The sequence below is a fragment of the Chlorocebus sabaeus genome, chromosome 10 (genome assembly GCF_047675955.1).
Source record: "Chlorocebus sabaeus isolate Y175 chromosome 10, mChlSab1.0.hap1, whole genome shotgun sequence".
NCBI classification, from domain to species: Eukaryota; Metazoa; Chordata; class Mammalia; order Primates; family Cercopithecidae; genus Chlorocebus; species Chlorocebus sabaeus.
The window spans coordinates 43,182,481-43,326,659 of record NC_132913.1 but is presented as its reverse complement, the minus strand read 5'-3'; the positions used below and the strand labels follow the sequence as shown (position 1 = coordinate 43,326,659).

The 144,179-nt window shown below is 36.2% G+C and overlaps 1 long non-coding RNA gene and 2 pseudogenes across 1 annotated transcript; 2 read left to right on the top strand and 1 right to left on the bottom strand.

The window, feature by feature from the left end:
• Positions 1 to 41,353: 41,353 nt before the first annotated feature.
• On the bottom strand, positions 41,354 to 42,543 carry LOC103217121 (CD2 antigen cytoplasmic tail-binding protein 2 pseudogene; annotated as a pseudogene).
• Positions 42,544 to 50,367: 7,824 nt separating this feature from the next.
• Positions 50,368 to 71,328, top strand: LOC119623511 (heme-binding protein 2 pseudogene; annotated as a pseudogene).
• An 8,533-nt stretch (positions 71,329 to 79,861) lies between these two features.
• On the top strand, positions 79,862 to 83,914 carry LOC140712672 (uncharacterized). The gene is made up of 3 exons (XR_012094385.1): positions 79,862 to 79,962; positions 81,636 to 81,781; positions 82,557 to 83,914. It is a non-coding gene; the product is annotated as an uncharacterized lncRNA (long non-coding RNA).
• The last annotated feature ends 60,265 nt before the right edge of the window (positions 83,915 to 144,179 follow it).

Sequence of the window (144,179 nt, the reverse complement as noted above, 5' to 3'; positions counted from 1 at the left end):
AACTGGGTAGAAATTTCTGTCACCTTTTTTGCTGCTGTTCATTTATTGCCCAGAATACTGCCTATCACATTGTGGTCACTTAACACATTTGGTTAAATAAATGAATGATGGACAGAAATAAAGAATTCAAGTGAAGAGATGTTTAGCTTCTGTCAAATTGAAGTGACAACAGAGCCTCTAGCGAGAGCTAGCTTTTGAAAATATGAAAATGTAGAGAGGTCTGATTAGAGATGGAGCTTTGGCAGATATTTGCACAGAACAGAAAATTTTGGGGATTTTTTCATTGTTTTGAATGACTTAAAGGCAACAGTAGGGACACCTGTATTCTCAGTGTCCATCTCTAGGAAACCAGTCACTGGTTTCCGCGCTGTATGAGGAGTCTTAGAAGCAGGATTTTCCTCTTTAAGATATTTGGTATATAAGATGATGCGTGTTTCTGATCTCTGCTACTTGTTTGGGTTTGAAGCCTACTCTACTATCTTGACATTTGGCAGAGGCATGATCCTTTCCTTTTTATTTTTCTCAGCCCGGTCTTCCAATTGATCTTTGACTGCTGACACCTGTACTTGTCTTAGTTCCACACTGTCTCCTTGGTCTGATTCTGTGTTTATTGACCTTTTTGTGACTCTTAGGAACCAAGGTCTGAACTCTAGATTGACTGCTGTAAGTCAGTTCAGTCAGAAGATGGAACCCTTTATAGTTCAATGAATTCTTGAAGGGAGAGGGATATATATTAATATAAGTACAGGTCCCTGGGTGGAATCTTGTGGAATGCTCGAAGTATGGGAAAGAACAAAGAGAATATAAAGAGAGTAAAATACACATATAAGGTGAAAGTGTATACAGGAGAGTTAATATTTTCTTGAAGAAGAGATTAGAGATTAACCAACTGAATGAAATTTTACTGAAATATCATCGAAAATGAAGAATTAGTTAAGTTCATTGGATTGCACAAACAGGAAGCCATTGGTGACCTTTAATTACATCCTGGAATTTACTTGCTAGATAATTTTGGTACTGGTTTCAATGCACTTCTTCACCATTTGAAAATGAACATATGTTTCCGTATGTGTAAATGTACACTTTTCAAAGAGATGGTTTGGCTTATTTTTTACTGGAGGTAAGAAATAGTGGTGTGTGTGTGTGTGTGTGCGTGCGTGTGTGTGTAGGTGACTGTAGGGAGGAGAAGCACTTCAGATTTCTAGTCTTTTTCTTTGTCTTCTTTTTTCCCCTTCTTCCCTCTTATAACACATCTAAATGGCACAGAAGTAGGAGGACGTGGTCTGGTTTGAGGGGATAAACTCTGGGTCAAGCAAGTATTTTTATGTTTGCTGTAAAGAAAAAAAATAGCTCTTTGTTCACCCATCTCAAACTCTGATTTATTCTCTTAAAGGCTAGCAGCATTTGGGGGATCTGCTGTGTTCTACTGCATTCGACGATCTCAGCCTGCTCAGATGGTTTACATGACAGAACGGTCTCACACAGTTCTTTCAAAAGTTCAAATCTGGGCTTAAGAAGCTGAAACTGGCAGTGAGATGTGATTAAGCATATTGGAAGGACAAAGATAGTCTTGTGTTTCCACAACAGCCCGGGCTTAAAAGAGCTTATTTCAGCAAGAAATACATGTATTTAAGATATATGTACATATGCAATATACATAGACTATGCATATAATTTATTGCTCTCATTTTAATAAAAATATTACTTCTTGATAATGTAAAAAGGTAACTTATTTAAAACCAAAAGTATTTGGGCAAGCATATCTCAGTTTTTGGAATTAAAAATGTTTTTGGTCAAAATGTTAATGGTTCAGCTTATAGATTGCTTTGTGGTGTACACACGCATACACATTTAAGATGTAGGTGGAAGAAAAAGTACTATTTTTTTGGGATCCTGCTTGATTGCATGCCACAATTCAAGGTAAGCAGGTGGCCTAGTGAGATATAAAAGGCTTCCTAAACAAAGAATTTTATTTCCTGGTTGGTGCCTGCAGGGGAGAAATTATGAAAGGAAAGCAGAAACCTGACAGTTAAAGAGAGTCCAGAATTTTGAAATGAAGTGTTTTTATTGATTTTAAAAGGTATGCAAATTAATTATAATTTACAAACAAACATAAGCTTTTGAAAATGATAGATTATTTTAAGCAATAATAACAGGTGAAAAACAATTCATTATAGTCTTTATGAAATCATAACGATAGCTCAAAAGAATGGTATGACTCTTTTATCATAGATGACAGATTTTGTAAGAGACCAAACAAGTATAAAATTTGAAAGAAAGAGTGGTACATTGCTGGTATATTGCTTAGTTATCTATTCTTTTGCATAAACTATTAATAAATAGATCAAATGAAAAAAAAATCTTTAGGAGATTATACCATGTCAAATTTTAAGGTGTTTCGTTGCACCGATTCTAGCTTCAAATTATTTTTAAATAGTAAAGGACATCCACCTCGAACTAAATAAAATCTTCACTTTAGTAGACATAGTAAATAAACACTGGGCACTTCTTGCATTTCTGAAATTAATAGTTATTTGGAGCCACAAATGTGCATATTTGTTTTCTTATTTTCATAGGTGATTTCACTAAGCAAAAATCCTTGCTAATCCTACATTCACATAGATAGAAGGTCAAAGTTGGTCAGTGAGCCAAGAAATACCATATCAGGGTTTCTTTCCCCTCCAATTGAAAAAGGTATAAATTGTGGAATTAGTGTATTGATTGAAGGCTACAACTTCAAGCAATCAGTTTTTCTGGCTTGACAAGATTATTTTATCCTACTTTTCTTTTATTATTATGTGTAGTATTTGAGTCATCCTTCAGGCAGATGAAGTGACAGCTTGATTTAACTCAATAAAATCCACCAGTTAGGTAACCTACTGAGCCGAACAAAAGATGAAAACGACGGCAAGGGGCAGGTGCCCTGTTAGTTTAAGCAAGCAGAGGAGTCTGGAAAAGAAGAAAATATTAACAGAAATTATTCTCTAATCAATGCATTTCTATGGGAACTTAAAAGAAATTTGTAAAACCTTCTTGCTTGGCAATTGAGCAGATAATGCCTTTTCTTTAAATACAAAACAAAATAAACAAATCTTTAAAACTAGACTACATGCATGAAAAACAAAACCTCCATAATGGCTGTGCTTTTGTGTAATTGCAGCAAGTAAAATAATCTTTAATTTCTTGGTATATTTGAGATGAAAATGCCGCACGATGGATTTGTAATAGCTTGGAAGTTAAAACTGTAATTTGTGTATTTTTCATTGAACCTAACCTTTGCTTTCTTACATCGTATCCAATTGATGCCTTACATGATTTCTTCAAATTAGAATATTTTAACATTTACAAATAATATCAATTTGAATTTTCCTGAGAAACCTGAATACATAAGCCATAGTAGACGTTTTGTTTGCAGAACTAGAAAAAGAGTCTTGTAATTTAAAATGCTCACTTAAAGTGATTGAAGTTTCTTAGGATGTGCATTCCTCTTTGATTACATATAAAGCTTTCATTACTGACAATGGGAGTAGCTCCACAGGCAATTGGGAATAATTTGTATGAGCAGAAGTTTGATGTTAAATTAACAGTTTCATTAATACTCACTTTTGGAGCTTTAGAAACCACACTATATTTCACATTACCTCAGTGTGCTGACATAAATACAGAAATCTTGGAAAAGTGTGGGTGAGGTTTGTGGTGGGTGGGGTTTGAGGTTTGTGGTGTGGTTAGGGGGTGGAAGATAGGGAGTAGTTTAATTATTTTATGGAAATTTGGGAATTCCTTTTAAGGCAGCGCTCTCAGGTTTCAAATGGATCTGATCTGGTCTTTGCAGGAGTTATATGTTATATAATCCAAATATGTGAGAACCAATTCCTTAAATGCCTCCCAAAGTTTATTTCAATAAACAGTACTGGTATCAAATAACTTTCAGAAATTTTTTGTGTAAAGTTAGCATAAATTTCTCATAGGATGGTAAATAAATTTTTCCTTGCATACTAATTTTGACCGGTTGGTAGTGTTTCCCTGACATTGTGAGAGAAGGATGATTTGGAGTTTCTATCCAGGCATAGCAGGAACAAATGAGATTTTAGCGATAACTGCCTCAAGTCCAGGTGGGGGAAATCATGGCCCATGGGCTGCTATTTTTTAACTACTTGTTTTTTTTCAAAAGGATATGAGTCATCTTTATTTGTTTACATTTGTATTGTATAATTCTTATTTTTGCTCTTCTCTGACTTTTCCCTTTGACACACATTCATCTTAGCAGAACTTCCCACAGTTGAGGGGAATTTCTGCTGGGAAAGGGAGGTAGTATTGAAGGGGTGTGACATCCTGGGTTGTCTGCAGCCATATTGTCTCCACTGGCATAACAATGGTGTTGGCAACTTAACATCACTGAGAAAGAAACCTAGGCTGGTGGTGCTCTGGGGCAGCTGCCCCATTCACTGGAGGCCCCAACATTAGAAGGATGAATTATTTCCAAATACTTCTCATTTCCTTTTTGTCACAACAAACTGGAAGTACCTTGAAAAGCTGTAGTTAACATAAAGGAAATTAAAATCTCATGCCTACAGGTATAATATTTTTATACCCTTAAATCAAGGAGAGAGAGAGAGGAAAAAAAGGAAATATTTTTCAAGTAATCCGTACAGGATTGCCCTTTCATAGCCAAAACAAATAGCACGTGTTTTATAAGCAGTCATCTGCATATGCATGTAGCGACTTTATCTCACATATAATTTAGAAGGCACCATTAGATGTCAAAAACAGGATTCAGCTCTTATTAGCCCAAGATGTTGAAATTAATTAAGGTGAGTAATTTTAATAAACTTCATTTAAAGAATGAATAAGTTGTTACGGCATTCACGACTAATGCCGACTTTTTGATCCCCACCCCTCCACATGTGCTCAATTTTATGTTTGTGGTCAATACAGGGATGAAGCTATTAGAGTGCCCCCAGCTTAATTTCAAAATTTATGTAGTTTTTTTCCTCTAGCTTTATTATATTTTATATCTAAGTATACATGTTTAGTGTAATGAATTTTGATGATACATACCCACATTATCATCACGCAAAGCAATATATAGAACATACCTATCACCTTGAAATTTCCTTCATGTCCGTTTGGAAATTAATTCCAGAATCCTCCCACTTTTTCATATACACAAAGCCAATCAATGTTCTGATTTGTAGTTTTATGTACATATAAAGTTTTGTTTGATTTTGGACTTCTTATAAATGGAATGATTTATAAGATGAATTATAAATGCATATGTTCTGTGCCTGGCTTCTTTCACTTAATAATATTTTTAAGTGAATTTTAAGATTCATTCATGTTGTTCTTTTTTATTTCTTTTTTCTTTTTTATTTTTTTAATTTATTTATTATTATTATACTTTAAGTTGTAGGGTACATGTGCATAACGTGCAGGTTTGTTACATATGTATACTTGTGCCTTGTTGGTGTGCTGCACCCATCAACTCGTCATTTACATCAGGTATAACTCCCAGTGCAATCCCTCCCCCCTCCCCTCTCCCCATGATAGGCCCCGGTGTGTGATGTTCCCCTTCCCGAGTCCAAGTGATCTCATTGTTCAGTTCCCACCTATGAGTGAGAACATGCGGTGTTTGGTTTTCTGTTCTTGTGATAGTTTGCTAAGAATGATGGTTTCCAGCTGCATCCATGTCCCTACAAAGGACACAAACTCATCCTTTTTTATGGCTGCATAGTATTCCATGGTGTATATGTGCCACATTTTCTTAATCCAATCTGTCACTGATGGACATTTGGGTTGATTCCAAGTCTTTGCTATTGTGAATAGTGCTGCAATAAACATACGTGTGCATGTGTCTTTATAGCAGCATAATTTATAATCCTTTGGGTATATACCTAGTAATGGGATGGCTGGGTCATATGGTACATCTAGTTCCAGATCCTTGAGGAATTGCCATACTGTTTTCCATAATGGTTGAACTAGTTTACAATCCCACCAACAGTGTAAAAGTGTTCCTATTTCTCCACATCCTCTCCAGCACCTGTTGTTTCCTGACTTTTTAATGATCGCCATTCTAACTGGTGTGAGATGGTATCTCATTGTGGTTTTGATTTGCATTTCTCTGATGGCCAGTGATGATGAGCATTTTTTCATGTGTCTGTTGGCTGTATGAATGTCTTCTTTTGAGAAATGTCTGTTCATATCCTTTGCCCACTTTTTGATGGGGTTGTTTGTTTTTTTTCTTGTAAATTTGTTTGAGTTCTTTGTAGGTTCTAGATATTAGCCCTTTGTCAGATGAGTGGATTGCAAAAATTTTCTCCCATTCTGTAGGTTGCCTGTTCACTCTGATGGTAGTTTCTTTTGCTGTGCAGAAGCTCTTTAGTTTAATGAGATCCCATTTGTCAATTTTGGCTTTTGCTGCTGTTGCTTTTGGTGTTTTAGACATGAAGTCTTTGCCCATGCCTATGTCCTGAATGGTACTACCTAGGTTTTCCTCTAGGATTTTTATGGTATTAGGTCTAACATTTAAGTCTCTAATCCATCTTGAATTAATTTTCGTATAAGGAGTAAGGAAAGGATCCAGTTTCAGCTTTCTACTTATGGCTAGCCAATTTTCCCAGCACCATTTATTAAATAGGGAATCCTTTCCCCATTTCTTGTTTCTCTCAGGTTTGTCAAAGATCAGATGGCTGTAGATATGTGGTATTATTTCTGAGGACTCTGTTCTGTTCCATTGGTCTATATCTCTGTTTTGGTACCAGTACCATGCTGTTTTGGTTACTGTAGCCTTGTAGTATAGTTTGAAGTCAGGTAGCGTGATGCCTCCAGCTTTGTTCTTTTGACTTAGGATTGTCTTGGAGATGCGGGCTCTTTTTTGGTTCCATATGAGATTTAAAGCAGTTTTTTCCAATTCTGTGAAGAAGCTCATTGGTAGCTTGATGGGGATGGCATTGAATCTATAAATTACCTTGGGCAGTATGGCCATTTTCACGATATTGATTCTTCCTATCCATGAGCATGGTATGTTCTTCCATTTGTTTGTGTCCTCTTTTATTTCACTGAGCAGTGGTTTGTAGTTCTCCTTGAAGAGGTCCTTTACATCCCTTGTAAGTTGGATTCCTAGGTATTTTATTCTCTTTGAAGCAATTGTGAATGGAAGTTCATTCCTGATTTGGCTCTCTGTTTGTCTGTTACTGGTGTATAAGAATGCTTGTGATTTTTGCACATTAATTTTGTATCCTGAGACTTTGCTGAAGTTTCTTATCAGCTTAAGGAGATTTTGGGCTGAGACAAAGGGGTTTTCTAAATATACAATCATGTCATCTGCAAACAGGGACAATTTGACTTCTTCTTTTCCTAACTGAATCCCCTTGATTTCTTTCTCTTGTCTGATTGCCCTAGCCAGAACTTCCAACACTATGTTGAATAGGAGTGGTGAGAGAGGGCATCCCTGTCTTGTGCCAGTTTTCAAAGGGAATTTTTCCAGTTTTTGCCCATTCAGTATGATATTGGCTGTGGGTTTGTCATAAATAGCTCTTATTATTTTGAGGTACGTTCCATCAATACCGAATTTATTGAGCGTTTTTAGCATGAAGGGCTGTTGAATTTTGTCAAAAGCCTTTTCTGCATCTATTGAGATAATGATGTGGTTCTTGTCTTTGGTTCTGTTTATATGCTGGATTATGTTTACTGATTTGCGAATGTTGAACCAGCCTTGCATCCCAGGGATGAAGCCCACTTGATCGTGGTGGATAAGCTTTTTGATGTGTTGCTGAATCCGGTTTGCCAGTATTTTATTGAGGATTTTTGCATCGATGTTCATCAGGGATATTGGTCTAAAATTCTCTTTTTTTGTTGTGTCTCTGCCAGGCTTTGGTATCAGGATGATGTTGGCCTCATAAAATGAGTTAGGGAGGATTCCCTCTTTTTCTATTGATTGGATTAGTTTCAGAAGGAATGGTACCAACTCCTCCTTGTACCTCTGGTAGAATTCAGCTGTGAATCCATCTGGTCCTGGACTTTTTTTGGTTGGTAGGTTATTAATTATTGCCTCAATTTCAGAGCCTGCTATTGGTCTATTCAGGGATTCAACTTCTTCCTGGTTTAGTCTTGGAAGAGTGTAAGTGTCCAGGAAATTATCCATTTCTTCTAGATTTTCCAGTTTATTTGCGTAGAGGTGTTAATAGTATTCTCTGATGGTAGTTTGTATTTCTGTGGGGTCAGTGGTGATATCCCCTTTATCATTTTTAATTGCGTCGATTTGATTCTTCTCTCTTTTCTTCTTTATTAGTCTTGCTAGTGGTCTGTCAATTTTGTTGATCTTTTCAAAAAACCAACTCCTGGATTCATTGATTTTTTGGAGGGTTTTTTGTGTCTCTATCTCCTTCACTTCTGCTCTGATCTTAGTTATTTCTTGCCTTCTGCTAGCTTTCGAATGTGTTTGCTCTTGCTTCTCTAGTTCTTTTAATTGTGATGTTAGAGTGTCAATTTTAGATCTTTCCTGCTTTCTCTTGTAGGCATTTAGTGCTATAAGTTTCCCTCTACACACTGCTTTAAATGTGTCCCAGAGATTCTGGTTTGTTGTATCTTTGTTCTCATTGGTTTCAAAGAACATCTTTATTTCTGCCTTCATTTCGTTATGTACCCAGTAGTCATTCAGGAGCAGGTTGTTCAGTTTCCATGTAGTTGAGCGGTTTTGATTGAGTTTCTTAGTCCTGAGTTCTAGTTTGATTGCACTGTGGTCTGAGAGACAGTTTGTTATAATTTCTGTTCTTGTACATTTGCTGAGGAGTGCTTTACTTCCAATTACGTGGTCAATTTTGGAGTAAGTACGATGTGGTGCTGAGAAGAATGTATATTCTGTTGATTTGGGGTGGAGAGTTCTATAGATGTCTATTAGGTCTGCTTGCTGCAGAGATGAGTTCAATTCCTGGATATCCTTGTTAACTTTCTGTCTCGTTGATCTGTCTAATGTTGACAGTGGAGTGTTGAAGTCTCCCATTATTATTGTATGGGAGTCTAAGTCTCTTTGTAAGTCTCTAAGGACTTGCTTTATGAATCTGGGTGCTCCTGTATTGGGTGCATATATATTTAGGATAGTTAGCTCTTCCTGTTGAATTGATCCCTTTACCATTATGTAATGGCCTTCTTTGTCTCTTTTGATCTTTGATGGTTTAAAGTCTGTTTTATCAGAGACTAGTATTGCAACCCCCGCTTTTTCATGTTCTCCATTTGCTTGGTAAATCTTCCTCCATCCCTTTATTTTGAGCCTATGTATGTCTCTGCATGTGAGATGGGTCTCCTGAATACAGCAGACTGATGAGTCTTGACTCTTTATCCAGCTTGCCAGTCTGTGTCTTTTAATTGGAGCATTTAGTCCATTTACATTTAAGGTTAAGATTGTTATGTGTGAACTTGATCCTGCCATTATGATATTAACTGGTTATTTTGCTCGTTAGTTGATGTAGTTTCTTCCTAGCCTTGATGGTCTTTACATTTTGGCATGTTTTTGCAATGGCTGGTACCGGTTGTTCCTTTCCATGTTTAGTGCTTCCTTCAGGATCTCTTGTAAGGCAGGCCTAGTGGTGACAAAATCTCTAAGCATTTGCTTATCTGTAAAGGATTTTATTTCTCCTTCACTTATGAAACTTAGTTTGGCTGGATATAAAATTCTGGGTTTAAAATTCTTTTCTTTAAGAATGTTGAATATTGGCCCCCACTCTCTTCTGGCTTGAAGAGTTTCTGCCGAGAGATCTGCTGTTAGTCTGATGGGCTTCCCTTTGTGGGTAACCCGACCTTTCTCTCTGGCTGCCCTTAAGATTTTTTCCTTCATTTCAACTTTGGTGAATCTGGCAATTATGTGTCTTGGAGTTGCTCTTCTCGAGGAGTATCTTTGTGGCGTTCTCTGTATTTCCTGGATTTGAATGTTGGCCTGCCCTACTAGGTTGGGGAAGTTCTCCTGGATGATATCCTGAAGAGTGTTTTCCAACTTGGTTCCATTTTCCCCCTCACTTTCAGGCACCCCAATCAGACGTAGATTTGGTCTTTTTACATAATCCCATACTTCTTGCAGGCTTTGTTCATTTCTTTTTCTTCTTTTTTCTTTTGGTTTCTCTTCTCGCTTCATTTCATTCATTTGATCCTCAATCGCTGACATTCTTTCTTCCAGTTGATCGAGTCGGTTACTGAAGCTTGTGCATTTGTCACGTATTTCTCGTGTCATGGTTTTCATCTCTTTCATTTCGTTTATGACCTTCTCTGCATTAATTACTCTAGCCATCAATTCTTCCACTTTTTTTTCAAGATTGTTAGTTTCTTTGCGCTGGGTACGTAATTCCTCCTTTAGCTCTGAGAAATTTGATGGACTGAAGCCTTCTTCTCTCATCTCATCGAAGTCATTCTCCGTCCAGCTTTGATCCGTTGCTGGCGATGAGCTGCGCTCCTTTGCCGGGGGAGATGTGCTCTTATTTTTTGAATTTCCAGCTTTTCTGCCCTGCTTTTTCCCCATCTTTGTGGTTTTATCTGCCTCTGGTCTTTGATGGTGGTGATGTACTGATGGGGTTTTGGTGTAGGTGTCCTTCCTGTTTGATAGTTTTCCTTCTAACAGTCAGGACCCTCAGCTGTAGGTCTGTTGGAGATTGCTTGAGGTCCACTCCAGACCCTGTTTGCCTGGGTATCAGCAGCAGAGGCTGCAGAAGATAGAATATTTCTGAACAGCTAGTGTACCTGTCTGATTCTTGCTTTGGAAGCTTCCTCTCAGGGGTGTACTCAACCCTGTGAGGTGTGGGGTGTCAGACTGCCCCTAGTGGGGGATGTCTCCCAGTTAGGCTACTCAGGGGTCAGGGACCCACTTGAGCAGGGAGTCTGTCCCTTCTCAGATCTCAACCTCCGTGTTGGGAGATCCACTGCTCTCTTCAAAGCTGTCAGACAGAGTCGTTTGCGTCTGCAGAGCTTTCTGCTGCGTTTGTTATTGTTTACTGTGCCCTGTCCCCAGAGGTGGAGTCTACAGAGACAGGCAGGTTTCCTTGAGCTGCTGTGAGCTCCACCCAGTTCGAGCTTCCCAGCAGCTTTGTTTACCTACTTAAGCCTCAGCAATGGCGGGCGCCTCTCCCCCAGCCTCGCTGCTGCCTTGCCGGTAGATCACAGACTGCTGTGCTAGCAATGAGGGAGGCTCCGTGGGTGCGGGACCCTCCCGGCCAGGTGTGGGATATGATCTCCTGGTGTGCCTGTTTGCTTAAAGCGCAGTATTGGGGTGGGAGTTACCCGATTTTCCAGGTGTTGTGTGTCTCAGTTCCCCTGGCTAGGAAAAGGGATTCCCTTCCACCTTGCGCTTCCCAGGTGAGGCGATGCCTCGCCCTGCTTCAGCTCTCGCTGGTCGGGCTGCAGCAGCTGACCAGCACCGATCGTCTGGCACTCCCCAGTGAGATGAACCCAGTACCTCAGTTGAAAATGCAGAAATCACCGGTCTTCTGTGTCGCTCGCGCTGGGAGTTGGAGACTGGAGCTGTTCCTATTCGGCCATCTTGCTCCACCCCCCCTTTTTTATTTCTTAGTAGTATTTCATTATACAAAAAAATCACAATTTGTTTTTCCATTCTGTTTTCAGTTCCAGTTACTATGAATAAGGCAATTAAGTACAAGCCTTTTGTGCACATAATGTTTTCATTTATCATGGTAAATAGCTAAGAGTGCAACTGATGGGTCATCGGTGAGATGTATGCTTAGTCTTTAATAACTCATTTGGAAATTTATGTGTGTAAGTTAACTTTTATTTTTTGGTGTACAGTTTTATGAATTTTAACACATATGTAGATTTGTGTAATCATCACAATATTCAGGATGCACAATGGTTTTATTACTCCCAAATACTCCTTTTTGATTCACATTTGTAGTCAAACACTTCCTTCTTTTCTAACCTTTGGGAGCCACTGACGTGTTCTTCATCCTCAGGGTTAAGAGGAGATGAAAAACCATTGAAGATTTTTGAAGAGAGGAATTACTTGAGCTAACTAGTGCTTTAAAAAGATCACTCTATCTGCTATATTGAAAATAGACTGTGGATTTATATGTGCATACACATCAAGATGTCATACAAGTAGAATCAGATTGTTTATAACTTTTTGAGATTGGCTTCTTTCATTCAGAAAACTGCCTTTGAGATTCATCCATGTTGTTGTGTAAAACCATTCCTTGTTTCTTTCTATTGCTGAATACTATTTTATTGTATGGATGTACCACAGTATGTCATTTACTTGTTAAAGCACATTCACCTTGTTTTTAAGTTTGGGGTTGATGTTAATAAAATTGTTACAAACAGTCAAGTACAGGTTTGTATAGGAATAGCTTTATCTCTTCATTTTTAAACTGTATGCGTTTTATTTAATTTTTTCTTATTCACTGGCTAGGCTTTCCAATAAAACATTGAATAGGGGTAGTGAGAATGGATATCCTTGCCTTGTGATTGATTTTATGTTAGCTGTGTATGCGTGTTTTAAAAATGTTTGTTTTTACGTTTCCTTTATCTGGTTAGGGAAGTTTCATTCTTTTCCTCATTTGCTAAGAGTTTTTATCCTGAATGGATGTTAAATTTTGTCAACCTCCATCACATTAACAGACTAAAGAAGAAAACCTAGGCAATTATAACAATTGGTACAATTGATAACTGTACCAGTTAATATGATGAATTACCAAAATTGACTTTCAATATTGAACTAATCTTGCATTCCTGAGTTAATCCTATTTTGTCATAATGTGTTATTTTTAAAATTTATTTCTAGTTTTCATTAGTTAACATTTTGTTGGTAACTTTTGTTGGTGAATTTCATAATGGGTATTGGGCAATAGTTTTATGTCCTGTTCTCTACTCGTCAGTTTTGTGTATTATTCTGGCTACTTATAATGTGGTGGGTTTTAATCCATCCTTTTCTATTTTTTTGGAGAAATTATGTAGAATTTGTATAATTTCTTTTTTAAATGTTTGGTAGAATACAACAATGAAAACATCTGCTTGGAAGACAATTCCCTTACATTTCTGCACATTTCTTTTGATAATTTTTGTTCCAGGATATCTTGTCAAAGATGTTTGCATAATGAACAAACTTGGAAAATAGAGAGTGGTTTTGACCATAGCAGAGGGCAGATTGATTTTCTATCCAGAATAAAAAGAAAATGTCTCCCTCTGGGGAAAGCTTTGGGCAGGTTTGCTAACAGTTCCCTTGTAAGATGGGGTTTCCTAAGCTCAGGATTCCTTAGCTATGACACAAACACACTGTGTGTACAGCATCTACGTGGGCTCCCTTCTATAACATTGTCATGTGACTTAGAGGCCAAGGGGAACCAATACAAACACGAATATTATGCTGCCTGCTGTGCTGAGAGTCATAAAGTCCTTTGTCTCGGAATTCGGAGTCTTGTGCTTTCTCCCAGCATTGAGGAAAATGACAAGAAAACTTTTTATCTTTCTAGCAGGGTAAAATCTTAGACCCCTCTCAGTTCTTCACCCTGGGAATAAGTTTCCTGTTATAGGCAGGACTCCTCTTATCTGAATTTGTTTATAATTATATAATATGAGCATGTTCAATTGTATAATGCTAATGGTTAATTTTAATTATTCTTCATTCATTCCTTCACACATTCATCAAGTGTTATTTGAGTGCCAACCTTGTGACATGCACTATTTTCGAGTCTGAAGATACAGCGGTGAATAACAAAGAAAAATGTTTGTGTTTACGGAGCTTATGTTCAGGTGAAGAGAGACAGGTAAACAAATAAAATATACACCATAATATGCGAGATAATAATTAAAGCAGGGAAAGAGGAGAGGGACTACTGGTGAGGGTAGGGTTTTGTTTGTTTGTTTGTTTTTGTTTTTGTTTTTGTTTTTTAAATAGGATGGTTACTGTTACAGAAACATTTGTGCAGAAGTCTGAAGGAGGTGAAGCATGAACCATGGCAATACTGGGGGGAAAGAGACCAGTAGAGAGACCAGCAAATTTATAGGTCTTGACTTATGAGTATAACTAGTATTTGAGTAATAGTGAGGGACACAATTGCCAGAGCAAAGTAAGGGAGAAGGATGTGATAGCCAATGAGATCATTAAGGCAGTAGAAGCTGGATTGTATAAACACAAACTTTTACTCTCAAGGAGATAAAGAAACCATTGAGGAGTTTTGAAGAGAGAAATTGCTTGATCTAATGCTTTAAAAAGATCACTGTATCTGCTATATTGAAAATAGACTGTGTATTTGTATGTGCATACGTGTGTGTGTGTGTGTGTGTCAGGAGGGAGAAGTAAAGATGAAAAGAGAAAAATACATTAAAAGGTTATTATAATTATTTAGTTGACAGAATATGGGACAGGGTTATTAATGTTGGGGATGCTGAGAAGTGGTTAGATTCTTAGTTATATTTGGAATGTTTAATAGAATTTATGGATGCATTGGATGTATGAGGGAAAGAAATGAGTTAATCTAGCTTCCAAGGTTTTTGACTTGAGGAATTTGAAAAATGGGAATGCCATTGAGATAAGGAATATGATAGGGAGACCAAGTCCCAGACATGGTGTCTTTGAGATAACTCTTGGACAACCAAGTGAAGATGTCAGGTAGACAGTTTGACAAATAAGGAAAAGATCTAGGTTAAAGTACGTTTTGAAGACATCAACATATAGAAACTGGATATGATTACCTTGGGAGTGTGTGTAGATAACAGAGAGAACATTCAGTGATTGGCTAGATGAGGAGAAAGAAACAAAGGAGACCAAAAAAACCAATAGACCAGAAAGGTAAAAGGGAAACCAGAAGTCTGTGTTCTTTCTATCCACCTGAAGAAAATATTTCAAGAGGGAGAATGAGCATGTTTTAACAGATGCCATAGGTACTTCACTCACATCCTTTGGACCTTGCTATTCAGAGCATTCCTGCCAAGTTTCAGCTTCCAATTTCCACATCTTCATACCTAAGGACTGTTTCCAAAAACCAAGGAAATTCACTCTGCTCAAGCATTAACCAGACCAGAAATGCTGGTTAATTAATATAATTGCCATTCAGAAGGCCTTAACCAATGACTTGAGGGAGCCACTGTATAAGAACCCCGGCTCTCTAGATCCTTAGGTGGAAATAATGCTGAGGTGAGTGTTCATACTGTTTCTATGCGTTCCCTCATGGAACTTAATTCCAGTGATAGCTGTTTTAATAATAAACTCTTGATTGTCTGCTTTTCTTTCCTGTACCACTTCCCACTCACCTATTAGTGTTTCCTGTGATTCGTAAGTAAACTATCTGCCTTTGAACTCTTGTCTTAGGGTCTGCATATGGAAAAACCCAAGCTAATTATCCTGAAAGTTAAGTAACAGGAGGGCTGTATTTGACTATTGGAATTAGCCTTAGTGGCCTTGAGAAGACTGGTTTTAGTAGAGTGTTTGGGATAAAGTTTATTAGATTGCCTTCAGGAAAGCAGAGACAGCAATGAAGTAGAGATATTGATTATAGACTACTCTTTGGGAGTGATATAGAAGGAAGCAGAAAAATGGAAAAGTAATTGGAGGGTAATATATAGCCAACAGAATGTTTTTATTTTAAAATGAGAGGAATTACAGCATTACAGCATGTTTGTTTGTTGGTGGGGATGATCTAGTAGAGAGGGAGTAATAATAGTGTGGGGGAAAGAGAAGGGACAATTTCTGTAATGACATACTTGAGTTGTCTAGAAGGAAAATGGATTGAGTGGATAAGTTTTCAGATATGAGCATACACAGTTTAATTTATGTTGAGCAAAAAAAAAAAAAAAACAGTATAAAAGCTCAGATTTGGGTAGTGGGTAGATATGGTAGGAGGATGTGGAATGTCTTTTCTGATTACTTCTATTTTCACTCATTTGTTGAGACGTGGGGGGAGGTATGATACTTTGAAGAGGATGCAGAAAGTATGAAGTAGGCATTGAGGAGAATGAATTTGTTAGGGAAATAAAATAGTTTTTTTTTTTAACTTAAAGTTTATTTAAGTTCTGTTATCATGAAGTGAAAGAGAAACCAGTGAACATGGTTCTGTGTTTTTCTCCAGTTATAGTCAACTGCAGAGTTTTAGGCACAAAGCAGATGGAGAATTACATTTATCCATGCTTGAAATTTTTTCCAAGTAAATATTATGAAAAGAAAGAGAATGTATGAAAAGGAATGATTACAAAGATGAATCATGGAGTAGAAGCTGGGTAAGAAATGGAAGAAAGAAGTCACTAAAAATGAAGGTGGGTGTTGGATTGATGTATTGAAAGCCCTAAGAGGTCATAAAATTGCTGGAATTAGGAGTCTAGAGGGACTAAGCTGGAAAGATAGAAGGTAGGGTCAGGAGAGTGAGATGCATGCAATTAAGATTATGGAAAAAGAATAAAATTATTATCAGTAATATAAATATTTCCGGCTTGGAGGCCATAGAAGCTCTATTGCATTTACTTACTTCTGCTATTGTAGCTAGAAAGCAGCCACAGACAATGCTAGTGCACATGGTTGTGTTCCAGTATAACTTGATTTATAAAAACAAGCAGCTAAGCAATTAAAGCAAGATTTCAAGATACAAGGTTAATATACAAAATACACTCACTTTCTCATATGCCAGCAATGAATGACTGGAATTTGAAATTAAAAACACAATGCCATTTACATTAGCACCACCCCCAAATGAAATACCCAGATAGAAATTTTAAAAAGTGTATAAGCTCTATATGAGAAAAACTACAAAACTCTGATGAACGAAATCAAAGAAAAACTAAACAAATGGAGAGAGATGCCATGTTCATGGATAGGAAGACTCAAAATTGCCAAGAGGTCCATTCCTCCCAACTTGATCTATAGTTTATCTACAGCTTCAGTGCAATCCCAATCAAAACCCAAGCAACATATTGTGGTGGTATCAATAAACTGACTCAAAAGTTTATATGGAGAGGCAAAAGATCCAGAAAAGTCAACACAATATTGAAAGAAAACAGGAAAGTCAGAGGACGAACACCACCAAACCTTAAACCTTACTATAAAGCGACATTAATCATGACAGTGTGGTCTTGGTCAGAGAACAGATTGATTAATGGAACAGAATAGAGAGCCCAGAAATAGACCCACATAAATATAGTTAATTGATATTTGATAAAACAGCAAAGGCGATACAATGGAGAGAAGACAGTCTTTTCAGCAAATGGTGCTTGAACAACTGGACAGTCATGTGCAAAAAAAAAAAAAAAAAAAAAATGTAGACATCGACCTTACTTTTTCCCCAGATAAATCTAAATATCTCATACACCTACATGTAAAATGCAAAACTCTTAAAAAGTAATATAGAAAACCATCTAAATGACCTTGGGCATGGTAATGACTTTTTAGATACAATATCAAATGCATGATTCATTAAAAAAATTGATAAGTGAGACTTCATTATAAAATAAAAATGTCTACTCTGGAAAAGTCACTGTCAAGAGAATGAAAAGATAAACCACAGACTGGGAGAAAATATCCTCAAAGGGCATTTCTGATAAAAGACAGTTGTGCAAAATATACATAAAAATCCTTACAAGTCAACAATAAGTAAATGAACATCTCAGTTAAAAAATAGACCAAAGACATTATTAACAGATATGTCATGAAAGAAGATATACAGATGGGTAATAAAGATATGAGAACATATTCAATATCATATGTCATTATGGGAATGCAAATTAAAATGACAATGAAATACAAGTACACAACTATTAGGATGGTTGAAGTCCAGAACACCAACACCACCAAATGCTGGCAAGAATATAGAGCAACAGTAACTCCCTTTATTGCTGGTGTGAATGTAAAATGGTACAGCCACACTGGAAGACAGGCTGGCAGTTTCCTACAAAACTAAACATACTCTTAACACACAATCTAGCAATTGTACTCTGTCTTAGTTCATTCAGGCTACTACAACAATAGTGCCATAGACAATGTGGCTTAATTAATTTCTTATAGTTTGACAGGCTGGGAAGCTCAAGATGAAGGCACCAGCAGATTCTGTGTCCAGTGAGGTTCTACTTATTGGTTCATAGGTGGCTATCTTTTTCATATGTCCTCACATGGCAGAAGGTCCAAAGGAGTTCTCTGAAGAGTTTTTTATAAGGGCATCAATCCCATTCATGAGGGCTCCATCCTCATGACCTAATCACCTCCCAAAGGCCTAACCTTCCAAACCATCACTTTGTAGGTTTTGGTTTCATCATATAAGCTTTGGAGGAACACCAATATGCAGTTCATAGAACGTTTCTTTGTATTTACCTAAAGGAGTAAAAAATTTATGTCCTACACACAGATGTTTATCGTAGTTGTATTCATAATTGCCAAAAGTTAGAAGTAATCAAGATGTCATTCAGTACGTGAGTGGATAAATAAAATGTGATACATCCTATGTTTTTATTTAGTAATAAAAAGAAATGACCTATCAAGCCATAAAAAGACACGGAGGAAACTTAAGTGCATATTACTAAGTAAAATCAATCTGGAAAGACTGCCTACAGTATAATTCCAAGTCTATGACATTCTGAGAAAGGCAAAACTGTGGAGACAGTAAAAAGATCAGTGGTTGCCAGGGGTTAGTGGGGAGGGAGGGAAGAATGGGCAGAGCACAAAGCAATTTTAGGGGCATGAAACTGCTCTGTATGATACTATAATGGTGAATACATGTCATTATACATTTTTCCAATCCCATAAAATCTACAAAGGAAGAATAAACTTTAATGTAAACTATAATTTGGGTGATAATGATGTTTCAGTGTAGGCTCATCATTGAAACAAATGTACAGATGGGGGTGGGGGAGCATGTAGGAAACTTCTATACCTTCCGGTCAGTTATGCTGTGAATCTAAAACTACTCTAAGAATAATGTCTATTAAAAAACAAAACCAAACAAAGCAAACAAGTAGCTGGCCCATGGGGATAGCTTGCTAACCCCTAGGGTATGCCCATTAATCTGAGTCAGCAGAGGAGGATGGAAGACAGGCCTAGGAGTGGAAGTAAAGGAATGAGGGACCTGAGTGTTGACAGAGCCATCGATGTGGACACTTACATTACTCAGACCAAGCAGAGCAATGCTGGGGAGAGTGGCAATGAGCCTGTTGTCTAAATAATTAAGGAATGAAAGGAGGTGACTCTGGTGTTAGTAAATGACTACACAAAGGAGAGATAGAACAATCCATCTTTTACCGTACACAGAAGTTTCCAAGTATCCTGAATGTCTGAACTTGACTATTGTTAAGATGAGATACAAAAGCAAAGCATGTTTTGCTAAGGATTAAATAAATATGGAAATATAACTAAGCAATCAAACTTATCTTAAAACAAATGCTGAATAGTTATCAGTATTTGACATACACTAGGCCAGACCTCTGCTGTTTGTGGCATTGATAACCATGTAAACGTGATGTCAGACATGTTTGGGGACAAACAGGTTTGGATGCATTCAGTGTTAATTCTTAATAACTTACTTATATTGTTATTTTAACTTATTACATTTCATTTTACTTTTACTTTATTTGGTTAAATGTCAGTATGCACTAAATGAAAGAATTCTTTAACACTATGACTAAACTAACCTCATGTACGTGTTGAGTGATAAAACTTGTACCCCAATACTACATCAAAAGCTGGTTTAATGGCTGACAATGTAGGTCTCTCCTAACTGCCTCTGATTTGCAGAAATGTGGCTACTTCCTGCATTGATGTCAGCTACAGCTGGTTAGGTACTGTGAGGGCAGGAAAAGGACAAGAGCCACTTAGATGAGTTTTGTTTCCAAATGATTACTCATAACCATATATTGTAACATTAAGATGCCTGAGACTGTAGATTAATCTTTTTATCAACCTGTGTTCTTTTGTCCACCCATCACTTCCTTACCATTTAAAATTCTTGATATTCTTTGTCAGAATCACATCACAATCTTTTGAAATTATAGCTTAGTAAATTGCTTGTTTAGAATTTAACTGAAAGCATTTATAAATAAATATAGTTTCCTTGTATTCTTTGCTAGATGTCATTTACTTTGACTAAATTTACTTAAACCATTTTAACCTTTCAGAGAAAGTCCAGGATTTTATTTTTTTTTTTACTTTTAAAAATACTCAGCTGACATTCTGATTTACCAAAAGGACACCACCACCATTTTTCTGAAGTGCATCTGTTCAAAATCAGAAAAAAAGAAAATAAAGCCTTTCATTTTCTTTTTTTCCATTAATTCTTTTTACCTTAAGGAGTCTGGGGAATTATGATTATAGGTGACTTATAAAGTTATTAAATTCCATATCTAAACCCACAATATGCCAAATACTATCAACTATATTAATAAGTATCATGAATATAAAAATAGTCATTGCTTTTACTTTGTGCACATTCAAACCTATCTAATTGAGTGCCTCTCCTATTGCTGCAGTCTGAATGTTTGTGTCCTCCCCAAATGCAGATGTCAAAATCCTACCTCCCCACAAAGTGATGGTATTAGGAGACAAGATTGCCCAAGGGAGACCCCTGACCTCTTATACCATATGAGGACACAGCAAGATAGTGCTGTCTATGAACCAGAAAGCAGGTGCTCAGCAGACACAGAATTTGCTGGCACCTTGATTTTGTACCCCCTAGACTCTAGAACTGTGAAATAAATATCTGTTGTTTATAAGACACCCAATTTATTAGATTTTAAAAAAATAGCAGACCGAATAGACTAAGACACCAATTGATGCAATATAGCAACTGCCTCTGTGTATTAGAGGAAGATACCCCTGCCCCACTGAGAGACGGACAGGCTCTCAGAGGAGAGGTTTCCGGGAGCCTTTCTGGGGATAGCTATATACACTTTATTGAGTCCACCACAATGCAATTGTGACCATTATACTGGCCAGATGGGCTAGGTAGAGCTTCTAAAACTTTTAAATGTTCTTTTTCTTTTTAGAAGGCAAGTTTTTTGGTAGATGTTTTTAATTAAAAGTTCTTTTTGAAAATAACCTGTTTCTAATTACATAATAAAAAGTGTTTTACTATTCATTATGGAATGAACCTGACAGAGTAGATGAAAGAATGTTTGCTGTTATTTTATGCATAGGAAATTTTTTACAATTTTAAAAATAAAATTTCACTATCAATTCATTTCAATTCATAGTGGAGACAGGATATTCAGGAAAAAAACCCCTACATTTATAGTGTATGAGTGTGTGTGTACAAAGACAACAATCACAGATGAAAACTGATTAGTTACCATTGCAAACCCCAATATACGGTTTTGAAGAATAGAATTCCTGGCACACAAAAACTTCTAAATGACTGGTTCAAAGATTTTTGATGATATCTATAGTTATTTAGTTATTTGAAATAAAGCTACTTAATGGACTGAGAATGTAGACAAATAAGAGTTTCAGGTTACTTATTGCAAGTGTGTTATAAAATAGATTAATATCTAGTTAATTCACATTCTGTCTTTAAACTTGTCAGGAGTAGATAAATAAAACATTGATTTTGACTTAGGATCAACACTGGGTTAGATTCTTACTCAATTTACCTTGCATAGTAAATGACAAAAGACAAGTATACTGATTGTTTCAAGTACTTATTATTTAGAAGAATGATATATTAAAGCAACCACGCCTTGAAGTTAAGCTTACATTTCTATAAGCTGTGTTACAATTTTAAGACTGTGTATATGTATGTAGAGATATACATATATAGATATCTATTATTTAGTATTTATAGACTACTGAAAATGATTTTGTAAATTACACAATTCAAGATCTTTACAGAAAAGAAAGAGAAAGCATTATAATTAGAGCCACATCTATTTCTCTCTTTTTTTAAAAAAATTGAAAACGCTGCTTTTCTGTGATATTTTTGATATTAGGGTTGAGTCATGTACTTTTGGATGCGTCATTAGAAAATAAGTTAATTGTAGAATTAGGAAGATGGATCTATTTACTCTCTTATTTTCTACTTAAAGCACTATGCTAGGTGCTAGGATGGTGAAAGATACAAAGAAGAATGAAAAGAATTTACTGTAGAGTAACACTGTCAAATAGCATTGAGAAATCGAGCATATTATATTAATATTAAACTCTTGAATTTTTGTGATGAAAATTAACATATTAAAGGCTCTGAGAAGCTTTGATGGAAACAAACTTATTTAAATTTGTTGAAGGCATCATTTCCCAGGACTCTTTTGTTGGAAATGACTGTTTATTTCTCTAACAATTTCTATTTTATGAAACAGACTGAGAAATGCAGTACCCTCTTTATCTTGATTCAGACCTCTCTCCCACCCTAACTTCCTGTGTTTAGTACCAGTTACAGATGCTCCCCATGGCAGAAACTCTGTGTTGTACCTGGACAGTCATAGCAAATGAGCCAGGTAGAGATTTCCTTTTATTATAATTGCCTCCTCATAACCAAAATAGTTAGGTTTGCAATAACTTTTTCTCCAGTTTCTGATTTAGAAGGCCCTGACTACACAATTTAAAACGTTATCCAGTGTACTCATATCATCTAAATTGTTAGTAAGTCCTATCTTCCCTCCCAGTTACTGAGCGTATTTATAATGACTGTGTAAGGTCACCATGTCACCATGACAAACTATTAGAGGGACATTTGGAGGAAGATAAAACATTTCAGAACCCCAATACCAGGATGCATGTGCAGTTGACAACTTGGCCCACATCTCCAACTTGCCCTTTTCTGAGGACTTCCATGGTAGGAATTCTAACTGACAATCTTTTTTTATAATTATAGTCTTTTCATAATGCTGACTTAAAAATTTGACCAAAAATTTTTCATTCAGCAAAAAACATTTTAAGTTACCTTTATCCTGGTGGCAGGGTACCCATTATCTCATCCAAATTACTGCAAAAGCCTCATAACTGGTCTCCATGTTTCTGCTGATACTCCAATGTCACAAGGAATTTTACAGCTAAAGGACCCTTACAAAACAACCTTCACATTGCTCCCATTTCAGAAAAAACCGGCCATGTCCTCAACGTGTTCAACAAAGGCTCACATAACCTGACCATCATTCCTTATCTCCTACCTCTCTTCCTCTTACTCATCTTTATCTACACTGGCCTCCCTGCCTCCTGTTATCTCTGAATAAAATGTCTTCTAAAATAGCACATGGAGGTACTCTCAGGATCATGGTGGAGAGGAGGCAGGTCTAGATTGCAGCTCCAGACAAAGCAGCATGCAGAGGCTTGCATTGTGAATTTTAGCTCCAGATCGACTGCAAGAACAAACCAGCAATTCTGAGAGGACCACAGACCCTCTGAAAGAAGCAGACTGCTCTTGCAGGACCTGGTAGACACTCCAAATACTGTGAGTGCTCCAATTGTGAAAGTAGAAAAGGGAGGCCCTCCTCTTCTGAACACACCCCCCAACTGGAGAAGCTGAAGGTCTGTTTGCCAGAGAAGTTCCCAACTTTACTTGGAGCTGAGTCAAGTTAGAGAGCTGAGCCAAGCGAAATACAGGGGTGGAGGAGGCAGCAGGGAGGCCCTGGGAGCCCGCTGAATCCCCAAGCAGTCCATTCCTGCCTGACGCCATAGGGATCCATCAGGAAGGAGGCCAGTGGAGCCGGGGTAAAACTCCAGGGAGAGAAAATCTTCCCTAGCTGAACTTTATAACAATTTGAGCGGGCGAGAAGCCTCCTGGCCAGTACTCGGGGGAGGGTGTGAATCCGGCTTGCAGACTTCACAGGCGGGGGAAGAACTAAAGCCCTTTTCTTTCACAGCTGTGAGGTGGAAAGCCTTGGGCAAGTTTTCAAGCCTGACTCGCCCTCTGTCTGGAAACAGACTTGGGGCTGTTGCAGGGGACACAGTGGGAGTGAGACCAGTCCTTCGGTTTGCGTGGGAGCTGGGTGAAGCCTGTGACTGCCGGCTTTCCCCCATTTCCCTTACAACCTGCATTACTCAGCAGAGGCAGCCATAATCCTTCTAGGTACACAACTCCAGTGACCTGGGAATCTCACCCTTATCCCCCTCAGCAGTACCAGTAAGACCTGCCCAAGGAGAGTCTGAGCTCAGACATGCCTAGCCCTGCCCCCACCTGATGGTCCTTCCCTACCTACACTGCTAGCAGAAGACAAAGGACATATAATCTTGGGATTTCTAGGGTGCTGCCCACCGCCAGTCCCTCTCCACACTACTACAGCTGATGCTTTCTGGAAAGTACCACCTCCTGGCAGAAGGCCAACCAGCACAAAAATAGAGCATTAAACCACCAGAACTAAGAATCCTCATGGAGTCCATCGCACCCTCCACCACCTTCACAGGAACAGGTGCTGGTATCCACAGCTGAGAGACCCATAGATGGTTCATATCACAGGACTCTGTAGACAACACCCAGTAACAGCCCAGAGCCAGGTAGATTTGCTGGGTGGCTAGATCCAGAAGCGAAACAATCACTGCAGTTTGGCTCACAGGAAGCCACATCCATAGAAAAAGGGGGAGAGTAGCACATCAAGGGAACAATCTGTGGGACAAAAAAATCTGAACAACAGCCTTCAGCCCTAGACCTTCCCTCTGACATAGACTACCCAAATGAGAAGGAACCAGAAAACCAACGCTGGTAATATGACAAAACAAGGCTAATCAACACTCCCCCCAAAATCACACTAGTTCACCACCCATGGATCCAAACCAAGAAGCAATCCCTGATTTACCTGAAAAAGAATTCAGGAGGTTAGTTATTAAGCTAATCAGAGAAAGGAGAAGCCCAATGCAAGGAAATCCAATAAATGAAACAAGAAGTGAAGGGAGAAATATTCAAAGAAATAAATAGCTTAAAGAAAAAACAATCCAAAATTCAGGAAACTCTGGACACACTTTTAGAAACGTGAAATGCTCTGGAAAGTCTCAGCAGTAGAACAAGTAGAAGAAAGAAATTCAGAGCCCAAAGATAAGGTCTTCAAATTAACTGAATCCAACAAAGACATAGAAAAAAGAATAAGAACATATGAACAAGGCCTCCAAGAACTTTGGGATTATGTTAAACGACCAACCCTAAGAATAATTGGTGTTCCTGAGGAAGAAGAGGATTCTAAAAGCTTGGAAAACGTATTCCAGGGAATAATTGAGGAAAACTTCCCCAGCCTTGCTGGAGACCTAGACATCCAAATACAAGAAGCACAAAGGACACCTGGAAAATTCATCACAAAAAAGATCTTCACTTAGGCATTTGTCATCAGGCTATCCAAAGTTAAGAGAAAAGAAAAAGAATCTTAAGAGCTGTGAGAGAGAAGCACCAGGTAACCTATAGAGGAAAATCTCTCAGATTAATAGCAGATTTCTCAGCAGAAACTCTATAAGCTAGAAGAGATTGGAGCCCTATCTTCATCCTCCTCAAACAAAACAATTATCAGCCAAGAATTTTGTATCCAGAGAAACTAAGCATCATATATGAAGGAAAGATACAGTCGTTGCCAGACAAACAAATGCTGTGAGAATTCACCATTACAAAGCCACCACTACAAGAACTGCTAAAAGGAGCTCTATATCTTGAAACAAATCCTGGAAACACATCAAAACAGAACCTCTTTAAAGCACAAATCACAGGACCTATAAAACAAAAATACATATTAAAAAACAAAACAACAACAACAAAAAAGTAAATAGGCAACAAAGAGCACAATGAATCCAATGGTACCTCACATTTCCATACTAACATTGAATGTAAATGGCCTAAATGTGCCACTTAAAAGATACAGAACCACAGAATGGATAAGAAAGATACAGAACCACAGAATGGATAAGAACTCACCAACCTACTATCTGTTGCCTTTGGGAGACTCCCCTAACACATAAGGAGTCACATAAACTTAAAGTGGTGGAAAAAGGCATTTCATGCAAGTGGACACCAAAAGCGAGCAGGGGTAGTTATTTTTATGTCGGACAAAACACACTTTAAAGCAACAGCAGTTAAAACAGATAAAGAGGGACATTACATAATGGTAAAAGGCCTTGTCCAAAACAACAAATCACAATCTTAAACATATATGCACTTAACACTGGAGCTCCCAAATTTATAAATCAATTACTAATAGACCTAAGAAATGAGATAGACAGCAACACAATAATAGTGGGGGACTCCATTGACAGCACTAGCCAGGTCATCAAGACAGAAAGTCAGCAAAGAAACAATGGATTTAAAGTATACCCTGGAACAAATGTGCTTAATAGATATATACAGAACATTTCATTCAACAAAGGCAGAATACACATTTTATTCAACAGCACATGAAACTTTCTCCAAGATAGACCATATAATAGGCCATAAAATATGCCTTAATAAATTTAAGAAAATTGAAATTATATCAAGTACTTTCTCAGACCACAGTGGAATAAAACTGGAAATCAACTCCAAAAGGAACCTTCAAAACCATGGCAATACATGGAAATTAAATAACCTGTTCCTGAATGAGCATTGGGTCAAAAACGAAATCAAGATGGAAATTAAAAATTCTTCAAACTGAATGACAATAATGACACAATCTATCAAAACCTCTGGGATACAGCTAAGGCAGTGCTAAGAGGAAAGTTCACAGCCTTAAACATCTACATTAAACAGTCTGAAAGAGCACAAACAGACAATCTAAAGTCACACCTCAAAGAACTAGAGAAACAAGAACAAACCAGACCCAAACCCAGCAGCAGAAAGGAAATAACCAAGATCAGAGCAGAACTAAACGAAATTGAAACAAACAAACAAAAAAATACAAAAGACAAATGAAACAACAAGCTGGTTCTTTGAAAACATAAATAAAATTGATAGACATTTAGCAAGAGTAGCTAAGAAAAGAAGAGAGAAAATCCAAATAACCTCACTGAGAAATGAAACAGGAGATATTACAACTGACACCACTGAAATATAAAAGATCATTCAAGGTTACTTACTATGAAGGTCTTTACACACATAAACTAGAAAAGTTAGAAAGATGGATAAATTTCTGGAAAAATACAACCCTCCTAGCTTAAATCAGGAATAATTAGATACCTTGAACAGACTAATAACAAAAAGCAAGATTGAAATGGTAAGTAAAAAATTACCAGCAAAAAAAAGTCCAGGACTAGATGGATTCACAGCAGAATATTACTAGACATTCAAAGAATTGGTATCACTCTTTTTGACACTATTCCACAAGACAGAGAAGGAAGGAACCCTCCCTAATTCGTTCTATGAAGCCAGCATCACCCTAGTAAGAAAACCAGGAAAGGACACAACCAAGAAAGAAAACTACAGACCAATATCCCTGATGAACATAGATGCTAAAATTCTTAGCAAAATACTAGCTAACCAAATCAAACAACATATCGAAAAGATAATCCACCATGACCAAATGAGTTCCATACCAGGGATGCAGGGATGGTTTAACATATGCAAGTCAATAAATGTGATACACCACATAAACATAATTAAAAACAAAAATCACATGATCAACTCAATAGATACAGAAAAAACATTTGACAAAATCCAACATCCCTTTATGATTAAACATTCAGCAAAATTGGCATACAAGGGACATACCTTAATGTAATAAAAGCCATCTATGACAAACCCATAGCCAACATTATACTGAATAGGGAAAAGTTAAAAACATTCTCTCTGAGAACAGGAACAAGAGAAGCATGCCCACTCTCACCACTTCTCTTCAACATAGTACTGAACATCCTAGCCAGAGCAACCAGACAAGAGAGAAATAAAGGGCATCCAAATCAGTAAAGAGGAAGTCAAACTGTCCCTGTTTGCTGATGATATCATTGTTTACCTTGAAAACTTTAAAGACTCCTACAGAAAGTTCCTAGAACTGATAAAAGAATTCAGCAGTTTCCAGATACAAGATTAATGTACACAAATTAGTAGCTCTTCTATACACCAATGGTGACCAAGCAGAGAATCAAATCAAGAACTCAACCCCTTTTACAATAGCTGAAAAAAAATAAAATACTTAGGAATATACCTAACAAAGGAGTCAAAAGACCTCTAGAAGGAAAACTACAAAACACTGCTGAAAGAAATCATAGATGACACAAGCAAATGGGAACACATCCCATGCTCATGGATGGGTAAAATCAATATGGTGAAAATGACCATACTGCCAAAAGCAATCTATATGTTCAACATGATCCCCATCAAAATACACAGAGTTAGAAAAAACAATTCTAAAATTAATATGGTACCAAAAAAGAGCCCGCATAGCCAAAGCAAGACTAAGCAAAAAATGCAAAACTGGAAGCATCACACTGATTTCAAACTATACTGCAAGGCCATAGTCGCCCAAACAGCATGGTACTGGTATAAAAAATAGGCACATAGACCAGTGGAATAGAATAGAGAACCCAGAAATAAACCCAAATACTTATAGCCAACTAATCTTCAACAAAGCCAACAGAAGCATAAAGTGGCAAAAGGACACCCTTTTCAACAAATGGTGCTGTTGGCTAGCCACATGTAGGAGAATGAAACTGAATCCTCATCTCTCACCTTATACAAAAATCAACTCAAGATAGATTAAGGGCTTAAACCTAAACTATAAAAACTCTAGAACCTGAAACTATACAATTATAGAAGATAATATTGGAAAAACCCTTCTAAACATTGGCTTAGGCAAGGGCTTCATGACCAAAAACCCAAAAGCAATTGCAATAAAAACACAGAGAAATAGGTCATGAATAGACAATTCTCAAAAGAAGATATACAAATGGCCAACAAACATATGAAAAAATGCTCAACATCACTAACGATCAGGGAAATGAAAATAAAAACTACAATGTGATACCACCTTACTCTTGCAAGAATGGCAATAATCAAAGAATCAGAAAAACAGTAGATGTTGGCATGGATGCAGAGATCAGGGAACACTTCTACACTGCTGATGGGAATGTAAACTAGTAAAGCCACTATGGAAAACAGTGTGGAGATTCCTTATAGAACTAAAAGTAGAACTACCATTTGATCCAGCAATCCCACTACTGGGTATCTTCTCAGAGGAAAATAAGTCATTATTCAAAAAAAGATACTTGCACAGGTATGTTTATAGCAGCACAATTCACAATTGCAAAATCATGGAACCAACTCAAATGCCCATCAATCCATGAGTGGATAAAGAAACTGTGGTGTATGTATACACACACACACACATATATATACACACACACATAAATATATACACATATATACACACACATATATATACACACACACATATATACACACACAAATACATATATACGATGGAATACTATTCAGCCTTAAAAAAGAATGAATTAACAGCATTTGCAATGACCTGGATGAGATTGGACACTATCATTCTAAGTGAAGTAACTCAGGAATGGAAAACCAAACATCATATGTTCTCACTGATATGTGGGAGCTAAGCTATGAGGAAGCAAAGGCATAAGAATGGTACAATGGGACTCTGGGGACTTGTAGGGAAGAGTGGGTGGGGAGTGAGGGATAAAAGACAACAAATACGGTGCACTGTATACTGCTTGGGTGATGGGTGTACCAGGATCTCACAAATCACCACTAAAGAATTTACTCATGTAATCGAATACCACTTGTACCCAAATAATTTATGGAAAAAAATAGCACATGGCTAACTCCCTCACCTCTTTAAAGTCATTGATGAAATTATCAGTTCCTCAGTAAGTCCTGCCTTCACCAACTATTCAAATTGCTAATCCCCCAAGAACTTCTAATCTATATCTCACTTTATTTTTGTTCATAGTATGTATCATTTTGTAAAATCCTGATAGTTTATTTATTTATTATGTCCATTGTTTATGATATTTCTCCCATGCTGGAATTTAAATTCAGTGAGGTCAAGGGTTTTTGTATGTTTGTTTGTTTGTTTAGGTTTTGGTACCTTCTGCTTATTACTGTGTCTTGAGTACCTAGAACCTTGCTGACACATAGCAGGTAGTCAACAAATATTTGCGAACTAAATGAATGAGTGGATAAAATAATCAAAGAAAAATATTTCCCACTCATTTGATGAAAAATATTCACCAACCTAGATATTTTATTATTATCATTGATGAACAAATTGAATGGTTTACAAGATAGAAAAATCTAGCTTTAACTTAGGTGTTTTATTGTTTTCTATTTAGTCAAATCCAAGAGATAGGAAATTTTTCACAAATTAAGTCTTTGTGTAGTTAAAAATTATTTTGGTATTCATTGTTTGTTTTAAGTTGTGCTTTTTAATCTCATGTCAACACCTGACATCTAGATAAATGCTGTAGGGCTCTGAAACCAACATTCTTCCTTCTTGAGGTGTGGTGAACATATTTCCTCCAACATTGCGTTAGCTTGTATGAATCACAATGAAAGCCAAGATTTCAAAAGGCAGCAGTAGACATGGGTTTCATATAAGTGGAGATCAAAGTTTTCTTACTATGTACGCTTTCTTAAATTTTTTCCAAACATTGTTTCAAAACAGCAAAGAGAAAATAACCTTACTATCTGTGATGGCAGGTTACCCTTGGGGGTAAGGGTGGTAGAGGCAGGCTCCAGGCTTAGTTTTTGTGTTCTCTGAGGAGGGTTAGAGGACTCTGAGCAACAGCTGTGGGGTGAGGGAGGTTAGAGAGCTGGCAAACTGAGAAAACCAAACCAAACCAAACCACTCTGTGCCAGACCTGCACAGCTGTGTCTACTACTGACAATCCTTCCGCACATGCAAGCCAGTTGCTTCCATTCAGCACCCTGGAAGGGAACTTACCACACAGCAAAAGACAGAAAGCTCAGAGTCTTGTTTAGAAGCTCTCTGCTCCTTGCTTTCTGTTCCCTGACTGATACTTCCTACCTCTTTCACTGATTGAGCAATGGCAGCTTTGGCTCTCCTTAGGTAAAGCAGTAAACCTAAACTCTAAGAAAAAGACAGATTTTTACATATTGACTCAATTCTTTTGATTTTACTTTTTCATTTTTAATCTGATAATTTGTCAATAACTAAGAGGAATGTTCAAGAGATATCCAAGTCACCTCTTCCTCTGGTTTTCTGGAGATGTAATTCTCTATATTTCTAATCTTTTCTTCTAATTCTAGTTTATCAATTATGCAGGTAGAATTTTTTTCCAACATGTTCTTTTTAATATTATCAGAAAGAACATTTGTTCCACTGTAAATGCCTAAATTCTGTAATTATGCCTTTTAATCTGGTAGATTCATTTACAAATATTAATCAAAAGTATACTCCTAAACACAAAACACAATCCTAATAGTAATTTAATTTTAATTTTACTTAACTTTTTTTTGTATTTTACAAAATCTCCACACTGAAAGAATTCCTAAATATTAAAAAAGCAATACACATTGAAAAGAAGTGGTGAGAGTGGGCATGCTTGCTTGCTCTAGATTTTAGAGGAAAAACTTTCAGTTTTCCACCACTGAATATGTTACTAACTGTGGATTTGTCATGCATGGTCTCTATTATGTTGAGGCACATTCTTTCTATATCTCATTTGTTAAGAATTTTTATCATAAAATAACCTAATAATATAAAATTATTTATGCTATTTGTTGTTATTTTAAATTTTTTACTATTCTAGACTACTCTCTCAACTTGTGAACCACCATATATATCCTTGCTTGTCTACTTTTAGCTCCTTATAATATCTGCCTCTTTCTTTCATTTTTTTTTTTTTTTTGAAATACCACTATTACATTTCATCAGTCATACAGGTATTCTACAGGCTATGTCTGTTTATTGCCAAAATTTAGAAAACTTATAAATTCAGAAATTTACCTACTTTTTCCAGAAATTTGCAAAATCAGAAAATATGTAACTATAATATAGAAAATGAATGCCATCTATACTACTCATCCTAAGATGACCATTATTTACCTTTTGCTAAATACACTAGAATTTTTTCCAAATATTTATTGTATAATTGTGTATGTAACCACTTCTCTATACACATACACATTTGAAAAACTGAACTCATACAGTACATGCTGTTTTGCAATATACTCTTTCATTTAAATATATAGTGTGCAATCCATTAAATGGAAGCATCATAATTTATTATTGACTAACATTTAGATTATCTTCCATTGCAATGGAAATCTTTTTAAATACATGTTTACACTTGCAAAATAATAAGCCCAAGTATTTCATATTGAAACTTGAGTAAAAAGAAATTTGAATAAAAATAAAGTATAAAGCACATCCAGTGAGCTTATCCACCTTTACATACACCTTTTTTCTCATAAAAGTGAACTGTTTCAAGATTTCTTTTTCAAGAGCATAACTTATTGCATTCATATATGTGAACAGTGGTCCTGATGGAAAGACTTCAAGATTATTGTACTAATAATTAATATTTCTAATTCAATATCAAGTACCCTCCTGCATTTTCCTGATGCCTAGTTTGTGGTAATCAGGGACCAAATACTAATTTAGGTATGGTTAAATCCTATGGCTAAGTGCCTTGCCATTCTTTGCTGAGTTCACTATTGGTCAAGTTAAGTTTGTCCCAAGAACATATGTTATTTTGTGCATTTCCCAGAAAGCTTAGAGTATGTTTTCTGCTCCCTCTGGGGACTGAAGCTAGTCTCTATCATTTTGAAAGTAAAATGCAATTATAAATGCAATATTAAGAGGAAACATACCCACAAAAACTCATAGATTATATTACAACACTGTCTATAGCATGTTATCTTAAAAAAAATATGAAATAGGAGCCACCTAAATTCACTCTAAGATTTGAAGCAAATTAGTCTCCCAGAGGCACCAGTCTCACTCTATCTGAAACTCTGTTTCCTCATTTACTAAGTTATATCTGTCCTATCAACTTTGAAGGTGGTTGTGTGGATCATAAGAAATAACATATGTTCACACTTTTTGGACAATGTCAGGAACAACTTTATTTCAAGGTGTTGGGTTCCTAGCATGAAGGAGAATTTCCACCTACATGGTTTCAACTGAAGAGAATCTAATACAAATCATTCTGTAGAGAGGCGTGGGCAGCGTTAAAGAAGCAAAAGCAGGCAATGGAGGCTACATGAGACTAATAGCATGAAATCATCCCACTGTATCAGTCACTAGCAACTAGGACAGTGATTCTCAGAGTCTGGCCCCTGGACCAGCAGCATCAGTATCATCTGTCAGGAATGCAGATTCTCAGTTCTTACATTGGACCCACTGAATCAGAAACTCTGCATGTGGGACTAGTGAGCATTCTAGTTCATTCTGGTAGATGCTAAAAATTAAAAACCACTGAGATAAGTTATGCAATGGTAATGAAAACTCCAAATAAATGAATTAAAAACACTTATTTCCAGCTCATATTCCATTTTGAACATGTTATTGCGGGTCAGCTGTGGTTCTGCTCCTGCTATCTTCCCTCTAGGACCCAGGCTGATGATGCAGCTTCTATAAGAACATTGCTAGTTACGACAGCAGAAAATAAGAACATAGTAAAGGTTGGCTTTAAAATTTCTCTTGAGAAGTAACACAGATTGTTTTGCTCTTCATTGGCCAATTGGTCACATAGCCATGTCTAAGTTTAATGTGTCAGGATATGGGTTTCATCTACAGTGAGGTTCCCTGAGAATGGGTCAGAAATAATACTATTGACTCCATCACTCTTAGGCCAGAAGAAGCCATGGAAGGAAATAAAGTTCCTGGAGGCCAGGACAACCCAGAGCCTGAGGACAGTACAGCTGGTACTCAGTAGGAGAGAAAACATAGAGGATGAAAGTGCTGCTGAAGGAGAGGCACGGAAACAGAGACCTCCACACCCATCCTGTGTCTGCATGGGTCAGTCCACTGGCACAAACAGGGCAGAAAAGGCTGGAACCTGGATCTGGAGTGGTGGCAAACAGAATTACCAGCTAATAAATTATTATCATCAATTACTTTTGAATTATCAATGACTTTATCATCAATGACTTTTTCCATGAAAATGATCAGGAGACCATGTAGCATTTCTAAAGCAAAGATAGTTTCTACAACTGATGACAAAGAATGGTGAAGTGGAAATGCGTTCAACTGGGCTTCAGAGACCTTAGCATTAATCCGTGGTTTAGTTCAGGCAGGCTACATGATGGTGGGAAAAATTCAGTTTATGCACCAATACAAAGAGGTTTGGTTGACATAATCTCCAGGATCCTTTTTAGTAATATAATAGGATGTTTTTATGTCACATCCGTCTTGTTTGATAGACATTAATAGAAGTGGAAGTGACATAGAGCTAAGTTCCACTAGTCACCTATTTTTCACCAACAGTTTATATGATATACTATGACCAGCATTAATTTATTCTTTTTTTTTTTTTTTTTGGAGACGGAGTCTCGCTCTGTCGCTCAGGCTGGAGTGCAGTGGCGCCATCTCCACTCACTGCAAGCTCCGCCTCCCGGGTTCATGCCGTTCTCTTGCCTCAGCCTCAGGAGTAGCTGGGACTACAGGCACCCGCCACCGCGCCCGGCTAATTTTTGTATTTTTAGTAGAGACGGGGTTTCACCGTGTTAGCCAGGATGGTCTCGATCTCCTGATCTCGTGATCTGCCCGTCTCGGCCTCCCAAAGTGCTGGGATTACAGGCTTGAGCTACAGCTCCCGGCCTATGGTTCAATCCCCCAAAAAGGTAGTTGGCACATTGTTGGCTTCAAGCAAATATTTGTTGTTTTATAGATTGGCAATAGATTTCTTTTGGAAAAATCAAGATTGATTGAGCCACAGTAACCCTAGGAGGTTTGCTTTCCTATCTGTATATTAAGTGAAAACAAAAAAAAGGGTCAGAGAAGTTAGGTATCTGGAAAAAATTTGCACAGATAGCACAGAGCAACACCCGGAATTGTGTAGGGTCTTAGTCAAGTTATTGAATCTTTTTGAGCTTTAGTTTACTCATTTTCAATACCAGAATTTTAATTCAAATATTGGTGTGATTTTTGAAACAATTAGGTGAGATGTATGCATGGTACTCAGTGAAGTGTCTGGCATGTATCAGATTTCTTATAAATGTTAGTTCTTGCTTCCTTCCGTTTATCCAAAGCACATACTCTGATGCTTTACATATAATAGATGCTTAATATATAATTTCTGCTTGATTGATACTAGAATATATTAATTGGCTACAGCCATGTACTAGCTGTTGTAATAGGATGTGCTGACTCAATTTTGGTGACATTCCTGGTCATTTTAATTTTTGTTGGCCATGATGGTTAAGAACTTGATTGTTTGGAGCCCAGATTTGAATCTTGACTTTGGCAGTTATTCACTTTGTGATCTTGGCCAAGGTCACTGTGCCTCAAATTTCCCGTCTGTAAAATGAGTATAATGGATGACAGTGGTAACTTCCTTATAGATTTTTTAAAAAATGAAGTTTGAAGAAATTAATACCTGTAAACACATAAAATAATGCTTGGCACAGAGCAAACACTTGAAAATTGTTAGTTTTTATTATTATTCTTATACCAGATGCTCACATTGTTTGATAAGTACCCCTCTCCCTTCAAACACACACACACACACACACACACACACACAGACACACCCCAACTCTAATGATATCCCTCTCAAGAGTCATCCCCAAAAGTATAGTATTAATATGTGTAGGTTTCCAAATGGCATTTCTAAATGGGCACCAAAAATTCTCTTAAGCAAAAGAGAAGGAATCAAATGCCAAAAACCAATTAAATATTATGGAGGGTAAAACACTATCTGACACAATCAGGCGACAGAGAATGAAGGCCAACACAGCGTTCCCAGCTGTACACTCTGCTGCCCTTTTCCCCCTCTTAACAGGGTGAGTTAAGGTGGAGTGTCATCCTTAACTTTGAATTTTGCTGCTTTTGTCAGTTTGTGTCACAACCTTAACATTATTTAAATGTACTTTTTTGTATTTAATATTCATATTCAGGTGTTCAAGCCATAATTTCTGTTAGTAAAAGTGACATTTCTTAAAGTTCATTATTTTTTCCACATAGAAATCTCAGACATTAAAAAAAAACAGACTTTAAATAATAGAACAGAAGTGTCTTCAGGCTAACAGCCACCCCTATGATTTGTCATTTTGGTACTTGAGTACCTGGAAGAAATAAGTTTGATAACACCCGAGTCATTTAGCTTTGTGATTAGAAACCCAGCAGTCAGAGCTGTGTGTCTTAGGCAGCCCTTCACATTCAGTGGAGAGCTTATAAAGACTGTGTTGCTCTGACTTTTTTTGCTTGACATTTTCAAGCCAAGATGCACTATATAAAACATCCATTAAATTTGCCAAGGATTTCAAGTTATCACGGCAATGTATCTTGATGATAATCAAGAATGTGGCAACAATTATACGACATCTATCTGTGGGGTTTAGGTAAAGTACTCAACTGAAATCCTCAAAGTAATTCACTTACAAAAAGTAAAATAGGTAATGCTTATTGCTCAGGGAGAGAGAATAGACGTTAGACTTCCTTAAATGTACCATGAAAAGAAATACAAGTTAAAGCCAATCCATTATAAATGCAATGAGAGGGTCTTTCTGGTCAGATTTTATCAGATACATATCACATCAATTTTGTCTGTTTCTTTTAATGTGGCATATATATATTTTTAAAGTCTGCCAAAGAGTACAACGTACCTCACATATACCCAAATGGCATTGGATATAGGAGACTGTTTCAGAAAGGCATGGGATTTTTTAGTTATTAGAGTTTGACATATACCATTTATCATTAATGCTGTTGGTTTAAAAGATTATAAGGAAAAAGGGAAAGAAAAAAAGAAATAAATTATTCAAGCTTTGATGTTACATTATACTAAAAATGTAACAAAATTATAACCTTTAGACCCCCACTGTCTGTTTTAACAGCCTATAATGCTTATTTGTATCTCATTCTCACTGAATGGTTTTTGGTCATTTCTTGATGTGAGGGGATGCTGCATCTTATTCACATTGGGAATTTGAGAGAAGGGATTCATTGATTTTTATATTAATTTGTGCTAATTCTAGTAGAGATGTGTCAATCTTAATAAAACTTGGCATCATCTAAGAGTCCACATTAAAAATTAAACTATGCAGTAAGCATTTAAGTAATAAAAATTAAAGGTCTTTTGTTTTATTTAAGGATTTACTCCAAACACTAAAAGAGAGAACTGATACTGATTCACTATATATGACTTGTCAGAAAAATGTAAAAACATCTATATTCTAATTTTAAGTGATGGCTTTCATAAGTCTTATCCAAGCCATATAGACCTTAATGAAAAATGAATTGTTTGTAGAGGAAAGTAGAAGACCTATTGGAAAATAACTTTTAAAGATCTTTAATCTTTGCTGGCATTTAAAAATATTAGTTATTTTGTATTGCTGTTTTCTCTGCTGTCTTCCACACATAATGATACCTGTTGACTAGAATTTTTAACCTTTCTATACAAGTAAATTTTTCAACATTTGTTTCAAAGAGAGCAAATATGTTTTGGATCCATGCTTGATTATGCCTTTGATATAGACACATCTTTTTACATTTATTTTTAATGAAATTTATCTACTCTTCCCTTCTTGCTAAGCAAAGTATAAAAAGACACACATTCTCCCTGGAAGAAAATAATTTGTAGTTTTCAGTAGAGGAAATATAATTTCCTCACCACCTCCTAAACACTTTAGGGCTTCTTGTTCAGCCTCTTACTTTTTTCTAGACACTAAATAAGAATTGTGAAGATCTCTTTCCTTTTATTGAGAGTGTTCTTCATTTTTTTTTTTTTTTTACCCATTTCAATTCTATCCAATTATTCTAGGTTGAGAGTAAATTTTTGCTTTTCCTTGAGCCTTTATCTGCGCCAGTTCCCTTTTACCTCCCTACCCAGGATCCCAAAGTCATTTGTAGTTTTTGCCATCTACCCTTTTTTTACACATAGTTATGCATTTAAAATATTATTTAACTTTGTAAGCTCATGAAGGCAGTTACCAAGACATCATGCTGACCATTTTCTCTGATAATGCTGTATTTGTTTTATATAAAAGTGTTATTGCTATATGAAATCTTAGAAAATTGCAAGCATTCTTTCAAGAATCCACAGTCCCTAGAAGTTGTGTCCTATATATTCCTCAAAATGCCTTTAGAATGCTTAATGAGAGTAAGATATCATGTTTTTTTAACATGTGATTGTTTATACTCTTCTAAAAGAGATATAGTTGCTGTTTACAAGAGTTCCAGGTAATAAATAAAGGGAGAGATGTAGTTTTAATCACTGTAAATGGTTAACAATGTTGGGTCTCAGCTTAATTCTTGGGGTAGATTTCAGGTAATATAAATTTTTGAAATTCACATTTAAAGCTATTTAATTCTTCATATCATTTACATTATTTTGTTCATATTATTTGATGCAAGCTTAGTTGTAGACTTAGGTTCCACTCCTCCAGGAATATACGAACACAGTGAACCTGCAAATATGAAGCTCAAATAACTAAACTCCTTGAAACAGATTTATATGTTGCCTTTCTCAATGACAACCCCACTAACCATGATGGTTAATGTCACTAAGCATGGATCTAGCCAGGAACATAATCCCAATACCCATACCAACCAGGATGGAGGTAGTTTTAACATGTTCCTTCAAGGCAAAGAAATTAAATTTTTTCTCTAAGCTACAGACCTCTGTAGTACATGTTCAAGTGGTCCATGAATGGAATGTTTTTATTCGCTTGAGTCCAGTGCTCTTCTGGGGGCTTATTTTTGACCTAATATAACCTTAACATAACCAATTTTTCCAAATTTGTTTAGATTTTTTTCATTGGAATTCATAGACATATAGCGTTAATATATTACTGGGTAAAATATACTGAGCTCCATGGAAGATAAAAAGGTTATTAAGGGCATGAGAAATTGTTTTCCCACAAAATGTAATTGGCTGAATGGCTTTAGAAAACGTTAGTAATAAACAGGTCCTTCACATATTGAGTTTCTAACCAAGTCTCAAAAAATGAATGTTTTTGTTATTCAGTGAGACTTCATGGCTTGAAATAATGTGCTAATCTAATAAATAGCATATAAAATTATCACCCCATTCCTTATAAGACATAATAAAAGATTATGGGTTATTAAGCTTCTTATAAGAACGACTTAGTTTAGTTAATTTCTTATGCCTTAATTATAAAAAATTAATTGTACGTCCTACCAATTCAAATATTCTCAGCATGTATGTGTATGAGACCAATAATTACAAAGATCTCTTAGAGAGAATGCTTCCATGCTTCTCTCTTTTCCCTTAGTAATGTAAGATGTGGTAAACAAGATGGGGGAAATGCCAGCAGAGGAAGGGCACCGATCTAGTGCAACTCACCTTCAGAAGGATAGGAAAGGGGAAGAGATGATTATCATTTCTACTATTTTTGCTAATCTCTGTAATCCAATAATTCTTTTCTAACTACTATTTTTCTTGTAACTAGTATCTATCTTTTCCATTTATATGCCTTCTACGTATTTTTCCTACAAGACACTTCTAAAAGATGTGTCTAACTTATAGGATGTTCAGGAACTTAAGTAGAATTTAATAGATGTAGACAAGGTGTGGGTTTGCCCCATTTCACTTCTATTAAATATGTAAGCAGGGTTAAAGGACTGTGGGCATGTGGAAACAGGAGTTAGTAATTGTGTTTCATCAGACACATAACATATCAGACTCCTTAAGATGTTTCAGTAGAACCTATTGTCCCCTGAAGCAAAAGAATCAGATTCTAGATGGGAAGATGTAATTTTGTGAAGCACTCTGGAGCAAACTGACATATTATACAATGCATTGAAAGGACACAATGAGTAGATTCAGATCCAAGTTGTGGTTAAAGATTTAATTACTGAGTTAGATTGGAGTTACTTGTGTGAATGAGCAAAACTTCACATAGAAGATAATTATTCAATAATCAACTTATTTTAAATATTTTCAAAGTAAAATGTAACTATCCTCACTTCCTATTAAAATAGTAGGTTTTGTTTTGTGTGATAATGTCACCTAGAAAGACAATTTTACTTAATGATAAACTGAAATATACATTTAGTCTTATTATTAGCAAACACATTTGGTAGCATGGATAGGATATCAAAACCTCTCTAGCCAGAAAAACAAGCTTATCTTGTAATAATGAAAAAGGATTCTATTTCCTTGGTAATCACTTACATAGTATTATTTTAACCACTTGTCATTTAGCCTTTGTGTGATAGCACCTGCTACTTATGGTCACCATGAGTTGGCCTTCACCATCATTTTACATTTCTGATGTTACAATTTTCGTCTAATTTACTTTAACTTTTGCTAGGAAGGTTGCCACTTCTTAATTTCAACACCTTTGATTTTGGGTGTTTGGTAGTTGTGATCAAAAAGCTGAATTAATAAGAGTTTAATTATAAAAACAAAATCAGATATAAACACCTATAATTTATAAGATGAATAACAGTTTCTAATAAATGAATTCATCTCTTAAACATATTGACTGAGAACATAATACGTACGAGGAACTATTCTAAATGTTACCAATGAGAAATGGGAGAATCAAAAAGTGCCATCAAAAGAGATACCAAAACAGCTATGCAAAGAAGTAGTGGATGCAAGATAGAACATGTGGTAGGTATAAATACCTGGGTACATATACTCAGGTGTGCAAGAATAATCACATCCTTGTTTTAAATCATCTTTATTTTGATTTTGCAATTGCATCCAGCCTGGCTGGCATTAGATTTCATCTCAGTCATTATTAGGGCTCTTTTTTTCTATCAAAGCCTTCGGAACTGGGGGTACCGTTTAGTGTCCAGAACTGGCAGACTGTTATCAGACTGCTGATATACCCAGGTCCAACCCTGGGTAGTCTTGTGAAATCCAAAAATTCTCTGCTTTGATGTCACCTGAGCTTTAGGAAGATCTTTGCCAGGTTTAGGAACATGGTTCCACCATCCAGTCACCCTTTCCACAGCCTGCTAACTCAGCTGTCTGATAGAGTGAGAATGAGATTCAGTTCTTTAGTAATCCTGAGACCAGGTGCCTTTCCCACTCTTTCTACACCAGGGATCTACCAATGTACCCTCTCTCTCTTTGTCTTCTCCTTTCCCTGCTCCTTTCCTCTCCCCCGTGCTCTCATGTCTTCCTCCATGGCACCTGATTTCATCTTCTCAATGCACTTAGAGTTTATAGAAAACAGGAAGAGTTCCTGGTTCAGAATTATTTTTCCTTTTTCTGTTTTCTAAACTCAGTAGTAAAATTGAAGAGTAAGCATACAGAATAATATTTCAATGAATTATTCGGACACTAGATATGTAGTAATGTAGAAGAGAAGTCAGTATTTACCTGGTTATATTCTTTTTCTTTTCTTTTTTTTTTTTTTTAACACAACTAAAGGCTTTTATTGGGAAAGGGGAATTGACTGAAAAATGGCCTCCAATTTCCTCACTGCCTGAGACACTTGGTGCCTCTTCCACAAAGTCCAGGAAAGAAGGACCCACCAAACTGGGCCCGCAACAGTCTCAGGTGTAGAGGTCAAAGTCAATGCGTTTGGAGTTGTAGAACTGACCACCAGGGGGGGTCCAGCTTCCGGCAATAAACACCGTCCGGGAAGTAGCCTTCACTCACCCAGGTCTGCATCTGGGCGCTGGTGAAGGGCCCATACGGCTCGGCATCCCCCGTGTTCTCCCACTTATATTCCCACATCACATCCACCAGAGCATCTCCTGGCGACTCTGCTTCTCCTCTCTGGTTAGGGGTTGGGGTCTCCAGTTCCTCCTCTGCCACTTACTCAGCAAACATGTCCAGGGAGGGTGGGGGTGTTGGATTGTGGGGTCCCAGGGTCTGACACCCCAAACCCTTCAGCCGCATAGCCAACCGTTCCCTTGTTTCCTGGTACACACCAAGGTTGCCCCGGGCCACTATCTGGTAGGCCAACCCGGAGAGCCGGTCCAGGCGCTGAGGGGAACTGGGTCGCCCAGGCCCCTTGCTGCTGCTCCCTTTGCCTCCTCCTCGGGCCCCTAGACGCCTCAGTGCCCCAGCCACTGTCTCTCTAGGCAACAGGAGCTCCAAAAGTCCCTCCAAGAGGGCTTGGACACTCATTGGGGTCTGGCCCAAGCTGTCTTCCTCCTCCGAGTCTGAGGCCTGGTGCTGGCCAGGTGGCCGCTCCCGGATCTTCACCCAGTCAATGTTGTCCAGCCAGCTGTCTCGGATCTGAGCATCCCGGTTCAGTAAGTAGTTGCCATCAGTATCAAAGTGGCCTTCCTCCATCTCCTCCTGCAGGTTAAAGGGTGTGATCCGAACACCCCCCTCGCTGGGGAGTGTGGCTGCCTCCTGACCTTCTACATCCTCTGAGGCCAGGATGTTGTATTTGCTGGACCCCCCATCATCATCATCCTCCTCATCGCTATCCAAAGAGTGTTTGCCTTTGAAGTGGCCCCCAGGACCCCCTGACCCAGCCACAGGGTCCACCAGCTTCTTCTTGGGAACACTGATTTCATTCTCATCTTCCTCATCTCCCACACCTTGGAAGGTCACTTTCCTCTTTGACATGACGGGGCAGAGAGGTGTTTCTCAAGCTGGGACTCTGAGGGAGGCGAGGTGGCGAAAAAAAGCTACTTCGTTATATTCTTAAGACAGAGAATTCTAAACTTTGATGAGTGGATTTGGGAAAAAATTAGCATTTCTATTTTTTATTTTACATAATAAAACTTTCAAAATATCCTTTAGACTTATAATTTTTGCATATTTATATGTGTATGTCATATTAATATAATATAGTAAGCATATGTATAAGTAAAATTTATACATAAATGTGTTGAGAATAGAAGCTTGAAATTTTCAATCACTGAGCGTATATGATTAAAAGTGTAAAGACAACTAGTCTAAGAAATTATAATACAGTTCAATTTAATAATTAAATGAGTACCCAGCATTTACAAAGCAATGTGCTAAGTATTTCAGGGTAACAAATTTTAAGGCAGGCAGATATGTAGTTAACTGTTTAAAGGGCAATTTAAAAATGAAATTCACATCTGTATCATAGACCAGTCCTGTAGAAAAGGATGTTACTTTAGGTATATCTCCTAATGCTATCCCTAATGTAAATGACAAGTTAATGGGTGCAGCACACCAACATGGCACATGTATACATATGTAACAAACCTGAACGTTGTGCACATGTACCCTAGAACTTAAAGTATATATATATATAAAAAAAGGATGTTACTTAAAGAATCTTATTATAAGTTTTCAAAAGACAGAAAGTCACATCCTGCTGTGAGTGTTTGTGTAGTAGAAAGGTTGGGTGGGACATGGATCAGGAAAACTTCATGGAAGTGTACTTTTGGACTTGAGTCTTGAAAGTGGGGTAGGTATTACCTGTAAAAATAAATTTAGTAAGAAAAGTAATCCAGGTCAGAAGGCTTTGGGTACCCCTGATGGTACATAAAGCACTTATAGGAGGTACTGAGTCATGCATACCATTAAAGAAACAAAATTTTCAGATTCTCAATTTCCATATGTATGATTTCAGAATTCATGCTTTTTCCCCCCCCTCTTCACAATACTGCCCTCTGTGGGTGGGGGAGGAATCATTGAATATGTATTAGAGACCCTGCGACTCCAGACTGGCAAGTTATAATACTCAAAAGAAAGATAGAAGGTTCAAATTGTGATCAGGAGAATACAAGATACATCACAACACCATGTAAAACACAGAATAATAATGTTGTCCAATAAGTCAGTGACATAATAGTAATAACTTCAACAACTAAAATATGTATAGTACTCCTCTAAAGTTTGCACATGTATAATGTCATTTGTTTTTATACAGCTCCATTGAGTAGATAACTACATGTTCTCAAATTACTTAAGAGAAAATTTTGTCTCAGAGAGTTGATGCCACTAGGCAAAGACTATACATCTAGATACAGAAGAACTGTAATTCAAACACAGGCCTTTGGAATACATTTTATGTTATTTCCATACTACTATTGAGTCTTTATGCTCTATCCTTGTAAGTCTGCAAAGAATACTAAGTAAACTAGGTAAAAATAAAGTTAGAAAGAGCTAACCGATTCATCAAAAAGAGAGGATACAGAGCAGATCCTTAAAATTTAAAAGCCATCTATATTCTTGCTTTCAAGGTACGGTCTGTAGAATGTAGTAACACTATCACATGAGAACTTGTTCTCAGGCCACGAACCCATATCTACTGAGTCAGAATTTGTATTTCTGACAGCATCTCAAACATTTTATTAAAATTTGAGAAGCACTGGGATAGATGACAAAGCAAACTTCTCAATATAGGTAAAATAGCTTGTTTGGCATGTATAATATTACTTCCACCAGTGAATGGTTTATTTCACTTGTTTCTATATTATAAATTCTCCTTGTTATCCATAAAAATCCACAGACAAAAAATTAGTTTCCCATTAGCTCTCCTTTATGTAAGGAAAAATAGTTTATTATGTTTAAAGTCAGTAATCCCTAATTTTAAAATGTTTACCTAATTTAACTGCAGGATATTCCAACCCAAAGATCACAAATTAGATATAAACTATAGGCAGATCAGCTGACTATTACATATTTGGTTGTTCCAGCATTTGTAAATGATTTACATGGAGGTTGTAAATCATATTTTGAGCTTCATGTTATCTCCTTGCTAGAAGCAGAACATGGGGAAATTCAAAAGGTAACTACAAAGAGGTGACCTTACAGTTTATTTCCCTACATCTTGATGTACTTTTTTATGCTTCCAATACTCATCACTTTTTTGCATCAAGTTTTAAAAAAGAAGCAAGTATAAGATTGGTGGTGGTTTGTTTAAACTCATTGCACATTTGTAAATTTCAAGTGACAAGTATGTTCTGCCATTAGCAGAGGTTTGGAGACACTCATACGTGCCAGAACATGCAAAAGCCACACATTCTTTGTTAAACTAAACAGTCCTAAGCATTGTGTGGACTCCTGGCATAGCATGGCTAAATATTCAGACACATGCCTATATAGTACTCTGTGTTCTGCCAAATGGAGGGAAAACAAAAGAAAGAAAATTATATAAATATACTGGTAAACATTGACTTTGTAAGATACAGCATAAGCTGCTTTGGAAAAAGATTGCAGAGCATGATTCAAAGAATGCATTTAAATTCTTTTCCTTAGGAAAATGCATCTAATTTGTTTTTCATGAAAACATGTATTTAGCAATGGGGAGTTTTTCATTGGCTAAGATATTTTGGCATATTTATGGTAAAAAGGTGATTGGAATAATGTTTGCATTCATTTTGCACTGAAAATTGAAATAAGTATAAGATATGCACTTTGTAACATAAAATCATTGCCAGTCAGGATATATTCCCTTTAAGAAAGCATAATTCAGAATATGAAAATTCAAAGTGACTAAACTATAAATATGGAAGAATTATTCATGTTACCAAAGGATCCTTCCTTTATCAAACATTTATCACAGGAAATCTTTAAATAAATAGTTTCCTTTTAGGACATTTAAAAGTACTGGATTTAAATGGTTGATGTTGAAGAAATATCTAAGAAGCACATCTATTATATAAGGCATAAATCTTAATAGATGACTTTCGAGTTTCTTAATGATCTTGATTTTTGTTAAAATGATTAATTATTACCAGTCACAGAAGAAACTGAAAATCTAATGGCCAAGCCAAGGTGATGTTTCCTCAAATGAGTTCTGTACTCATGAAATAATATATAAGTGTTTCATGTTTTTCACTCATATGATGACTTTCTAAAATGATATTCTATTATGGCTACAATTATTTATTCCAGAACACTACCAACATTTCTGGGACTATTTGAAAGCCATCTTACTATCTATGAAAAGTAGCCTTTTACTGTGCTTTCCCTCCAAATGCTTCCTGCAGGATTGCACGATCAAATCTCTGTCTTCTGACCAGACTAACCAGACTTCTTCTAGGTCCTCTCATACCATATAAGGCATGCCATATACCAGCAGATACGGTGAAAAGAATGGTTCACACTGATACAGTAACTCTCATTGGCTGTTGCAAGCTCATCTTGCCTTTCTCATTGGAAAACTAGCAGCAATGTCCAGCTATTAGGTTTTCATTTATTATTATACTCTTTGTACAAACCATCATCTAAGCCATTACAGTTTTCATTTACTCACTATGCATCACAGAATCTAGTGGTTCTCTAAACTCTAGGCCTTTCTTTATATTGTCACCAGTGTTTATCTTTTAAGAAACAAATCTGGTCACACTACTCCCTTTTTGTCTGTTTAAAAGCCTCCCATGTTTCCCCATTTATCATGGAATTTCTCATCTGTAGAGAAATGACTCAGAGACTGGACCACACTAAGTGAATGGATCAGGAAGTCTTAGAATAAAATCTTTGGAGTCTATTATATGTTTTATATAGTTATAACATTCCACCCAAACAATGAAGTAAAACATTGCCAATAGCTTTTTTTTTTTTTTTTTTTTTTTTTTAGATGGAGTCTTGCTCTGTAGCCCAGGCTGGAGTGCAGTGGCACAATCTTGGCTTACCGTAACCTCTGCCTCCTAGATTCAAGCGATTCTCCTGCCTCAGCCTCCCGAGTAATTGGAATTACAGGCATGTGCCCCCATGCCCGACTAATTTTGTATTTTTAGTAGGGACTGGGTTTCTCCATGTTGGTCGGGCTGGTCTTGAACTCCCGACCCTGGGTGATTCCTCTGCCTCGGCCTCCCAAAGTGCTGGGATTACAGGCGTGAGCGACCGCGCCCAGCCGCAATAGCTTTTTAATTTAGGCACAAGTACAGAAGAAAAATGGTTGTTGATGTTCTTAGTTCTCCTTTCTCAAATACCTGCTACTGTGTCCATCCTGCTTTGTGCATCGCGTAATGGTCTCAATTTAGTTCATCCAATGTATCCCAGGTTATAATGTTTCTTCCTTTATCTGAATTTTCTCTATAATTTTATCTTTTTGTAGACATAGGATTTGTTTTCTTTTCTCACACCATTTCCAGGATTTTGCTTCCCATTCAATTCTAATTAAGGTACCCACAGTCCCTCTGCTCAAGAAAGTATGTTCTATCAATTTTCTTTGTCAAATCAACTGGCAGTTTTCCAGAGCATGTATTTGTTACAATTCCAAGTGAGGTTGTGAGGCAGGGTAGAGCCAGCCATATATAGAATCACCTTAAAAATGTGGATTTAGGAATTCATAATGCTGCTGTTTGGAGAATAAATTCACAGTCACTTGTAATTATGCTGGCTTCAACTTATTTCCCATCATGTATTCTATTCTATGCCTGGTCTGAAGAGCTTGTCACTTCTTGATTACATTAGACCGTTTTAGGACCTCCTGCTTTTGCATATGCTATTCCTTAAATTTGAAGTTCTTTTCCTGTTCTTTCTTTTTTCCACCAGGAAAATTCCTGTGCATATTTCAGAGCTCAAATGTCATCTTTTTAGTGAAGTTTTCAGTCTCTCTTAGGCAGAATTATGCTGTCTCCTCTGTGCCATGGTATTTAGTTTATATTTTTGTCGCAGCCCTTTTTATGTATCCCTGGAGCCTAACCCCATTCCTGGCATATAGTAAGAGCTCAATAAATGTTTTTGGAATAAAAAATTAAGAACACTGAAAGGACATTACGTCCCTAGTGTTCCCTCTAGGGTTAAGCCATTTGTACTTGATGTGCACAAAAATCTAATGAAATCACATAAAAAATTGGCAAAATACCTGACCTCCCAAAATATGATAAAATACCTCTTTTCAGAGACCTACAAAATTAGGTCATATCTTCCTAGGTTTAGTTTTTAAGTTCACATTGATATCCATAGAAAAGGGTTACAGGAAAACCTAGGGCTCTGGCCATAATAGAATCAGCATAAAATTAAAGAATGAGGAAAGCATTTTGAACATTTTGTTCACCACTTGCTTTCTGCCTACAGTAAGATTATCCATAGAACAAAGAGTTCTCTCACCTTCAGAGAAAGACCAGGAAGCACGCCATGACATCAGGTCTGTAATTTAGAGAACTTTATCTGCTAAAATTATTTTAGTTGTCCAGCTATCAAGAAAAATCCAGAAAAAAAAGATGTAAGGTATTGCAGCAAGTGAACTAGCTCATATTCTTACTTGCTCTGACAGGCTACAAACTTCAAACATCACCTCTAACATTTCAACCAATATATTAGATGTTCCTGAGCCAGTTCTCTGCCTAGATAACTCTTTCATTGAGTTACATGTAGGTTGGGAACTTGTCTCATTAATATTTCACACAGGTGTACTATATGAAGTTTAGTTCTTCAGCTCTCTGGTCTTTAGTATTTGCAGACATATCAAAATGCACCATTTCAAGGAATGAGGCATACACTTTTCCTTAATTTGCCTCCAGGCATCACCTTTTAACTTATTTTGGAGGAGAATTTCATTATCTCTAGAAGCAGCATTAAGAAATTTTCAAAAGGAACCAATGACTTTCAAAATAAAAATGATTTGTCCTTTGAAATTCTATATTGGAATTTATATCTAATAAAATGAATTAGAACCCCCTTGAATTAGAATTTAAGAGAATCTTTTCCTGTTTAGGAGACTTAAAAAAAAATCTTGGAGACTATTTGACTATCTGTACCATAAAGTGTTCATAATGGGCCAAGTCCATTGCACCTGATTTGCTTAGGCTATAGCAAAGAAAGCAGATTCTATATTATGTAGGCACTCAAGTGAGCTTCAATTTGTTCTTACAGGTCTAATTGCTATTTCTTAGTTGTTAAATATTAAAATAGATTTCACAAAGTATTGTTTTTCAATTGGCAGCCCTCAGTCTATATTTTCAGGATCAGCCTGTAAGAAATATATTATTTAATTAATATTTTTATAACAGAAATATTTTTTTTCAGGTGGCCTGTGCAATTCTTTTGCTCTTGTGTCAGGTGCCAAAATATTTCAAAAGGAAGCTTATTTCTGCCATGTGTGATTTCTGATGTGTGATTTCTTTGGATGTCATTTTGCATTGCATGTGAGACAGCTATTTTTTATTTCTTGATGTCTGTTGCACCCAAAGGAAATCTGTATTTTGCTTTCTGGAAGAAAAGAGCAACTGGGTGGCAATGGAAAAACTTCCACCCACTAACATGGAAAAATATTCAATCTGTCCCATTACATTGAAGTGGGAGACTTTAAAGGGCAGCATACCCAGTTAAGGAAGATATATTTCCATCTGTGATCAATAGCATGTGAAGAACAGCTCCTCTCTGAGCTCTATCCAGAGCAAAATTACCTTGGTAGTTCCTCGACCGTGGACACTCTACAAGTTTCTAAGGTTGAGCAGCCATGGGGAGCCACACCTGATTCCAAGGGGGAAACCGTTCTGTCTGTGAGGCCCATGGAATACAACTTTTCACTATTCTCCAGAGCTGTAGGACAGCTTTTAGAGACTGCACCTTTTATATAGACTACATAATAAGGAAGAGATAAATAAGTCCCAGAAAGCATTAGAATGAGGCTAGCATGATAAATGTTTTCTCATTCCTTTCTGCTCTTCCATTCCTCTTTACAAAGAAATAATTTGGCTTCCTGTGTGGTATGGGGGAGTTGAATATATTTTCCCTAAAAGAACCAGAGGATCTAGTTCTGTTTAGTCAGGGGAATCTGTTTTATCCTGGACCAGGTACTCATAACATAACCTGCTATCTGAATATTTTTTATTCTTTCACACATTTAAGGACATACAAAAATCAAAATGTAGTGAAAACCTAATAATGAGGATCATAAAGGCTATATATAACCCCCACTTTTTAATAATAAAATCACCATGAATTCTGAGATCTCTTCAGTATAATCTATCAAGCTTTCTCCCTTCCTTCCGTCGTTTCCTTCTTTCCTTCCTCCTCCCCCCTACCTTCTCCCCCTCACTCTTTCTTCACCCCCTCTCCCACCTATGAGAGGAGCAGAGTTTGCCATAGAAGGTGTTTAGCTCATTTGAACATGGTCTTTTTCTATAGTACACAAATTAGTCAGGTCGAATCTTAGTTGGTGCACATCATTTAATCTGAATTTCTTTACTTTGTCTAGGAAAATGAAAAACAAACCAAAAAAAGTATAAGAATGAAGAATATTCTGTTCAGTATTTTTGATTCTCTCAATTTTTTTGAGTTAACTTTGAGTTTTCAAGGACAAATTTTTCCTTCCTGGGGTTGCTGACTTTGGGGACCAATGACAGTGTTGTCTCCCCTAAAGAAATGGACTGATTGGTCTTAAAGGGCGTTATAATTGTTTCCTCAAGAAAAAAGAAATTAGAGTTGGTTACTGGTATTATTTTTAGAACAACTTTAAACTGATTCTCTTGAAGGTTACCTTTAGGAGACGGGCACTGTGAAGCTGTATTGTTGACAATAACAAGTTGGGAAAACGTAGAGAACTAGTGTAGAAGGTAGAACAAGAAGCTATGGACAAGTTGAGGACAATATTTGATCCAGGGAGTGCTCAGAAAACAGGCTCGAAACAGGGCGGTGTTGAAGACAAACAATGTAGTACAATTGAAAGCACATTAAACAAAGAACAAAGGGCAAGTTCTCAACCTGGCCCTGCCACTAATTAATTGTGACCTTCAACAAGGAGGAGCACTTAAGTCAAAGAAAACATTCCTTTCAGTAAAGCATAGGATGTACTAGTGCTTGAGGAAGATTGAAATTCTCTGTCCAGGGGGGTAAACTATATTATTAGTAAATACCACAAATTTAACAGTCCATACAATTTCTAATTAGCGTTTCTGTTCTTTAGGGAGGCATGGATAGAACAAATATATTACATTAACTTATTTTTTAGACTACAGACATGCTTTAATTAAAAAAAAATCATAAAGTAATTATTTAATCCTAAAATGACATTTACAAACAAAAACCACTACATGATGTCTTGAGATAGGAATCTCATAGAGTATAGTTTTAAAAATATCTGATTTGTGCATATTTCACAGAACATATTTATTGGGAAAAATGTGGGACCCACCTGTATTTACCAAGCAAAATAGCTACTTTTTCTGGTAAAGTTGCCAATTGTGAGGCTGAAAATGCAAGTGCTGTTCTGTTGCGAGACAGAAGGGTGGGCTACGTGACCCCCAATCTACCCTTTCCACATTTCTTTTTTTTTTTGAATATATAAAAAATACAATATTTGTTATTTTCATCAACTTTATAAGGTCCAATTTATTTCTATTTATGTTACTACCAGAAGATGGCCGAGAGAACTTTAGACTATTTCTCCCCTTCATGCCTGAAATACACTCTCTGAACATTTTTACTTGATAATTACGGGAAAGATGTTTTACCCCCTGCCCCCCACCTCCTTTGCCTTGTGAGAATGTCAATAGCCTATCTAGTCAGAGCGATGTTAATATTTGGGGACATTTTCCATGTTCCTTGATGAATCAAGGATTAGTCAGATGAGATTAATTAGTGTACTGATTATTCAGGCCCCTTAACTGCTCTTCTTTTTTCTTTTTCTCCTCACCTCTTGGTTATTTCACTACTCATTAACAGGCTTATCAAAGGATGGGCAGGGAGAGGAGGTGGAACTTAGCATTTTTTACCTTTTTCCAGAACTGGTTAAAAGTTTTAAGTGTGGGAGTGAGGAGGGTTGGGAAGAGAGGAAAAGGAAATTATTAACTGAAATAAGATTTTTAAAATTATTATTCAGGGATCTTCATCTCAAGTGCGAAGGAAAGATGAATATACTGTTGCCTTTACTTTTAAAAACAATGCTTTTACAAGAACAGCATACATTAGTTTATTTACCAAAGCTGAATCACTTAATACTGTATAGAAGTCAGGACACAAAGCATAAAAACTTGTAAGTGTGCATAACTGAAAATAATCTGTTGTTTGCTTAGTAACTCTCATATGAGTAATAATGGAAACTTGATCCCAAAACTCTCACTCTCCTTAGATGTCCTTTCCTTCCAGAATATTTGGAAGACTAGCGTTGTTTTAAATTAGTTCCTCCATTTTCCCTTAGCTTTATATATTTATTTATTTTAAGTTTTCCTCCATTAGTCTCCAATAATGTTCTGTCTTTGCCTGATTTTACACTGGTAACCACACAATCAGATCTCTAGCTTGCTTTGCTGCCCACTCAAAAGTTGATCTTTCCCTTGGAAAGATGCTGTTGTCAATATTCAATCTTAAGTGGAAGAATACAGTGCTGTCCTCCATACTATTCTGTCCTAAGCATGGACATGCTCCTAATTCCTTAAAGCACAGATTAGATTGTAACATTTAATAAATTGTTCTTTAAGACTTGAGGATAACAGAATATTATCCTCATGGGTACCCAATTCAGGGAAACTTCAAGCTAGATTTCGTTGCTAGGTACGGTTCCTTAAACTCTATGTCCATCATAAATGCCAGCATTCTTTCCCACCATTCTAGGAAGACTTCAGGAAATCTGCACATTGAGAATTGTCAGCCTTCTGCACAGATCTAAAGTCAGAGAACTCTTTCTTATCCCCAGTCTAAGATCAGTCTTCAGTTTCTATTCCCAAATCATTTCCATTCTAGGATTATCCATTCACTACCCATGCCCTCTCCATAGTAAGTCATCTTTGTCTTCAGTCCCCAACAGTGCACTCACATTAGGGTGCATAGACTGACACAGTTTATTGCCCAAGATCTGAGTTATCCTGTTTGGCATACAAATTCATTAGACCACAGACACAAACTTAAGGTTAACTTAAGCATTATTAAGTTCAGATCTACTGTTTATAGGTTGTGCTCTAGCTTGAGGAGAATATGAGATCTTGTAATCTTCAGGGTCTCAATTCCAATCTCCAGATGTTAGTTGCTTCTACAAGAACACACACACACACACACGCACGCGCGCAAACACAGACACACAGGCATGCACACACACCCTCAATAAACAATAATCTCCAGAGGCATTGCCATGTAAATCATTATTGCAAATAATTCTTGAAAGGATATGTGGACCTAGAAATGCACTATTTACCACAAAAAAAGTCACTAACTCATATGACCATAGAAAGCATAGCAAACTTCTTAATTTCAGAAGAGGAACTTGCTTTGCATTTTCATGATTAGAAAAACTCACTACAATGGTTTTAAATTTCAAAGAAAGTTAGTACCCCAAAGGTGAATTCAAGCATTTCACTCTTTTAAAGCTAAAGCAATTGTGAGCCAACAAAAGTGAAGTTTTTTCTAGCTTTCCATATCTCTTTAAAATTCAAAGACTTTTGAGGCAAATTTTCTTAAAACTTAAGAAATTCGTATTTTTTCTGCTCAGTCTTCTCCATAACATAATTTCTCCCAAGCACCTATACCATAAATAAGAGCTTAGCCTTGAAAGGGTGGTAGACAACTTGCTTTCCCCTTCCCATATGTAATGCCCATGCTCCTCTTGATTTAATCAAAATAGAAACACAAGTTAGAAATGCTGTGTTATAGCAACTTTGCTTTTGAGGTGTATATTTGAGTTTATTCCTGTTTGTCTTTAAGCTAAATATCTGTGTTAACATTTGATCTCTTTCCTACTTTCTAGGCTGTCTTAAGCAATATCTTGGTCTGCTTATTTCTTGGACTACAGGGCACCAATTTCAGTTTGTTTCTGTCCTATTTTCTTCCTCCCTTCCTTCAATATAGTGTCTCCTCTTCCTGTAATTGCTTATAGAAAATCACCCCTTTCTGATTCTACTGTGCCTTTTATAGTGATGGCATATAATGCTAGTCTGTCTTATCTGATTCTAATTAATATGCCTCCCAAATGTCTCTGGGTGACCTGACTTTTTAAGGAACCGGACTAATTGGAAGAGCCATCATAAATTATATACATTTATATCATTCAATACCATATATAAGTTTGAAACATAAACTAATATCTTCACAAATCACTTAGTACCTAGGCTTATGAATGAAGGAAATAATTGATTACATTTGAATTTTCTCCCTTTTCTCTTCCAAATGCTCTAGAAAAAAATAGACATGTGCAGATTTTCTGTTTTAGTAAAATAAAGATTATGTTCAAAGAGGCATCCAGATTTTGCAGCAACCTTTAAAAGATTAAATTATCCTAATGAGCACCTTGGCCTGTGTTGCGGATTGAATTGCATCTTCACAAATTATTGCGCTGAAGTCCTAACCACTAGTACCTCAGAAAGTGATCTTATTTAGAAATAGGGTCATTGCAGATACAATTAGATGAGATGAGGTCATACTGGAGTAAGATGGGCCCCAATCCAACATTACCGGTATACTCGTAAAAAGGAAAAGTTTGGACACAGAAACACAGAGAGAATGTCATGTGAAGGTAAAGGCAGAGGTTAGGTGATGCTTCTACCACTAAAATTCCCAGTGAATCACCAGAGGCATGGAACTGATGGTTTCACAGCCCTCAGAAGGAACCAACCCTGATGAAATCTTAATCCCAGATTTCTAGCTTATAGAACTGTGGAACAATAAATACCTGCTGTTTAAGTGACTCAGTATTGGGTACTTCATTATGGCAGCCTGAAAATATGGTTGTCTTTGGCTGCCCATAGAAGAGATGATACGCGTGACTAATAGACTCGTTTATGTTAAAGAGAGGAATTACCTCATGCTTCTCAGCAATGCCCCTAAGCCTTATAAACTGCTTTAATTCTTTCTACTCTCTGCTAACAATATGAGCTTTGCAAACATAGGCATTTGATTTATAGGAATAAAGCTTGATTAAAAGGCTGTGTCTTATAAATAATCACATGTACCTTGGGTCAATATATAAGAAGTTCATTGTTAATTTGGATAACTCTTGACTTGGCTTCTTCAGGAAAACACAGCACATGGCATGTACTGAAATAGAGGGAATTAGTACTGGGAGTTAGTTACAAGAGTTGGGAGAGCTGAAAAGCAAAAAACAAGTTGGTGAGGAAGTGAAGACCTTTGTTACAGGAGAAAACACCACCATGCATGGGGCTGGAGAACCAAAGGAGTATGTGGTCTTAACAGAGCCCCAGAGTTAGGCCTGCTTGATTGCAAGTAGATAAATGGCAGAGGATCTCCAGGGAAGCTGGGCCCAGGGAGCGAAAACCTGTCCAGTGCGGATGCTGCTGCTAGAAGAGGCTACCTGAGGAAGAAAGAGAAGATGAGCTATACCCTGACCTCTCCTTTCCTTCCACCTTCCTATCTATTGTCAATGCCTCCTGATGGCTGGACTTATCTGTCAGCCAGCTGACACTGTGGCCTGGGAAATGTAGCTTGCCGTGGAAATGTAAGAAATACGTTTTTTGTTTTTGTCCAAAAAGCAAGTAACTGGCATGGCCAGCATTGAGAGATTTTCAGACACGGTGAGAGTAATTGTCAATGTTTCAAAAATGATAGTCAAATTTTGTTAAAAAGTGATTTAGCATTTATCAAGTGCTTATTACATACCAGACACAGTTTGATGTTTTAATATTTGCATATGTTATCTCATTTATTCTATACAACAAACCTATGATGCAAGTATCGTTAAGCATATTGAATAGAAAAGGATACTAAAGTGCAGAATATCTAAGTAGTTTATATATTATTGTATTTCTAGTGGCAAAGTAGAACCAGGATGTGAAACGTGTTTTGTCTGACTCTAAATTAAAGCCCATACAAACTCTCTCCACCACTACACATGGTAGTTAATTAAGCCATGTACCAGGTTTGGAGGAGAAAGGTAGAACATGGTAATAGATGGACGAGGTAAGCAAGTGCTCATGAAAAGTGATAGCCTGCATAGGGAACACAAAAATGGGTCAGACAGTTGAAAGACAGATTTGTGGAAGCGCGAGAAATGCCAGGTAGCAGACTGAGATGGGGACTTAGTACAAATGGGCAAGCATTCTTTAAAAATTAATAAACTAGGCCAGGCATGGTGGCTCATGCCTATAATCTCAGCACTTTGGGAGGCTGAGGCGGGCAGATCACTTGAGGTCAGAAGTTTGAAACCAGCCTGGCCAACATGGTGAAATCTCATCTCTACTAAAAATACAAAAAAAAAAAAAAACAAAAAAACCAAAACAATTCGGGGATGGTGGTGGACCCCTGTAATCTCAGCTACTGGAGAGGCTGAGGCAGGAGAATTTATTGAACCCGGGAGGCAGAGGTTGCAGTGAGCCAAGATTACGCCACTGCACTCCAGGCTAGACAACAAAGCAAGACTCCATCTCAAAATAATAATAATAATAAACAACTCTATTTTTAGAGCAGTTTTAGGTTCATAGTAAATTTGAGTGGAAAATACAGAGTTCCCACATACTTCTTTTTGCCATATATGTCCAACCTACCCCACTATCAGCATTCCTCAATAGGGTGGCATACACAATTAATTAGCTTATATTGACACATCATTATTACCCAAAGTCTGTAGTTTATATTAGGGTTTATTCTTGGTGTTGTTCATTCAGGTAGTTTGGCAAATGTATAATGACATGTATTCACCACTGTAATATCATACAGAAGAGGTTTGCTGTCATAAAAATCCTCTGTGCTCAGCCTATTTATCTCTTTCTCCCTAATCTTTTTACTGTTACTAATCACTAATATTTTTATACTGTTTCCATAATTTTGTCTTTCCCAGAATGTAATATAGTTGGAACATATGAAATGTAGCCTTTTCAGGATTGGTTTCTTTCACTTAGTAACACGCATTTAAGTTTTCTATGTTTTTCATGGCTTGATAATGCATTTCTTTTCTAGTATTGAATAATATTCCGGTCTGGATAAATCTCAGTTTATTTATCTCCTCAACTACTGAAGGACATCTTGGTGACTTCCAGGTTTTGGCAAGTATAATTAAAGTTTCTATAAACATTGTGGGTGGGTTTTCATGTAGGCATAAGTTTTCAACTCCTTTGGGTAATAACAAGGAATGAGATTGCTGGATTGTGTGATAAGGATATGTTTAGATTTGCAGGAAACTGCCAAAACTGTCTTTGTTGAGCATGGCCGTACCGTTTTGCATATATACTAGTAAAGAATGGGAATTCTTGTTCTCTGTATCCTACCCAGCATTTAGTGTTGCCAGTGTTCTGAAGTTTCACCATTCTAGTAGTTGTGTAGTGGTATCTCATTGTTCTAATTTGCAAATCCCTAACGACATACAATGTTGAACATCTTTTCATAAGCTTAATTGGCATCTGTGTATCTTCTTTGGTGAGAAGTCTGTTAAGGTCTTTGGCCCATTTTATAATTGGATTGTTCATTTTCTTATTGTTGAGTTTTAAGAGTTCTTTGTATGTCTCGAATAATATTCTGTTATTAGATGTTTCTTTTGCAAATGTTTTTTCCTACTCTGTGGCTTGTTTTCTCATTCTGTTAACATTGTCTTTCACAGAGTAGGAGTTTTGATTTTAGTAAAATCTAGTTTGCCAATTCTTTCTTTCATGGGTCATGCCTTTGGTGTTGTATCTAAAAAGTAATTTGCCTATGTTTGCAATGTCAGGTTCTTTAAAAATATAAAAAAGTTACACAAGGTAATTTAGGACTTTAAAAATATTGTCTTCTATGGTTTTATATTTTTTGCATTTTATATTTAGGTCTATGAGTCTACGTTCACTTACAATTATTTTTTGTAAAGCGTCCAAGGTCTGTGTGTAGATTCTTTTTCTTTTTCTTTTTTGCATGTGGATGTTGGTTTTTCCACACTATTGCTGAAAAACTGTCTTTGCTCCATTTTACTGCCTTTGTTCCTTTGTCAAAGATCAGTTGACTTTGTTTATATATAGGTCTATTTCAGGGTTCTGTATTCTGTTCTGTTGATTGATTTCTCTTTTCTTTCACCCATATCACACTGTCTTAATTACTCTATTTTTCTAGTAAGTCTTGAGGTTGGGTAATGTCAGTCCTCTGACTTCGCTACTCTCCCTCAATATTGAATTGACTATTCTGAGTCTTTTGTTGGACCATATAAACACTATAACCAATTTGTTGATATCCACAAAGTAACTTTGTGGGATTTTAGGATTGCAATGAATCTATATAGCGAGTTGTGCAGAAATGACATGTTGACAATATTAAGCCTTCCTATTCATGAATATGGAATATATCTCCATTTATTGAGTTCTTTGATACCTTTGTAAAAGTTTTATAGTTTTCCTCATATAGATATTAGACATGTTTTGTTAATTTATATCTAAGTATTTCATTTTGAGGTGCGGTAATGTAAATGGTAGTATGTTTTTCATTTCAAATTCCACTTGTTCATTGCTTATATATAGGAAAGTGATTAATTCTTGCTTATTAACCTTTCATCCTGCAACCTTGCTATAGCAGCCTTGCTATAACTGCTTATTAGTTCCAAAAGGTTTTTTGTTTATTCTTTCAGATTTTCTATATAGATGGACATGTTCTCTGCGAACAAAGACACTTTGATTTCTTCCTTCCCAATCTTCATGCCTTTTACTTCTTTTTCTTGTCTTATTGTATTTAACAGGAATTCTAGTATGATATTCAAAAGCAATCATAAGAGGGGACGTTCTTACTTTGTTCTTGATGTTAGTGGAAAAGCTTCTAGTTTCAAACCATTAAGCATGATGTTAGCTGTAGGTTTTCAAAGAAATTCCCTACTAACTTGAGGAAGTTCCCCTCTATCCTAGTTTAATATATATTTTTTAATCATGAAAAGGTGTTGAATTTTGTCAAATGCTTTTTTGTATCTATCTATATGATCATGTGCTTTTTTCCCCTTAGTTTGTTGTGGTGGTAGATGACATTAATTGATTTTTGAATGTTAAACTAGCCTTGCATACCTCGCATGAATCCTATTTGGTCATAGTACATAACTCTTCTATTAGATTGGAGCAAAAGTAATTGCAATTTTTGCCATTTAACAATAATGGCAGGCTGGGTGCAGTGGTTCATGCTTGTAATCCCAGCACTTTGGGATGTTGAGGTGGGTGGATCACCTGCGGTCAGGAGTTTGAGATCAGCCTGGCCAATATGGTGAAATCACTTCTCTACTAAAAATACAAAAATTAGCCGGGCATGGTGGCGGGCACCTGCAATCTCAGCTACTTGGGAGGCTAAGGCAGGAGAAATGCTGGAACCCGGGAGGCGGAGGTTGCAGTGAACCGAGATCACGCCATTGCACTCCAGCCTGGGCAACAACAGCGAGACTCCATCTCAAAAACAAACAGACAAACGAACAAGAATGGTGAAAATCGCAATTACCTTTGCACTAAACTAATAGTTCACTATTAAATTTAGTTTCCTAATATTTTGTAGAGGATTATTGCATCTACGTTCATGAGAAACTTTGATCTGTAGTTTTGTTTTCTTGTGATGCTTTTGTCTAGTTTGAGCATTAGAGTAAGTAATATTTGCATCATAGAATGAGTTAGGAAGTACTTCCTCTACTTTTGTCTTCTAAAAGAAATTACAGATAATTGGTGTAATATAAAAAAATAAATATTAGGTAGAGTTCACCAGTAAACCCATCTGGTATTTTTTTGTTTTAGAATGTTATTAATGATTGATAAAATTTCCTTAATACATATAGTCCTAGTCAGATTGTCTGTTTCTTCTTATGTGAGTTTTAGAAGACTGTGTCTTTCAAGGAATTGAACCATTTCATCTAGGTTATCAAATCATTGTCATAGAGTCAACTATAAAGTTAAATTCATAACATTTCATTATTATCCTTTTAATGTCCATAGGAAATGTACTGATATTCCATCTTTCATTTATGATATTAGTTTATTTGTTGTGTCTTCTTTCTTATATAGCCTGGCTAGAACCTTATGAATTTTACTGACTTTTTCAAAAAGGATAGCTTTTGGTTTTCTGTTCTTGTGATAGTTTGCTGAGAATGGTGGTTTCCAGCTGCATCCATGTCCCTACAAAGGACACAAACTCATCCTTTTTTATGGCTGCATAGTATTCCATGGTATATATGTGCCACATTTTCTTAATCTAGTCTGTCACTGATGGACATTTGGGTTGATTCCAAGTCTTTGTTATTGTGAATAGTGCCGTGATAAACATACATGTGCATGTGTCTTTATAGCAGCATAATTTATAATCCTTTGGGTAGATACTCAGTAATGGGATGGCTGGGTCATATGGTATTTCTAGTTCTAGATCCTTGAGGAATCGCCATACTGTTTTCCACAATGGCTGAACTAGTTTACAATCCCACCAACAGTGTAAAAATGTTCCTATTTCTCCACATCCTCTCCAGCACCTGTTTTTTCCTGACTTTTTAATGATTGCCATTCTAACTGGTGTGAGATGGTATCTTATCGTGGTTTTGATTTGCATTTCTCTGATGGCCAGTGATGACGAGCTTTTTTCATGTGTCTGTTGGCTGTATGCATGTCTTCTTTTGAGAAATGTCTGTTCATATCCTTTGCCCACTTTTTGATGGGGTTTTTTTTTTTTTTTCTTGTAAATTTGATTGAGTTCTTTGTAGGTTCTGTATATTAGCCCTTTGTCAGATGAGTAGATTGCAAAAATTTTCTCCCATTCTGTAGGTTGCCTGTTCACTCTGATGGTAGTTTCTTATGCTGTGCAGAAGCTCTTTAGTTTAATGAGATTCCATTTGTTAATTTTGGCTTTTGTTGCTGTTGCTTTTGGTGTTTTAGACATGAAGTCCCTGCCCATGCCTATGTCCTGAATGGTATTACCTAGGTTTTCTTCTAGGGTTTTTATGGTATTAGGTCTAACATTTAAGTCTTTAATCCATCTTGAATTAGTTTTCGTATAAGGAGTAAGGAAAGGATCCACTTTCAGTTTTCTACTTATGGCTAGCCTATTTTCCCAGCACCATTTATTAAATAGGGAATCCTTTCCCCATTTCTTGTTTCTCCCAGGTTTGTCAAAGATCAGATGGCTGTAGATGTGTGGTATTATTTCTGAGGACTCTGTTCTGTTCCATTGGTCTATATCTCTGTTTTGGTACCAGTACCATGCTGTTTTGGTTACTGTAGCCTTGTAGTATAGTTTGAAGTCAGGTAGCATGATGCCTCCAGCTTTGTTCTTTTGACTTAGGATTGTCTTGGCAATGTGGGCTCTTTTTTGGTTCCATACGAACTTTAAAGCAGTTTTTTTCCAATTCTGTGAAGAAAGTCATTGGTAGCTTGATGGGGATGGCACCGAATCTATAAATTACCCCAGTCTTCTGCATATGGCTAACAAGTTATCCAAGCATCATTTATTGAATAAAGAGTCCTTCCCTATTGCATGTTTTTGTCAGGTTTGTTAAAGATCAGATGGTTGTAGGGGTGCAGACTTATTTCTGGGCTCTCTATTCTGTTGCATTGGTCTATGTGTCTGTTTTTCTTTTGTATCAGTACCATGCTGTTTTGGTTACTGTAGCCCTGTAGTATAGTATGAAGTTAAGTGACATTATGCCTATAGCTTTGTTTTTTGTTTTTTTTTTTTTTGTTTTTTCAGCACCATTTTTTGAATAAGGAGTTGTCTATTGCTTACTTTTGTTGACTCTGCCAAAGTTCAAATTGCTGTAGATGTGCAGCTTTATTTCTGGGCTTTCTATCCTGTTTCATGGGTCTATGTGTCTGGGCTTTTTTCAAACCAGTATCTTGCTGTTTTGGTTACTGTAGCCTTATAGCATAGTTTGAAGTCGAGTAATGTGATGCCTCCAGCTTTGTTCTTTTTGCTTAGGATTGCTTTGGTTCTTTGAGCTCTTTTTTGGTCCCCTATGAATTTTAGAATATGTTTTTCCTAGTTCTGTGAAAAATTACCTTGGTAGTTTGATAGGAATAATGTTGAATCTATACATTACCTTGGGCAGGATGGCTATTTTAACAATATTGATTCTTACAATCCATGAGCATGGAATGTTTTTCCATTTGTTCGAGTCATCCATGATTTTTTCAGGAGTGTTTTGTAGCTCTGCTTGTAGAGATCTTTCAATTTCTTTATTAGATGTATTCCTAGATGTGTGTGTGTGTGTGTGTGTGTGTGTGTGTCTGTCTGTCTGTCTATTATAAATGGAATTGCATCCTTTATTTGGCTCTGAGCTTGAGTGATATTGCTACACAGAAGTGCTATTGAGGTTTTTTGTTTGTTTGTTTTTTGAGACAGTCTCACTCTGTCACCCAGGCTGGAGTGCAGTGGTGCGATCTTGGCTCACTCAAGCTCTGCCTCCAAGGTTCATGCTATTCTCCTGCCTCAGCCTCCCAGGTAGCTGGGACTACAGGTGCCTGCCACCAAGTCTGGCTAATTTTTTTGTATTTTTTAGTGGAGATGGGGTTTCAGTGTGTTAGCCAGGATGGCCTTGATCTCCTGACTTCATGATCCACCTGCCTTGGCCCCCCAAAGTGCTGGGATCACAGGCGTGAGCCACCATGCCCGGCCCAGAAGTGCTATTGATTTTTATACATTGACTTTATTTCCCAAAACTTTACTGAAGTCGTTCATTAGCTCAGGAGGCTTTTTGTGGAATCTTCAGGGTTTTCTAGGTATAGAATCCTATTATCAGTGAAGAGAGACAGTTTGACTTCTTTTTTTCCTATTTTTGATGTCTTTTATTTCTTTCTCTTAATTGCTCTGGCTAAGACTTTCTGGTTTCCTGTTATCAATTATATGTATTTCTGCTCTAATTTTTATTATTTCTTTTTTATATTTACTTTGTATTTATTTGCTCTTTTCTATTTTTTTTGAGGTAGAAGCTTAGCTTGTTGACTTTAGATTTTTCTTCCTTTCTACTTTACACATTCAAGGCTATAAATTTCCCTGTAAACACTGCCTTTGCCATATCCCACATATTTTAATAAATTGTATATGTATTTAGTGAGTAATGTTTTAAAATTTCTTTTCAGATTTCTTCTTTGATCATGTGTTATTAGGAAGTGTGTTGCTTAGCATTCATGTACTTTGAGATTTTTCAGCTATCATTCATACTGAATTGAGTGGCTTTTTTTTTTTTTTTTTTTTTTTTTGACAGATTCTTACTCTGTCACCCAGGCTGGAGTGAGGTGGCATGATCTCGGCTCACTGCAACTTCACCTCCCAGGTTCAAGCAATTCTTCTGCCTCAGCCTCCTGAGTAGCTAGTACTACAGGTGTGCGCCACCATGCTGGATAAATTTTGTATTTTTAGTAGAGACAGGGTTTCACCATATTGGCCAGGCTGGTCTTGAACCCCTGACCTCGTGATCTGCCCACCTCGGCCTCCCAAAGTGCTGGGATTACAGGCGTGAGCCACTGTGCCTGGCCAACTTGTGTTTTATAAACTGGAATGTGGTCTCTCTTGGTGGATGTTCCATGTAAGGTGAGATTAGTGTTTAATCTGTTTTTGGATGAAATAGTCTATAGATGTCAATTGCATCTAGTTGATTGCTGTTGTGTTCAACTATGTCTTCCTTTCTTCTTACTCAACATGCCCATTTCTAATAGATAGGTAGTGAAGTCTCTGAGCAATAGTGGATTAATCTATTTCTCTTTGCAGTTCTATTAATTTTTGCCTCATGTATTTTGACATTCTGTTTTTAGGCACACACTCATTAAGAACTGCTATGTTTCTTTGGATAATTAACTGATATTTCATTATGTTATGCCTGTCTTTATCCCTGATAACTTTCATTGCTCTGATGTCTGCTCTACTTGAAATTAACATAGCCAATACTCCTTTCTTTTGATTTTTGTTAGCATGGCATATCTTTCTCCATCCTTTTACTTTTAATCTATATATATCTTTATATTTATTGTGGGTTTCTTGTAGACAACATATAGTTGGATTTTTTTTTTTTTGATACATACTGACGATCTCTGTCTTTTATTTGGCATATTTAGATTTTTGGTGTTTCAGGTGGATTATTTAAAGAGACTGAATCTATGACAGACTGGTACACCTGAAAGAGATCTCATGTACATTATCCATGAGAACTTCCCCAATCTAGCTAGATAGGCCAACATTCAAATTCAGGAAATCCAGAGAACCCCAGAAAGATGCTTTATGAGAAGGTCATCTCTAAGACACATAATCATCACATTCTTCAAGGTCAAAGTGAATGAAAAAATGTTAAGGGCAGCCAGAAAGAAAGACCAGGTCACCTACAAGGAGAAGCCCAACAGACTAACAGCAGACCTCTCAGCAGAAACCCTACAAGTCAGAAGAAATTGGGGGCCAATATTCAACATTCTTAAAGAAAAGAATTTCAACCCAAAATTTCATGTCCAGCCAAACTAAGCTTTATAAGTGAAGGGGAAATAATATCCTTTTCAGACAAGCAAATGCTGAGGGAATTTGTTACCACCATGCCTGCCTTATAAGAGCTCCTGAAGGAAGCACTAAATGTGCGAAGGAAAAATCATTACCAGCCATTATAAAAACACACTGAAATAGACAAACCAATGGCACCATGAAGCAACTGCATAAACAAGTATGCAAAATAATCAGTTAGCATCACGATGACAGGACGCAAAATAGTCAGCTAGCATCACAATGACACACAACAATACTAAACTTAAAAATAAATGGTTAACTGTCCGAATTAAAAGACACAGAGTAGCAAGCTGGATAAAGAACCAAGATCCATTGGTATGCTGTCTTCAAGAGATCCCTCTCACATGCAATGACAGACATAGGCTCAAAATAAAGGGATTGAGGAACACTTATCAATTAAATGGATAGTGGAAAAAAGCAGGGGTTGCAATCCTAGTTTCTGACAAAATAGACTTTAGACCAACAAAGATCAAAAAAGATAAAGAAGGGCATTACATAATGGTAAAGAGTTCAATTCAACAAGAAGAGCTAACTATCCTAAATATATATATGCACCCAACACAGGAGTACTGAGATTGATAAGGCAAGTTCTTAGAGACCTTCAAATGAGGTTTTGTTCATTTATTTTCCTTCTTTTTTCTCTATTCTTGCCTGCCTGTCCTATTTCAGAAGGACAGTCTTTAAGCTCTGAGATCCTTTTCTCCACTTGGCCTATTCTGCTATTAATCCCTGTGGTTGCATTATGAAATTTTTATAGTATGTTTCTCAGCTTTATCAGATTAATTACATTCTTCCCTGTACTGGACATTTTGTCTGTCAGCTCCTGCAATGTTTTATCGTGGTTTTTAGCTTCCATGTATTGGGTTACAATGTGCTGCTTTAGCTCAGTGAAATTCATTTCTATTCACATTCTGAATTGTAATTCTGTCATTTTAACCATCTCAGCCTCAGCCCAGTCCAGTTCTGATCCTTTACTGGAGAGGTGATGCAGTCATTGGAGGAAAGAGGGCACTCTGGCTTTTTGAGTTTTCAGCCTTCATCTGCTGTTTCTTTCTCACCTTTGTGGGCTTATATACCTTCAATCTTTGAGGTTGTTTACTTTTAGATTTGTTTTTTCTTTTAACAGTCTGGACACTTTTCTATAGGGCTGCTGTGGTTTGCTGGGGCTCCACTACAGATCCTAGTCACCTCAGATTTTCCAGTAGTTGGGGGTATCTCCAGTGAAGGCTGTGAAACAGTGAAAATGGCAGCCTGTCCCTTCCCCTGGGAGCTTCATCCCAGGGGGATACGAACATGTTGCCAGCCTGAATACACTTGTAGGAAGCGGCTGGGGACCCTTGTTGGGAGGTCTCACTCAGTCTGGAGCGACAGGATTGGAGATTCATTTAAAGATGCTGTATAGCCATGCTTTTGTAGAGCAACTATGCTGTGATGGAGCACTTCTTCTGCCCTCGGTTGGCTTGGGTACTCCAAAGCTTGGAGATTGGAATGGCTAAGTCGTGGAAACAGCAAAGATGGCAGCTTGTCCTTCCCTCTGGAAGCTCTGTCCCAGGAAGTTTTCAAAAGAGAACATCAACAGGAGTGGCTGGAGGCCCCAGTTGGGAGGTTCTGCCCAGTGAAGAAGAATGGATCTGGGACCCACTTAAAGAAGCAGTCTGGTCACATTTTGGCAGAGCAGCTGTGCTATGTTGCAGGGTCCTTTCCATCTTGAATCAGTTTGGACTCTCCAAAGTCCACAGGTTGGAGCAGCTGAATCACCACAATAGCAAAGATGGTGGCCTCTCTCTCCTCCTGGGAACCCCATCTGTCCCAATTGTTGCTGGTGACTGGCTGGAATTCTAAGCCAGTGAGTCTAATCCTGTGAGGTACCATGGAAGTAGGACCTGCAGACTGTCACTCCTAGGCCTCCTGGATTCAGACCTCTTTCCAGGGGTATGGATGGAGGTCCAACTCCTGCCTTGCCTGAGTGGCAGTCACTTTGCTGTGGAGCATGGAGCCATAGCACATAAAGCTCCCATGTCTCTGTGCGTGCCTGAGCAGCTGCTCTGCTGAGACTCCATGCAGTTCTGTGTGTCAGACCAAAGGTCCTGGTGGAGTGTGTTCACAAGGGAATCATCTGACTTGAAGGTTGCAAAGATCTGTGGGAGAAATGTGGTTTCTCAGAATCACACATTCACTCACCACTTCCCTGGGTGGGGAGAAGTTCCCTTGGCTTTGTGTTACACTCCCACTCCTGGGTGGGCCATTGTCCTGCCCTGCTTTTCTACCCTCTCCATGGATTGAGCTGTTTCCGCCGTTTCCTTGATCAGTCCCAGTATGAGGAGCTAGAAGTTTCAGTTGAAGGTGCCATATTTACTTGCTCATTTTGTTCCTCTCTGTGATGAAAGCCATGCACACTAGCTGCTTCTAGTTGGCCATCTTGACCTGGAATCTCTTTTCTTTTTTGTTTTGATGCTTTTATTTAGCCTCAAAAATGGGACATGGATTTCTTTCTCTGTCTACCAGTTTTCCCGTCTCTCTCTTTCGTTCCTTCAAACCTTCCTTCCCCTCCCTCATGTCTTCCCTTCCTTCTCATTTTTACCTGCCTCAAAAACTGGCATGAAAGGATTTGGGCTCTTCTTTACTTCTTCTTCCTATGTGATAAGTACAAACCAGGTCAGAAGATTGTCATTCTCTCTTCTACCTCCTGTTTTGCTCATGACTCACTTTGGTAGTTAAACCAAGGTGGGCAAGGCAGAATCTGCTTTGTGGACTTAACACTCCCAACAGGTGGGTCACTAAGATTAGACTGAAGCAGGTATTTGAAGGCCATCAGCTTGGTCTCATATGCCAGCAACATTATTATGTTTAGCTTTGTCACAGAGTGGTACATTTGAAGGGCATTGCACTATTATTAATAAGTTGATATTTTAGTCCCTATTAGTCTGGGTACATTCGATCAGCCAGAATTCTGGGAGAGGGTGGTTGGCACCCTGACTCTAACATTAACTTTTTTAACAGTAATACCCTTTATTAATTTTTCTGTTCAAGAATTCTCTCCTGTTTAGAAATTCTTACCAAGCTTACTCCATCAAAGCAATCTTAAATTTTAACATACTAAATGTAGCATGTTAATTTCTTAATATGAAGACCTAACCTTTCAGATCTCTCTCTCACTACACCTGTTTTGACATCATTGTGATTACCAGTGCTTTTGTGTCTTACCACTACCTATTTATCAGCATCAAATAGTTTCACTTCTCATTTTCTTCAACTTAAGCCCTGATTTTTCTTCTTTTAAACACCCTCATGCCTACTTTTCCATGTCTTTTTGCATGTTCCTTATTTGATTAGTACAATCATTCACCTTTATGTCCTGTATCTGCTCTGCTGAAGGCTAACTAGCATTACTCAGTACTTTGTATCAATTTATGTTCCTAGATTTTGTCTTACTTTTTATTTTAACTAGTCAACTTGAATTTTATCATACTATGCTAAGAGTATATAGTTAGATCCTAAACCTAGGAGAGGCACAGTCTGTTTTTTCAATTTCTCAGGGAAGACTTTTTTCTTTCTTTTCTTTTTTCATTTACAGCTGAGACAGAAACAAACTTCTTCATTTTTCCACAGTAGGACAACATATTCTCCCCCCAACCCTGTCCCCCAAGATCTTCTTTTACTAGTAATCCAGTCCTTCGAGGCATCTCAGTAATTAAGGAGTGTCACTTCTAATTTTATGCAGTTTTTAGTCCTAAGCCTTCAAAATATTTGCATGCCTGAGCAATATAATCTGAACTCTTAGTCTTAACTGACTTTGATAGTCCCATTTTACTACTCAAGAGCTATTGCAGAATCAGACTTAGCATTATTGCTATGGCTTCATTTTGCCTTTTTTTCCTATCTTCTGGTATTTTCCTTTTTTTTTTCCTAAGAGGTAAATTTTAAATAAGTTTGTTGTATTTTATCTAGCACTAATTTGTTTTGTGTTTATTCAACATTGTTTCCAGCTTTCAACTTATTTTTATTATTTCTTTTTATTTTGATAGATATTTGCTCACCCTAACCTACAGGTGGGGAAACATGACTATCCCAGTACCATGTGCAGAGCTAGGATTTGAACTCAGAAAGCCCACGCACTTTCCCACATACCCCAGGATGATATTTTAGTTTCTCAATTTTACTTTTAGACCTCATTAAATTATCATCCTCTTCTATTAAAATTAAAAAAGAGGGAAAACATAGAAGAAACATCTGCTTCTTATAACAATTCAGCTTTCCAAACTCTTGAAAAATATTGATATGATTTTTGGGAATCATATTTAGATTATTAAACTTCTAAGTGAATATTTTCGGGGTGAAATATTTTATATCATTTTTCAGAGGCATAAGCTGTCCTCAAAGTATATATTAGTTAGTATTTTCCCAGTATTTATTTATTTATTTATTTATTTATTTATTTATTTATTTTTATTTTAGGTTTAGGGGTACATGTGAAGGTTTGTTACAGAGGTGAGCTCATGTCATGGGGATTGGTTGTACATATTTCATAACCCAGGAATTAGGCCCAGTACCCAATAGTTATCTTTTCTCCCCCCTCCCACACTCCACCCTCAAGTAGACCTCAGTGTCTGTCATTCCCCCTTTGTGTTCATAAGTTCTCATAATTTAGCTCCCACTTGCAAGTGAGAACATGCAGTATTTGGATTTCTGTTCTTACATTATTTCCAGATTTTAGATTTTAATATTTTAAGACTAGGAAGTATGAAATATTTTCTTTAATTTCTTTGTAACTCTTTGTAACTCAGATAGCAAGCCTTCAGTATTGACATTATGGAAAAGGCACTTAGAGTGAAGAAACACAATTAGAAAATAATCTTCCAAAATGCCATCCCGTACATAGGAGAATATCTTGCATTTGAGGAAATCTTGCCCCACTGTGAGTCTGCCATTTGCATCTGCCAGGCATCCCAGCAGTATCACTGGCCTGGTACCAACTTGTGTGGCTGCGACTGTACCCTGTCCTTTCAAAAATAAGACAGAGGAAGGCATGTAGGAGCAAAGGAGGTTAAAATCTTACATATACATGAGCATATTTAATGATTAATGATAAAGGACCACACTTTCCCTAGTATCAATCCCATATTTATCTATGACCAGCACTTTTCCCTAGCTAGCTGCTACTGGTGCCTTCAAATCTAGTGAGCATTTAGCAAGTTAACTGGCTCTAAGGGCTGAATATATTGGCCTATATTGCTTGTGGCTATTTCTATAGGTATCCTATATGCTTCCATATGAGAAATTAAAAATCAAATGAATTAAATATGAAAGAAAGTGGAAACATATTTGGGTGGGAAGTCCATAACTTAAACAACACTCTACATATGTACTCTTTAATATGTAGAGTGCTAAACAATTTGAAAATATGGATGACCTGGATGATCTCCTAAAAATAAAAAACAGCAAAATTGATCAGAGAAATATAATACATAAGTAGGCCAGTAACTATAGAAAAAATGAGTAAAATACCTGAGAAAAATGAATCCTACAAAGTGCCTAACCTGATGGAGAGTGTTCATCAGAAGGAAGATTAGAAAAGTGAATAAATTGACTTTAAAATCTCTTATTTGAAAAATTTTCAAACCTATAGAAAAGTTAAAAGAGGAGTACAATTAACGCCAGTGTATCCCACAACTAGATTTACTGTTAAAAATTTCCAAGTTTCCTCTATCTCTCTTTATGGATAGACACGTATTTCTTTTTTGTCAAATCATCTGAAAGTATATTTCAACCATGGTGACACCTCACCTCTAAAGACTTCAGTATGCATCTGGCAAAACCAAGAACATCTTCCAACAAACACGGAGCCATCATCATATCTGAGAAATCAATACTGCTTATGTAATGCTACACAGTATGTAGTCCATGCTAAATACCAAATTTCCTCATTTTTCCAAAATGTTTTATAAAGACGATTTTTCCCATTTTCATATAGGATCCAATAAAGGTTCACACACTGTAATTGTTATGTCTCTGTAGTATCCTTAGAATGCTCCTCTTTCCCTCAGCAGACTCACTCTGTCCGTTGTGACTTTGAATCCTTTAAATAGGCCAGGTCAGTTGTCCTGAAGGATGTCCCATATATTAGATTCTTCTGTTTATTTAGGGTTTAATACAAAAATATCCAGCAAGAGCACTTTCAGGCTCATTTGTTTCTGTTTGTATTCTATGTTTTTATTTTTGGCATAATTTCATATTTTGAACATGTAGAACATTTACATGCATCAAAAATCAAAACTGGTGGCACAGCTTGATTGGCCTGGTGGCAGGTGGGCCCAGATGTCAACCCTTCACGGTGGTTCAAGCGATAGACACTGGGCTGGAAGGCCCCAGAGGAGGCAAACCCCCAGCTCTGAAGTCATGGGATCTGACAGTATGGACAGTTAAGTGAGTCAGCACTTCTGTTGAGTCTATGAACAGGGGTTCAGCCATCCAGATAGGCTTTGCAAAACTGAACAGCCACATTCAAGGCAAAAGGAGAAAGAGATGAAAATAATGGTGACAGCTCCAGTCACAAGCTACACAGAGGTTGGTTCATGTCCTTTTAGTGAGTCTACCAAGACCATTTCCCTGTATACCTCCTCTGAACAGCAATTCCATCTGCCCAGGCCTTCAGAGTCAGATGATTTTATTGAAGACACAGCCAGTATGACTATGTTTCATTCAATGGATACTGTAGGGCCCCAAAGAATCAAGAACAACTTCACTTTGGGAGGCTGAGGTGGGTGAATCACGAGGTCAGGAGTTCAAGACCAGCCTGACCAACATCCTGAAACCCCATCTCCACTAAAAATACAGAAAAAATTAGCCGGATGTGGTGGCGCATACCTGTAATCCCAGCTACTCAGGAGGCTGAGGCAGGAGAATTGCTTGCACCCGGGAGGCAGGGGTTGCAGTGAGCAGAGATGGAGCCACTGCACTCCAGCCTGGGCCACAGAGGGACACTCTGTCTCAAAAACAAACAAACAAACAAAAAAAACAGAAAAACCACAAACAACTATTGACATTAGCAAGCATTTAAGCATTTTGAAGGAAGAAGGAAAAGTTTTAAAAGTTTTCAATGAAAAGGTTTATTACACTGCAGGCTACACCAGTCCTTTCAGATTGCTTAATAGAAATAATAAGTGTAATTGATTCAGAAAAAGGAGTCCTCCAAAGAAAATGAATGAGAAAAGGAAAGGATGTTCCACTGCCAGGGGAAAGCTTCTGTTTAACCTAGACGTTAACACTACCTATCATAAAGTCTGTGTCTAGTATCTTCTTTATGAGAGCACTACAATGACTCAAGCTTATTTCCAATGTGCCTTTTAGTATGTGAAGCTTTGTCGCAGGGGATAATAATCTATACACATGTAAATTGGTCATAACTATGGTGGTCTTTGTTTTCTGTGGGGATTCAGGGAAATGTCATGTCACTTCCCCCTTCTTCGTTGCATCACAATCATGTTGCCTTGCGTCAGTTGGATGCCATCCTCTACAGATATTATCAATAAAAATATTAAAGATTTAACAAATCAAAACTAAAGAATGTGATATAATCAGGGAAGTCTTGTTCTCACACATACCCCATCTACTCCGTTCCTACTTATTTCTTGTAAGAAACTTCTGTCATCAGTTTCTAGTTTATCTTTCCTGTGTTTTCTTTTGTAAAAATAGGAAACACATATTTATTTTCTTATTTTTTATTTCTCACAACAGATTTGACGTTACATACACTCTTTTCCATATTGTTTTTCTTAAAATAAATTTTCTTTTAAAATAACATTAGGCTTTCAGAAGAGTTGCAAAGATATTAGAGTTCTCATATGCCCCTCACATGGTTTCTCCTGAAGTTAAAATTATGTTTTCCTATCTAATATTTGTCAAACCCAAAAGAAAAAAATCAATATTTACAAACAACTATTCACTGGATTTTACAAGTTTTTCCACTACTATTCTTTTTCTATTCCAGAATCCCATGAAGGATCTCACATGGATGGAATGGATTTTGTCACATGTCTCTTTAGTCTTCCCTGGTTTGTTAAAGTTTGTCAGTTTGTAATTTATTCATGACCTTGCCATGAGATGTATTGGTTGGGTATTTTGTAGAATACCCACCAAGTTGGGTGATGTTTTCCTCATGAAGAGGTTGGGATTATGGGTTTCGGGGAAGAATATAACAGAGATAAAGTATCTTTTTCATCAGGCCACATGGGGGACATGCTATCAACATGACTTATGACTAGTGATATTAACTCTGCTCAGTTGGTTAAGGTAGTACTTGCTGGAGTTTCCCACTAACAAATTATTGTTTTTCTTTTCCCATATTCTATTCCTTGGGAATGAGTGAGTCACTACGTCTGGTTCATGCTAAAAAGGGGGTGGAGGGTTAAGCTCCACTCCTGAAGGGGGTGTAACACCTTGCTTTTCCACTTTTCAGTATATCTTGCAAACCACTCTATATCATATTCTTTGTCCTCTTTACTTTTTATGTCTATTAGAGTAGTTGCTTGTTTGGATATATCATAATTTATTCAACCAGTGCCCCGGGGATGAACATTTAGGCTTTTCCCAATAGTATTAAATTATAACATTAGTTATAAATATTAAATTGTAATAGATGCCTTTTATCAAATTACATAAGGTCTCTTCTCTTCTTGGCATGCTGAGAATTCTTAACGGAGTGGTGTTGAACTTTATCCAATGCTTTTCTGTGTCTACTGAGATATTATTTACTTAATCCCCTTTTTGTTAATATAATGAATGACATTGATTCATTCAACTTTGCATTCCTGATACAAACTGTATTTATAATGCATTAAACTGTATTCATAATGTATTAATTTTTTTATGGATTATTGAGTTGAATTTGTTAAAAATTTGTCAAGAATTTTTGCATCTTCATGAGGGATATTAGTCTGTAATTTTTGGTTTTTATAAATCAACAATTCTTCATTAGGTTCTTACACTTACCAGGTCTCATCAGAGAATGTTGTATGTTCTCTCTTAATTATAAGGAGTGATGACCTGGCAGAAGTACAATCAATTCTGTCTCTTGGCTGGTGGATAATTTCAGTTCTCATGTCTCTTAACTCTTGATAATAGCAATGATTCCTTCCACCAAAAGGAATCATTCAAAGCTTTTCCTTCAGTGAATCAGTTTGGGCATATGTCTTAAGGAGAAATCGCAATACAACCCAAGCAACTTAATTATAAATTCTTTCACTGTGATGCTTCACTTACCCTTTATTGAGAGAATCAGGAAAATATCCTTATTCTTTGTAATCAAAATTCTGAGCGTTTATTGAAACACCCTCCTTTTTACCACCTTCTGTCAGACAGTAGAAAGGGCTTTGCAAGAAGCTTGATTAATATCTGGGTGTCTTGTTTAGTGAATACATTGATTAGAATTTCCCTACATAGGTCTTGAATGAGAATAAAGCTGAGAATTCAGAAGTTTCCCAGCTGATGTCCTGGGTGTTTTAAATTGTCTTCTAGTCCATAGGAACAGAACACTGATTTTTAATTCTGCTCAGTTAACGAGAGCCAGTGTGAGTTTGCACTTTCCTTGTGGGTTTACTTTAGGGTCAGGGTGGAAAATCTAAACTTAGGCAATAGAAAATAATATGTGCAGAAGGCATTTAACCACCCTTGTTTTTGGACGTAGAAACATTCCCTACCATTATCCTTCTCCTTAACCCTAGTTCACTCATGGTTAACTTTGAGTTGAATGATAAAAATATACATAAAATACAAAGGGATATGAGATAAATAATATTAAAATAATCTTCTGTAAGAAAAAGAGGTAAGAGCAGTCATAATCTACAATGGCATTTAAGAATAAAATATAATGTTTTATCCAGATTACAGTGCATTATTATTTAATTGAGGTCCAAACTGTCCTAATACAGACAGCAGATATATTTATTTTGACTTGCATTGTGTTTTAAAAAAATGTTTAGTTGATGTTAGCATTTACATATCATGAGATTTTTTTAAATAAAATTCCAGAATTCTAGTTATCTTGGAAAATTTGTCTGATCTAGGCCTATGCTATTCTGAAAATGATAAGCTGAGTGGTGCTGCAACCCTCAGATGTGCAAGTCTTATTTGTCCATTTTGTAACAGTCCACACTTGGGCAATCTTACTCATTTGAATCAACTTTCTGGCCTGAGTAGACACTTCAGCTTAAAATCCCTGACAAAATTAGTGATAGCTTTCTTTATTGAATTTTTATGAGCATACTAAAAAAAGCTAATTTCAGATCAACACAAATATTGGTTGATTCTCTGAAAAGATAAAGCATTTCCCTGTAGTGACATCTACAACTTATTAAAGGCCTTTCTAGAAAGGATAAGATGAAAGCATGGGGGCTCAAAGATGGAGTTAGTTTGTCTTCTAATTTATAAATTTCCTTCCTTCCTTCCTTCCTTCCTTCCTTCCTTCCTTCCTTCCTTCCTTCCTTCCTTCCTTCCTCCCTCCCTCCCTCCCTCCCTCCCTCCCTCCCTCCCTCCCTCTCTCTCTCTCTTTCTTTTTTCTTGCTCTGTCGCCCAGGCTGGAGTGCAGTGGTACAATCTCAGCTCACTGCAACCTCCACCTCCCGGGTTCAAGCGATTCTCCTGCTTCAGCCTCACGAGTAGCTGGGATTACAGGTGCCCACCACCATGCTCAGCTAATTTTTTGTGTGTTTTTAGTGGAGATGGGGTATCATCATGTTGTCCAGGCTAGTCTCAAACTCCTGGCCTCAGGTGATCCACCCACCTCGGTCTCCCAAAGTGCTGGGATTACAGGCGTGAGCCATTGCACCCGGCCCTAATTTATAAATTAATAATTACTTATTTCTAAAACAGTATTAATTTCTGTTAAAGATCAGATTTGGTAATTAGTTGGTAAATAGAAGCAGGAGGTATTAGGGGAAGATGGAAACCCATTGTAGATCAACGCATACATTTATTAACTTGATTTGTATACTTAAACTAGATTGCTGAATTTTGGCTAGAAATGTTTACTCCCTGAGCATGATTATAACACAAAACCAAGTTAAGAATACATGGGCTAGGCCAGGCATGATGGCTCACGCCTGTAATCACAGCAATTTAAGAGGCCAAGGTGGGAGTATCACCTGAGGTCAAGAGTTCAAGACCAGCCTGGTCAACATGGTGAAACCCCGTCTCTACTAAAAATACAAAAAAAAAAAAAAAAAAAAAAAAAAATTACCTGGCATGGTGGCAGGCGCCCATAATCCCAGCTACTTGGGAGGCTGAGGCAGGAGAATCGCTTGAGCCTGGGAGGCGGAGGTTGCAGTGAGCCAAGATTATGCCACTGCACTCCAGCCTGGCTGGTAGAGCAAGACTCTGTCTCAAAAAAAGGAAAAAAAAAAAAGAATTTATGAGCTAGCCTTCATATATTATCCTTTCATAATATTTAGTCGACTTACATAATTAACTCCCTCACAATAATTAAGTAACTAATTATGGAGCAAGAATATAAGCAATCATTCTGGTGGTCCATTTTTGAGGTCTAACAATGCCAAATAAATCTTATATTTGTTATATTACATGCCAAATGGATATTTTATTGGTGAAATTAACACCACAGGGAAGCCATCAGAATGTATCTACTAACAATCTTGTCCAAATATCTTTAACATATACATAGAAATACTGAAAATTCACGTGCACCAGTTATTAAAATTACATGAATGCTTTATCTGATTTAACTGCAATGAAATGGTAGAGTTTTATTCACTTAGATAAACAGTGAAATTAATTGGAGCTTCATAAAGGTTCGTGTGCAATGAGAGTATAAGGGAGCTCAGCGAGTTTATAGAAATCAAAAGAAAACTGTCTGATAAAAACAGGTAATTTTTGCAATAGATTTGAATCCTAGGAAGCAAGCTTTCTCTGTTGGACATCTGTGGCCTTTAAGGCCATTTTGTTTAATCTCTTTACTACACTTGTAAATTCAACCAAAAAAAAAAAAAAAAAAAAAAAGAAAAAAAAAATCCCTGTGTGATGAAATTTACTTTTTATTATTTGCTTTTGAGAACCAGGACTAAATTCCCAGGGCAGGCAGTTAATGTTGGTTAGTAAGATCTATGGTGAATGGCTTTTGTAGGTTTTCACTTCCTTGTGTGCCACTTAAGGAAGAAAAAAACAAAGAGTTTTCCCACGATTTTAGACCTTTTTGTAAGACATGCTGAATAATGATTAGAGCTCCATGTCTAACTATGGTAGTCAACTAGACTTCCCGCTGGGGAGTAGATTTTTATCATTTTACCAAACCCTCAGAATTTACCTAGGAGACTTGTGATGGTCTGAGTATCAAGTCTGTTCAATTGTTCCTTTCCACAGCTGAAACTTAGAGTTTGGGAGAATCTCTGGTGTTGGGGTAAATTTGGATGTGTTTTATTATGTGTAGTAATTCCAACGTTTAAGTGAATGATAGGATGTATTTGGAGTAAAATGGAGGAGAAATTTTGGATGCTGAGAGTTGATTATTTTGTCTTCCCATGGGCGCTGGTAAATTTAGACTTTCATGTTTACTGTGCTAATGTAAATTTGGTAATAAAACATATATGTGATATAAATTTTCAAATATTGATGCACAGACCCCATCAATTGTTCTTATTTCAGTTATTTTTATTTTTACTTTAATTTCGAATATGGTGGCAGTACTTGTCCATTGTTAAAGTAAATCTGACAGAAAATATGTGTTTAGAAGGATCTTTCTATGGCCTGAATTTCTTCTCGATTCTTTCCTTATCCTTTGGGGAGAATTCCCTGTCATGTCAGTCTTCTCTTTCTCTGGATGTTTATAAAATTCTGCCAAATATGCTAACATTTGGATAAATACATTGTTTTCAAATTATTCATTCATAGATTTGGCTTTTCTAGACACTTTGTGAGATCCCCAAGGATAAGACCATATCTCCCTCTTTTTAAAAAATCTATTATATTTTAAGTTCTGGGATACATGTGTAGAATGTTCAGGTTTGTTACATAGGTATACGTGTGCCATGGTGGTTTGCTGCACACATCAACCCGTCATCTGCATTAGGTATTTCTCCTAATGCTATCTCTCCCCGACCCCTCACCCCCTGACAAGCGCTGGTGTGTGATGTTCCCTTTCCTGTGTCCATATGTTCTCATTGTTTAGCTCCCACTTATGAGTGAGAACACGTGATGTTTGGTTTTCTGTTCTTATGTTAGTTTGCTGAGAATGATGGTTTCTAGCTTTATCCATGTCCCTGCAAAGGACATGAACTCATCCTTTTTTATAGCTGCATAGTATTCCATGGTGTATATGTGCCACATTTTCTTTATCTAGTCTATCGTTCATGGGCATTTGGGTTGGTTCCAAGTCTTTGCTATTATGAACAGTCTCCCTCTTTTTTTATTCCTGCTATTCTGACCCAATAGATATCTGATCATATAGGATCAATGAATACTTTGTTTTCATAGTTATGTATAAAAATATCTATGTTTCATTTTAGAGGTAACCTCTCTCTTTTTCTAACTTAATATTGTATTACATACAGAATATTTCTCACTGTATGTGATCACAATGATCTTGAGCAGCTTTGTTGAAAAGAATCATGTAATGCAATAGACTTTTCATATTTCACACATGTAAAACTGTAGGTAGATCTGTGTATAAAATCGAGGTGTATAACATCCATTCTCAAATCGATGTTTTTTTTTAATGAACTCTATCTCAAGAAAAGTTATTGTTTCATCAATTTCTGGCCATTTGGTTTTCTCTTACCCAAGGACATTTTTTGTTATTCCATTCCTATGGCTTGCTTTTTTTCCCCTGCCATCTCTGCTTAAACTTCCAAGAGCCACAGGACATTATTTTCCTTCAGAACTCCCACAATAAGGGTCACTTTAATGCTTAACAGGTTTTAGCTTACAAACTCAGTGTGTGGGAGCCAATGCTTTCCTCTATTTTCTTAAAAATCAAACCAGTTCTAACATGGAGATTCTCCTCCTACAAGACTATTTGGAAATTTAATCTGAATAATAAGACCCTCCCTAAAAGGGTTATGACAGTCACTCATAGAACTGAGATATAGGGAAGAGCCAATCATTGTCTCGCACTCGTAACTTTGGAGATTCCCCTTTAAATATGCAAGCTCTTCAACTACTTTGCTACTCTTGAGGCAGGGGATTCTATGAGCCTTGAAACTTCAATGGCAAGGACCTTATCTTTAGATATGTTTTACACATATCTGAATGATTACTGTTATTACAGAGGTAAAAAACACATCCTCTTACCTGTCTTAGGGATTCTCCTTGACTTCAGAAGCTTTCTCCCTCTAAGCTCACACTCCTGGACACTTGCCATTATCTTTCATATCTTTTACTCCATTACAAAAGTCAAAATTCATGAGGCAAGAACACACGAAACTGGTTGCCTATCTGTAAGGTAAGAAAGAGGAGGCTCTACAAGGAGAAAGAGGTACATTAACTTTCCCAGAGCCTCACTGCTTTTTGCCCCTTGAGATTTAACAGAATTTTGATCATAGAGACACAACTGATATGCCTCATAAAGCAAACAGCATTTTCTCCTTTTTTCAGTTTTCTTTTCTTTCTTTTTTTAAAATTTAACTTTAAGTTCTGGGATACATGTGCGGAACGTGCAGGTTTGTTACACAGGTATAGATGGCAAGCACCATTTTCCAAGGAGCTTGACATTCAGGGAGGTGTGGAAGAAGACTACTCAAAATGGCAGCAGGTTTGAATGGCCACAGAAGCAGCTGTTTTTCTTCCAAACCCAGGGAAAACAGAACTGTGGTGTAGTCTTGCTCTCTTGTCGTGGGACCCAGATGTGGCATATACCTCCAGACCTCAAACAGAAGTTCCTCTTCTAAGGTTAAATTTATACACTTTCTTAAATATGAACAAAATTAAAAAAAATTGTTTCAGCTCTGTCCACCTCCAACAGGTAGGCAAAATAATTACTGTGCTAGATCACAAAGTAAAAATGAATGCAACTTGGTTTTTGTTTCTTCCCCTTCTCTTTCTTTTCTTACCTTCTTTCCCCTATTCTAAATATTCTGTGATATTTATGAAAAGTTAGAGTATATTAAAAAGTTGGATGATGATTTACTAAACACTTGCAGTGGTCCTATAGTTAGATTTTGAACCAAGGAGAAAGCCTTAATGCAAAATTTACATCATCACAAAATATCAGAGTCTTAGAGATCCTGTTGGCTCATATGACTAATTTTAGTTAAAGCTGTAAACATGGCTCAATATTTTTAAGAAAATGATTATAGTATTACCTATATATTATCATAAGGTAAGAGATGATGGGTGGAAATTGTGGGGGATATCTGGTACAGAAAAAAATAGAATTTACTTAAAAATTTGCTACTACATTACAATTTATTTAATACCCACATTTAGTTATCACTTTGAATTATTTAAATCTTATTTTAATGTGAAAAAGGTTGAGCTCTTCTACATTTTCTTTTTCATGAATGTTTAATAAAAAAATTAACTTGGACTCCATTACACTTGTTCAAAATGCTTTTAAAAGATTTTTTTAAAGGCCTCTTTTAACATTAATACTTCAGTATACTGTAGTTGACACTTTAAAATGAATTAAACTGCTAGAAAAAATGGTACTCCCTTTGGGATATTTATCAAGCCACACAATATTTTAAAATACGGTATAATGCTTCTTGTTTCAGTGAATGAGAATGGTCTTCTTATATAATGCAGGGATGAAAGAAGATACTTAGAAAAATCAGGGAAGAGTGAAGAAGACACTTCGAAAAATCGGGGAAGATTTTCATCATAAGGTGCAGGCGAGGGCAAGAGTATAATATGTGTTTATGTGATACATAAGATTTACTTCTAAACAATCTAAGAGGATAAGGGATAAAATCATCATTCAGTTTCTAAGTGAACACAATATAAATAATATTTATGATGACCAAAGGAAAATACAAAATAAGAAATTAAAAGTCATGAGAAGATAAAGAAACTGGATCAAAATGAGAGTTCAACAAAGGGAGCAATGAGAAAACTAAATAGAAAAAAAATAGTAAATATAATCTCAAACTACAGATGCAGAGAGACAAAGTATAGGAGGAGAGGATGTTTTTTGCAGAAGGGGGTCCATGGACCTGTGAAGTGACCATATGGCCCTAGAGTGCCCCACCTTCCTTCTGGAGGCCCTTCTTAGTGCCGCCTTAGCTGGTATCTTGTTTTGTAGAGCACAGCAGAGAAGCCAGCATCTTCAACAGAGCCCCGGTTCAATTCTGTATTCTCTCACTATCTCCTGAACTCCTTTTTGGAGTTCCCACTCTTATTTTCATCCTTTTTGTAATGTAATATGATTTGCTCACTTCAAAAATTAAATCTGTGCATTAGACCTGTAACACTGTTGAGTTAAAATTAGAGAATTCACAAACTTTGATGGCAACGATACCTTGAATGATAAAAGTAAACACATATATAGATCTTATGGTGTTTTAAGCACTTTATGTATACTAATTCATCTAATCCTTTCAAAAACTCTGAGATATGTCTTATCATCATCACCATTTTACAGATGAAACAAACATACAAATACGAAACAAGTTATGAAATGGAGGAGGATGTGAAACTAGGCAGTTTAGCCTTCAGTATCTATATGTTTAATCTTTCTGCTATACTTCCCATTGTTTTGGAAATGGAAACTGAAGAGCAGATCATATGATGGCACCTGACAAAGTCTTATTTTATCATAAAAAATGCAGCCAGTGCTAAAGCTACCTACTTACCTTTAGCACTTCTTATCTAGGGTGAGTAATGGCATAGTCTACCATCTCATCTCATTTGCATAATACTTTGTTTCTCTCCCTATTTTGTCCTCTCTCTGCAGTTTTACTCTCAACTCCTGTGTTTGTTTCCTGGAGTTTTTGTAACCTATTACCACAAACTTGGTGTCTTACCACAACAGAAATTAATTCATTTTTCACAGTTTTGGAAGCGAGATTTTTGAAATCAAAGTGTTAGGGATTTTTTTTTTTTTCTCTAAAGGCACCGTAGAAGAGTCTGTTCCATGCCTCTTTCCTGACTTCTGGTGGCAGCAGGCAATCCTTGGCATTCTTTGACTTGTAGCGGCACCATTCTAACCTCTTTCTACATCTTTCTTCACGTGGATTTCTTCTTTGTGTGTCTGTCTCTTAAATATCTCTCTTCTTTTTAAGGAAACCAGGCATTGGGTTGAGAGCCCACCCTAATTCCAGGATGATCTCATTTGGGAATCTTTAATGTAATTACATCTGCAAAGACATCTATTTACAAGTAAGGTCACATTTAGTGCCAGTGTTAGGACTTGGCATATTTTTTGGAGACCACTATTCAACCAGCTATACCTTCTCCACATTTCCTCTATCATCTAATTCTACTTTTAGTCCTTTACTGTTAAATGGATTGACTGTACTTTAATTAAAAATTGAATATGTTAATAAATCCTACATATTTATTCATTGTGCAGATTCCTGAGTCTGAGTCTACTGACAAATATATCACATCCTCAGAGTAACTTGGAGTCTCTTAAAATTGTCTTGCTGGCCTCTAGCGGAGATTGTCCCTGTAAGCATGTTCCTTAAGATGGATGCCTGGGTCAGAATACATAATATAGTACGTATTGTACAAACTCTAGTAATATTGGTATTGGTGACATTTTAATAGAAAAAGGAATTTTGGTTTATCCTAAGATTTTTCATCAAAGGGGTTTAAGCTGACCTCTATTCAACTTCTTAAGATAAGAATTCTATGGAAAATTATATTGTAATATTTACATTTTATCTAAAATATTTATAAACCATAGCTTTCATACATTTATTATTTTCTGATATGATATTATAATCATAAACATAATTTTTATGCTTCAGTGTGTGGAATGAATGCTTCCAGTCAGACTAGAAACTTTAAATCATTAATTACCTCCCCAGGGTTTTGCTTCCTGTTCTAATGCCTTCAGTTTACTTATTACAATTTTAGCATAAACATTATTTTTCCTAAACCAGATTCTGTTTTTATTTTTCTGAGTCAATGTCTGATAGGTAAGATATTTGAAATTTTCTTTATGTGCTGAAAATAACCTCAAAATAATTTGGTAAGATATTGGATAACTATTATTTTTCTTATTTATAAGAGCATAACAACATAAATTATTTCATTGTAAGATGCAGCTTATTTTTTGTGCCACTATGATTCTGATTTTAGAGATGTTAAATTGAAAAAAGTGCCTCTTAGAATCAATTATCCTTAATTTCTAAATCTATGCATTAAAAATCCTTGAACCCATGCATTAAAAAAAAAAAACTTGTTTGTTATCTTTTATTATAGTGTGTTTGCCCTTGTTGCCTGGTTTGTTTTTGTTTTGTTTAATTAGTTTCTTTTCTTTATCCAGTTCCTTTTTATAAGCACGAGGATTCTGAGAAGGACTGCTCCTCCCACGTGCCACACTCTGGGGAGAGATGATCGGAATACCTTCTGGATCAGGTATCTCTGGTGATCATTTCACCTAGTTAAGATGAAGCTGGTGATACCTTTCGGTTGTTTCAGGTAATGTAACCAGGTTTTCCAGTGACTTGTGAATTAACAGGCTAAAAGCAAGTTTTCAGTTTCTGGAGAAGGGGTTTACAATCTCATTTGAGGGTGTTGGAGGAAAAATCCCTTCAGAAAATAAAGCATGACAGTAAGATTTTAGTGTGCAGGAAGTAAATTCAGTTCCTTTGGAGATCAGCATGCCTCTATTCAATCCTCTCCTTAATCCCTTATGAACCAGATCTAGCAGGGGGTTGGACCAGGAAATTGAGCGTATAGGTGATAAGATGAGGAGAGGCACTCCCCTCAGGAGTTAAGATTCAGGAAATTTGGTTTGCACTTTAGCCAGTACAAGGCATTTCACCAGGATGGAGAATATGTGCTCTCTTGCACAGAAATCCATGCCAGCAGTAAGTGATGTGGAAGGATTTAGTGAAATTTTGCCAATAACCCCAGGCTTACTGCTTAATGAACAGAACATTCTCCTGGGACTTTAAGAGGTCCTATGAAATAAGGGACATGAATGATGTACTTTCTTTTCTGTTAGGCTTAAGAAATTCTGTTCTGAGTGCAAATAGAGAGAATGATTTCCATCTTTCCTATTAGATAGCAGATATCTTTACATCTTGGATCCATTTAGAAAGAATAAAAATGTGAATGATTGAAACCTAGTCAGCCAAATGATTTATTAGAATTCCTGGAAGAAGACTGAGTAAACACAATCTCATTCTCTTTCTTTTTCTCTCTGTCAATTCTTCTTCTTGGGTTCCTTTACTATGGGATATAAATGAAACAGTGCGATGTAAAACTGGTATAATGATGATCAAGAGTAGGTCCCCAATAAATCTTGGTTATTACTGTTATTGGAGAGAATAATGAAATTTGAAGCTAGGGGGGAAAAAGAATAGTACAAACTGGAAATGAATTGGAATGAGTTGTGCTTCAGGTTGCCCTCTATTTGGTATTGGTACCTCAGTAAATCAGAGTTGCTGTGACCCGGGCTTTGATGTAAGGGTAGCAGAATGATTTAGAAAAAAACAGCATTAGATTAAAAGCCAGAGACATATTATAGTCCTAGTTCTTTCGTTTACTAGAGATTTGACCTTGAAAAGCTTAATTTGTTTAAATCCCGTTTCCTCATCTGAGAAATGAAGACTGATGATATCTTTCTTAACTCCATTTTGTGATGATCCAATGGAATAAAGTGCTGTCAAAATGTGAGGTGTTATTTTTTTATCCAAAAAATTCAGTGAATTTACATTTTATAAGTTAGTATATGCCATCTCTATGTCTTAAATCCCCACAGCCTCAGGCCAGGAAGGTGTCCTATTTTCATTGGCAGAATCCCAGTAACTACATAGTTGTAACTACAACTATTAGTTACAGTGAATGGTTATTATAATACTACAAAGATTGTTGTTGTTATATTTAATTTAAACCACTTATAACAAAAGTAATAAGTAGTTTACAATCACAGTCACAAAACAACCACACCACCACAACAATCAAACCTAGAGCAACTAAGGGGACAAGATGTACAGGGACTAGGGGTGTAGAAGAGCAATTTTGAAGAGGGTGTCAGGGAAATTCTCATGGCAAGTTGACAAGTTGAAACCTGAATGAGATTTGAAAGAGTTAATGGAGAAAGATGTGCATCTGTATGGGGAAAGAACATTCCACAGGGAGAGAGCAGCTAAATCCAGTGGCTCAAGGTGGCAACATACCTGATGTGTTCAAGGAGCAGCATAGCAATCAGAGAAGTTACTCAGTGGGGGACACTCACCCTTGACTTCTGCAAGTTTGATGATCCCTTGGATTTGCCTAATCCATCCTGTTACATATCAATACATATACTTATATTTTACATAGAAAATATATTATTTTAAAATATACTATTTAGGCATATATACACATAACTATACATAAAATATAAGTACATGCACACAACGCATATGTGTGTTGTGTGTATATACTACATATGTATATTATATACATGCACCTGTAGTATATATGTATATATATAATATATAATATTTTGATTGTACTATGTATAGCCCTTACTCCACAATTTTGATATCAATTTTTTCCAATTAATTGTTTTAAAAATATATAAATACGTTGTTGAGGATACCCCACATGCATTGTTATCTGGGCTGAATAGTTTCCAAATAATAATTTGAGTCAAGTATGTTATACAGAGTAAATTGACAAGATAATTGTTCCCATATATTGTTGTCTTAGTAAAAGTTTGGGGAGTATGCTACATAATATACTTACAATGAGGCATTTTGTAATAAATGTAAAATAATAACAAAGTATTACACTTGTATAAGTAGGATTTTTTCTTGCTATCTGGAGGAAATATTCTATCAAATATTAGACTTTTGCTCCTGGAAAAAATATATGCATAGATTTGTGAATATAGATAGATATCTTTATATAACTATTAATCTACCTATCTTTCTAGCTATATAATTATATACAAATACACATAAATGTGTTTATAAATGAAGTAAATAAAAGTTTCTTAATCCATGTCTTTATGTTCAGCTTATTTATCCTTCTATTTTCATACAATTATATCCTATTATATTTTAATTTACTGGTTCTTGTCTAGATATGACTTTATCCTCTAACGAAGTGTCTCTAGAATTCTTCTACTCCCCAAACCCTGGGCTGTCTTTCAATGAAGACACTGAACGTTAGAATGAGAAAATCCTTTTTCCTTATTTGATACCATTCTAAACATACTTTATGAAACGTACTTACCTTTTTATTACAGTGAAAATGATGCTCAGTAAAATACCAGTTTTCCGGGTATTCTTTCCTCGCTCATCCTCAAATGGTAAACTTCTGTTTTTTTTTTCAGCTACAGCAATAATGTGAATTCTTAACAGCATATATTTGAGCACTTTCTCCTACAATAGAAAGGATGAAATACATTCAAAAACCTCTAATTTTTTTTCATATGAAGACAGCCTTTTTATTGGAATATAGAGGCAATTAAATATTCTAAAAGATATGATAGAAAAAAAAACCTAGGTCTAAGAACCTAAGAGAATAATATTGTCCTCCACAAATGTTGATATCTAAGTATGCATTCCTAAGAAAGCTTTTAAAGCTCACTTTCTAGATATGTTTGAAATAACATTGAGAGGATAAAAGCAAACTCTGAACTGGGAATTTTTATTCCAAATTACTGAATGACAAATTTGAATAAAAAAATAAAACTTTATCACATTTTATCTAGGATTACATGGAGACCTTAATTAATGAGCTATGAGTTCCCAGGGGTATAAGAACTATTTTCTTAATGTATAGTGTTCCTGCAGAATCAAACTAAAGTTTTCAAATAACCTATCCTGTATGCATTGGCCATGTTTATTTTAGGCTTAAATTATTTGAATATGATAGCTCTTGATTTCTAATCTGATAAAGGGACATATATTTACAATTAATCCCTTTCTAGAAGGAATATGTCTATTGTATAACTATAGTTTGAATTTCTATCTATTACAATGAAAATTTGCCATTAAGGATAAGACATTCTTTATTATTTCTCTGTTCATCAAAATATGTTTAAATCTACCCTGAACACAAGGAGAAGTTGTTTGACTACTCTGGAAGCATGATACTCAAAGCAACTGGTATAGAAGCCCTTTCAACTCCCAACTGTGTTAAAACGAAAACAAATAATGTCAACTACTCTATTAAATTCTGTACAGTCAGAAAAATCTGCCTCTCTGATAGAAGCTTTAAAAGTAACCAACCAGTTCTCACCAATCTTCTGGTGAATTCAATGGTGTCCTAACAAAGTGGGAAGGGTTAGGATATAAGAGCATTTATTTGACATGATGCTCTCTAGGGAAGTTAAATTTATTCCTAACATAAGTACTAAATCATAAGAGAGACAGTGCTTTAGCTTTTTCAGGATGTGGTACAATTTTTATAACTGTACTACCTCATCTCTGTTTGAACTCTAAGATTTTATACTATGCAACCTGACAGCTAGTTATAAAATGGAAAATGGTGTTGTTTTAAGTCAAATTTGTTGAGGGCAGTATTGAGAAATTTGCATGACCTGTCTTTCAAGTGGTAATGCTATATCAGGCAACAAATATTTCTGTTTCTATTTCCATGTTTATGTTTTGTGATGTCACCTGTAGGCATCTGTCTGAAAGAAATCTAAAACTATTTATTATTCTGTTTTCTAGCTCTGTCCGGATGTTTAGCTATAGGGTAGTGTTACAGCCCAGATTAGTGCAGCTGGTTAGAAGACCCTGCTAAATATGTACAGCATCTGTGGTTTGTCTTGGGAGGTTGGATTTCTATTAATTAAATGTGCAGCGAACTTACAAAGATCTTGTTTCTCAGTTAAACTGACTATGGAGCAGAACTAGTTTTAAAAGCCAAGAATAAATGACAGAAAACTTTTTAAAACAAATGTACCCAACTACGTAAATAGAGTAAAAATATATTTAAATAAAAAGCAGTCATTTTATCAAGAAAGTATGAGTCTATTTTCCATACTGCTGCTAGAAAATAGCCCATTTTTATAAGATTATCTGAGAATTAAACTCTCTGCTTTTATTGATAATTTAGTTTAAAAGGCCACCATTTCTTCCTATATCCTCTTCACTTTGGTGTTTACTTTTATTTAAAGAGAAAAAAATTGAGTCAAAAATAATCATTCCAGCAACATTACACTGAGCCAAAATTAATCAGACAGCAACTACAGCTTATACCACTTATGATTACAGTTGTGATGTTTAGATGAATTTCCTGGCTTAATATTCTGTTAGGGGGTCTTTTGTCATTATTGAGACATTTGGAAAATGGATTTTATGAAAAAGTATTCTAACAGTGAATGCTTACAAAACTGTCCACTGAACATCTGCAACAAATTAAATAAGCTTGCAAACATAATAAATAAGCAAACTTGAAAAGTATGAGGGAATAAACAAAATTTGATTCAGTTTTCTTTGGCTAGCTCAAATAATTTTATTTGTAATGGTTTTTGCAATCTCTGTAGTACACATGCCAGATACCCTGCCTGATACAGGGGACCACCAGACTGATTAGTTTAAAAAAGAAAGAAAAAAAAAGAAAGAAAAGAACTAGAGCCCAAGCCCAGATTTCACACATGACATGAGTTGGGAATTGTACAGATTTTATGCATATAAATGTGTGAATTCTCATTGGCTGTTTATTTTTCTTCAAACCATATTATGGACTGGATTTTGTCCCTCCAAAATTCGTATATTGAAGCTCTAACCCCCTGTATAACTGTATTGAAGATTAGACCCTTAAGGAAGTGATTAAGATTAAATGAGGTTATAAAGACAGGGATCTCTGATTTGCTAGAAGTGGTGTCTTTATAAAAGAGGAAGACACACCAGAGATAGCTTTCTCTCCCCCTACCTTGTGAATACAAAGTGAGAAGGCAGCCATTTGCAACTCAGGAAGAGAGCCCTCACCAGAACTTGACTGTGCTGGCACCCTGATCTCAGATATCCAGCCCTCAGAACTGTGAGAAATAAATTTCTGTTCTTTATTCCACCAGTCTATGCTATTTTGCCATGACAGCCTACCCCATTCGATGACACCTGTTTAAAAGAAGTAATTCTTCATTATTGAAGCAGGTTATAAAGCTTCTTCATAATTCAAATACTGCAAAGAAGTTTGCAGAGTTGATTTCAGCTTGCTCTGAAGTTATCAGCACAGATATTCAGAAATTATCATTAACAGATGAATAAATTAATTGTCATATGGTTTATTTTCAAAATAGTGAACTCAACCTTGGTCATCTCCTGGGATGACACATTCCATGAGGGCAGGAAGCAATGCTGCAGGGGAATGTAAAAGATCATCACCTATATAAAAGACCTATGAGACCTTTCCAGTTTTGCTTGAATTGGTAACAATATCTAGCTTTTAAAAACCAAATAAATTAAACTTTGCAGCGTGTTGCTATTTGAATGACCTACTCCGTGGAATTACAGCAGCAGTCTAATCCTTTAGGAGAGATGGCTCTATCAATCTTTGGATTTTTCTAATGTGGAAGCTACTCAATTGCATCTCAGAAATCAGGGAGGTAATTACTCATGCAGACAGCACAAAATGAAAGAAAAAAAATGCAAGTTCTGCTGAGTATCCCTTTTAGAACAAGCCATGGAACAAGGAAAACAGCCTCTATAATCAGTCAAATTCTTCCACTAATTTTTCAGGTGTTGAAGGCTGTAGTGAGAATACATGCTATGAAAGTTAACAAAGCAAAGTGGCTTTAAGAGTGGGTTTTAGAAGACAGCAAAAAGGAGGAGAGGTATTTCTTATTTTTAAGCAATAATTCTACTAGGAGTGAAGTTCAGTTCAACTTTATTACTTTAAGTAAATGTTCTAGGACTTAAGTCTGATGTTACCTTATGGATCATGTAGCAAAAGTCTTCTATTAATTATAAATATTTTCAAAAATATTCAACTGTGAGGTGAGTTAAATATTCAAATTTTTGACAGGGTTATTTGGGATTTCCAAAAGTTTAAGAGATCTTATTAACAAACAAACTATAGAAAAGAATTTGAGAAATGCTGCTTTGGTTTATTCTAGATTACTTCAGACCTTTGTGTGTTCTAAAAATCTAAAGAATTTATACCTCCAGGTAAAAACTTCTCTTTGCCATAAAATTTTTGCCTCCAATCATTTAAGTAACTGAGGAAGCTTCTTTTCACTAAAGTGAAGAGAGGTAGCACTGTTTTTATGAAGCATGCAGTCACTGGGTTTGACATTACTTGATTTTGTTTTTGATACTGTGTATACAAAAATTTAGTTATAAGTAATCTCTTCCTTCTACTCAATCTCCTCTTTCTTCCAGTCATACCTAAGTATTTTCAACTTAAGATATTTAATTTGAATATTTAACTAAGTTAACATACTTCTTTCTTCTTAGGAATAACAAAAGGTGGGGAATAAGTCAAGAGAGCTGTTCAACATCATGACCATGGTCACATGAACTCCAAATGTGCTAATTTCTGGTTGAAGTTCTTTTTAAATATAAACCATCTTTCAGATTACCAGCCATATGAGAACAATTTTGTACCATGAACAAACTAAAAAATGATGTAATTTTCTTGGGCTGCTAGCTTTTGGGTGATGCTACATTTTAGTGGTAAAGAATATTGATATTTTTAATCTGTATAAATGAGCTAGCTACACCCTTGATTTTAGCAGTACATTTTTTTTTCTCTGAGAGTTGGGTAATTGTGACTTTTGCAGCCATTTAAAAAGCCATCGGTGACAGTAAGAAACAGGAAGAATGGAGGCGATTGTTCATCATTAGAGCTGGGCTTTTGTGTGGCCTTGAGGAATCACAGGTCGTTGAGATTTCATTCTGGACAGGTTCCAGATAATGCAAAAGCGAGCTGCTTTATTTCAGAAATTCAATTCAAAGTTCACAAAACTGTAATAGTACATACAGATTGCATTCCATGTCTTCTCTCACTCTCTCTAGTAACATTTTTTTGTACCAAATTACCATTTTCTAGAAGGGTGTCAATCTTCCTTTATATCATACTCTTTGAGTAATTAAGAGAGTTCAGTCTTAATGTCTAACTCAAGTGAATGAAGAATTCATAGAATGCTGTAAAACAGTTATCAAATTAATACTCTGAACGTTCACGTAAACAAAGGATGCAAAATATAATATTGAGAGACCTAGATTCATTTTTGTGATACTGGTTTTTTGAAAAGTTCTGAATTTCCCTTTTTCTGTGTGCTTTGTCACAAAAATAGCTATGGGGCAAGGCAACTGACATAAAACACACTCAATATTATGGGATGTAAAAGAAGGAAGATATTATAAAGATATTACAGTGTGTATACAGAGGAAAAATGCCATGGAGGAAGTAAAATTTCAAATGGATCTTAAAGTGGAGATTGTGATTTCTTTAGGAGGAGTGGATCTCAGTAATGCTTTCAGTAAACTAATCTGACCACAGTGTGTAGGATGGATAAATACTAATGGGGAAGGGCAAGACATGAGCAGTGATCCTGGCAGCCAAGGTAGGGAGTAAGAAAGGTTCAAACAGGGTGGTGGGGATAAGAATGGAAAGAGGAATGTACAATGCAAAAAGCATTGAGATTTGGGAACTAGTTATAAAATTGAGGGTAAAAAAAGGATAAAAAATACGAATCCGACTTTTTGAGTTAAGAAACTGGAAGACAGTATAGATATAAAACAACACATAAATGTTGAGTTTGTTATTGCAACTAGGGAATTGGAATCAGGAATGAAGAGACAGATCTAGGAGTAAATTTCCTTAAGTGTGATAATTGAGCCAACAGGGATGATTGTGTTTTTTGAATAGAAGAGTGCAGGAAGGGAAGAGAAGAGTTTTAAGGGCAAAACTTTAGGAAATAGCTACATTTACAAGAAGGCAGGATAAAAAGAGGTCATCCCCAAGTAACTTTACTTAGGTCAGAGAATCAAAGAGAAGAATTTTCAAGGAAGTTTAGTTAAAGTAGTCCAATGTTAGGAGATGATAAAGACGATAAAGACAGAGGTAGAAAACTAATTAAGGTTGAGTTTTCTTCTTTAACTCTATTTATTCATATATAGGTTGATTTTCTTTGTAACATAATAAGCTTTTAGAAAGATTGGCATTGTTTGCCAATTTTAAATTATTTCCTTTATGATTTCTGTATGGCAGAAAAGATGGCTGTTAAGAACTGATGACCCAAGACACTTTCCTTCCTGTAATTTCCCATCTTCTTCCTTAATTAATTCTCTCTCTCTCTCTCTCTCTCTCTCTCTCTCTCTCTCTCTCAAACTTAGACCACAAGTTGAGTGAAGATGCAGCAAACAATAAATACATTTTTGGTTAGAAGATAAACAACCTGGTCAGCATTAGAATTCTTTGAGGCCATGTCTTTCTCCTCTCAGAAAACATTCACTTCGTGTTTATTAAAAAATAAAATGGCATCCTTGGAAGGAAAAAAAAATATGTGTGCCCTCAAGAGTGAACCCTCTGTCTAGTAGAAGAAAACAGTAAAAAGGTGGTCCTATCAGTTTTTATTTTTGCTGTGGAAAATACAAATGCTTTTTGATGCCAAAATAAAAGAGGGCTGGAATTTGAATAGAATACATTTCTCCAGCCTAGAGATATTCCACCATAAAAGGACGCCAATACTAAGACACGTTGTCTTTTTTAAAATTTCAGGATTTTAATATTCCTTATTAAGAGGGTGAGAGAGGAAAAATAAAACACTCCTAGGGAAGAAGTTAGGTAGACAAATTATGCCAGGAACTCTGACAGAATCCTATTTTGTTTCTCTTCATTGTCTTAAACAACAACATACTTAGGAATTCTGGGTTCACTGACAAAAGGAAAGTAACGTTATTAGTTATGAGCATCTTTATTTCCTAAATATGTATCACAGAAAAACTAATACCTCCTAATGGTCAACAAGTCATTCTCAAGAAGAAGACAATATTTTAAAAAGTTTTTATGTATATTAACCTTTAAACTTTGAGATGAAATTTAGAATAATTTTCTGAAGTTTAAAAAAAGAGACTAGGGTGTGGGTGAAACTGCCACTGCAAAATTATAACTGAGACAGTGAAAGGTATTCACTGACCTAACCAACTTCATCATACTTCTAACCTCCAAGCTGTCCTTGTTCATTCCTGAGCATAGGCTGAACTAACTTTGGGAGAAACTTAGCTGAAGTTTAAAACAAAGATGATAACAGCCCTTTCCCAAAACAAATCTCCTTCTCGCCTGGGGAGAAACATGCTTTTGTAGGACTAACAAATTAGTCACAAGATTAGAAATTATGATTTAGGAATCATGCAGCTGGAGGCTACAAGATTCTGACCCTTCCTAAATTGTTCCTAAGATCAGTGCTTGACATATTTTGCAGATCCTGAACTTGATGGATCAACTGGCACCACCCAGATGGATTAACTGGCTCATCTGATCTTGTGGCCCTGCAATCCAGGAACTGACTCAGCGCAAGAGGACAGTTTCAACTCCCTATGATTTTATCTCCGACCCAACCGATCAGCACTCTTGACTCACTGGCCTTCCCCCAACTGCTGTGGGACTTTTCCTTAGTTCACCTAAAAATGTGGTCCTTTTCACAGAGCCGTGAATATTTAGGCTCACAGACGATTTGAAGAGTGAGAAAAAATGGAATATATTGGGCAAAAAGGAAAACAAAAGGGGGGAAACAGAGACTCAGCGAATTGAGAGAGTACGCTTCCTGCCCATGGGCTTAAGATTGAATCCTAGTTTCCACACAGGAAGAAGAGGGGCCAGGCTCCTCCCCACTGCAAATCTGGCAGACTTCTGTGGCTCCACCCCAGTGTACATTTCTCCCAGTGCACAGGCCAGCTGGAGCCCTTCTCACCTGTCTGTCTTACCTCCACCAAATTTCCCTTAAAATGTCTGATCCCTGAATGGTTGGGAAGATTGATTTGAGTAATAGTAAAAGTCTGGTCTCCTGCACAGCTGGCTCTGTGTGAATTAGCCTTTCTCTATTGCAATTCCCCTGTCTTGATAAATTGGCTTTGTCTAGGGTGGGCAAGGTGAATTCATTGAGTAATAACATGGGGAAGGGGAAGAATAAAGAAACCTATTGGTATTTTATGAGAATTACTTTAGAACTATGAATCTATTGTGGGTGATTGACTATCTGGGCAATGTTGTTTCCTTATTGAGAAACAGCCCAAGTTGGCTGTTTCCCTGAATCTTCCTCCATGTATCCTACACTTTTGTTGCTAGGATTATCTTAGTTAATATTTTTCTTATTGCAAGTGTGCAAGCGTGGTATTTTATTCTAATTTTATGATTACTTTTTGATCTCATAAAATAAAAATATTGATTTTTAAAGTGCACTTATGTATTCCTATATGTATACTTGTAACTATTCAGTGCTATAATTATTTATAAAAATGTAATGCTTCTATTAAGTAAAAAGTAAGCTTAAGCATCAAACTAGCAAAAATACTATTAATAAAAATAATTAATTTGAGGTCTAATATGGGCCAAGCACTTTGGTAAATATTTTTAAATAATCACCTCATATAAGCCTCACAATAACCCATGAAATTGATTCTTCTATGGTTTATCTTCCATAGATGAGGAACTTGAAGCTTGAAGAGGAGACTGGCTTCCATAGATGAGGAACTTGAAGCTTGAAGAGGAGACTGGCTCTTTAGTAACCAACACAGCTGATGAGGGAGTAGTTCTAGACAGGCCGAAAGCCATTTAATGGGTTTTTAACCTCTATGCAAAACTGTTTTATAAGCTGGTAGTATTGATAATATGCAGATTTAACTACGCACTGTAATGGGTAAACTGACTGCAGGAGACACAGGAATTCTCCTTAGGGAAGGGAATTGTTTGCTTGTTTGTTTAGAGAAGCAGAGTTAAGCTTTTTGGCTGTAAAAATTTAAAGGGGAAAGAAAGAGACTGTGGGAGAGCTGCCAAATGCTTTAACATCAGAAATGAACAGAGAATTGGGCTTGGGGAAAGCCAAATAAAGGGAAAAATAGGATAGTGGTAAGAGGAAAGAGAGAAGACCAAGGAACACAGAATGGGCAGACGTGACTAAATTACATCATTACCTTGGCATCTGCAGACATCCTGGAGAAAACACTGGATTTCCCCCAAATGAGGATGGAGTTTGTGTCAATTCTATGCAATTTAAGAGGAAAGAGTTGACATTTAGATTAAATTAATAAAATATATATAATTCCTAAAGAATCAAGTACATATTGGTATCTGTCATTTTATTGATAATTTGAAAGCCATTTTTGCACTAATGAAGTATAAATATTATGAAAGAGAAAAACTCTATTTTGATATAAGTACATGATATAGTTTTGCTGTGTCCCCACCCAAATCTCATCTTAAGTTGTAACTCCCCAAATTCCCACAGATTGTGGGAGGGGCCAGTGGGAGGTAATTGAAATGTGGGACAGGTCTTTTCCTTACTGTTTTCATGATAGTGAATAAGTCTCATGAGATCTGATGGATTTATAAATGGGAGCTTCCCTGCACAAGCTCTCTTCTCTTGTCTGCTGCCATGTGAGATGTGCCTTTCACCTTCCACCATGATTGTGAGGCCTCCCCAGCCATATGGAACTCTTAAACCTTTCTTTTGTAAATTGCCCAGTCTCAGGTATGTCTTTATTGGCAGTGTGAAAATGGACTAATACAGTACAGTAGATGAGAGCAGACCTCAAACTGATGTAAAGCATAATAGGAATAGTTAACTTGATCTTGTACAAGTAGCGTTTTACTTGAATAGTGAAACTGAGCATTAAGTGCATAGTCTACATAACCAAAAACTTGCAAAGATATACACAGAGGGTGATTGCATTTACTGGTGCAACTGACCACTTGCCTGTGTTGTTATTCATGTTAATTATTGTCAAAAAAGTATCTCGGGTTTTAAAAGAAGATAATCATACTATCTGCAAATAATGTTATCTCCTTTTTAGTAATAAAAGCTTTGTCATATAGTGGAGATCTCAGTTTACTTAGATTTTATTTATATTTTAAATCAGGAATAGTTATTGCATTTTGATTAAGCTCCTTATTAATATTTATTGAAACAATCATCTGCTTTGTTGTTAAAAAGAGATGTCATATATTAATCAATTTAATATTGAATGATAATTACACAAAATGCTATTTGGTTGTGAATTCTTTTAATGCTGTTGAAATTTTAATGTTATTATTTTATTATTTTATTCAGCAGTATTTGTCTGTGTTTATAAGTAAAAGCAGCTTAGTTTTCCTTTTTTTAACAAATTTTTGATATTTTGGGATGAAAGATTTGCTAAAGTAATAAAAGGAAGTGCATCTTATGTATGGGAGAGCAATGTAAAAATCAGTTTCTTAAAAATTTGAAAGAAAACAGTAAAATGAGGTTATTTTGCTGAAAGTAAAAGTGCAAAGAAATAACACAAGGAAAAAAATTACAAAACAATGCCAAAGTATTTCCTCATAACTCTTCAAACTAATATTTATATGCTTTATATTTTAATGGGTTTAATAAAAATAAAAGCATTAGTAATTTTAAAATAACTTTTAAAATTATTTTCCAATTGGTGTATGTTCATTTTTTTCCAGAAAACTTAACATATCAAGCATTTAAAAAGATATTTTTCAATAACATCTATTTTACTAGAATCAGGAATAAAATATATTTAATGATTAAATTATGTTTCTACTAATTCACTGATTTTTCTCTTTAATATTTATTTTCCTTTACTTTCTTTGGCTAAGTTGCCCCTTTTTCTAACTTCTAGAGCCGCATATTTATTTTTTATTTCTATCTTCAGAAATAAAAAAATAACAATAAATTTACTGCTGAGCATCATTTTGGTTGAATTCCCTAGGCCTGGTTTGGTGGATTTTCATTTTTGTTTTCTACACCAGTATATTAACTGTAATTTGAGTTTCTTCTTTGACTCTATAATGATTTAGGAGAATTATAATTTTATTGCCAATGTTTTGAGAATGTTATTGTTATCATTACTTTAAGTTGTATTATTTGATTCTAGTTTATGGTACTGTGGTATCAGGGTTCAGAACACAACACCCCAAAATATGTTGTGTTTGTTTGCTGAATATTTTGAACTGAAGAAGATTGGAAGGGTCTGGGAAGTAAGGCTTTTCTTACCTTCTGCTGTCCTCTTGTCTCCCCCCAAATCAAGTCATAGACACCAGAATTATTTTTCCTCAATTCAAGTCATAAAAGCTAGAAAGGCCATCCTATGACTTTCTTCCTTTTTTGAAGACTTTCATATGATAGGTGCCCTGCCTTATGCCTGGGGGAAAAAAAATGCCACACAGAGAGGCCATGAAATATCTGAACAGACAGGGCCTACAGGGTTTTCCCCCTCAGTCGGCTAGCGTTAGCTCAAACTCTTTTACTCAATCACATTTCTACATGGCTGTCTATTCTTTACTGAACCTAAGAATAAACATAGACGGCTTTCCCTGGGTCTTTGGGTCTTCATTCCTGAAGGCTCTTGTGTCATATAAAACGTTGATTAAGTAAAATTTTGGCTGTTTTTCTTTTGTTAACCTGCTCTTTGTCATAAGAGTGTCTGTCATGACCCTTATGATGGGTGAAGAAAGTTGTTGATGGCAGCGGCGGGCCATCCGGCTTGGCCACTGGCATCACATCGCCGCAGCGTGGAGGGAATGGCGAGGAGGTGGACAGCCCTCTGCAACCTGCTGCCCTGGGGGCAGCCATGATGGTGCTGCTCCGGGTCACCCACCGTTGGGGCAGCAGTACGGTCAGGCAGAGAGGGGCCCTAAGACAGAGCCAGACCTGGAGCAGTGCTGCACTTGCACATGGAGGGTAGGGACTGGGCTTGTGTAGGGAGCTGGGGCTACATTTTGGGGGGCCTGGAGCAGGAAGTGAGAGTGGCACCTACTTGGGGGACCCAGCCAGCAGTACAGCCATGGTGCCCACCCCACCGAGGGCTCTGGGTTTCTGTGCCTCTAGAGGTGGCTCTGTACAGGGCCACTCATGGTTGCATCCCCAGGTCCACCCTGCATCAGGGTGACCGCTGAACCTGACACTCCCAATGGCTGGGCCCGGGGCCCGCGATCCACTCCTAGAGGTGCCCCCTGGGTAGGACCTTGAGCCAGGTGAGGGGGAGCCCCAGGATGGAGATCACAGTGATGTCACCCCTGCCCTGGATGCCAGCCTGGGCCCAGCGAGGACTTGGAGCCCTCCGCCCAGGCTGCCAGGGGTTGCGGCAGGGGTTGCATGCTCCGTGGAGCAGGCAGGAGCTGGTCGCAGGCAGCAGTCCAAGTTGGGGCTGTGGACCCAGGCCTACCTCTGCTCTTGGGGGTTGGGAGCAGATAGGAGCCTTGCCCACCCCCAGGCACAGCTGCAGCTGCTCAAGTCAGGGCTGTGGACCCAGGCATCTCTGTACTCTTTGGGACCTGGGAAGGGGCCCCACCCCCGCCCTTGCAGGCTCAGAAGTGCCTGCTCCCACTGCCTGGTTTCTCCTCACTGTTAGTGCCTGCTCCTATCTTGGAGCAGTGTGGGGCTGAGCCCAGGTGTTGTTGCAGCCCAGCCAGGGGTGCATATGCTTCAGACAGCACTGACATGCCAGCCCCCTACCGTCTTGATCCCCTCTGGACTTTGGGCACTAAGAAGCACAAAAGGGAGCCAAAGAGGGTGCTGAGGACAGCCTGGTACTGACCTGCAGGTGCCCCCTGGTGCAAGCAGCCTAGGTACCATGGACAGCTGCAGTAGACAGGCAGCCAGGCTTCTGGGTCGAAGTGGGCAGGTACCTGGTGAGGGCCCGCCTTTAGGTCAGGGAGGGACTGAAGGCTGATGGCTGGGCTTCCAGTCCCACAGACTGGAGTGGGAGCTTATGGTGCCTTTTCCAGGCCTACCCATGGCTGCCCATGGACCAATTGGCACACATTTCCTCCCGTTGAGGCCCATAAAAGCCCCAGATCAACCAGAACAGAACAGACCATGGGACAACCAACTGCAAAGAGGAGGTACTCTCTGCTAGAAGCTGAACACATGATGGGACACCCTGGCTGCAGAAAGGAGCTGCCCCCTGCAGGAGACTGAACTGTTCTATGGCTCAGTAAAGCTTCTCTTCGTCTTGCTCACCCTTCACTTGTCTGCATATCACATTCTTCCTTGTTGCAGTACAAGAACTTGGGGCCTGCCAAATGGCAGGCTAAAAGAACAATAACACAAACAGAGCTGAAACATGCCCCTTGCTTGCCACATTGTGGGTGAAGAGAAAGAGAGAAGAGCTGTGGCCCTTTGAGGAGCCCAGACCTGGGAACTCCCCGAGCCAGAGCTGTGACTCCCTCTTTGGGGCCTTGCAGTTCCTGGTGTCTCCAAGCTCCTGGACACCAATGCATTCCCTGGTGCTAGCCGGGGAAGCTCCTTGTGATGCACCTGGTCCAGCCACACCCTTGCAGAAAACTGGTGCCCATGCTGCACCTGAAGCTGCCCACCCCTCAGCAGCAGCCACTGTGTCTGACTGCTCAGTGGCCAGGCCCCACACTTGCTCACACACCCTTCACTGCTCCACGTCTGACTCACAGTCTCCCTTGGAGGCGTGGGATCCAGGTCGCTAGCATGAGCTGAGCACAGCCTGCCAGGCTGAGTGGGTGGAACAAGCCCAGTGGGCCCTAGCAAAACTTGGGGCAAAGGTATCACTGGCCACAAATTTCCAGCCAGAAAAGCGACTCCCCAAAGATCCTATAACATTATTACACCTTTTTGCCACTACAATGGATAAACGACTATGTTCAAAATTTTCATCATGTTTTGAAATATATTGATTCTCATTTGTGCAGCTTATATACTTTTATTTTTTATCTTTATAAGTGAAATAAACTGTATAGGAGACAATTTACTTAAAATAAGGATTTAAAAATTATTTACATTATTTATATGCTACATTTTAATTTAGCTATTGTACACTAACTTGATCAAAAATTAAGCATGATCTGGTAAAAACTTCTATTTTGTTCTTGTTCATTTCTATTTTTATTTTTAAAACTTTTGCTTCAAATATTTTGATAGTATGGCCATATAATTTGGCATTCAAACCAAGAAACTCATGAGAGTAAAAGGGGGTGCTATTAATTAAGACAGGACAACAGGCTTAATTTTAAGACTATCCTATGAAAACATATTCTTATGGTTAACCTATATGCCAGTTTCCATTTTTCTGTTTGCCTAATGAAGAGAAAAATTGCTATCCTTGCTAGTTGTTTAGCCTGTACTTTTTTTTTTTTTTTTTTTTGATGGTTATTGCCTTATCTGAAAAGAAAAAAATATTATTGATCTCTGTTTACCAAAGTGTTCTGATTCTTGTTAATTGTTCCGCTTAAGGGCTAGGGTGGATAAAGGAGCCTGGATTATACAGATAGCTATGCCCTGTCTTCCCTCGGCGACATGTTCTTCATTTGCCTCTGAAGACACACTCTCCTCTATTCTCCTCTCCACTCTCTTCTCTGTCCTGAGAGATTGACCTGGGATACATCAAAGCTCCTTCCCTTTTGGCTTCCAGTGGGATTTCACCAATGGAAACCCAGCAGGAGACTGAAGAAAGAAAGGAGTGAGAGCTGGCTTGCTGTTAACTAGTGTTGCAGGACTACATGGAGGTTGCCCTATGCTCAGCCACACTGTGGTAAGGATCCTTTGTTGCACTCTCTCCTCCGTGATGTGCCATCTGTTTTTGGCTCACTCCATGACTAATACACTATGCACATATGTGTGGCTGTGTTTTCTCCTGTATGAAAATATATGTTTTACAATAATTAACATTTTTTTCATCTAAAGCTTCAATGCAATGCATCTGTAAAGAGAGAAAAAGAGTTCGTTTTCTTTTTTGAAAGACAAAATCAACAAAATATTTAGCTTGGCATTCTCTAATTTTTAAAATTGTGTTTAAACAAAACAAAACATCTGGTAAGTGGAAACAACTGCTTGCAGTCATCATTTATGTATTCATTAAACACTGAATTCTCGCCACGTACTAGGAAAGCAGTGCATGCTCTTTTAAAGTTTACAGTAATACCTGGGAAAGCAAGTAATTAGAGATGTGATGAGGGCTACAAAAAGAATTACCAGGATGGGTGCAGTGGATCATGCCTGTAATCCTAGCACTTTGAGAGGCTGAGGTGGGTGTATCTCTTGAGCTCCTGAGTTTGAGACTAGCTTGAGCAACATGGGGAAATCCCATCTCTACAAAAAAATAGAAAAATTAGCTGGTCTGGTGGTGTATGTTTACAGTCATGGCTACTCAGGAAGCTGAGAGGGGAAGATCACTTGAGTCTGGGAGGGTGACGCTGCACTGAGCCATGATCACGCCACTACACTCCAACCTGGGTGACAGAAAAAAAATATTAGCAAAGATTCTGATAATAGATAACAAGAAGGCCTAACTTAGGGTCATGTGTGCCTATGATCGGGGGCGGGTGAGTGTTAAGGAAGCATTTTAAGGAAATTATTTAAATCAAAACCTGAATGATAAATTAGGTAAACAAAGAAAAAGGGTGAGAATCTGAGTTAAAATGGGTCAGGTGGGCACGTCCTATAGAGATTCTGAAGGAATTGGTCCTTAATGTATGGACATTTCTATCATGGGAGTTAATAAAATGTTGATGCAGAAAAGTAACAATAGATAATCACTTAAAAATATCCCTCTGATTTGTGAGGTCTGGATTAAAGGCAATTAGGACTAGAGGCAATTAGGTAATTATTGCAATAGTCTAGATATGTTGTATTGGGCCTTATTATGAAGGCAATGAACTTGAAAAGGGGCACAGTCGTCAGACATAATAAGGGAAAAAATTATATCCCAGCATACAATTTTACCAACAAGACCTTGTAATTGCTTAGATGGGCATAAGTTTAAGATAATACAAGTAAATAGTTGAATATAACTACCAGGTAGATGTGCAGAAAGGGCACAACTGTCATGGTGAAATTACTTTCTGTTTCAGGTCAGTCAGTGGCTTTTAGTTCTACTATAATCACATGTATATGTTTTTTAAATTATGGCTTTATCTTGTCTAAACTCTGGAGATTCTGATTAAGTAGATTCCTTGGATGGAGCTTGGGCATACGTGTTAAAACAAAGTAAAACCAACCAACTAAACAACTACAAAATTCCTTTGGTGCTTCTAGCTTACCTTCTCAGTTGAGAATCTGTGAATCAAGTTTATTAGAATGAGGAAAACCTTTCCAGGTGAAGAAAACAAAGAAGCATGGAGACAAAAAATGTATTTCATGCCTAGGTAAGGTTAGTGCATATATAAATTTGCATAAATTGCCTATAGATTAAATTCCCAAACTTTTAGCATGACATTCAAGATTACTGGCAATCTAGACCCTCTTGACTTTTACAAGAGATAAGGCTGGAAAGTCAGGAGGGTCTAGATTTCCAACAACCTTGAATGCCAGCTAAGTTTGGGAATTTAATCCATAGGCAATTTCCTGGAAACTAATCCATTAAGCCAGACTTTATGGAAACTCACAAGACTCAAGTTGAATTATGAAAATGGTAAACAGAATAAATACAAATAGGTGAAAAATCTGCACTGGGTTTGTAAATTGTCATGGTAATTTTATAGGCATTTTAAGCTATAGAACTGGGATCTTGGTTTTGGAAAAAATAGTTTGCTGAATCTTAATGTGTAATATATTTTACTTTGAAAAAACTTTATATATATGCATATACATAAATTTTCTGATATGAAAAATCAGACTTAATTTATTTCATCTTATTAAGAACATCAAAAATTTGAAAGAGAAAAAGAGATATTATGTTTTTAGAAATGACTTGAATTCATTCAGTGTTTGTGTATTCTGAGAGACTTATAGAAAGCTTAAAATATTGCAGATTGCTTTGCAAATAACCCGTTATTGTCTGTAATACTTCTGCATTGTTTGTAAGAGTAGAAATAAACCTTTATGTAAAAGTATATGTTATTTGAATAAAAATTATAAAATGCACATATACAAAGGTGACATTAAATATTCATAATTTTGCCATAGGTATTTATTTCAATAAATTTTTTCTATGTCAATTTGGTTTTCATTTATTTTTAAACAAAAAGTTATATAGTAAGAATTTATTATAAATAGATTTCTATGTAGTAAATAATGTCTATGATCACAGTTAATGGTTGTATGGTATTCTGTGTTATTGGATTGAATCAAATTATACTTAATCATTCCTCTTGTTATGCATTTATTTTATTAAAAAATTGTTCATTACAATTCTCCCTCTCTCCTCCCTCTTTTCCTTTCATTTCCCTTTCACTCCACTCCCTCTCCCTTTTCCTCTTCTGGTCTGTCTTTTTCTCCTTCAGTTGTCCCATGTCTCTATATATTGACCTGTCAACCTTCCTATTCTTTAAAAACTGTTGCTTAGTATTCCACTCAATTGTGTACAGTTTATCATTTTCCTGCTGGTGAGCGTTTAGTTTGTTTCTAGTTTTTTATGATTAAAAATAAAATACTTTAATGAAAATCTTTGTATCTTCCTCTTCTCTTAAAGGGAAAAAGTTTAATAAAAAAGATAAACACTTAAAATTTTTGGAACAATTGCCAAATTTTTCTTTTAAAAACTGTGTGTGTGTGACAAAATAATAAATATGCATTTTAGAAAATTCAAACAGCACAGAAATTCACAAAATAAAAAGTGATAGCTCCTATCCCCAGACTGTGATCATTTTAGTCAAATTGGAATATATTTGAGAATAAAAGTAAAAGTAATTAAAACTTATGTAATTACTTCAGGAAGATCGGTGAATTAAAACTGCCCCTCAGAACCAATTTTATGATCACCTCACCTATTCTCTTTCCTATTTTATAATCTCATCTCTCAGAATTAACAGTTAAGTTTTAGTAGTATAAACTTCCAGGTATTTTTCCATACAAACATATATATATAAACATATTTTTACAAAAGCAGGATTAAGTGGAAACTATTGTGCAAATTGTATTCTTTTAATTCAACATTATATTATAAAATACTTCCACATTAATTCTTACTGAGATAGCTCTTTCTTTACTTTCATATTCCATAGTACTGTACTGTATTTTATGCAATAATTTTCTCATCATTATATATTTAGGTCATCTCTCTTTTTCAGTTTCAAATCATGCTACAGTAAACACCTTTATACTAGTCACCTCAAAGAACTCTCTAAGAATACTTGCAGAAGGAGAATTATCAGGTCAAAGGACACGTGTTTACTTTAAATATATTTGGGTGTTAACAATTTGCCCTTCTAACATGTTTCCACAAATTTTTGAACATGTCAAGGTTTCTTCATTCCATGACATGTTTTCAATCCTTTGACAATGTGAAAGAGTCCAACCGATGTTACTGTTTAATTTGCATTTTGACTAATTCTAAAGTTGATATGCTTTTTTGTATATTAAGTGGCTATTGATAGTCCTGTTGCTAAAAATCATGTTTTATCATATAGTATGATTTCTATTAGACAGTGTTCCATTTACTATTATTATACAGTGAATTAGCTAAAACATAACAACTTAAAACAATTTTTTTTTGTGTTACTGTATTCTATGGGTCAGAAAATGTAGAAAGGCACAGCAGGGTGTCTCTACTCTGTGATGTCTGGGATCTCAGCTAGGGGTACCAGAAGCCTGGGAGTGATGTGATACCTCTGGGCTATTTCCAGAACCAGTCTGAAGAGTGAATGTGTGACCTGTACAACTGCACGTGGATCTGCACTTAGAAGGGCCCCATGTTTGGTTTTGTGCTCTGCTGTGGCTATCTTGGGATTCTGAACAATTGTTTAACATGGAGTCCTGCATTTCATTTTACACTGGACTCTGCAAATTAAAAAGCCGGTTCTGGTTGTATCACCTTATGATAGGCAGAATGATGCCCCTAAAGGACCCACATCTTAAACCCCAGAACCAGTGACTGTGGTACACATGTGAAAGCAAACTTGCAAGTGTGATTAAAACAAATAGTTTGAGATAGGTATATTATTTTGGATTATCCAGTTGGGCCCAGTGTAATCGCAAGGGTCTTTATAAGAGAAAGAGGAAGATGAGAGAGAGAGTGTTAGAGTGATGTGACAGGAGAAAGACTCAATTCACCATTGCTGGCTTTGCAGATGAAGCAGTTACAAGCGAAGGAATGAAAACAGCCTCTAGAATCCAGAGAAGCACGAACAAATTTTCTCCCATAGAGTTTCTAGAAGGAACACAATCCTGCCAAGTCAATTCCCTTGACTTTAGCCCAGGGAAACCCACTTTGGAAGTCTAACCTCCAGATTCCAAGATAATGTATTTGTGTTGTTTCAAGTCACTAACTGTAGCAACTTATTATAGCAGCATTTATTATAGCAGGAAACTGGGAGCTTGGGATGCTAAAAGAAAGTATCATAGACTGGGTGGCTTCTAAATAACGAAAACTTATTACGTACAGGCCTGGAGGCTAGAAGTAAGCATGGTGTGGTTCTGGTAAAGACCCTCTTCTAGGCTGCAGATTGCTGACCTCTTATATCCTCACAAAGTGAGAAAGGAGGTAACTCAATCTCTGGACTATTCTGTTTTTAAAAATTTCAACTTTTATTTCAGATTCATGGGGGTATACAAGTACACATTTGTCACATGGGTATATTGTGTGATGCTGAAGTTTGGGGTATGAGTGATCCTGTCAGACAGGTAGTGAGGATGACACCCAATAGGTAGTTTTCAACCATTGCTCTCTTCCTATCTTCCACCATCTCATAGTCCCAAGTGTCTATCATTGCTCTGTTTATGTCCATGTTTACCCAATGTTTAGCTCCCATTTATAAGTGAGAACATACAGTATTTGATTTTCTGTGTCTGAATTAATTCACTTAGGAAAATGACCTTCATTGGCATCCATCTTGCTGCAGAAGACATTATTTGATTCTTTGTTATGGTTGTGTAGTATTCCATGGTTTATATGTACCACTCTTTCTTTATTCGATTCACCACTGACGGCCACCTAAGTTGATTCCATGTCTTTGCTATTGTGAATAGTGCTACAATGAAAATACAAGTGCACGTGTCTTTTTGATAGAATACATTATTTTCCTTAGGGTATATATCCAGTAATGGGATTGCTGAATTGAATGATAGTTATATTTTTGGTTCTTTGAGAAATCTCCAACTGTTTTCCACAGTGGCTGAACTAATTTACATTCCCACCAACAGTGTATAAGTGTTCCCTTTTCTTTGCAGCCTCATCGATATCTGATTTTTTTTTTCCTCTTTAGTAATAGCCCTTTTGACTGGTGTGGGATGGTGTTTCATTGTGATTTTGATTTGCATTTCTCTAATGATTTGTGATATTGAGCATTTTTTCATGTTTGCTGGCCATCTGTATGCCTTCTTTTTTGAAGTGTCCGTTCATGTCCTTTGCTTACTTTTCAGTGAAGTTATTTGTTTTTTGCTTGCTGATTTAAGTTCCTTTTAGAGTCCAAATATTAGGTCTTTGTCAGATGCACAGTTTGTGGATATTTCTCCCATTCCATAGGTTATCTGTTTACTCTGTTCACAGTTTCTTTTGCTGGGCAGAAGCTCTTTAGTTTAATCAGGTCCTACTTGTCTATTTTTGTTTTTGTTGCAGTTGCTTTTGAGAACTTAGTCATAAATTTTTTTCCAAAGTCAGTGTCGAGAAGGGTATTTCCTAGTTATTTTTAAAGGAATTTTATTGTATGAGGTCTTACATTTAAGTATTTAATCCATCTTGGGTTAATTTTTGTGTATTGTGACAAGTAGGTGTCCAGCATCGTTCTTCTGCATATGGATAACCAGGTATCACAGCACCATTTATTGAATAGGGAATCCTTTCCCCATTGCTTATTTTTGCCGTTTTTGTTGAAGATCTGTTGGTTGTAGGTATGCAGCTTTTATCTGGGCTTTCTATTCTGTTCCAATGTTTTATGTGTTTTATACCAGTGTCACACTATTTTGGTTACTGTAGCCTTGTAGTACAGTTTGAAGTCAAGTGGTGTGATGTCTCTGAATTTATTCTTTTTGCTTAGGATTGCTTTGGCTCTTCAGGCTCGTTTTTTGGTTCCATATGCATTTTAGAATAATTTTTTCTAATTCTGTGGAAAATGATGTTGGTTGTTTGATAGGAATAGATTTGAAACCGTAGATTTCTTTGGGCAGTATTGGCCTATTCTTTTAAGGGTACTAATCCCATTCATGAGAGCTTCACTCCCATGAACTAATTACCTCCCAAATACCCCACCTCCAAATACCATCACATTGGAATTAGGATTTCACCATATGAATTGTGCGTGGAGGGGACCAGCAAATCAGTCCACTGCAGAAACTAATATACACCTGTATTAATACACACATAATACTAATACTTACACAAACTCATTTACTCATATGTCTGGCACCTGGGTTGGGATGACTCAAAGACGAAGAGTGCTGAGGAGAACACTTATTAAGGTCTCCCCATGTAGCTTGGCTTCCTCATAGCAGAGTATCTTCAGAATAGGTGAACGTTTTACAGAGATTGAGTGATCCAAGTGTGAGTGTTCTAGTGAAGCTGCATTGTCGTGCATCCTTGGAAGTCACACAGCATTACTCTGCCATACTCTATTGGTTGAAACAGTCACAGGGCTGCACCCAGATCCTAGGGACCGTACATAGACCTAATTTCTCACTGGGAGAAGTAAAACATAATTTTAAATAAAGAGTTTAAACTAAGTGTTTTAAAACTATCACAGGTGGTTTGTCTTTTCCCTACTGATTTTTACTAACTCCTCGCTTTTGTGGCTGTGAACCATTTGCATCTATCTTATGATGATTACAAATTGTTTTGACCAGGCTTCAGATAGACAGATAGGATATCTGTCCTCATGACTTACTTTTGATATTGAAAATTTCGAATTTTAAGAAATAGGTAAGAGTTAATGAAGTAATTGAACTTCAGAGACTGTCTATGACCAGATTTAATTTATTCACCGGCAGCAACTCAATTTCGAAGGTTAAACAAGTAAAACATTATGGTAAGGTCCCAAGGTAACAGCTCTTAGAAAATTGAGAAAAACAAAGAGTTAAATTTTGTTTCATATGATTACATTTACAGTGACATCAATGTTTTATTCTGTTTCTGCTAAATCTTTTTTTTTTTTTTTTTTTTCTGAAGTATCTATGGGTTTTTGTAACTAAAGCTTTGGCCAAGTCTAATTTCGGATGTTTATTGATAATGGAAACTACATTTTTGATAGTATAAGAGTATCATATTTCATAATCATCTTTCTCTTTTTAACTTCGAACATATTCTGTTTTATTTATTTATTCATTTATTTAGACCAATTCTCACTCTGTCACTCAGGCTGGACTGCAGTGGCGTGATCTCGGCTCATTGCAACTTCCAACTCGTGGGTTCAGGTGATCTTCCTGCCTCAGTCTCCCAAGTATCTGGGATTACATGCATCTGCCACCACACCAGACTAGTTTTTTGTTTGTTTGTTTGTTTGTTTTTTGCATTTTTAGTAGAAATGGGGTTTCATTATATTGGCCAAACTAGTCTTGAACTCCTGGCCTCAAGTGATCCACTCACCTCAGTGAATCTCCTAAAGTGCTGGCATTATAAGCATGAGACACCATGCCTGTCCCAGTTTCTATTTTATTTAACAATAGAACTTTAAAAAAAATTGTCAGGGCAAAACTTTAAGGTACTTATTAATAAAATATATATTTTGAAATAAATATAAAAATAATTTTGAATTATGAATCTGTCTATATTCAAGCTTGTGCCTTCAGGTAATGTGGTTTCTCTTATATTTTGTGAATACATCTGTATGTTAATAAATGTACTGTTTTACATAATAAAATATAAACAATTTTAATCATCTTACAGAAAGGCTATGAAAGAGACATTAATTAATACATATGGATCAATGTTCAAAACCTAATGTTCTTTCAAGAAAGATCACCTATTTAGCACTCGTGTATTTAACACATATATGCTTCAATATATTTGATTGGGACATTAATAAAACCTTATTGCTTATATTAGCATCCACTTGTATAAAACAATTAGCAGGCAAGAGGAACCAGGCACAATACATTAATCACTGATACAGAAAGCAGAATAATTTAAAGAATTTGTTAAAGATAATCACTTTGGATAAAAATAAGAAAATCAAATGTAACGTTATTTTCTTAATTAGTCTATATACAGAAAAGTGTAGGAAGGTGATGTTTAAAGACCACAAGAAAAAGAGGGGGAAGGGCCCTGCCACAGACAATTCGTAAGCCAAAATGATTATGCTTTGTGTGTTAGTAAAAGACTCGGGCCTCCATTATAATGATCAATAGTGTGTTTAAGTAACTGGTCATGTCTAAAAAGTGTTTGTTTATTTTCAAAGAACACATATATTTACCATTTTATAATTTCTTTTAGGTTGCTCACCGTTAATTTTGGATCACACAAAGGAAAGACAAATAGTACTGCTGTTGTGAAGATATCTTAGATTAAAAAAACTTAAATTTGGCCTTATGATCTATCAGGCATATTTTTGTTTTCCAAAGAGGTGTTTAAGACTCATGCCATTGCAACTGCATTTTTATCAATGATATCAAGAACCTGGTAATGCAATTCCCAGAAAGTGTACTTAGAGTGATATGTTATTATAAAACTTTCCCTAACTGGTTTATTATCGGTTTCCGGAAGTGGGGTAATCCTTGTGGAACGATTACATCAGAAAGGGCAAATCCTCACTAACCTAACTTACATCCTGAGAGATCCTTCATGAAAGTGTGTCTCTAAAGTTAGGGCATTGAAGTAAACAAGAAACGAGTGAGAATGCCCTTAATAATGGTTTAACAGTTTAATTGATCTAACTTTGGAAAACTTAGTAGGCATAGAGGGAAGAGAAGTAAATTCTGATAGTGGTGAGGGTATGTGAAATATTGCGGATCGTAAGTTATTATTGGAAGAGAAGTCTTGGGTCAGCCTTACATGTCCAAGTCCTAGCAGGCCAAAGAATAAGAGTACTCAATTAGTATTTATACAATAACTAAATTGAAAAGAGGTGTGAGAGGAGAGGAAAGTGTCATTATTTTCTATTGGACATCTACTATCTTGAAAACTATATAAGATGCTGCAAATACACACCCATTTCTACCAAATTTCATTAGCCAAAACTGTGATGTGTCCATAACTAACTGCGAGTGATGTTAGAAAATGCAGTTAAACTGTGTGACGAGGAGGAAAAGGAAAATTATTTGGTGAGCATGTAGGATACTCTTGCCAGAGTCTATCTTCTTATCACATCCATCAAATAATTCCTTTCAAATATGGATCACACATCCCCTCCTCAAGAGTCACAACTCTAAATCCAACCAGGATCTCTAGCTAATGGACAGTTCTGTGTTCATGGGCAGCAAATTGTCTACCTTTCCTCTCCCCTACCCACCCAATATACAATTGTGGAGCAGCGATTAAAAATTCATAATTAATACCCCATTTGGAAAGGATAAGAGATGCACAATAGTTGCTGGTCCGTAGCAATTACAAAATCACTATAACAGTCATTATGAAAGGTCCCTCCCTAGGTGTAGAGGAAGTTCTTTGATTATCTTAATTTGACTCTGGGAGAAAAAATCTTGTCCATTGATGTTTATGGTCCTTGACTCCACTCTTCGGTAAATTCTCCCCTGTCTATTATTTAATTTGGCTATATCCAAGGTGGGTGGTGCGCAATATGCACTTCTCAGAGCTGTACAGGGTTTACAAGCTGCCTGTACATATTGAAGAATTTGGCATTATTCTAATGATCAGTAAAAAGCTTTTTACGTACAGGCTGGTGAATTTTTTCGGTGATACAATTCCCTCAAAAATGTAGTTGATTCATAAAACACGTGCTTAGAGACTTACGAAGAGACTTAAATAACTGCATCCCGCTTCAATAATAAGTGAAAAATTTCAATATTCCACTGACCACATTGGACAGATCATCAAAGCAGAAAACTAACACATTATATATTATATACAGATATAATATGTAGTATACCATATAAATACATTAATACAGAGTCTCTCTCTGCTCCCCAAGCTGAAGTGCAGTGGTACGATCTTGGCTTACTGAAACCTCCACCTCTCAGGCTCAAGCTACTCTCCCACCTCAGCCTCCTGAGTAGCTGGGACTACAGGCACATGTCACCATGTCTGGCTAATTTTCGCATTTTTTCATAGAGATAGGGCTTTGCCACGTTCCCCAGGCTGGTCTCAAACTCATGAGGTCAAGTGATCTGCCTGCCTCAGCCTCCCAAAGTGGAGAGATTATAAGCATGAGTCACTGCACCCAGCCCTAACAAAGATATATGAGACCTAAAGTTAATACTTGACCAAATGGACCTAATAGACTTCTACAGAACATTCCATCAAACAACAGAATATACATTAGTCACATCTGTACACGGCACATACTTTAAGATTGAATACATGCTCAGCCATAAAGCAATTCTCAACAAATTCAAAAAAAACCAAAATCATACCAAGCATGCTCTTGGACCACAGTGCAATAAAAGTAAAAATTAATACCAAAACCATACAATCACATGGAAATTAAACAGCCTGCTCCTGAATGACCTTTGGGTAAAAAATGAAATTAATATGGAAATAAATTTCTTTTTGTAATTAATGAAAACAAAGACACAACATGCCAGAATCTCTGGGACACAGCTAAAGCAATCTTCTAGGGAAAGTTTATAGCACTAAACATCAAGAAGTTAGAATGATCTCAGATTAACAACCTAATATCACACCTTGAAGAACTAGAAAAATAGGAGGTAAGCAACTCCAAAGTTGGCAGGAGAAAAGAAATAACCAAAATCAGAGCAGATGTGAATGAAATTAATATGCAAAAGCCCTACAAATGATAAATGAACCCAAAAGTTGGTGCTTTGAAAGAATAAACTAGATTGATAGACCACTAGCTAGATAAATAAAGAAGAAAAGAAAGATCAAACTAAACAGAATCAGAAATTACAAATGTGACATCACCACACCAAACCCACAGAAATACAAACAACCCTCAGAGACTATTAGGAATACGTTTATTCAAACAAACTAGAAAACCTACAAGAAACAGATAAATTCCTAGAAACATAGAACCTGTCAAGATTGAACCAGGAAGATATAGAAATTCTGAACAGACCAATAATGAGTTCTGAAATTGAATCACTAATAACAAACCTACCAACCAGAAAAAGCCCAGGACCAGATCGACTCACAGGCTACTTCTACCAGACATAAAAAAAAGAGCTGGTACCAATCCTACTAAAATTATTCCAAAAAAATTAAGGAGGAAGAGACACCTCCCTAACTCATTCTATGAAGCCAGCATCAATCTACTGCCAAAACCTGGCAGAGATAAAACAAAAAACAAAACTTCAGGCCAATGTGCTTCCGGAGCATAGACCCAAAAGTCTTCAACAAAATACTAGAAAACCGAATCTAGCGGCACATCAAAAAGTGAATTTACCCAGATTGAGTATGCTTCATTCCCAGGATGCAGAGTTGGTTTAATATATAAAAATCAATAAATGTGATTCAACACATAAACAAAGCTAAAAACATAAACCACATGATCATCCCTATAGATGCAGATAAAGATTTGATAAAATTCAAACACCTCTTCATGTTAAAAACCGCCAAGAAGGGAAGTGGGGGTGTGGTGGGAATAGTTAATGGGTACAAAAAAGTAGAATGAATGAATAAGGTCTAGTATTTGATAGCACAACATGGTGACTATAGTCAGCAATAACTTACTTGTACATTTAAAAATAACTGAAAAAGCATAATTAGATTATTTGTAACACAAAAGATCAGTGCTTGAGGTGATCAATGTCCTACTTTCCATGATGTGATTATTACACATTACACGTTGTATCAAAACATCTCATGTACCCAATAAATACATACACTTACTATGTAACCACAAAAATTTAGAGAAAAGACCTTCACAAACTAAGTATCAAAAGAACATACCTCAAAATAATAAGAGCCATCTATGACAAACTCCCACAGCCAATATCATACTGAGTGGGGAAAAACTGGAAGCATTGCCATTGAGAATTGGAACAAGACAAGGATGTCCACTCTTACCAGTCCTATTCAACACAGAACTGGAAGTCCTAGACAGAGAAATTAAGCAAGAAGGAGAAATAAAAGGCATCCACATAGGAAGAGAGAAAGTCAACCTATTTCTCTTTGAAGATGATATGATTCTATACCTATAAAACCCCATAGTCTCTGCCCAAAGGCCCCTAATACTGATAGACAACTTCAGTAAAGTTTTAGGATTCAAAACCAATGTAAAAAATCAGTAGCATTTCTATACGGCAATGACTTCCAAGCTAAGAGCCAAGTCAATAATACAGTTTAATTCAGAATAAACACACTAAAAATAAAATACCTAGGAATACAGCTACAGAGGGTGGTGAAAGATCTCTACAATGAAAATTACAAAACTCTACTGAAAGAATTCAGAGATGACATAAACAAATGGCAAAACATTCCATGCTCATGGATAGGAATAATTAGCATTGTTAAACTGGTCATACTGCCCAAAGTGATTTACAGATTTCAAGCTATTCCTATTAAACTACCAACATCATTTTTCACAGAATTAGAAAAACATATTCTCAAATTTATGTAGAATCAAAAAAGAGCCTGCATAGCCAAAGTATTCCTAAGCAGAAAGAACAAAGCCAGAGGCATACACTACTGGACTTTCTACTACAAGCTTACAGTAACCAAAACAGAATGGTACTGGTACAAAAATAGACACATACACCAATGGAACAAGTTAGAGAACTCAGAAATAAAGCTATACACCTACAACCATCTAATCTTCAACAAAGTTCACAATAACAAAAAATGGGGAAAGGATTCATTATTCAATAAATGGTTTAGGGATATCAGGCTTGCCATATACAGAAGATTGAAACTGGACCCCCTTCCTTTCACCATATACAAAAACCAACTCAAAATGGATTGAAGACTTACATGTAAGACCTAAAGCTATAAAAATCCTAGAAGAAAACCTAGGAAATATTCTTATGAACATCTGCCTTGGCAAATATTTCATGATAGAGTCTCCAAAAGCAATTGCAACAAAAATAAAAATTGACAAGTGGGATCTATTAAACTAAACAGCTTCTGTCAAGCAAAAGAAACCACCAACAGAGTAAGCAGACAACCTACAGAATGGGAGACAATATTTGCAAACTATGCATCCAACAAAGGTTTAATATTCAGAATCTATAAGGAATTTAAACACATCGATAAAAACCAATTGACCCCATTAAAAAGTAGGCAAAGGACATGAACAGACACTTCTCAAAAGAATATATACAGGTGGCCAACAAACGTATGAAAACTACTCAACATTACTAATCAGCACTGAAATGCAAATAAAAACGACAATGAGGTATCATCTCACACAAGTCAGAATAGCTATTGTTAAAAGGTCCAGAAATAAAAACAAACAAATGTTGGCAAGACAGCAGAGAAAAGGAAATGCTTATACACTGTTAGTGGGAAGGCAAATTAGTTCAGCCACTGTGGAAAGCAGTTTGGAGATTTCTCAAAGAATTAAAAACAGAACTACAATTCAATCCAACAATCCCATTACTATATATATATATCCAAAGGAATTGGAACAAGACAAGGATTCCCACTCAAAGGAAAATCAATTGTTCCGTCAAAGAGTTACATGTATGTGTATGTTCATTGCAGCAAAGACATGGAATCAATCTAGGTGTCCATCAAAGGTAGACAGGACACAGAAAATGTGGGACATATATACCATGGAATACTATGCAGCCATTAAAAAAAAAAACAAAATCATGTTCTTTGCAGCAACATGGATGGAGCTGTAGACCATTATCATAAGCAAATTAACACAGGTTTAGAAAACCAAATATTGTATGTCCTCACTTTTAAGTGGGAGCTAATCATTGGGTACACATGGACATAAAGATGAGAACAATAGACACTGAGGACTACAGAGGGGGAGAAAGGATGGGGAGCAAGGGTTGAAATACTACCTATCAGATAGTATGCTCACTACCTGGGTGGCAAATTGTTTGTACACCAAACCCCAGCAACACACAATTTACCAGTGTAACAAACTTGCATATGCACCCTGTGAACCTAAAATGAAAGTTCAGAAAAAGAAACAAAAAGGAAAGGCCAAACTCTTTGTTGCCAAGGCTAGCAGCAACTACAAGCTACCCCTATAGTCACACTCAGAAGCAGAACAACTACAATAAAGTGTCAGTGTCCATTTCCTTGTCTGGTGTTTAATTTTCCTCCATTTTCATTCCATGGGGATAGATCTTTACTGCCTCATGAACTCACCTATGCACATCAAAGGCTTTATGTTATATTTTAAGCAGTTTTCGTAGCAAGGGAGTTTTCATAATAACCAGTCATATTGCTGGAAATGCAAGTTCTGGAATGAATTTTAAAGTTGGACTATTCTAGAAATTTTAAGTTGGATAGGCCCTTTAACTATGGATTAAAAAAAAAAAAGAAGAATTGCATCAATTAAACACAGGTAAATTTTTATAAAAGTTTCAATGTTTAATATAACTGTTAAATTCTAATTTTCACAATTTTAAAGTGTTGAGACAGGAGATGATTTTAATATAATCTTCTGATATTTTTAAACTTTGTTTTTTTTTTCATATATGAATAAACAGAGGCCAAAAGAAGCCACGGAGTTATTCAAAGATACAATACGACTTACTGGAAGAGACAAACTACATTTCCTGTCCCTCCTGACACTCTCATGTGGCTTTTTAAAAATTACCCTGTATTGATAGGATCTTTGAAGAATTTAATTTTAGATTCAAACTATCTAAAATTACGTCGATGTGTTTAAAGTAATCTAAAACAATTTTTTTCTATTAAAATAAACCAAAACACAAAAACATCCTTAAGACTCAAAAATGCATTATAGCATTAGTCACAGTAAAATGCTACTTATTACTAACTATCTTGTTCCTAATGAAGAGAACAGGAAAAGTAAAGCGGGAGGAGGATTACATTAAAGAGAATAAAATCAAAGATATTTTCCCCCAAATCTAATTTAATAATGACAATTAGTTCTGTTAGATTTCACTTTAATCACAGGAAAGGTGCTCCTTCCACATCATGGTCCCAAGTATCCCATTCTTTTCACTGAGAGTTTATAAATGTTCAGAATTGTTGGCTGGAAGTTTATGCCTGTGTTAGGTAGGGTTGCAAGACTTAAAAAAACAACAACAGGAGGCAGCAACAAAACAGGGTACTCAATAAAGTTAGAATTAGATAAACAACATACAATTTTTAATATGACTAGATCCCATGATCTTTTAAAAAATTATTTCTACTTTTTATTTATCATTATTATTATTTTGAGGAACGGTCACCCAGGCTGGAGTGCAGTAGCATGATCATAGCTCACTGGAGCCTGGAACTCCTGGGCTCAAGTGATCCTCCCCCGTCTGTCTTCCACAGCGCTGGGAATACAGGCATGAGCCACCGTGCCCAGTGTATCCCATAAATATTGCATGGAACATACTTATACTACATATTTATTATTTGTTTATCTGACATTCAAATCTAACTAGGAATCCTGTATTTTATCTGACACAGTCTGGGTGATGAGTCAGAGGGCAAAGGGGTCCCTAGCAATGACAGCTACACGCTGAGTTCATAATTTCCTCGTTCTCTTGAAAAAATATTCTTCTTTTCAATTTCATTTAATGGACACTCTACTTTCAATGCTTTGCCTTCTCTTTACAATTTGCTTACTTGCCCTTTTTAATAATAGTGTGGAGGTAAAAGATACCAAAAAACGTAGATTAGCATTTCAAACCAAAGGCCTATTAGCTTGAATGAATTTATAAAATACATATCCCATAATTTACTGTTGCTTTTTCCTGCAGAAAATAGAATTTCAATGTTATTCTCCATTTCTCTAACATGACTATATTTAAAAGACCAGATATTTTCCTTTCAGTTCGATTGCCAAATTCACCTTAACAGTTAATAAATAAGTGGGATCCTCACAGTGATCCAATAATATATCTCCAGTTACCTTTTGTCACCATGAAAAGTTTTTATTTATGACCATACCCTCTTCTGCCCTTTAGCCAGCATTCAATCCATTTTATGTACATTTATGTCCATTCTGTTTTCCTCCTCTTTTAGACCTCAATCTCTCTACCAAGACCTTGATCTCTGATGTGGAACTTTGTCAAATGCTGTCTGCAAACGTAAGAGCATGCTCTTCCCTGCAGGAGGACAAAGCCATAGTCGTCTGCGAAAGGCAGAGGAGAGCTGAATGAATAAACATTGGCATTTCATGGTGGGGCTTGCTGTCAGACCCAAGCTACTTCAGACAGAACATTTTGATTAGAAATTTCAAGAAGTGTTGTTTGGAAGGGCATCATTCGTCCATTGTCTAGTAATTTTACAGAATAATACTTTTACAAACCGCTTGTCAATGGATCGAGGAAGAAGAAAGTTGCAATCAGGTGCTTTGGACAAAGCATTGTCCCAGACATCACTACGGAAATGAAGAAATGTTTTTCCTCCTTTCTTTTCAGAAAAAAAGTAGTTGTTATGAAGGTCTTAGGAGAAGATAAATTAGACTGCTTTTCCTGGGAGTGGCTTGATGGACTGTGAATGAATATTCAGTCTTTTTAGAGAAAATTGATTACATTTTAAGGGCTGTTATAGGTTTTATGAGCAAACATATGCATCCCATTCCAATTTGCTGTGGGATGAATGTAGTTCTTTAGAACAAAGTGCAATTAAAATATATATAGAAACAGGATGACAAGAGTTCTCTTTTAAGAGCTGAATAAAACTGGAAACCCATAGAATGTCAAGATTTTTATCCAGTTAAGTTTACAGCTATAAACTTCTTCAAACTCAGTTAAAATAGTAATTTGTTTAACTTTTCACTAGTCTTCATGTTAGGAATGGAGCGTCAGAGGATGAGACGTACAAATAGTCACCCTGCCTTAGCTAGTAAAGAAACCCAAGGAAAAGTTTTGACGTAATCTCTTCTCCTTTTCCTCCTCCAATGAGCCTGAACTCTCAGAGTCAGGGATCAGATTTATGGGGAATGTTTAAAATCATTTCTTTTAGGTTTAATAAACCAAAATGTTCAACTGTCCTGCAAAATTTTCTAAATGTTATCTGCAACTGTTGACATTCATGTTTTTAAAAAGTGCACACCTAGAGTGACAGAATAAGAAACAAATGTATTTAAGTTAATGTAGAATTTTTATGAGTATCTTATAACTATAGAGTACCCATTTTTTAAAAAGAACAAAACATTAAAAAGTTTCTAACTCTATAGAAGTATTATGCTATAGGTCTTTATAAAGATTAAGTGAGGTAATATATGACAAGCGCTTAAAACATACACAGTATTACAGAAGAGCTAGTTTTATTATTAATAGTAACTCAAGCCTATGATGACCAAAACTGAGTTTTTTACTCCTGCAAGTTCAACATCTGCTCCTCCCCTTGTCTTTCCATTTAGTAAGTCGTTACACCATCTACCCTAATTCCTGAATTCCAAAACCTTGGAGTCTTCTTTGATTTCTTTCTCATGTTCTCCACATTAGTAGGCCCTGCTGCTTTTCCTCCTCAGTGTATGCTGAACTCATTTAACTTTCTCCATTTTTACTCTCAATGCACACCACCATACTCTGTCATCTATACCACCGTAACATGTTCTTAAATGGTCCCTCTGTTTGACTGTTGCCCCTGCAATTCATTCTATATGTAGTGGTGAAAGTGAATACATATAAGAAGAAATCAAGTTTTGTTACTTGATGGAAACCCTCCAATAATCATTTCACTATGAATAAAATCCAAACCTTTTGCTATGACTCTCAGGACCACATGTGACCTGGTCCCTGCCCACCTCTCTGGCCTTGGCTCTCACATTTCCCTCTGTACTGATATTCACCGGTCATATTGGTTTGTCTCCTTTTTCCTAAATTAAGCACTCTAAACTAATTTCTGCTTCAGAGACTGCAGATGCCATGCTCTGTGCTGGAAGCTCTCTTTCCCCTTCTCTGGTTAGCTCCTTCTCATCATTCTGGTTTCAGTTCAAATGAGGCTTCTCTGAGGACTGATCTATTATTTGCCACGCCCTTCTTTATTCTCTATGCTATTCTCCATATTATTTTCTTTATAATACTTCTTAATGAGTGAATAATTACTATGTGGATGACTTCCTTACATAGTTATTTATTTGTTCATGTTCTTGTTTACATTTCATTGTCGCTTCTAGAAGAAAAGCTTTTTAAGAGCAGTGACCCTGTCTGTCTTGATCATGGAACAAAAACGTATATAGCAGATGTTCAATAAATATTTCCTGTATGAATACAAGAATATGTTTCATTTTCCTTTTCTTTCCTTCTTTTGCCCCTCATTTCTCTGTCTTTTTATGTGTCTCTCTCTTTCTCTGTCACTATCTTACACAAAAGGAATATAAATATGTATTTGTATATATGCAGATGACTTTGTGCCCCCAATGTTACAGAAATCATTATATGTCAGTATATTTCGTTCTACCTTATACTTCTAAAACAGTTGCAAGGTATTTTATGAATGAATCATAATTTATTTAATCATTCTGTAGTGAAAGACATCAAGAAGACTTAAATATTTTTTCTTAAATAAGTAATCAATGCTTTAATGAATACCTTTGCATAGTCTTTTTTGATCACATGTGCTTGCATTTCTCTAAAATACATTTCTAGATGTGGAATAACTTTGTCATTAAAAAAATTCTCTTCTAAAAGGCTTAACTAAAAATATAGAAATTTGCTCATTTTTCCACCTTTACCAAAACTGGATATCAATATTTTTAAAAAAATTATTTCTCCTTTTTTTGACAAAACATTGATATCTGGCTGGACATGGTGACTCACACCTGTAATCCCAGCACTTTGGGAGGCCGAGGTGGGTAGATTGCTTGAGTTCAGAAGTTCAAGACTAACCTGACCAAGATGGTGAAAGCCCATCTCTACTAAAATTACAAAAATTAGCCAGGCGTAGTGGCATGTCTGTAGTTCCAGCTACTCAGGAGGCTGAGACAAGAATCGCTTGAACCTGAGAGGCAGAGGCTTCAGTCAGCCGAGAATGCGTCACTGCACTCCAGCTTGGGTGACAGACCCAGAACCTGCCCAAAAAACAAAACAAAATAAAACAAAACATTGAAATCTCATTTTTAGATTATTTTTGTCAGATATTAGTGAGGTTGATGGTATTTCTGTGTATTTATTGGCTAATAATATTTCTTCTCTGAGTTGCTTTCTCTTATTCTTGTCTCATTTTCTGTTACATTGTTTATTCTTTTTGCTTTGTAGGAGGTAGATATATATTTTGATTGTAAAAATTTTGACTATTACGTATGTTGAAAATATTTTTTCTAGTTGTTGCCTTGCTTTTATCTTTGACCATAAGATCTTTGAAAATACTAAAGTATAAAAATTAGCCAAATCTGTCAAATGTTTTCTTTATGGATTTCAGATTGTAATTTATTTAAAAAGGCTTTTTAATTTCAAGACTATTAAAAATATTTCCATTTTCTCTCTAATGTGTTGTATCTTTGAATTTTTTGCGTTTGTCTTTATACCTATCTGAAACATAATTTTAGGTATGTTGCATGCATATATGGGATTAAACTTCATATTTTCCAAATAGTCAATTATTATATGGTCATTTATAAAATAGTCAATTGTTTCTAAATAATTCAAATTTTTAAATGCTGACATAGGCATTTATCTCCCCGGATTCTTTATTCTATTTCACTGATTTATGTGTGTATTTCTTCAACAAACGCACGCTGAGAATTTGTATAGCTTTATTCTATGTTAATTATAACATAATGCTGATAGTATACAGTATGCCCCTATTTAATTATAAATTTTACTGCACAGAGAATTGAAGCCCAAATGTTAAATGCCCTATCCAAGTTAAAGCTCAAAGATGGTGAAAATCAAAAAATGAGTCTAAAATTTTTTTAAAAGTTGCTCTTGTGTGACCAAAAATATGAGAGCTGAGGAGAAAGGATATGGGAAGCCATATCCAATGTATAGCCATCATTTATTTATTAGAAAAGAAGAAAAATAGAAAATGCCTTGTGTGTTTTATATATGAGAAAACAGAAAACAATGATCATCAACAAAATATTTCTTGACAGCATACTATGAGCTCATCACACTTCTAACTCTAATTAAAAATTCATTGAGACTTCAAAACAACTGTATGAGGTAGGAAAATATTATCCCTATATTATAGGTAAGGAACTGATGCACAAGAAGCTTAAATAAGTTGCCTAAGATCACCCTGCTAGCACGTCGATGAAGTTGGTATTGATTAAAACTCAGGATTGACAAGGTAGGACAAAATACAACAAAACAAAACAAACAGAAAACACAGCAAAAAGCCTAGATCGCATCATTACATTCTAAAGATTGTTCTTTGAAAGGATCAAGTAAAGAAACCAAACCCATAGCAAGTCTGATAGCACAGAAAAATAAATAAAATGCAAAACTAAACATTAAGAATAGAAAGGGGTACAATTTCAGAAATGAGTTAGAGTTTGAAATATTTATGGGAAAAAATACCCAATTTTACAGCCATAGGTTTGATAGCCTGGATGAACTAGATAATGTAGCATACGGACAGATGAATATCAAAAATTGACTCAAGAAGTAAGATTTTTAAAACTCTATAAATACCAATATTTGTAGAAAAAAAAAATCAAAGGTATTTAAGGATCTACCTCTGAAAGTGGGTGGCCCAGGTTATTGGGTGGGTATACTCATTTATTCAACATATATTGATGGATTCTTGTTCAGAGTAAGAAAGTCCCTTCACAGAATGGCTTGCCTCTATCAGCAAACATCAAGCAGTGGATTCTTCCTCAATGTTTTTGTCCTTCAACTGACCTCCAGCTGTGACTTTTATAGATACTCCCTAAAGTCCAAAAATTTTTACCTTTATCTGTGGCATGAACTGCTTGGTCAGTCTGATATATTCTTTGTACCTCTTTCAGTAAAATGTTTTTAAATGCACACAAATATACACAAATGCATATGATCATACTACAAAGGAATATTTACAAAATCAATTATATTGAAATGTTTTTCAGCCACAGATCCCTTAGGGATAAATCCTAATATGGTTTGGGTTTGTGTTCCCTCTCAAGTCTCATGTTGAATTGTAATTCCCAGTGTTGGGGGAGGGATCTGGTGGAAGGTGATTGGATCATGGGAGCGGATTTTCCCCTTGCTGTTCTAGTGATGGTGAGTGAGTTCTTACAAGATCTGGTTATTTAAAAGTGTGTAGCACTTCCCCCTTTGCTCTCTTCCTCCTTCTCCAGCCATGTGAAGACATGCCTTGCTTCCCCTTTGCGTTCTGCCATGACTGTAAGTTTCCTGAGGCCTCCCCAGCCATATGAAACTTTGAGCCTATTAAACCTCTTTTCTCCATAAATTACCCAGTCTCAGGTCATTCTTGGTAGCAGTGTGAGAACAGACTAATACAGATCTCAAGTTAAGATCTCTGCCAGTTCTTGTTATCACACTATTTTCACTTTTAATTCTATGACTACTATATCCTAGCAGATCTTTGGTTCTGCCCAAGAATTCTACATTTCAATAACCCTTTCACTCACTCACACTTCTGGGTGACTATTGCTACCTTCTCTCCTCACTTCAAATCTCTCATGCCTCTTGAGCATGGTGGATTATTATATTGTGTAATATGATAATTATATTGTTTTAAAAAATTGTTTTAATATTTATTTAAAATTTCTCTGATAAATTTCTGAATTGTTTCTCTGTGTTTTCTTGACATTCACTGAGCATTTTTAACCAAGCTATTTCCAATTTCTTTTCTAACAGACCACGCATCTTTATCTCTTTTGAATCCATCTCTGGCACCTTGTTTTGTCTATAAGGTGAGGTCATAATTCCCTAATTGTTCTTGATGCTTGTGCACATATGTCAATGTCTGCACATTAATAAGTTAGGTATTCATTCGAGTCTTTGCACTCTGGCTTTGTTTGTGCCTGTGTTTCTTCGGTGGTCCTATCCAGTCATCTAAGCATACTGTTGTCAGAGACTGTGATCACTGCAACCATTTCAGCACTAGCAGTTGCCCTAATCCCTGGTTCACAGTGAGGGCTCCAAGATTGGCTTGGCACCTCTGTCCATGTGGATCTGGGGACAACCTAAGGGGGTTACCCAGGTTGTATGGAAAAGCTGGCCAGAAACTTAAGTCTAGAAGTCATTCCTGGTGGCCAAGATGGATGTATGTCTCCCAGAAGATTCCTATGTAGGTGGGACAATGCCATGACTGCTGCAAGGATACTGAAACTGACTTTGGATTCCCTCTGAATCTGAGGTGAAAAGATGATGGTGAGCCCATCTCAGTGGTACAGACAGTGTGCTTCCCAGCAGTTTCCTGCAGTAATAGAGGAGTTCCCTAGTTGTAGAAAGAAGGCCCAGAACTTCTTGCCAGGCCCCCTCGGGAACTATCGTAGGACAATGGGTCCATCATAAAGGTTCAGGCAAATGGGTAATTCCCAGGCTCTGAGATGTAAGTTAGTCTCCCTCTGTGTTGTTGTGTGAGCTGTAATAAGCTGAGATCACAGGTGAGGGTGGCTAGAGCTGATTTACAGGGTAACTTTCAGATCCACTCCCAAGATCAACTCTAGTGGGTAGGTGAGCCTTTATGCTGAAAGACTAGTGTGCATGATTCCTTCCAGGGCCCTTGGTAAATGATTTTGGTTGCAGGTTCATGTCCAAATGGCACTGTAGCCATTCCCTTTGGGGAATTACACTGTTGCCAGGTTTGAACCTGGGAACGCAATCAGAGGATCTGCAACCTGGATGCTGGTCTGTACTCTCAAAACACCCTTTCTAGGTTTAGACTCCACCAGGATTTGATAATCTCTTACCTAAAATTCGAGGATCTCACAGAGAGACTTTGTAGATAGGTGCAAAATTCTTATAGTTGTTGGGGATGGTATGAGAAGCTTGCCTCATATTCTACCACCTTGCTGACAACTCTTCTCTATTTCTTTTATAGCCCATTAGCAAGTGTTTCCACTCTACCTAAAATATTATTATCTTAATATAATTTTAGTATAAATATATTATCACTTACTTTATTATAAATATATCATTTAATCTAGTTACTCTGGTATAGATTTTATTGATTTTTTTTTTTTTTTTTGGTCATCACCTCCATCATTATGGAATAACTAGGTCAACAAATGCTTCATAGAGAACCTGACATTAGAACTAGGCCTGTAGAAAAAAGTACAACTGGGGATGAAGTGATATTAAGATCAAAAATTTCAAGACTGTTACTTAGTAATTATGAAGAGCCTACAGTACAGATTCACAAAATATAGTTTACGGGACTCCTGGAGTTCTTTGAGACAAAAGTTCAAACTTTTATAATGATTCCAGGATGTTTTCTGGCTTTCTTACTCTCATTCTCTCTTGAATGCCATGCAGTTTTCCATACGCTATTTAACTTACAATTACATAATCACTCTGAACACTAACAGAATGTATGCTGTATAGACTTATGTTTTAAGAAGTTTATGGTTTTAATTTCCAATATCGTATCCATCAATAGGCATAACCCATACAAACAAAAATTCTTTGGATTCTTTAATGCTAGTTAAAAGTATAAAGCAGTCCTGATACCAAAAAGTTTGAGAATCACTGGTTTGGGATGACGTTTAGTATTTGTGACTAGTGTAGAGTGGTTAAGTAGAGTATGTGTACACGTTTGTTGCAATGCAGCTGTCCCCAACCTTTTTGTCACCAGGGATCATTTTTGTGGAAGACAATTTTTCCATGGACCGGGGAGGGGGGATGATTTCAGGATGATTCAAGTGCATTACATTTATTGTGTACTTTATTTCTATTATTATTACATTGTAATATATAAAGGAATAATTATACAACTAACCATAACGTAGAATTGGTGGGATCCCTGAATTTGTTTTCCTGCAACAAGATGATCCCATCTGTGAGTGATGGCAGACAGTAACAGATCACCAGGCATTAGATTCTTATAAGAAACGTGCAACCTAGATCCCTCACATGAGCCATTCACAATCTGATCCCACTACTGATCTGACAGGAGGTGGAGCTAAGGTGGTAATGCAAGTGATAGTGAGTGATTATAAATACAGATGAAGCTTCACTTGCTCACACACTGCTCACCTACTGCTGTGTGCCCTGGTTCCTAACAGGCTATGAACTGGTACTGGTTAGGGACCCCTGTTGTAAAGCATACTTAGCCTAAAAGGGTACATCATGGTTACTTTCTGGAATTAATATCAGAATAAAGGCTGTGAAACTTATTCTGAACTTCAGTAATTTAGAACATGGGGTGACACTGCAGTTGGGCAAAAGAGGAGAATGCAGTTTGATTACCAGTACTGTTTTTTTTTATTTTTTTATTTTTATAAATGAAAGTTTATAGGTAGAGAAAAGAACTTCTTGGAAAAAATATGTTTTACAAAAGCGTTTCTTGTGATTGTAATGTGATTAATTACTACCCCCACTTCCCAGCCACACCTCCTTATCCACCACACACACACAGAGAGTACCACTACTTGGGTCACTAGGAATTCATTATTGTTTTATAAAGTTCACTGTATGTATTTGGAAAAATCCAAGAAATGAGAAGCATTTAAAAGGAGAGAAGAAAAAGTAGAATTGGAAATGCATTGGGAAGAAGAATTCAGTTGGACTTAACTACTAAAAAGGCAAGGAAGGAGTCGGACAATTTCTAACCTGGTTGAGAGAGTAGATGTTAATTTATCTGTTAATGGACAGAATGTTTGTGTCCCCTGAAAAAATTTATATGTTGAAACCTCAATCTCCAATTGTATTTGGAGATAGGGTCTTTGAGGTAATTAAGGTTAAATGAGGTCATAAGAATGAGGTCCTGATCTGATAGGATTCGTGTGTTTACAAGAAGAGACACAAGAACTCTCTCTCATTTGCCATGTGAGGATACAGTGAGAAGGTGGAAGTTTGCAAGCCAGAAAGAGTTCTCACCAGAAACCAAATTGACAGGAAGCTTGATCTTGCATGTCTAGTCCCCAAAACTGTGAGAAAATAAATTTCTGTTATTTAAACCACACAGTCTATAGTATTTTTTAAATGGCAGCCTGAGCTAAGACATTATCATATAAGATACAAAAACCTGGGTGGGAAAGGGGAATAGTGTGGACAGATTTAAGAAGCAAAATGATGAATTGCTGAAATGACTTTCCCTCTTGGACCAGCTAAGTTGCCTGAAATTTCTCAACATTCTGTGACTTTAATGCTTATGAATTTTTTTAAAGCATTATCTAAAAGATGGAACAAAGTAAAAATCAGTATTTATTGTTCTTTAATCCTTTAATGTTAAATTTACTACTCAGATTAAGTGTAATTAAATGGAACTGAGAAGAATTAATGTAGAATAGATAAGGAAAATTAGCGGTGGTCTACAACTGGTGCTTACTAGTTACTTATTCCTAGAATTTGAGAAGACCTTGCAAATCAGAAAGCCTTTATTTTACTGATGGGAAGGCTAAACTCCAGAGTTACAAAGTTCTTATTCATGAACCTAAAATAGTAACAAGGATGGCACTTGAACCCAAATTATCTTAACTCATAAAATTTTCCACTAAGGATCCTCAATATTTCTGATGGGTAGCTAACTACTTCCAAGTCATAGTTTAGATGAACATTTGTGGGTGGTGGGTATGTGTTTCCAAGGTATTATTAAATATTGGCTAGTTTTTTTTAACCTTTTTCTTTCATTTGAAACAGTTATTGCTTGGAATCATGCACAAATAAAAGAACATAAATAATCTCCACCAATGTTCTTTGAGTTCACAGTTTCACAATAAAGGTGTACTTTTGATTACCACCCTAAATATTATATCTTCATAGGTAATGTCATCAATATCTATTGAGTAGAATAATTAAAAATTGGTATGAAAATTGCTGTGAATCAAAACAAGATGTATGTTACCATACTTGATACAATATAAGCTTTCTCATAAAGTTTTATTTCTTTAAATTAACATGCATAATACGTTTCCCTTGGGCAGGTACAGTACAAGAATGCATCCTCTTTTGACTTGGGATGGCTTATCGATTCCTTCATTTTCCTCACTGTTGGGCTTGTGCTTGCCAATATAGTCCCCTGTAGAGAGGATTTTTAAAATTCCCAAATGTTTTGAAGAGCGCTTTAGAATGTAACTTCTGCCAGAACCTAATTAGACAGGAAACTTGGATTTGGGGAGATATTCTTTATAACTGGCTTTTTTTTTTTTTTTTTTTTTTTTTTTTTACCCCTATTCTCAAAAAGACTTTTAAAAATATTGTCTTCATAATTATCCCTTCTCCTTATTTTTGGCCTTTTCCATAATGGCTTAAAAATTCTTCTAAACAATAAGAACAAATGTTATAAACAAACTCTTTCACAGGCTTTTTCTTCATCACACCCTCCTTCTCTTCCTACACTCTGAATACAACAAAGACGAAACCTCACAAAGCAGATCTTTATGAGGAAGATACATAAATCACAAATTTAAGAAAATAAGGCAGGGGTCAATTTGCCACAACTTACCAATACATTTAGTTTTTCAACATGAGTTTTCTATCATATCTAAAGGAAGTGGATCCCATTAGCAACAAGCCAGCTTGGTGGTGTAAAGGCTGTTGACCATTCTGGCATTGACTCTGCCCACAAAAATATGCAGCCTGTTACAAGTGGAATTTACCCTTTGGCCTTTAGCTCCCCCTCTTCTGAAACCAAGAAGTATTGTTTGCACTGTGAGACCAACTTTTCCACCAGCTAAAAGTGTTTGCAGCTTATTACTAAATGATCTTAAAACAGTTCCAGAAAATATGGAATTTCTTTTCTCATGAGCACAGGAAAAAAAAAAAAAAAAAAAAAAAAAACAGGCTTAAAGTTGCCAGTTTTTAAGAAAATAAACTACAAACTTTCTCCTAGATTTTTGCTTTTTGTTTAAATGTTTGATACATTTTCATTTTAAAAGCATATTGGAAATTACAACACAGAATTCTATGTATCTGAAAAGATATAGTAATTCCCAATATTTTGTTTTCTACTTATTACCTTCCTAAAGTTTACTTATTTTTACTTTTAAATTAAATAAATTAAAATACTTTGGAGATACTTGCAGAGTTTCCAAAAACAATGTTGATATGCACAAATAAAAAATGTCAGCAGTCCAAAGAGAGGATTTTGCCCTCTTTTCTTCTAAAACAACAGATAATATTGATTGGTTTATTATAAAAATAAGGTGTGCCAAGAAAACAAAGAAATCAAAAACATACTTAAAAAATTGCGTACAGATTCTTGTATGCACCCAAATTTAGAGGAAGATTGTTGTATTTTTAAATAGACTGTTGGTGATTATCATATTTAAAAGACCTGTCCTTACCATGTGAACATTAGCTGTTATGGTTATTTTTAATATTTTTATATTTAAGAAAATTAACGAGTTAAATAGAGAATTGTTTAAGTTAGTGCCTGAGGTATGAAGGGAATCAGAATATAACCTGTGTCTCTCAAACCTTTCTGTTGTTCCTGAACACTTAGTTTCTCATGGTAAGAATAATTTAAAAAATGAGAAGAAAATTTTGTGAAGAAAATGATTACAATACACAATGACAGTAGAAAAAGTAGAAGAAAGCTAGAAGGAGTTAATATACCAAGTGTGATTTTCTTGGTTTAATCATCTCAGATTTCAGATTAAGATCTGAGATTTATTTAAGTCTCTTTTGTTGAGGCATAAGGATGAAGTTCTTGTCAGAAATTTGTTCACTTTTCTTGGCTGTAGTAAAATTATAAATGCTGTACAAATACTGTTTTTTTTCATAGTCTGCCAAAAAAGTGGCAATAAAGAGTTAACTAAATATATCCACATCTCAAAAGCATTTTAATTTGAATTTTAGAATAAGACTGTAGTTAATTCACTTTTAAACACTGCAAACTTTCTTAATTGTAAGAAGTAAAAATGGAATTTATATATGAAAAACTGTGTGGTTTGTTAGAGAGAAAGAGAGAGAGAAAACACAGACTCAAAAACTATTAGTAACCTTTGCTAATCTATTCAAAGATTGAAAGTGATGTAAAGGATCAAGATCATTGCTAGTTCAACATTTTGCACTCTAGTTTAGGTAATAACAGGGGGCATAAGATGATACTGACCATATATTATTCTCTCGTCTAATTCTTTGGTCTGAATTCCCACAACATGTGGCATTTGTTGCCTCAAGAAACAAAATAGTACTTGCAATGTCAGTGCTTTTATCCTAAAAAAAATGTAATTCCTGGAATATATACTATTTTTCAGAGAGTCAGAATTAGTGAAAAAAAATTGAAACATTTTGCAAAGTGTTTATATTCCTCAAAATGGTCACAGCATCAAAGGATCATAGTCTAGGTGTTCTTTTTTTTTAGTTGAAGAGAATAATTAAAGGAGTAAAGGGCTGCAGGAACAAGCAAAATACATTTAAGTTTTATCAGGTTTATTGATATATAATTCACATAAAATAAAATCACAATTCAATAAGTGTTGAAAATATATGTATCTGCAAATTTAAACCACAATCATAATATAGAATATTTCCCTCACCCCAAAATGTCCCTTGTACTTCTTGTAGTCAATTCCTCCCTATTTCCCCCAACATCGCTTGGAAATAATTGACCTGATGTCCATCTTTGCCTTTCTCGGAATTTCATATAAACAGAATCATAAAGCATGTAGTCTTTGTTTCTGGCTTGTTTTTATTTAACATAACACCTTTGAAATGTGTCTATGTTGTTGTGTGTATCAGTAGTTATTTTGTTGCTGACTTACATTCATTATATTCAACAAATTATTTATTTACTCACCAATTGATAAATACTCCAGTTTTTGTCTGTTGTTAATAAAGCTTTATAAATATTGGAGTTCATGCTTCTGTGAGAATATATACTTTCATTTCTGTTAGGGAAATACCTAGAAGTGATATCACTGGGTCTTAGAGTAAGTGTATGCTTAACTGTATAAGATGTTGCCAAATTCTTTCCTAAAGTGGCTGTTACGATTTTGCATTACGTTTTCACAATCAGTGTATTAGAATTCCAGTGGCATCACATTCTCAGTAACACTTGGTATGGTCAGACTTTTTAATTTTAGTCATTCAAGTAATATTATGAACTGAATGTTTCTTTCACCCCAAAATTCATTTGTTGAAGCCCTAATTCCAAGTATGATGGAATTGGCAGGTAGGGCCTTAGTGGGGTAATTACGTTTAGATATCGTCATGAGGGTAGGGCCTCCATGATGTATTAATATCTCTTACAAGAAGAGGAAGAGACTCCAGAGCTTTCTTTCTCTGTATTATGAGGGTACAGTGAGGTGGCCACTTGTAAGCCAGGAAGAGGACCCTCACCAAGAAACAAATCTGCTGTCATCTTAACCTGGGACTTCTCAACCTCTAGAACTGTGAGGAATAAATATATATTGTTTAAACTACCCAGTTTACGGCATTTTGTTTTAGCATGTTGGATTGATTAAGATAAATGAGCACGTAGTAGTATCTCATTGTTATCTGAATTTGCATTTTCCTAATAAACAATGGTGTTGACATTTTTTACGTGCTTGTTTGCAATTCATCAAGAAAGTATTTACTCAAGTCTTTTGCTCATTTTTGCTTAACTTTTCAATGAGATTAATTGTTTTCCAATTATTGAGTTGTAAGAAGATGATCCTTCACATATTCTCAAAGTTTTTCTTTCTTCTTCTTTTTTTTTTTTTAACAGAGTTTTTCATTTTGGGAGAAGTACAATGTATCTTTTTTTCTTATATGAATCTAGGTTTTGGAATAATATCAAAGAAATCTTTAATGACCATAAAGTCACAATGAATTTCTCCTGTTTTTTTTTTTTTCCTAGAAGTTTTATAGGTTTAACTGTTACATTTAGATCTATGGCTGATTTTGAGTTAATTTTTGCAAATGCTGTATAGTAAGGGTCAAGTTTTTTGTTTTTTTTTTTTCCTGTATAAACATATCCAGCTGTTCCCGAATCATTGTTGAAAAATACACCATGGAATACTATGCAGCCATAAAAAAGGATGAGTTTGTGTCCTTTGTAGGGACATGGATGCAGCTGGAAACCATCATTCTTAGCAAACTATCACAAGAACAGAAAACCAAACACCGCATGTTCTCACTCGTAGGTGGGAACTGAACAATGAGATCACTTGGACTCGAGAAGGGGAACATCACACACCGGGGCCTATCATGGGGAGGGGGGAGGGGGGAGGGATTGCATTGGGAGTTATACCTGATGTAAATGACGAGTTGATGGGTGCAGCACACCAACATGGCACAAGTATACATATGTAGCAAACCTGCACGTTGTGCACATGGACCCTACAACTTGAAGTTTAATAATAATAAATAAATTAAAAAAAAAAAAGAAAAAAAAAAAAAGAAAAGACTGTTTTCCTCCATTTAATTACCCTGACACCTTTGTCAAAAATCAGTTTATGATACATGTATTACTTTTATTTCTGAGTTATTTCCATTCCATTCATTTGAATGTCTATTCTTTGCCAACATCACAATGTCTTGATTACTATAGCTTTATTGTAATTCTTGAAATAGTACAGTGTAAGTTCTCCAGATTTGTTCTTCATTTTAAAGATTAAAATTTGGGTCATTGCATTTCACATACATTTTAGAATTACCTTGCAATTTCTACAAAGGCCTACTTGGATTTTGATTGAGGCTACATTGAATCTCTAAATCAGGTTTTCTAGGTCTTCTTTCTTTTCTTTCAGCAGTTTTATAGTTTTCAGGATATAAATATTGCACATATCTTATTAATTTTATCCTCAATGTTTTATCTAATGACATTAAAGAAATCCAGTTTTATGTTGTCATTATATAGGAATACTCTTAGTTGTTTGTATTGACCTTGTATTATATGACCTTCTTAAACTGACTTTATTTAGTGAAAAAGGAACAAAGATGTAGGAAGATCTGAAGATTCATTAATTTAGTATTATGTGAAATGATCAAGAATCTAGGCATTATTCACAACTCAGTTCTGACATCCTCATTATACTGGCTTTGACCTCAAATTTATTTTGTCATAGTCATAAAATGGCAAAGCTCCAAGTATCATGTTTTCTCACACATACAATTTCAAGAACTAGATGGGAAAATGTTTCTTCTGATGTCTCTTTATAAGAGATTTATCAAGTATTATCTTTTTCTACAGTCCATCAATCAGAATTCCATTGCATGCCTGTTCTTGAACAACCATGGTCAAGGAGACAAGATTCCTGATAACTGATTCACACTAATCAAAACTCAACCACTGGGACTAGTGAACTTTGAGATGAGAGCTGAGAGTGCCCCTTCTCATCTTAAGCATATGACTGCCCCATACCCAAACAAAATCAGGTTCTTTGCATAAGGAACAATAAAGGCGAATGACCAATGAGTAATCAAAAAGAGAGTTTTTCAGGTATCTGATAATTTTGTGGGTGCTTTTATATGCTTTTAATTACCTGGCAACAGAATAATAAAAAATAATTATTTTAAACTTACGTATGTTAGTGTTATGGGACAGGGGTCTGGTATATTATCCACATCAGTCATAATAGTTCTAAATCAAATCTTAATAGATGAATTAATGAAACATCAAATCAAGTACAGAACTATGATAATTATACGCAGATTTTAAGGGGAAAAAATAACCTTTGTTTCTCTTTGCGACACTATTCTAGTTAAGGCTTCTCACATTTAGAAACTTAAGTTTAATCTTATTTGAGTAAAACAATGGCAAAGGGAAAAGACCTTATTCATGTTATTTTTGGGTTTTATAAATAATGGCAAAATGACTAAGATTATATATGTAATCTTAAAAAAAGAAAGACATTAAGGTAACCAAAAAGAAACTGGCCAACTAGCACATATGAATAGAATACGAAATAACAAAGCATGATATTGGAAAATTGTTTATTGATCTCTTAAAATAGACATTCATATGTGAAAGGGGTTGAGATTCCAAAAAGACCTACAATTAAGTATTTAATTAAGTGCTTAATTAAAAACATAAATTCACAATAAGCATAGAAGTGAGAGTTTAGACAGTTCTTTCAGTTATTTTCTTACTAAAATAGCACAGTAATTTTGGTATACGTGATTTTAATCATTGAAACCCCTCCCTTCTAAAAATATCTTATGTCCAAAAACCTTTAATATAACTCTCGAGATTTAAAGGTTAAAACTTTAAATTTGGAAGTTAAGGGTATAATAGCATTATTAACAAATTAGGTCATTTAGTGTTCAACTGGCCAATCCTTACATTTCTGCATGATAGTAATTTTAGAAAATCATATTATCTGCTATAATATATATAATATTTTGTTACATATAGCTACACATGATGAGTGTGTGTGTGTGTGTGTGTGTGTTTGTATGTGGGTGTACTACCCCAGCAAGCATGCAGGGTATAAACTCTGGTACTAGGAAAAATAAACTGGAGTGTAAAAGTACTTTAATACTTTAGTTTCTTAGAATTTGGAGGTTAAGAGAGTCTATAGGAACATTCGGTCACAGGTAGCTAGGGCACAGTGACAGATGACAGCGTCACCAGCCCTTCCCAGTGTCTGCAAAGGGCAGAGACTGGGTGAGTTTGGGGGCAATGTTTGTTTAATGGAACACGTGTGCTGACAGACCCCTGAATCACCTATCTTTTAACTGAGGAAACATCACATATATATCCCAAGGTGAAGAAAGGGGAGTGTTGAGGCCTGGGTTTCTGCATCCAAATGGCATGACAGTGTCCAAGGGCCCTGAAGGGAGCCATTAGGACTGGGTTTAAAAAAATCATCACTGGCCATCAGAGAAATGCAAATCAAAACCACAATGAGATACCATCTCACACCAGTTAGAATGGCAATCATTAAAAAGTCAGGAAACAACAGGTGCTGGAGAGGATGTGGAGAAATAGGAACACTTTTACACTGTTGGTGGGATTGTAAACTAGTTCAACCATTATGGAAAACAGTATGGCGATTCCTCAAGGATCTAGAACTAGATGTACCATATGACCCAGCCATCCCATTACTGGGTATCTACCCAAAGGATTATAAATCATGCTGCTATAAAGACACATGCACACGTATGTTTATTGTGGCACTATTCACAATAGCAAAGACTTGGAATCAACCCAAATGTCCATCAGTGACAGACTGGATTAAGAAAATGTGGCACATACACACCATGGAATACTATGCAGCCATAAAAAAGGATGAGTTTGTGTCCTTTGTAGGGACATGGATGCAACTGGAAACCATCATTCTTAGCAAACTATCACAAGAACAGAAAACCAAACACCGCATGTTCTCACTCATAGGTGGGAACTGAACAATGAGATCACTTGGACTTGGGAAGGGGAACATCACACACCGGGGCCTATCATGGGGAGGGCGGAGGGGGGAGGGATTGCATTGGGAGTTATACCTGATGTAAATGACGAGTTGATGGGTGCTGACGAGTTGATGGGTGCAGCACAGCAACATGGCACAAGTATACATATGTAACAAACCTGCACGTTATGCCCATGTACCCTAGAACTTAAAGTATAATAATAATAAAAAAAAAAATTGTAGGAACCAGACATTCTATTATCAGAAAAAGGAAGGTAAGAGGTGACGATAGTAACCAGAACATGTGTGGTTAGTGACTGTCTAATCCTTTCTCAAATTCCCAGGTGTGTGTGTATATATATATATATATATATATATATATTTTTTTTTTTTTTTCCCAGAGGAAAACATATCCACCAGTAAATAAAAGTTCCAGAAAGTGAATTTCTTAGAAGGAGGAAAAATCATCCACTTGATATCAGATTCCGTGGAAGATGCTATGGGTATATACAATGGTTAACAGGTCAGATTTTATCCCCTGCAATCTCCGTACCCTCACCTTGATTCTTTTTCTGCAGTTTTTAAATATACTCAACTACTTTTTCTACTTAAAGTAAAACAAAACCATGTAAAATAATACAAATAAAATGACAGTGACCCTGAAATCCCTTGGCCTATCAACCTCTGTCCTTTATTAGCTAACTTATGAAAATGCCTTCTACCTTCATGATTTCTATTTACCACTTCACTAATCCGGCAAAAAAAAAAAAAAAAAAAAAAAAAAAAAAAAATGTAGAATGATTTTCTAATTGCCACATCCAATATCCTCCTTTTAGCTTTCCTTTAATTTGCCTCTCTGAAGTGATGGGCATTTTTGACTACTCTTTTCTTTTAAGAACTCTCAACATCCTTGGCTTCTGTGATTTCTCTTTTTCTTGTTTGGCCTCAGCAAACAAGCTACTCTGGCTACTTCTTTTCAGTCTTTTCTTTCTAGTTTTCTCTACTTTGCATCTTACGTGACATCATCAAGCGACTGGTGTCTCTTCCTTTATCATACATGGCTTTACGCACTATTTGTGTGCTGCTGCTCTCAGTTCCGTGTATCCAGTCCAGACATTTCTGGTTTGCTATTGTGCCAGCTGAACATATGCAATTTGGAAGTTTTATAAGCATTTAAAGCACAAATGTCCTTTAAAATACAACTCAAGTAATTAAAAAGAATTCATGTAACTCCTACTCCAAGTCTCCATCCCCTTCATACCCAATATCTGTTAATGATTATACCCACCTAAAATGAAACATGGGGGTCAACATAACTTTTATGTCACCTAAATCATTCAGTCACTTATTTGGTCATAAAATCTAACAGAAGCAGCCTTTCAGTATAATGGTTTTGATGTAGGTGTTGGAAGTGGACTGCCTCTGTTTAAATCCTGGCTATATTACTTGGTTGGTCCGTATCTTTTGCAAGTTACTTAATCTATCTGTGCTGGTTTCATCATCTCTAACATGGGTATAATATAACATGAAGGAAGTCAGGTAAAGGCAGATACCAATCTGATAATATTGATTAGCTCAAAAATAAAGGGGGTAATGGAGAGGATTATTAACTTTTTCTTGATGTATATATTTTCAACATCTGAAAAGATAATAATTATTTTTATAATTTAAGTAATTAAAGAACAACAACTTAAAAACAAATTATTTAACTAAAAGGCCCTAAATCTAGCAGTCATCGTTTAAACCCCCAAGGCCATTACTATAAGTGACAAATATCAGAGTATCACAATCTCTTAATTTCCTAATGATTACTGATAGCCCACTATCAATATAAGTGTCCTCTAAACTATTATTGATACATGTTGCTCATACATCCTTTATTTTAGTTCATCTGTAGTTTGGATTAGTTTAACAATGTGGCAATATTTGAGATCTGCCTGAATCATACTACTTGCTAAATATAGTGATAAATAAAATTATTTCACTAAATTCAGTTACAGAGAATTCTCTGAAATGCTATGATTTGCAGAAATTATTAGAAGAAAAAGTTTCAATCATTTTGAATTTTGTCTTTAAACATATTCAGAATTTGTACAGCAGAAGTAACATAATTGTAACATTATCAAGTGAGAAGGCAGCAAAATAAATAAGGAAGGAGAAGTGAAACTATTAGTGACAATTATAATAGCTCAACTGAATGAAATAAATAATACAGTGTGCTATAGTGGATTTTTCTCTTTTAATAATGTATATCCTATTCAAATGAAGCTTTTTTCTTCTTTGACCCTGTTTATAGCTTTATTACAGACAGTGTTAGCCTATATTAACCACTTACTAGATAAATATAGGAAAACTGCCTGTCATTTATCAGTTTATCCATTGTCATCTCAAATAGGGCCGAGTGGTCTGATTTCAAAGTGACAGCTGGTGGTGTCTCTTCCTGATACATGCTAATCCAGTTTTTATTATGGAAAAACTGCCTGTGCTTTCAGACAGCGAAAGGGAGTTACTAAATGTAATCACTAAGGAGGAACCTTGGGATCGCAAACATAAAAGACTAAAATGAACAGTTTTCTCATTACAGAATGGTTTCCTGATTAAATACAGATTAAGGGCAGGGAAAAATCATTTAGAGATCTAAATAGCATTCTCCATTGTGTATATACACACAGAATCATGGATACACACATTTTTAAATGGATATAGATATAGAAGTTCCATGCACAGGGATATAAGTATAGACACAATCATGGCATGTAGTCTCTCTTAATATGTTCATAAAATAGTTTGAGAGTATGTGAATCAATCCCCATTTTTAGACAATTTCTTCGGATGGCAGCATAAAATAAACAATAATCATTTAAACAAAGTGTGACTTTTACATATATCACTGCTATGGTTTTGTTGTATCATTCTAGTGTAGATAGACTCTGTACAGACTGCACTTTATTATCTTTTCCCCGCGTGAGAAATTAAAAGCTAAGAGAATACTATCAAAAATGACTTGGTAGCTAGTGCATTGTAATCGCATGAGAGTCACCAGAAATATGAGCATTTAGTGCCTATAGACATGTACCTTTCCCGTACTCTACTTTGGGATCTTAATGCTATTTGTGCTATATAATAAACAGCTCTCTCGAATTTTAACTCCTAGCTGTCAAATGAAAAGGCCACCTAACTATTTCATTATGCCTTAATTAATAATGCACTTCAATAATTTATTTACGGCATAATTTATCAGCATGTTGAACATCTTGCCCAATACTTATTGCCAGAATAAAATCAGCATCCTGTCTGGGGGACTGTTTAATTGACAGAAGAAGAGATATGGAGTCAAATCTAGAAAGAGTATCCCACTTCCTCAGTCCCTGTTGTGGTCTCATTATTTTGGACCTCAAATCACAAATACAAATAACTGCGCTGGAGTTAGGTAGTTATGCCAGCAGATTACCATTTGCCAGCCCCATTAGCCATCTGACCCCATTTTTGAAGTACAGGCATTATGGATTTGGTTCCAGACCATCCTGATAATGCAAATATTGCAGTCAAGTAAGCCACACACATTTTTTTGTTGTTTTCCAGTGCATATAAAAGTTATGTTTATACTGTACTACAGTCTATTAAGTGTGCAATTAATGTACAGACCTTAATTATAAAAATACTTTATTGCTAAAAATGCTGTGATCTTCTGAACCTTCAGCGAGTTGTCCTGGTTTTGCTGGTAGAGGGTCTTGCCTCCATGTTGATGGAAACTGACTGATCATGGTGGTGGTTGCTGAAGGTTAGGGTGACTATGACAATTTGTTAAAATGAGACAATGAAGTTTGCTGCATTCATTGACCCTTCCTTTCAAGGAAGATTTCTCTGTGCAAGTGATGCTGCTTGACGGCATTTTACTCACAGTAGAACTTCTTTCAAAATTGGAGTTGATCCTCTCAAACCCTGCTGCTGCTTTATCAACAAGGTTTACATAATATAATCCTTTCTTGTCATCTCAACAATGTTCAAAGCCTCTTCCTTAACAGTAGATTCCATCTGAAGAAACCACTTTCTTTGCTCATCCAAGAAGTAACTCCTTATCTGCTCATGTTTAATCATGAGAGTGTAGCAATTCAGTTACATCTTCAGGTTTCACTTCTAATCAATTTCTCTTGATTGTTGCACCACATCTGCAGTTACTTTCCCCACTGCATTCTTGAACCTCACAAAGTCATCCACGAGGGTTGGAATTAACATCTTTCCAACTCCTGCTCATGTTAATATTTTGACCTCCTCCCATGAATCGTGAATATCCTTAATGATATCTAGAATGGCAAATCTTTTCCAGAAGGTTTTCAATTCACTTTCTTGAGATCTATCAGGGGAATGATTATCTATGGTAACTGTAGCTTTACAAAGTGTATGTCTTACATAATAAGACTTAAAATTTGAAATTACTTGATCTATGGGCTGCCAAATGGACATTGTGTTAGCAGGCATGAAAACAATATTAATCTCCTTATATACTTTAAACAGAGCTCTTGGGTGACCAATGCATTGTCAGTGAGCAGTAACATTAACGGAATCTTTTTATTTTTATTTTCTGTGCAGTAGGTCTCAACAGGGGGCTTCAAATGTTCACTAAAACATGTTGCAAACATGTGTTGTCATCCAAATCTAAGCTTTGTTATTTCATTTATAGAGCACAGACAGAGTAGATTTAGAACAAATTTAGCACAAATTCTTAAGGGCCTAGGATTTTCAGAATAGTAAATGAGCATTGGTTTCAACTTAAAGTCACTAGCTACATTAGCCTGCAACAAAAGAATCAGACTGTTCTTTGGAGCTTTGAAGCCAGGACCTGACTTCTCCTCTCTAGCTATGAAAGTCCTAGATGGCATCTTCCAATATAAAGCTGTTTTGTTTACATTGAAATTTTATGAGATCTTCTGGATAACTTGTTGCAGCTTCTACAACACTTGCTGTTTCACCTTGTACTTTTATGTTATAAAGATGGCTTATATTTTTTAATCTTATGAACCAATCTCTGCTAGCTTCAAACTTTTCCTCTGCAGCTTCCTTACTTCTCAAAGCCTTCATGGAGTTGGAGACAGTTAAAGCCTTTCTCTGGATTAAACTTTGGCTTAAGAGAATGCTGTGGCTTGTTTGATCTTCTATCCAGACCACTCAAATTTTCTCCATATCAGCAATAGACTGTTCTGCATGCTTAACATTCACAAATTCTCTGCAGTAGTACTTTTAATTTCTTTCAAGAACTTTTCCTTTGCACTCACAACTTGTCTAACTGTTCAGTGTAAGAGGCTTAGCTTTCAGACTATCTTGACTTTTGACATGCCTTCTTTACTAAGCTCTATCATTTCTAGTTTTTGATTTAAAGTGAGAGACATAGGACTCTTCCTTTCACCTGAACGCTTAGAGGTCATTGTAGGGTTACTAATTGGCTTAATTTTAATATTGTTGTGTCTCAGGGAATAGAGAGGCCTGAAGGGGGAGAGACTGGAGATTGGCCATTGGTGAAGCCATCAGAATACACACAACTTTTATTAAGTTTGCTGTCTTATATGGATGTGGTTCATGGCACCCCAAAACAATTACAATAGTACACCAAAGATCACTGATCACAGATCACCATAACAGATATGATATGAAAAAGGTTGAAATACTGGGAGAATTGCCAAAATGTGACACAGAGACACAAAATGAGTACATGTTGTTGGAAAAGTAGCCTCAATAGACTTGCTCCATGTAAGGTTGTCACATCTTTAAGTTGTAAAAAATGTATTATAAAAAATAAAATGAGTTATGACTATAAAAGTGCTCACAGTTTCTATATCCTTGGTTAGAGGCCTAGTGGAAACCTCTTTTCAAAATCTAGCTGTCAGTGTCAACAAATTCTTCCTTAGCTAGTCTGTGAGTTCAAAAATCATAAATATTCATTTCTAGTAACAAAAATTAATTTGAGAAGGCAGACCAAATGCTGCTTCCCTCTAAAGATAGAGGATTATTATTTAAAATTGAAAGAAGTCATATCCGTCAATGGTAGCCAATGGACTCCACAAATGGGTGTTTATTTTATGTACTTAAATGCCTTTTCATCATCTATAATCAAGGAATCTTCAGAGACCACTATGGCAATAATATGATCAAAATCATCCGATGATTTCAAACATTGCCACCTTAACTGATCTGTATATATAAGAAGAGCTGATAACAAGATATCCTGTTCATTGACATGCTGAGAGACTGTGTCGCTACTTATAAAATGGACTTTTATCTTTATTTTTTCTGGAAATAATGGTGATTGGCATTCATTTTGTTTGCATTCAGCAGTATTATAAACAGGAATCAGGATTCTTCAATACTAAGCTCAGAAATGAATGAAAAGGCCCAGGCAGTGGCTCACGCCTGTAATCCCAGCACTTTGGGGAGCTGTGGCAGGTAGATCACCTGAGGTCAGGAGTTCGAGACCACCCTAGCTAACATGGCAAAATCCCGTCTCTACTAAAAGTACAAAAAAATTTAGCCAGGTCTGGTAGTGGGCATCTGTAATCCCAGTTACTCGGGAGGCTAAGGCAGGAGAATTGCTTGAACCTGGGAGGCAGAGGTTGCGCAAAATTATGTACTTACCCCTCCACGTCGATTCAGTTATGATATTGTGAAGTAGGCTCCAATGAAAGTTAATAATTCTATTTCAAGAATGTTGACACTATGCTCATGGCAATAATATATGAGGTAATAAAGCATAAAAATTATAAGACTTTTCCCTTCATAATGCCCCATAGTGTTTTTCTATAGTTTGTAAACCATTTTCAGAATAACCGAATTAGCTAACAGAATAAAAAATTATATAACATTTAAATTTACATTTTGAAATAGGAAAGAGAGAAATTAATGATGGAATTAGTAAAATAGAAAACTAATCTAAGAATACAAATAATTATTTACAGAGGTTCAGATTTAAAATATGCTCACATCTAGATATTGTTTAGAAAGTATCTAATATTATTTGCATACACCTGGCCTGAGTTAATACAAACTTCACTCAAAATTCTGTACGGAGAGTTGGAGACCTGAATTCTAGACCCCAGGACAAAGTACTCAATGACTTCACTGAACTTGGATTTCTTCATTGGTAAAGTAGATCATATAACAGTTTTTTCTTCTTCATAATGTGAATGACATAATATGTAATAAATCAGTTTGTAACTTGCCAATCATTTATTTCTGAATTTTTACTGTTGATTTATTATTGCTGTCCTGGATTTAAGCTTGTAGAAGTAAAGTAGGGCCAGTTAATAAAAGGCCTTAAAATCCAAACAATAGCTCATTAACTCTCCTGGTGATTCTGTTTAAAAATTTATTCTTAACACTCCTAAAAAATTGCTGGACATTTCTACTTTGTGTCTTGCCATCACTTTCAACTCAAATGTCTTTTTCCTTTCCTCTTAATTTCCCTGTTCCTGTTAATAACTGCCATTTGGTCAAGCCAAACTTCAGAATTATCCTTTTTAAAATTTGTCTGTCAATATCCAAACAGTTGAAAAAACCTTTTCATAATGTCTTTTCCAATTCTACTGTTAATATCTAAGCTCATGGTTATAATAGTATTCCCTTTAAAGAGTATTTTTCCTTGATTTTTAATAAATTACATATTCAATGTGAAACACATACAGATTCACATAAAATTCAAAAGTCACAAAATTCCATATTTTATCACCAGGAGTATTCTACTGTTAGTATATTTGCACAAATTTGTTCTTTCTATGCATAATTTTTACATCATTGGCATCCTATTTGTATATGCAATAGTATTATTGCTATTATTAATTTTTCAGACAAAAATATTAAGCTGCACAAATTATTTACCGTCACTAAAATTTCATTTAACAAGGGCATTTTGATTGTAAATTTTAATTATTTGAGTAAGTTAAACATGCATGTGGCTCCAAATGAACAGAAAGTGTGCCATGCACATTAACTTTCCTCTTGCCTGTTTCGCAGCCACTAAGTATCCCACCTCAGAAGCAATCACTCCTGCCAGCATTTTGTGTGTTCATCTAGGGATAATTGGTACATGTATAAAATGCATATAAATACTGCTAGATTTACTGCTATATACATCAGCATACTTTAAAAAATATATATTTTTTTGCCAGGCACGGTGGCTCACTCCTGTAATCCCAGCACCTTTGGAGGCCGAGGTAGGTGGATCACCTGAGATCAGGAGTTCAAGACCAGCTTGGCCAACATGGTGAAACCCCGTCTCTACTAAAAATACAAAAATTAACCGGGCGTGGTAGTGTGTGCCTGTAATCCCAGGTGCTCAGGAAGCTGAGGCAGGAGAATCATTTGAGTCCAGCAGGCGAAGGTTGCAGTGAGCCGAGATTGCACTACTATACTCCAGCTTGGGCGACAGAGTGAGACTCTGTCTCAAAAAAAAAGATAGTTTATGTTTTTAAAATGTGTACATACATACACACACACACATACTCAACAAAATAGTCATCTATAATGCTGTTTTGTTCCCTGCTTTAAAGGAAGGAATTTTAATAATACATTTGATAGCATTAGATTGAGTCACAAAAATTTTATTACTTTATCCTTATTTTTAATATGTTACATCAAAATTAATGAAATATCCCCTTGAGGCAACTTCCAGTCTATATAGAGTTATCTGATCACCATACCACGAACCGTTAGCTAAGCTTGGGACTACCAAATATTTTCAGAAAACATAAGAAAGTAGTGACTACATAACATGTACTGCAATTGATTCTTTTTTCTGACAGAGTAAACCATTGAGCTATATGATTCCTCGTCAAGAAATGTATGATATTTCCAGAAGTTTTGTTGATCTTGGCATTATCCTCTATAATGATAAAGTAGTCATTCAAATATGCAAACTTTTAAAAACATTTTTTTCTGTTCAGTTTCATTTCTGAAAGTAGTAAGTTAAAATCTCCCACTATGATTGTATGTTTCAAATTCTTAATAATAGTTTTTTTCTTATGTATGATGAGACTATCTTTCTAAGTTCATGTAGGTTTAGCAATATTATACCTTCCTAATGGTTCTTTTTATGTAATTTAATGACCTTCGTTTTCCCTAAATTGCATGTGCCTTAAAGACTAATTTGTCTGATACTAACATTGGCATAGCAGTTCATTTTGATTATTATTTGCCTGGTTTTAGGTGTGTCTCTTACGAAGAACATATGGACAGATTTTTATAATCTACCTGATAAAATTAAAAATGTTATTGTTTTACATTTGTTAGGATAGCTAATATATTTGGATGGTGGTTCTATCATCTTGTTTTGTGAGTTTTGATTATAATATTCTTTCTTATTTCTCCTCTGTTGCCCTTTATTAAATGTATTGACTTTTTACCACCCCCCAGCCCCACCAGCATTTTTTCTCTTTCTCTCTTTCTTTCTTTCTTTCCTTTCTTTCTTTCTTTCTTTCTTTCTTTCTTTCTTTCTTTCTTTCTTTCTTTCTTTCTTTCTTTCTTTCTTTCTCTTTCTTTCTTTCTTTCTTTCTCTCTTTCTTTCTTTCTCTCTCCCTTCCTTCCTTCCCTCCTTCCTTCCTTCCTTCCTTCCTTCCTTCCTTCCTTCCTTCCTTCCTTCCTTCCTTCCTTCCTTCCTTCTTTCCTTCCTTCCTTCCTTCCCTCCTTCCTTCCTTTTCTTTCTCTTTCTTTCCTTCCTTCCTTCCTTCTTTCTTTCTTCCTTTCTTTCAGCAGCTACCCTTGGATTCTTAACATGCATACTTTACCGAATAAACCCGTCAGCATAACTATCCTCTCCATGCCATACTGTTAGCATACTTTGACCGAAACTTCTTCCTTACAGTTTCATTTCCATGATACTATTGTTTCATATTTTAGGTTCACCTAACTTTAATCACACAAAATTCAAGTTACAGTTATTATAATTGTTTTATTTTACATTACTAACGTTTGTTGACTGGATAAATGTTGGTAAAATTTTGAATTCACATCCATGTTGATTACAGGCTTGTGCTTTTGATTTCTCCTCATAGATAGCTTTTTATTTTTCTACCTGGATAAAGCCTAAATCTTTCTGGATCTAGTAGATTTTTAAAAAATTCCTTATGGAGTATTAAAGCTGCATTCTCTAGTTTATAGGTCCTAAATCTTGAAGCAATTTCAACTGTATTCCTGCAGCATTGACTTGTAATAGTAGCAATCTACTCTAAACTTCATTTTCTCTTCTGGCACTCAAGAATTTTTCTTTCTACTAAACTTTTGTGTGTTGCCTATTAGTTAGCATTTCTATGTACTTATGTACTTGTAGTTAGAGAGAAATCTATATAGGCTCAGCTCAAAATATTGCTAGTATTCTAAATTCAGCCTAAATTCATATCTATGTATATGCAATTTT